This window comes from Martes martes, assembly GCF_963455335.1.
Source record: "Martes martes genome assembly, chromosome: 3".
Lineage (NCBI taxonomy): Eukaryota > Metazoa > Chordata > Mammalia > Carnivora > Mustelidae > Martes > Martes martes.
This window is the reverse complement of record NC_137890.1, coordinates 150132449-150243512: the sequence shown is the minus strand read 5'-3', so window position 1 is coordinate 150243512 and position 111064 is coordinate 150132449. Positions and strand designations below refer to the sequence as shown.

The 111064-nt window shown below is 59.2% G+C and overlaps 3 protein-coding genes across 4 annotated transcripts; 2 read left to right on the top strand and 1 right to left on the bottom strand.

Annotated features, from left to right (window-relative positions):
* Positions 1-17059: 17059 nt before the first annotated feature.
* On the top strand, positions 17060-26864 carry AGXT (alanine--glyoxylate aminotransferase). Its single transcript, XM_080798148.1, has 11 exons — positions 17060-17450; positions 17548-17740; positions 18932-18996; positions 19603-19703; positions 21142-21212; positions 22509-22593; positions 23132-23227; positions 23853-23922; positions 25241-25336; positions 25937-26065; positions 26509-26864. The coding sequence occupies exons 1-11, from the start codon at positions 17220-17222 to the stop codon at positions 26614-26616; spliced, it is 1245 nt and encodes a 414-aa protein (XP_080654274.1). The 5' UTR covers positions 17060-17219; the 3' UTR covers positions 26617-26864.
* A 6323-nt stretch (positions 26865-33187) lies between these two features.
* Positions 33188-41423, bottom strand: MAB21L4 (mab-21 like 4). 2 transcript variants are annotated; one of them, XM_080799587.1, is made up of 5 exons: positions 40647-41423; positions 37725-37950; positions 36002-36155; positions 34631-34987; positions 33188-33772 (listed from the first exon to the last, which is right to left on the bottom strand). In XM_080799587.1, exons 1-5 carry the CDS (start codon positions 41128-41130, stop codon positions 33680-33682), a joined length of 1314 nt encoding a protein of 437 aa, XP_080655713.1. In that variant the 5' UTR covers positions 41131-41423; the 3' UTR covers positions 33188-33679. The 2 variants fall into 2 exon arrangements, with proteins under 2 accessions (XP_080655713.1, XP_080655714.1); XM_080799588.1 differs by having other exon boundaries at positions 33261-33772; positions 36002-36128; positions 40647-41230.
* Positions 41424-49561: 8138 nt separating this feature from the next.
* On the top strand, positions 49562-110128 carry CROCC2 (ciliary rootlet coiled-coil, rootletin family member 2; the record flags this gene model as incomplete). The annotated part of the gene is made up of 32 exons (XM_080799417.1): positions 49562-49642; positions 58437-58587; positions 59642-59790; positions 61763-61869; positions 63232-63397; positions 67631-67734; positions 68238-68465; positions 69641-69914; positions 70058-70267; positions 70571-70782; positions 72359-72541; positions 73005-73149; positions 73529-73675; positions 73903-74133; positions 79547-79740; positions 81774-81901; positions 82367-82536; positions 83088-83264; positions 84613-84726; positions 87509-87652; positions 91091-91308; positions 91921-92080; positions 93076-93255; positions 95088-95427; positions 95615-95793; positions 96155-96275; positions 97014-97180; positions 104138-104287; positions 104494-104873; positions 105041-105105; positions 109046-109322; positions 109873-110128. The coding sequence occupies 32 exons, from the start codon at positions 49562-49564 to the stop codon at positions 110126-110128; spliced, it is 5808 nt and encodes a 1935-aa protein (XP_080655543.1).
* Positions 110129-111064: the final 936 nt, after the last annotated feature.

Sequence of the window (111064 nt, the reverse complement as noted above, 5' to 3'; positions counted from 1 at the left end):
GAATTCACCACCCCCAGATCAAGAGTTGCATGCTCTACAAACTGAGCGAGCCAGGTGCCCCAAAACTGCTCCTATCCTGGGTTCAGTAAGCCTGGGCTTGCAGTTTCTACACACAAAGATTGACCCCCAAAGCTGGAGATAATCCAGGTGTTCCCCCATGGGTACTGGTTGAACGAATTGGGGTAAATACAGGTCAGATTGTTCTGAAGCTTCTAAAATCAGGGAGTCTCAAAAGTTATGTGTGGCTGTGCAAAGATCACCAGGATGTTAAATTATTTAAAAGGGGCACAGAAGCGTGTGCATCAAATCTGCCCCCGCCTTTGTTTTCCTTGAAAGGAAGCACAAAAAACTGGAGACAGTGTTTGCCAAGGCTGGGGCTGCCATTGGGGGAAGGGGGCTGCGGAGGCCTTCACTATTAAAAATTTATATATTTATATATTGTTTTTCTGTATGCACAGGATGAATTTTTGAATCTTAGTTGGGTGTATTCTTTTATTTCAATGGCTCTAAAAGTGGAGATTAAGACCCATTTTCATTTTTACTTTCTTTTTTACCATTCTGAATTGACAATATTAATAAATATTAGAAATAAAAAGTTTTTAGAATCCTATCTGAGCTGTAGACTTCTGTATAGCTAAACAATCTGGAAAGACCCCCAGGCACTCCAAATATTAGGTTTAATCATGAAATCGCTAATGTTCAGCTATTTTTGACCTACATGAAAAATGGTAATTTCAAGTGGTTTAACTTAATAAAAATAAACTGTGGAAAAATCTATCACTAAATTCAAAATACACAAGCCACGCTTGCAAATGGAAAAGATCATGCCCCTAAGTGCCACGCGCCAAGAGGAAATTCAAAACTACGGTGATGGCCACAGCCAAGTCGAGCCACTCAGGATGAGCAGGGATTGTAATGTTTGGACAGCAACTTGGCAGGTGCAGAGGGGACATGGAGAATAAAGTGGGGAAGGAGGTTCCCCGTCAGCTGGGAGAGCTCTGTAGGCACCAGGATGGAAGGACCAGGTCAGGAAAGTGACTGTCCCACTGGGGTCACCCTTGTCGGAGCAAACTGGAAAGAAAAGTGAGCCACAAGCCTCCTGCCCTGCAGGTCCAGGGAATCTAGGTGAGGCCAGCACACAGCAGAAAAGCAAGGGAGGGGCATGGGGTTAATGGGGAAAGCAGGAAACCAGGTGCTAGCCTGTGACCTGAGCTTGGGAAAGATTCTTGAAATTCCAGATGGAGGAATAGAAAGATATTGAAAAAATATGTGAATAGATATTGGCTTAGAATTTTCCAGAAATGCAGATAGAAATGCTCAGTGGAAAATCAACATGATCCCGAATAAGAAAAATAAAACCAAAGCTGCAGAACACCAGAAATATAATAATAATTATAATAATAATAATAATAATAAATAGAAAGCAGAGTGACAAGACAGGTGACCTGAAAAGAAGCTACGTTGGACAGCTGGGGAAGTGCTGAGACAGCTGTCCCTGCCCCAAATAGGGAGACCTTGGCTACCCTTCCCCTTGGGTGGGAGTCCCGGGAGCAGGGGACGCAGGGGTGTCTGAGGGGACAGGTGCAATTCAGAAGATGCTGCAAGGCCTCGAACCCTGGCCCCGCGCCAGGCCCGTGCAGGGACCACCGGTGATCTGCAGCCAGCACATGGGGGACAGGAGCCCGGCCCTGGATTCCCAGCCCAGTGCAGGCCTCGCCCAGAGGAGGAGCCCCTGGTTGCCTTGGCAACCCGGGCAGCCGGGTTCCGGCTCCGCGCTGCCGCTGGGGGGACGGGGCTGCCACAGCAACCGGGCTGAGCGGGGCGTGTCCAGCCTGCGCTGCAGAGAGGGATCGGCGTCCCCGTGGACCCCTGCGCGCCTGCGGGCGGCTGGCCTTCCTGGGGCTCTCCTGCTGCTGGGGTCCGGAGCCGCGGGGACTCTGGGCTCGAGCTGCATTGCCACGGGCTTCCAGACCTGCGCTGGAAGGCCCTCAGCTGCCTCTTCCAGATAGGGAAGCTGAGGCCATGATGGGAAAGCGGTGGGAGGACTTGCTCCAAGGCCATGCAGTTGGTGTCTGGGCAGGATCCACCCAGCCCAGCAGGGACCCTTTTCTCCCCAACTTTGCTCAGCTCACTCTTGCAGGTCCAGGCCCTATGGGCAGCCTCCGTGGGACAGTTTCCCTGGACTTGAATCCTGTGGCCACAGAGCTCCTCTAACTGGCGGAAGCTCCCTTGCCCACCCAGTCCTCACTTTCTCCCTTTCTTCTGCCCAGCTGCACCACTGCAGGCCTCGCCCACTGTATAGGTCACACTTTCTCTTTAACTTCTGCAGCCTTCCCTTAGCACTGAGAATTCCTACCCCACAAAGCCCTCCTAGGACACCTCCTCCATACAGCCTTTCTGCCTCCACCACTGAATGGAATGTTCCCATCCTGAGTTCTCATCTGTTCCAACTCTTAAGAGCCTCAGGTCCTTGTGTTTAGAGTGGGGACAATGCCCTCGTTGGGGTTTGGGGAAAAGTAAAACAAAGGAGTCAACAGGCATTGTGTAAGCTGAGAACTGGGCTCCCCAGGCTGGGAGGCCAGCCTGTGTGCAGAGCATTCAGGGACCTCGGTAATGCTGTGGACAGGTTTCCTGCAGCTCATGGGGCTGCAGAGATGGGGTGCTGTGGGTCTGGGTGCAGTGGAGAGAGGCCCCACAGAGCCCCACGCACTGGCTCAGGAGACTCGGTAGAGCTGGGGCCCTGGAGCTGACCACTAGGACTCAGGTCCTAGGGCCTGGGACTGTCGACCGGGGTGACCTGAGGGCCGCCTGACATTGGGCATGTGGGAACACAGAGGGACAGCCAGGAGAGAGCCTCAGGCCCAGCCTCCAGAGCCCTGCTCCGGATTCTCACCAGGAACCCGGGCCCTCCCAGCACCTGCATCAGAAAGCAGAACTTCCAAAGTGCTTACCTTTGAAAAACTGAGCGTGAGCTTGGTTTACACATGCTCTCTTGCACAGGGAGGCAGTTTTCAACCCTATTTTGTGCATGAGGAAACTGAGGCTAAGAGACTTGAAAAGGCCCCAGAGGATCAGGGTACATGACGTCAGTCTCAGTCAGAACCTTGGCTAAAAACTCACATCTAGACTCTAGGAGCTTCTCAAGGGCCAGAGCCACGGAGGGTGAGGCAGCCCCTGGGAGGGGGGAAGCAGGTTCCGGGTTCCCAGGCCAGGCTTTAATTAACGGAAGCCCTGGTTGGCAGCAGCCTCCCAGCCCCTCCCGGTAGAGCCGGCAGGGCTGGGATGAGCCCGGGAATCTCTTTGTAAGAACACACCTGCCTCTCATCAGTACCTAATGTCACATCACTGCTGAATCACCCAGGAGGTACGACCGATGTTCTGCACTCCTTTATGAAGGAGTGAAAGGACCTGCAGGAGAGCTGCATTGCTGGGCCTCAGACTCGGGAATCTGGAGCTGTGGGTGGGACAGAGCAGAGCAGGGTAGAGACTGGCAGGCCCCAAGCTTCTGGCCTGGGAGGCCCAGAGGGGATCTGCACTGCGTGTGGACAGCTCTGTGGGGCTCTGCTCACCGGCCAGTTGCTGACTCAGTGTCTGGATAACAGCAGCTGGCAGCTCAGCAGCTGGGCTGAGGCCAGAGCCCATTGTGGGGGACTGGGACCACAGAGCAGCAGCTTCTGGGGGCTCCTGCGGGGACCCAGCCAGAAGGAAGTCACTGGCTCCTTAAAAGTCAATCAGAGTCCCCACATGGAGCTCTCCTGCACCCCTGAAGACCCTGCCATGGTTTGTCCTCCTCCGCGCATCCACAAAGATCCTACAAGTTCTGAACTGGGTCTGGGGCATGTAGGATGAGGGAACGGGAGGGACTGTCTCTCTCTATGTCCTTAACATGCTCTTTGTTAAGTGGGAGCTAAGTCAGGACCCTTCCACTGCCCCCCTGAGCTGGAGTGAGGGTGGAAAGGAAGGAGATGGAATGTTCCCCAGTGACTCCTGGGGGAGGGACTCTGGGTCAGCCTGCACATAAAGCTGGGGGAAAGCCCTGGGGACTAGAGGCTGCATGGGGTTCCATATGCAGAGGCTGTCCAGCACACAGCCAGCTGCTGCCCGGGGCTGATGGCCTGAGTCACCTTCCACAAGGACTTACAGTGAAGGCAGGGGGGACATTATGCCAAGGCAATGCCTGGGAGTCTGCAGGGTGGGACCCCCTCCAGACCTGGCTTCCCCTCCCCAGTCAGCCTCTGTCTACTCTGTACCTGGAGGCTGGCCTCCCCGGGTCTGGGCTTGTTTCAGGCAGTGGGAGGCTCCAGCAGGAGATGAGAAGGCAGGAGGAGAGGCCGGGGTGCAGGTAGGAGCAGGTTTCCCCAGTTCCTCCCTTTTCAGTTCACCTCTGGTGGGTTGCCACGCTTGTGGAGGGCTTTGGTCCCTCCATGGCCTACCCTGGCTCCAGTATGGTCCCCTCCCTGTGCCCTCCAGCACCGGCGAGGATCCTCAGTGCAGCTGACTTCTGGGCTTCAGCCCTGCTCTGTGGGCCCTCAGACGTGGCCACCTTGAGTAGATGCCCCCCGTGGACTCTGCAATACCCCACTTCAGTGTGCTAGCGAGTTTCCTGAGGGGACCGCCACCAATGCATGCCAGCCCCTCACAATGGCCCGTGGACACTGATGTCATTTTAATTAGGCCTCAAGCCCCTCCCTCAAATACCAGTCAATCAAAGAAGAAATCGTACACACCATCTTTTCCTGAGTCCAAGGTAATAAAAAGGAAAATGAGCCAGAAAAGGATAGTCCAAGGACAAAACACCAAAACACCAAACACCTTGGAAACTAAACATGAGTTTGGTTTAAGGAAGAAGAAAAAGGGAAACCGCTCTGTACTTGGAGATGAGGGAGACGGTCCCTATTGCCAGCGGGGGGCACGGCCACATTCCAAGAGGCAGAGGCAAGAAGCTTCGAGAAAGAGGACCTCTCTACTCAGCTTCCGAGCTCAGATAATAAGCAACAACAACAATAAACAGCAGCCGCCGGCAGTGGAAGGAAGGAGCTAAGCCCTAAAGTGATGGAACAGAAAAGAGACACGGTTCTGACGGAGAGCAAAAGGATGCGTGACTTGAAAAGGAGGAGATAGAGCTACAGAAACAAACACGTTAAATATTTATACAAAATGTGAGAAATCTTAAAAAATGGACAACTTTCCAAGAAAATGTGAATCGCCAAGATTTTCTCACAGGGTGCTGATAGCTGCATGGTTATGTCCTGGCGAAATCCCAGCCCCCTGTGGGCCAGGGTTCGGAAGCAGGAATTCTGACAAGAGAGCCGGTCATGAGGACAGAAGACTTGTCTGGTGGCACGGGGGCTCCAGAAGCCACACTGGATGAGCGCAGCCCATGTGGCCAGGCCAAACTCTGGAATAAGACCATGACAAAAATGACCGGTGACAGAGTTAAAGGACAAAAAAAAAAAAAAAAAATTTCAGCAAGGAAGAAAGGTTTATGACGTCGGTGAAAGATCACGGACCTGTATCCCCAATATCGAATTCTCTCTAGAGCTTCAGTCCAGGCTTCAGTGTGTTTGGCTGTTTATAAAAGAAAGTATTAACTTTGATGTTTTGGAAAATGAAGAACCAAATGTTGAAAAACTATGAAGAAGGATGACGCTGCGAAACGGGCCATGAGGACTCAGGACGGCAAGGGTGGCCTCGGCTGGGGGACCACACTCTGAATCAGGCGGGGCCAGTCCCCCGCGCCAGGACCAGTGTCTGAGCGTGCGCTGGCATCCGTTGTTTGTGCTGACTGCTCCTGAGCCACGGGGCTGGTGTAAGGACTCCCACAGAGTTTGGGGGTTGGCGGAGTTCCTCCAGAGGCTCTGGGAGAAACTTCCCTCTCAGCTCCAGGGCCACATGGTCCTCTCCCAGCTCCTGCCTCTGTGGTGTGGCCTGACACACGGTCACCACGATGTCCCTGCCTTCTCTGTGTGTCTGCTTTCTTTCCATCTCCCTCCTCTGAGGACCTTGTGATGGCATGAGGGACCACCAGACGGGTGTCACCCACCAGAGGCAGTCCTGGTGACACTGACACATAGTGACCCTGTAAAATCAGGGGTCACTTTCACGGCTGCACTGAGACCACCATGGGGGGCTCCGAGGAATACCCAGGCCTGAGCCTCACCGGACGGCGGTGGAGCCATCTGGCTTCCCCGCACTGATTTCTGCGGGGGGGTGGCTGCATTGGCAAAGGTGTTTGGCTTCTGTTCCACTGAAGTGTGAACAGACTTCCTTCTCCTCTGGTATCATGTGAGTGTCTCAGGTCCAGTGGCCGCCCCTGCGTGCATGTCCCACGTTCATCCAACCAACATTGTGTCGCTGGTCGTGAGGGTCGTGAGCGTGGGCACAGCCAGCTGCACGCGGGCCACCAGAAGCCCCCTCCCCTGGAGGCACCCCTGTGATAGCCTGAGGCCACATCCCTGACGCATACGGTTCTCCTTCTCAGGGGTCATCCATTCTCCTTCACATGCTTGTGTTGGGATCTTCCTTTCTGTGTCCCCCCTGCCCAAATCTGTGTTTCTTCCCACAGGATAACATGCCCAACATCTTCCCAAGGACTCAGGCAATCATTCGGGACCCCTTCTGCACACCAGAACGGCACGTGCATGCTCCACAACCTCCCTGGGGAGGCTGAGAGGGAAGAGATCCCTGGGAAGGTCTTCAGTTCTGTCTCAGCCCAGGAAACATGGCACACGGAGGGCAGAATTCAGCCTCAGAGGGCAGAGGATGACATCGCAAAATTGAAACTGGCAGCAAAAGTGACTGAAATTAAATCTTTTCTTAGATCTTGGCAGGAGAGAGTCTGACCTTGGAGGAAGGAGTTTGGGGATCAATTCCTCTCTCATTGGTTATTCAAGAGGATGTGTGCGGGAGCCAGGAGCCCAGTGCAAGTCCCAGGGACGGTGACGGTGCTGTTTGCGAAACTTCACCAGGAGCTAGAGTGAGCTGGTTGCTCTCCCCGGGGCTTTGGGCCTCCTCAAGAAGGGTCCAAATCTCCCCCACCCCAGGTGCTAGCGCTGGAGGAAGGCATGTGAAATGGAGGGGCCGTGTGGAGGGGCACCCCAGGCAATAGTGGAGCAGAGGCAGGGGTCCAGCGGGGTGTTCAGGGACTGGGGCGTGGCCTGTGCGAGCCCTAAGGAGCATGCTGCCTTGGGCAGGGCAGCTGGGAATGAGGTCCCAGTGACCTCGAGGTCTAAGCCACTTTCTGGGAGCAAGGAGAAAAAGAGGCAGAGCCCAGAACACAATGAGAAGTGACAGGTAAGGGCTCTGCATCAGCCACAAGCAGCACAAGGCCCCCATCTGCCTCCAGGAACAACCTCTGCCTGGCGCAGTCTCTCTCTCTGGGGGACCCTACACCCTGGCCCAGCAGAGCAGAACTGCCCCCCTCCTAGGGAGATACCAGCCGGGGCCCTGACGGCCAGCACCTACCTCAGAACAGCCCAAAGCTTTCTCCCTCTGCATTCCCACCTGGGGCCCAGGCAAAGAGGCCCACTGGTCACCACTGATGGAATCCCATGGTGGCCCAGTGGCCCAGTAGAGATAGGTCCAGGCTGATGACCCGCCTCATGCTTCAGTCACCTCATCCGTAAATGAGAATAACAGCAGAATTCCCTCCAGGGAAGTCAAAGATTGGCTGAGTTAAGTTCCGTAAAGTACGAGGACAGGGTACACTGAGGGCCCACTTACTACCCCCTGGGCTTCTAGAATACACGGGAACCTACTTCCCACCTGGGCTCTGGGATTCAGCCCCTGCCCCAGCTGGATCTGGCAGAAGAGGGTGTCCCAGGACCCCCAGCACTCCCTGTGACCTGTGCTCCTGGCCAGGTGGGGAGAGCAAGCTTCCTGTCAGGGGCCCCGACATCTCCCCGATGTCTCCCTGGGCCTTGGCTGCCACTTCCTGGGCCATGTCTGGAGTCTCAGGAGCTCAGTAGCCCCACTGGCAATGGCTCCCTGGGAACGGGTGCCCACGGAGAGGTCAGCAAGATGCTCTTAACTGCAGAGCATCCCTCCGCCCACACCAGATCTGTGGGGCAGGAGCAGCCCAGAGGGGTGTGCAGAAGCTCCCAGGCCCCCCGCCAAAGCAGAGCAGAGGCAGGGGGACAAGGAGGGTCAGGAGCTGACCCTCAGGTCTTCCAGGGTGATGGAGTGAAAGGCTGAACCTGGAGGGAGGGCTCTGTTCTGAGGAGGGAGATGTCTCCTGCTCTGGGGTGACACTTCTTGTAGTGCTTTGACCTTTCCCACCAGGAAACCACACCTGGCCTTGGGCCCCAAGCCTCACACCCTGGGTCAAGTGGCCCTGCTGTCCTGCACCCTCGGCCCCCCTCCCCTCTGCCCAGAGGCTCCAGGGACAGGAGGTCTGTGCCCAGGGCGCAGGAGAGAGACTCAGAACAGAGGCTGGCCAGGTGGCCAGGGCAAAGAGCTGGCCTCCATCCTTGAGCTGAGCTGCCCCTCACTCCAGGGCCTCTGGGTAATCGCCTCCCCCTGGTGGGCTGTTCCCTCCCTTGGGCCAGAAGACTCTGGGACCCTTTAAGGATCTCATGCCCAGACTCAAATGGAATCAGCAGCCCCTTCATTCTCCTGTCCCAGGTGTCCCCTCTTGCTCTCAAAACTGTCTGTTCTATGACACAGTTGGAAAATAAGGGGTGATAGGTTGTCCCTACAACCCCCTCACCTCAGCATCACCAAGGGGCACCTCCTGACCCACATGTCCAGAGCCGTGCATCAGGAAGCCCCCAGACCCGCCGGGTCCCGATCCTGGGGTGAAATCTATAAAGGATGAAAACAGAACCAGGATGGAATGAAGCTGGCAGAGGTCCGCAGAAACTTCCAGGCCCATGGGGAACAGAGGGCAGCGCTGAGCCCTGAAGGAACACTCCCAAGCCAAGACTTGGGTTATTTTTTCTTTCTAAAGAATTTATTTATTTATTTGAGAGAAAGAGAGAGAGAACATAAGCAGAGGGAGGATGAGAGGGAGAAGCAGACTGCCTGCTGAGTGGGGAGTCCAATGCGGGGCTCTATCCCAAGACCCTGGGATCATGACCTGAGCTGAAGGCAGACACTTGACCGACTGAGCCCCCCAGGTGCCCCAAGACCTGGGTTCTTTAAGATGTCAGTGGTGTGGAAAAATAAAAGAGGGTGGAGTGGGATCCCTAAACAGGTACATACAGACATGCATACGTGTACACATAGGTACACACATACGTACACGTGCATATGAGAGGGCGGGCTTGCTCTCATGACAGCACCAGGACCTCATCTGCATCCAGCTCAAACAAATCAACTTTGGAGAGACATTGTCTAGACACCTTGGACGAGCCAGATGCGACCGAGGGATGTGTTTCAGAAAATGTCTGTTTGTTTAGATGCACTCCACAAGGTGGGGGTGAAGTGACACAGTGTAGGATTTGCTTTAAAACTCTCCACGAGGGGCACCGGGGGGCTCAGTTGGTCAAGGGTCTGTCTTCGCCTCAGGTCATTGTTTTGGGGTCCCAGGATCGAGCCCTGCATCAGGCTCCCTGCTCAGCGGGGAGCCTGCTTCTCCCTCTCCCTCTGCCCCTCCCCCTGCTTGTGCTCTCTTTCTCTCTCTCAAATAAATAAACCAATAAACTCTTTTTAAAAAAACTGTCCAGCGATATTAGACGAGTGGGAGTGGGGGGCCGGGGCCCAGGTCAAAGCGACAAGGGCAGGTGACAGTGCTCTGCCCCGGCGCCTGGGGATTTCCATCGGGACTCCCACTGAAGGTAATGTAAAGATAATCACCCTGTCCTTCCCTGTGTCCCCTTCACTGCCCCTAAGGGGCCCCAAAGACACGGGGCACAGGAGGTTGATGTGTCCTTGCTCATGCCCAGAGCACAGCCAAGCTCAAAATTCCTCGTGCAGCACAGTTAGTATCCAGCTACCTCCTGGGACCTCCTGCCTGCTGGCAGCCTTGCCCACAGACCCCTGTCCCCACCTCTGCCCCACCCGCAGCAAGCGGCCTGGGCAGCTTTCACCTGCAGAAGAACAAGAAAGCTTTGTTCTGAGGGAGGAGAAGGAGCAGCTCCCGCGGGGCCTTCATCTGGCCACTGGGGGTCACTGTTTCCCCACGGGGCCGGCGCCTGGTGGTCCCACCTTCTCTGTCCAGTCCCCAGGCCAGCCACTCCCTGGGAGGTGAGGTCCAAGCACAAGCTTTTGGAGTTGGGTGACCTCCCACCCCAGACATACCCACTCTGAACCTTCCCCTCCTGTGGGTCCACTGAGAAGTCTGGCCTCATACAGTTGACACAGAAAAGACACTTAAATGAAAGCATGAATTAACAAACCAAATGTCCGTACCTCTCCCAGAATGGGACACAAATGAGGCACAGGAATGTGGGTCTGATCACGGACTTGTCGTGCTAGGAGAAAACATTCAATTTCCTCAGTTTTATAAAGCCAACTGTGCATGCTGGCCAGGGTCCCCAGGGCCACCCGGCTCGGTGACTCACTAGCACCCCCCCACCAAAACTCAGCAAAGGCTGTGCTCCCAGCTGGGATTCACAACAGAGAAACAGTGCAACGCACAGGAAGGGAGAAGTGGGGGGACCAGGGGTGAGCTTCCAGGGCCCTTCCCCCTGGAGTCACACAGGCCACCAGCAGGCATGACGATGTGTGAGGTGCTGTCTTCAGGGGAGCCCGTGAGAGACGCAGCACCCAGGGTTTTTATCAGGGGCTAGGCACGGGGCACCCCCACCTGCTGACGATTCAGGGTACCCAGGAGGAAACAGGTGCTTAGTATGAACCATGTTGCACAGAGGTGTGGGAGCAGCAAGATCCTCTCATGAACGAGGGTGCAGGGAACTCTGCCAGGAACTCCTGCCGAGGGCCCCCCAGGAGGGCAGTGGGGCCTGCTTGTTGACCCTCTTCTGCACAGCAGGTGACAAACAGCTCCCGATGTCAGGCAAAGCTGATGAAAAGAAATCTGCTATAGAAACACCGTGGAAAATACTCGATTGAAACTGCGGCTAAACCAAACACACTTGCTCCCAGGCCGAACTGATGAAGGAGGCCATAGCTTGCTGTATGTCAAAGCTCAAATGCTTTGAGGGGCGCCTAGCTGGCTCCGTCAGTACAGCATGCGACTCTTGATCTCGGTGCTACGAGTTCGAACCCCATGTTGGATGTAGAGGGACTTTAAAAAAATAAAATCTTTAAAAAAAGAAATTGGAATAGGAGGCAAACCCCGAGTGTCCGGGAGCACTTAGAAGAGCACCTGATAGCCTGTGGCTCTGACCTGTTGTGTCCTTCTGTCAGGGACCCAAGAATGGCACTGACTCTGCTCAAACACCAGTCTACGCCGAGTGATTGCCGTGACCCGGGCAAACATCTGGCAAAATGGGCACAAGAAAGTGACCTCCTCCTGTTATGAAAGTGGCCTCGTGTAAATAGAGGGTTTCTAGGCATTTAATTTGTTTTAAGTTTATTTTGTTCTTTTTCAAAATTATTTACAGTGAGTGCATAAAGACCTTTATCTTAAACTCACCCGTAAAAGTATATCTCAGGAAGGCATGGGATTCATTTCCCCAGAAGAGCAGGGCCCACTGGGTTTGGGGAGCATCCGGATAAGGGGTTCAGGGCGATCGTCTGCAGAGCTGCAGGGGAGGGCAAGGGCCCACACCCCCACCACAAACAGAGTCCCGTCTGAGGGCACCCAAGCCTGGATCAGGGCCAGGGCCCAGGCCCGAGAAGAATCTGTCCATTCGGCTCCTCCAACATCGTCCACACATAGTCTCCCTCTAGAAAATGACCGAGTTCAGGGGAATGGACGTTCATGAAGTTCTCACTGAGTGTCAGATGTGGAAGGGCTGTGGCACAGGATGGAAGTTCAGGGCCAGGGGCCCGGTCCTCACAGCCGTGAGGGGTCCGTTGGAGCCTCTTCCCATAAGTGCTGGGCTGTGTTTCTATGAGGCAGCCTGGGTCGGGGGTGCCCCAGCCTCCACCAGCCGGACCGGGACATAAGAGACATAGCCAAGGACTACTTCCCCTTCTGTGTGTCAAACCCTTAGGGTGTGGGAAGGGCAGGAGCCAGGATAAGCTGTGGAAGAGATACCTGCCTCGGGGCCAGGCACCAGGCAGCAGGTCCTGAAGGAAGAGGAGGCTGGCAAGGGCTGTGTGTGTGCTCAGCAGCCCTGCCTGCGGGCCAGCAGGTGCCCACAAGACCCCCGAGGAACTCCTAGGCCTTAGGAACTCCCCGATGTAATGTGTGTGTGTGTTCAGCTGGTCTGGCCGGTCCCGCCGTGGGGCCTGGGCCAGTGTCCCCTCCCTGGGGCCCGAGTTCACCACCTCTGTGAGGACCAGCTGGATGAGCCGTTGGCAGAGGGGATAAGGAGCCAGGCCCCATCCCTCAGGAGGAGTCTTGAGCCCTGGGGACGCCCGAGGGTGGCACCCTCACTTCACCACACATTTAGGATGCCACCTGTCGCTTGCAGGAGAAGGGCCAGAGGGGGCTGGTGTCCGCACTGTGGGAGCTGGGGGGCGGGGCAGGCATGCACATCTAGGTGCCAGAGTTCCATCAGACTTTTCCAGAAAATCTCGTGTCCAGGGTTTCGACAATCCTCCAGTTGAATTTTGGAATTAAGGCTTGTGAGGGACCCATCCAGTTCGGGCTCCAGGATGCCTGGGCCTGCTTGCTCCACGTGCGTGAAAGCCGGCCTGAGCCAGCTCTCGCCATTTCTCTGTGGGGATGCAAAACGCTGCTCTCCCAGGTTTTGGGGTGTGAGAGGGTGAGGCACTTGGGTGATCCTGGCCCAGGTTGCTCCTCTGTTAAAGGCAGTATTTAAATCCAAATGTCAGCGAAAAACATCTCTCAGGCGTGAAATATGAAACTCCTTAAATGTTTCTGTTGGTAAATCCAGCCAAGCCGGTCTTGCAGCTGTCCACAGGGAGGGGCCTGAGATGCGGGAGTTTGGGGGTGTGTGAGGGGGCCCTTGGACGCAGTCTGGCCGCAGCCCCCACATCACAGGCAGGCCCAGGTTCCGGGCTGGGACAGATGCCAGCCCGCCTCCTCCCTGCTTTGCCACAACTGTCACATGATGAAAAAACAGCTCCCCGGGGAGCCCCAGATGGGAAGGGGCAGAGCCCCCACGAGGCCCAAGATGCACCAAGCAGGCACCTTGGGTGGCACAGGGACACAGAGTCACTGTCAATGGAGCCGCTCAGTCTCATCCAGCACACACGCCATCATGACCAAGCAACCATGGGTCCTACAATGTGGCCAGGGGCCAGCCTCCCCGCTGCCTGCTCGGTGCCCGGCCCACGGGGCTGCGCAGGACAGAAGCAGCTGCAACCAAAGGCCACGGTCAGCGCCAGAGCGATGTGACAGATGTCCTGGGATGCGCTCCGAGCTGCTGCTTGCCTGGGGCCAGGCATTTCACATGCGGGCCCTTGTGTCCTGCACCCCAGGACTCCCTGAGCCCCCAGGGGCAGCTCAGCAGGCAGCAGGGGCACTGATGATGACAGATGATGTCAGGAACGTTTGCCCATGGCCACTAAGCAGTTATCCAGGAACACCATGCTCTTCAGCGACCTCTCAGTGGGATAGGTTCTACATGACACCCACGGGGCAGAGACCCAACCCTGCTACTTGCTTGTGGCCTGGACACCCTGAGCCGGAGCTGCATGGCACACCAGCCAGGCCATGCAGACTGAGATGGCAGGTTCCTGGCCAATCCCTCCCTCCCCCACTGATCTGGGACCAGGCAGGCTGTCTGTGGAAGGGGGAGTATGGGGTCCTCTCTTGGCCTTTCCACAACAGCCTGGCTCTAGTCGTAGATTTAAAGCAGAGCACCCCTGGATACCCGACAGGAGCGGGCCGCTGGCAGAGGGGCAATGGACCTGTGCCACCCACAGATGAGCTCATCGTCTGCTGGAGCACCAAGGGGACAGACAGCCCGTACCCTGCCTTCCTGACACCGCAATGGGGCACGGCAGGTGTCAGGCCCATGGGCAAAGCAGTCATTTGCCCTTTTCACATCAGTTATGGAAAATCAGGAGTTAAATTAAAAAAACCAACTGTATCATGGCAGGTGGTGGCCGAGGGGCCCACAGCTGAATGGAGAAGGAAGACCCCCTTGAGTCTGTGGGGAGCTGGCCCAGGAGCAAGGCGGAGGACTTCATGCCCCACCCAGAGCCCTGGCGGATGCACAGGGAGCATGGGACATCCACCCCTGGGGGGCAGGGACTGCCGCTGGCCTTGGTGTCCAGGCTTAAACCTGCCTGGCCCACCTGCCCAGGTGGCCTTTATCTCTGGGACTCCAGAGACAGAGGTCGGGTACCTGCCCCTCCGCTGGCTGTCCTCTCAGGCTTCCTCGGCTCCCAATCAGCTCTTGGCCTGAGGAAACGCCTCTCAGGATTGCAACAGCCTCCTCCCGGGTACTCGAACACAGGGCATCTTCCTGTTTGGGAACAAGGCTCACACCCCTTCCCGGCTTCCCTGGGCGGCACACGCCCACCCACCTGCCAGGACTGGACGTCCAACCCTGGGCCTTGGCTTCTCCCGCCCTCCCACGTGCCGTGCCCCACATGTGGTGCTGCCCAGAGTGGGTCCTGCCCTGAGGGGCGGGGGGCAGACCATAAACAGCATTACCCATGTGGCATGTGACATGATGGAAGGGCATCCAAGGAGCTCCGCACAGTTGAGAGGACTTCCTGGACAGGAGGCTTGGCCATACCCCTGAGAGAGCAAGCCAAGCTGAAGAAAGGGACAAGCATTCCAGGCAAAGGGAACAGCACATGCGAAGACACAGATGCACTTGTTAGCCTGGAGTGAAGGGTCCGTGTGCCTGGGGGTGGGGGGTGCAGCCCCCCAGCTGGCAGGGTTGTCACTGAAGGAAGGAGCCCAGGGCCCATGGGGCTCTAGACAAGGAGCCGGGTTGGCAGCTGAGTGAGGGGGCTGGTCCTCGGGGAGAATGGGGCCCTTGGTTCTCGAAGGCAGGAAGTACCCGTGGTGATCAGCTCAGGTTGGAGGAAGGGTTCGCCAGGGCTGGGCCTGGCTGACTCCACACTGTGACTCCAGAGGCTGGGGTCACACAGATGTCCTCAGACCAGCACCAGGCCCCATAGGCCATGGTGGGGCAGGACCCAAGACCACCAGCTCCCTTAGAGGGGCTCTGCCCAGGCGCCCCACACATGGGTCTCTAGCTGGGGAGACTGCCCCCCTTTGTTCCCTGGCCCCTGCAGATTCCTCTGGGTACTTCCTGCACTCCGGGCCCTGGCATGGGCCCACTTCTCCATTCTCCAGGCCCAGCTCCCATGCCTCCCACTCCCCCTTGACCTCCCCCTGGCAGCCCCCTGAGCTTCTCCTCCCTTCCAGGCTCTCAGTTCCCTGGAGGCCATGCAGACCTGGGACTCCTCTGGCCCACCCTCCTCCCTCACCTGTTAGGATTCTGGTTTTCTTCTTGATGACACCGCATCTGTGGGAGCAGCCAGCAGGGTCCTGGTCCTGGTCCAAAGCAAGGGCCCTGGAAGGAGAGAAGGAGGGGAGGTAGGGAGGGAAGGAGGGGAGGGAGGGAGAAAAAGAGGGAGGTTGGAGGAAGGAAGAAAGGACAGAAGGAAGGAAGGAAGGAAGGAATGAATGGAGGATGGAGAGAAGGAAGGAAAGGAGGGAGAGAGGAAGGGAAGGAGGAGGGAGGGAAGGAAGGAAAGGAGGAAAGGAAGGAAGGAAAGAAAGAAAGAAGGAAATAAGGGGGAGAAGAGGAAGAGGAGGGGAGGAGGAAGGAGGGAGCTCCCACTAAGCCTTCTTATGCTGGGGCAGTTGAAGCTAATGGTCATGGCATGCATGCCCTTGGCCAGCTAGAACTGCATGTATCTTCCCTGGGGCCGGGGCTGGGCCCTGGGGCTAAGCTGGGCTGCCCTCTGCCTAGCCTGTGGGGCCTATTCCCTCTGCCTGTTTCTTCAGCCATCAGATGGACAGAGCACCACCACTTCCGCAAGGCTGTGGAGGTCCCCAGGGGCCCAGACCATGACTGTCCAGCCCGGCTAAGGCTCTTCGGGTCCCTGCACCCCTGAGCTGCCAGACAAACCCAGACCCAGCAACAAGAGCTGAACGAAGGGATTTTGCTGAACTGGGGATCGAGCTGTCATGTGGGAAGGTCCCATGCCAGGCCCAGGGGGAAGATGCTGCCTCCTTGGTGACCGTGAAGAATGCTGCAGGAAGCCCTGATGCTCCCCTGGTTACTAAGGCCACGGGGTTGGGGCCCTAAACGCAGGAAGCCCCATCCCTGCTCCAGCCAGGGCCCCCAAGAATGTAAGCAGGTGCTGCGCAGGAAACAGCCAGTTGGGCGCCTCCTTCTCCTAGCTGCTGGCGACACGGGCTTCTCCTCCTTTCCGGGACATGAACAGCTTCTCTGTGCCCGTGTCCCTGGCTTGGCTGGGTCTGGCCCCTTTTCCTACTTCGTGACCTGCATTAATTCTACCCACCCGTCAGCTTGGCAAAGCTAAGACGGCTCCATAAGCAAGCGAGCCCTTGGTTACGGGACTAAACACCAAAACTCAGGGCTCTTGGGAAAGAAGAGGCACAGGGAATACTTATTTCTAGAAGGATGAGGAAGAAACATGTCCTCAGTGTGTGTGTGTGTGTGTGTGTGTGTGTGTGTGTGTGTGTATGCGTGCGTGCACGCGCACTTGTGCATGTGCGCTCGTGTGCATCTATACGCACAGTGCATACGTATGTTCTAAACTGAGCCTTTCCCTTAGCTCAGCAAACTATGGCCTCTGGGCCAAACTGGGCCCACCATTTGGCCTTATAAATAAAGTTTTATTGGAACTCAGCAATCCCATTGTCATCAGTTTTGCACTACCACAGCAGGACTGAGGAGCTCTGCCAAGCCAGAAATAGCTGCTCACTGGTCCTTTAAGAAAACCTTTGGGGTCCCCTGAGCCCAGCAGGATGCATTTGGCTGGGGCTGGGCACCTGACAGCTGAGAGGAGCTGGGGGAGGGCGCGGGGAGGGCAGAGGGCAATTCGCCAAGCTCTGTTTCTCATTGACTGGACTCTGGAGGCTCCTCCTCCCTAGCAAGGGTTCAACACCCCGGCTGTCAGGCCCTGACATGCGGGAAACACGTCGATAGGGGGTCAGGTCACGACGGCAAACAACGAGAGTCTGAGGTTCTAGTGGGAGCCCATCGACTGGCCTCGCCTCTAGACACCAGCGCGAGGCGCCCTGGGACATGTTCCGAGCACTGGCCAGGGCCACTGCGGCACTGGGGCCCCAGGCAGCGGGCCGGGTGCGCACCATGGCCTCCCACCAGCTGCTGGTGCCCCCCCCGAAGGCTCTGCTCAAGCCCCTGTCCATCCCCAACCGGCTTCTACTGGGGCCCGGCCCTTCGAACTTGGCCCCGCGCGTGCTGGCGGCTGGGGGGCTGCAGATGATCGGACACATGCACAAGGAGATGTTCCAGGTAGGCCGAGCAGGGGGCAGTGGCCAGTCCCCAAGCCTCCTCCTCAGCTGGGCGAGGGAGGGGAGCAGGGCCTGACCCGTGTGCCCTCTGTCCCCAGATAATGGATGAGATCAAAGAGGGCATCCAGTACGTGTTCCAGACCAAGAACCCCCTCACGCTGGCCATCAGCGGCTCAGGGCACTGTGCCCTGGAGGCCGCCCTCTTCAACCTCCTGGAGCCGGGGGACTCCTTCCTGGTCGGGGCCAACGGCATCTGGGGGCAGCGGGCTGCGGACATTGGGGAGCGCATCGGTAACATGTGGGGCACAGGGTGTGGTGTGGGCCCTTGCCTCCCCCTTCCCCACAGCCTCCTGCCTGCCTCCCAGGTGAAGCTGGCAGACCCAGCCCACCCACCCCACGGAGCCATCGTGGCCCCTCCCCAGGCGTGCCCATCCCCCTCATGCCTCCACCTCCCTGCCAGGCCAGTGGCTGCCTTCTCCTAGCGGGCATCGGGGTGCTTGAGAGACCCCCACCTCCCAGGCTCCCAGAGCTTGAGGACAGCGGTTTCCGGAGCCCACGGGGAGACGGCGCTGGGGGAAGCTGCAGATTTCAGCACAAACCTGAGAGCCCCCGCAGCTCTCCTGGGCTCCCAGGCATCACCTCCACCCTGTGACAGGACAAGGTGCCAGAGGCTGAAACCCCCTCCCAATATCTCAGAAACAACCCTCTTTCTGGAGAAGCACGGACAAGGCTTTCATTTCCCGAGTACAATATTCTGGAGAGACAAGAGTCAAAAGCAGGAATGTGCCGTGGGTTTAATGATTGACCTCTGTGTTTGGAACCATCTCGCAGCTCCTGCATGGTCAGCTCCACACATGGCCGCACTTGGTCCTCGTTAATGGACAACCCCCAATAGCCCAAGGGATCCCCACCTCTCACCTGATCCCCTGAGTGCACACACTGGCTTTCAGAGGGAGGCGTCAAGGGACAGAGGCCAGCCCTGGTGGGCTCAGCACCACGCTCCAGAGGCTCTGCCCACAGCCCGCACCCTGGCCTTGGGATCCCCCATGGGGTTGGGGGTCCTGGGACCTCCTCCTGCCCACCTATGGCTCTCTGGGGGTTGGCTATGCAGGGGGGCACTGTGGGGGGTTACAGGGGTCTGAGAGAGGGAGCAGGGGCCTGCCTTCCCAGAGACCCCACTCAACCATTCCTCCTCCATTTGGTCCCCAAATGTTGCTGGGAAGGCACGGGGCCCCTGGGCCTGTGCAAATGCCTGCTTGCTTCCTGGGTGAGGAGCCTGGCTGGGCTCGGGGAGGATCACCCCAGGAAGGGGCAGTGCAACTGGTCCCACACGCTCACACCCACCTTCCCCTTCCCTCCGGCTTCTTCTTTGGGCTGGGGTGGGTGGGTTCCTGCACTCACAGTGCCTACTGGCTCAGCACAGACCCTGTCTCCAATACTGGGGGGCCGGGCACTCACCACTCACTCTGCCCTTACCACCAGGAGCCCGAGTGCACCCAATGATCAAGGACCCTGGAGGTCACTACACGCTGCAGGAGCTAGAAGAGGTAGGGCCCCAGGGAGGAGAGGGGCTGGCCCACAGAGGGGGCTCAGGGCTAGGACACCGGGGCTGGTGGCAGACCCTCAGCTCTTCCCAGCACCGGGGGACCAGGACAGGAGGAACACTCCAGTACGTGGGAGCCGGTGGAAAGGGATAGGGATGGTTCTGCCTGGCAGGGAAACTGAGTCAGGATCCTGGTCCTGTGGGCTGAAGGCAGGATATGGGGGGCAAGACATGCCCTGATGCTCAGGACGCCCCTTCAGGAAAGGTCCAATCCAACCAGCCAAGACCCTGGGGACTCAGCAGACCTCCCAGCAGCCCCAACAGGACGAGGTGGGAGGCTGGTGCCATTCTTCCTTGGTCTCTGGAAGAAAGTCCTTGTCTTCCTGGACAAGCCCACTTCCCAGAGCCCAGACTCTGGCTCAGCACAGGGAGGGACACAGATAGGGGACGAGGCTTGCTGCCGATGCCCAGATCTCTACCGTCCACAGGGAGGAAAGGAGAGTGTGGGGGGTGGATTCTGACCTGCTGTCCCTAGCAAAAGTCTTTCTGGGCCCAGAGGGAGTCCGAGCCTACTGGCTCTGCCCACGACAGTCACGCCTGTCCCTCGCAGGGCCTGGCCCAGCACAAGCCAGTGCTGCTGTTCCTGACCCAGGGGGAGTCATCCAGCGGCGTGCTGCAGCCCCTCAACGGTTATGGGGAGCTCTGCCACAGGTGAGCCCGTCCACAGCGCTGGGGGCAGAGCCAAGCCCATAGTCCTCTGGGGGCTGGGAGGGCTGGCAGGTCCCTCCAGTCTAAGAGGCAGCAGGCAAGACCCAGATCCCTTTCTGATCTTCTACACCCTCTCCAGCCTCTGTCACAGGGCATAATGCCCCTCGGGGGTCCTCTGCCCACCAGAGAGGAGGACCCAGGTGCTCCAGGCCAGGTGTGCCCTCTGCCAGCCAGTCCCCGTGGCTGGGAAGGGCTTGAGGCTGCCTCTGCTCCCCAGGTCCCAGGAGCTGCTGGGCCTGCCCCGACCTTGTCCTGAGATCCGAGGGCCCCAGAGCGGCCTCCTACCTCCACTACCCTCCTGCAGCCTCCCCACCCCTGCTCAGGATGGGCAGGACCTAGGGTGTCGTCAGGTGGGACCGGCAGGCCCGTCCCGGACAGTTGACCACAGGGTGCAAGGAGAGAAGCTCTACCCAGCCAGACAGGATTGCCCCGGCAGGGCTGCTATGCATCCTGGGGGAGAGGGAGCTACCTGGCACCACCCCAGCCAGGACAGCCTGTATCCTGGGGTCTTGTCTAGTAAACCAAGCTTGGGCTATGACCCCCCGGGACATCCACCTGTCCCCTCTGTGCCCAGCGTGGGATATGTTCTACGCCTTAAAAATTTTATTTAAGTAAGGGCACCTGGGTGGCTCAGTGGGTTAAACCACTGCCTTCGGCTCGGGTCATGATCTCAGGGTTCTGGGATCGAGTCCCGCATCTGGCTCCCTGCTGAGCAGAGAGCCTGCTTCCCTCTCTCTCTCTCTCTTTCTCTGCTTACTTGTGATCTCTCTCTGTCAAAAAAATAAAATCTTTAAAAAGAAAATTTTTATTTAAGTGATCCCTATGCCCAACGTGGGGCTCAAACTCATGACCCTGAGATCAAGAGTTGCACGCTCCGCCAACTGAGCTGGCCAGGTGGCCTTGTGCCCTTTTTTTTTTTTTTTTTTTTTTAATTCCTGAGAAAACATGGAAATGGAGGAGAGTCAAAGCTTTTAGCTCAGGCTGTTTCTGAACCCTGTCCTCCCTGGGTGTCCTTCCCTGGCAGAAGGAAAGCCCAGCCTCGTGTGCTCTGGTCCCCAGGCCTCCCTCAGAGGGGCCGACAGGAACACAGTCCGGTGGGGCGTCCCTCAAACACACCTGTGGGGGGAGCCCTGTGTGCAGGCCAGCCAGGCCCACCACACTCCCCAGGGCCCCTCACGGACACCTGCTCTGCCCCTCTGCTCACCCTGGTTCCCACACAGTGCTGGTCCAGGGGGTCTGGCCGTCCAGGAGGGTGTACCCTGGAGGAGGCCAAAGGCTCCTGAGCTTCCCTGCTGGCCTTCTGGGGGTTCTCGAGGCCCCTTCCAAAACCCCAGAGAGTCCTAAATGTCCCAGGCTTCACTCTGCTGCCTTGCACGTCCAGGTACAACTGCCTGCTCCTGGTCGACTCAGTGGCATCCCTGGGCGGGGCCCCCATCTACATGGACCAGCAAGGTAAGCCACGCACCTGTACCGCTGCTGCTGGGGGACCCGGAGCCTGCAGGCCCCTCTGTGCCCGCAAGCTTGCCGTCAGCCCACGCTGTGGGTTAGCGCCCCAGGGAAACTTCATCTCCTCCCCCTCCGCCAGCTAATCAACACCCCAGTGTTTCCGCTGGGCTGTCAGTCCCCAATGTGGGGAACAAGTGGTAGGGAGAAGCCCCTCCAGAATTTGGAGAGGTACTCAGAGCCCCTCAGGTGTGCCTGGGAGAAGTGCCAGGGCCCCTGTCAGTCAGGCTGGGCCTCAGTTTCCCCATCGGGGAAACTGGCACCCCACCAGCCCATCATGTGCAGCCAGCACTGTTTGCAGGGAAGACTTCGAGGCCCAGCATTTCCCTCAGAGGAAAGTCCTGATCTACACAGGTGGTGCCTATCCTCAGCCACCCACCCAGCTTGGTCGGCCACACTTCCCCCAGAACCATCTCCATCAGGGAGCTCCGGGCAGGCTAGGGCGAGATTTCTGGGCGGACCCTCAGATCGCTGCTCTGCAAGGAGGGGCTCAGGGAGGGGGCCCTGGGGACACAGTGCAGGTGGCAGGGCTGTCCGGGATGCCCACACTGTGCCCCCCAGGCTGGCCGGCCCACCGTGGGAGAGAGGAGACTCCAGCCCAGGTCCCCGGAGAAGCCAGGGTGAACCCAGGACACGCTTCACACTTCTGCCCTAACCCTCCAGCCCGTCCTCAGCGGAGGCTGCAGACCTCAGTTTCAGGCCAGCGAGCTTTAGTCATGTCGTTTGGTGTGTCTGTCCGCCAGTGTCCTCTGACTCCCTGAACATACCACAGCTCCCCCTCTCCAGGTGGCAGAACTTTGGGTTCTTTCCAGGTTTGCACTTTCAGGAGTAAACCGTGGACTGTGCTGCTGTCCGTGTGAGCCGGTAGCCCACATCAGTCCACAGTTGTCCCTGCCAGGCCGCGTGATGCTCAGACTCACAGCCTCTCACATAAAATTCGGTTTTCGCAGAAGTCAGCAGGCTCTTACTTTGAGATGGAGCAAGTAAACCTGTTTCCCCATCCCCTCAGCCACCCCCACATGCCCACTCACCCCTGACGCCACCTGCGTGGGCTTCTCCTCTACCCAGTCCACCGCAAACAGGTGGCCTAAAATTTAACTCCATCTCCCTGGACACAGCGTCGGGTCGCAGAGGTCAAGGGCTGAGTCCGACAAGACCGTCCACCTTGCTTCAGACGGCACCTGCAATGAGCCCGCCCTGGGTGGAGCTCGGCCCCCCAGGAGCACGCGCCCCTCCTCTCCACAGGCATTGACGTCCTGTACTCAGGCTCCCAGAAGGTCCTGAACTCGCCTCCAGGGACTTCGCTCCTCTCCTTCAGTGACAAGGCCAAGTGAGTGATCCTGGGACCTCCTACCTGGGGCTGGATGGGCAATGAGGCTGTCGGCCCCTGAGGAGAGAAGGTCAGAACAAGGGAGGGAGGGGTTCCTTGGGCCATGCTCAGACACACTGCTGCTCACCACCCAGCTGGGACAGGTGCACGCCCTGGACAGGTGCAATGAAGCTTTGAGCTCACAGGGCAGGGGGTAGCCGGGGCACAGTGAGGGTCACAGGTATGAGCCTAGTAGCCTCAGAAGTTCTCATCACGGTGTGTGAGGATGCAGGGCCTGGTGTTCTAGAAGCTCCCCAGTTTCAAAGCCAAGGACTGGGGGCTTCCAGGGGGCCCGAGAGCCGAAGTCCCCAGCTGTGCCTGGCCCAGGAAGGCACAGGGTCTGGGGAGGCACAGAGCCCCCCTGGGCCAGAGCACAACCTCAGGGGTCCTGGGGGCCCTGCGCCTCTGGTTCACTTCTGTGAAATAGGAGAGCCTGACGGGACTGCTCCTGGCGCTCCATCCGGACAGGCACACACTCAAGCTGGTCCTTCCTTCCCAGAAATAAGATCTACAGTCGGAAGACGAAGCCCGTCTCCTTCTACCTGGACATGAAGTGGCTTGCCAACATCTGGGGCTGTGACGACCAACCGAGGATGTGAGGACCACGGGGGGGGCGCACATCTGGTGGCCTTTCACCACCCCAGTCTCTCGCCAGTTGTTCACACCGGCCTCTAAGCCCAGACCCCAGCTGGAGCCCCAGAATTCACCAGGGTCAGGCCAGCGATGCCCCCGGGCCTGGGAGCTCAGGTCCAGCAGCACGACCCCCCATCACCCTTCCACCGGGCCCTCTCCTCTCAGAGTCCCTGTGCACCTCTGGGCCCTTTGGACCTGGCCCAGCCACATCTTCCCATTCCTGGGTCTCAGTTTACCCACCTCTCAAAAAGAGGAGCTGAGCTGGGGGCTCCTTGTGAAGAGGCTTTGGCTACAACCCAAGATCCCTTATGACACACATGGGGCTGAGGGGTGCCAGGAACTGTGCCCTACTCTGGGGCCACTGGGGCTAAAAAAGGCCAGGTGCGGGGGGAGCCCGTCCTAGGCGATCTGGCCAGTGTCCTTGTTCTGAGCCTTGCTCTCCCAGACCCAGCTGTTTCTCTAGCTCGGAGTCTGTCATGCCCAAAACTGGGCAGCAGCCCCCTGGGAAGCGGGCTGGGCCCATCGTCAGAGAGCCTGACTTGCCCCCTGCCCAGTGACGCTGGACCAAGCCCCGTCCTGTCTTCCAGATACCATCACACCACCCCAGTCATCAGCCTGTTCAGCCTGAGAGAGAGCCTGGCCCTCATCGCGGAACGGGTGAGGGGGGCACGGGGCAGAGAGCAGTGTGGAGCAGGGGCAGGGGCGAGACCTTGGGGCAGCAGCTCCCAGGAGCCCCTGTGATGAGGCCGGCTGCCCCAGGGAGGCCCCTTCTCTGGACCCCCAAGCCCTTCTGCGGAAACAGATGGGAGGGCTTCCTGCAGAGAAGCAAGGGTTGAGTGTATGGTGAAGCAGAGAGAAGAGCATCGCAGGACAGTGGCTCTGAGCTGGACAGGTCAGCCTCCACGAAGGAGCACTGGGAGAGGGACGGGAGGGCTGGCTGCGAGCAGAGGGGGCCGAGGAGGACAGAACCCTGGGATCAGACGCGGTGACGGGGCAGGTGTGGACCATCGTTTGACCCCAGGGCTGCTTAGTGAGGTGCTCCATGAGGGCCCAGCCAAGCGTGAGGGGCTTTGAGGGACTGGAGTTGGCTGGTGGTCCTGAGTGTCAGAGGGACTGACCCCAGCAGGCTTGGCGCTGTCCTAGAGCCACTGCCAGCTCCCGGGGTGGGGCAGAGGCTGAGCAGGGACAGGCGTGTGTGACCAGGGGTGGGTGGTGACTTTGTCCAGTGCCACGACCACACTCTCGTGGCCCCGGGCGTACTGGCTCTGCAGGACACAGGACAGAAGACACTGCCCCCAGCACAAAGGCCTTTCTCATCCAATATCTTCTAGGGGCCACGGCCTACCACCAGCCCAGGGGCAGGAATGAGCACTGGAGCTGCGGCCGGCCTCGTGCCGAGGTCTGCCCTTCTGGGTCTGCTCACAGAGCTGCACCCTGGGGCTGGGCAGGGAGAAGCTGAGGTGTTCTGGAAGCTGGGTCGTCCCTACACCCAGGCTAGCCAAGGGCTCGGGGGTGTAGGGCTGAGAGAGGGCAAGGCCCATGGACTAGGGATTGTGGGGGTCCATGTGCCAGGAAGACAGGATACAGTGGGGAGCTCTGAGGCCCCTTCCTGCCCCGTGGCCACTTCCACACCCACAACAAGGGGCTCCCACCTCACATTGTCCAGGAGCTGCAAGGTCCGTCCACTGGCCAGGCCCCCCTCCCAAGTCCCCTAGACCCAGACTATGTCCACTGCCCTGAGGTGGCTCCAGGTCTGGTCACTGGGGAAGAACCAGGGCGCCGGACTGGGGACTCAGTCTCAATGGGGATGGGAGTCCAGGCAAAGCGAGGGGCCCAGGAGCCCCTCTATGGTCTGAAGCTGCCCCCCGCCCCCCAGTCATGGATGAGAGCCAGTTTCTCCCACTCTCACCACCGAGGGAGATGTCCCCCCCCGCCCTCCCCAGCCCTGCCCACTGGGTACCCTCTGCCCTCCCAGGGCCTGGAGAGCAGCTGGCGGCAGCACCGGGAGGTCACTGCCTACCTACACGAGCGCCTGCAGGGACTGGGTCTGCAGCTCTTCGTGAAGGATCCAGTAAGGAGGGCGGAGGGCGGAGGGCAGAAGGCGGAGGGCGGGGGGCAGAGGGCGGAGGGCGGAGAGCAGGGGGGCATAGGGGGGAGGGGAGAGCTTCTGCCCAGTCCCTGCTGAATGGACACAGTGTCCTGTGGTCACCTGGGCGGTCATTGTCACAGCCACAGCTCCCTGACCTCTGAATCTTAGGACACTTTGACGTCCCCGCTCTCCCTGAGAGCCTCCCCGCTTGAAGTAGTTGTGGGTGATCTCTGAGCCAGAACATGCCCATCGGCCTCCAGAGCCCTGGCAGTCCCCCAGGTGGGGGTGGAGGCGGGGAGGGTCACCAGCCAGTCAGCCCAGGCTTCTTAGGAAACTGAAGCTCCTTAGCCCCAGGGAGGGCGTGATCTGTCAGAGGGAACAGACACACAGACACACCCAGCGTGCTCGGGCTGCTGGGGAGGTGGTGACCTCACTGTCCTCGGGCCCCTGCTCCCCCACTCCCTGCCCACCCCCATCTCTGTCTGGCCCCTCCGGACCCTGAGACCAGGGCTGGCTCGGCCAGATCCACTGGTGCTGGCCACACGCCGTGGGGAAGATGGCTGAGTCAGGCATATCCTGCAGGCTATCCGGCTACCCACTGTCACCACGGTGGCTGCACCCGCTGGCTACAACTGGAGAGACATCGTCAACTATGTCATGGACCATTTTGACATCGAGATCACAGGCGGCCTTGGGCCCTCACTGGGGAAGGTAAGGGGACAGCGGCTGCTTGCCACCTGCCACAGAAGCTGCCTTCCCCACCCCCCACAGGGAGCACAGTGCACACCAGGCCCCAGCTGAGGCCAGCAGTCATGGGGTCCCTAGGGGGGGATCCGGGCAGAGGGACAGCTCCTGCCCCTTTTCACCCCAGCTCAGTGATGTCGTGGAGTGCAGCACCCCCAATCCCACCCAGAATGGCCTTCCTCTGCTGCAGGTGGACCGACCAGGCTGGAGGCCCCGGGCCTGGGTCCGGCTGTGCCCTCCAAGCAGGCGATCCTGAGTGCTCATTAACTGACCACCATCCTGGCCGCTCCTCCTGAGCTCTGCATGGCCAGAGGGCCAGGGGCTCCTTGTGTGACCGGGACAGGGGCGTCCCCCCCGGAAGACCTGGTTCAGGGCCTGCCTGACATCTGCACGTCCCGCCCCCCCAACAGGTGCTTCGCATCGGCCTGCTGGGCTGCAACGCCACCCGGGAGAACGTGGACCGTGTAATCCACGCCCTGCAGGAGGCCCTGAAGCACTGCCCCCGGAGCAAGATGTGACCTGGAGGCCTGTGGCCCATCCTCCCAGAGGGGTGGGGTTGGGGGACCTGGAGCACACGGACATCGCCACATGGCCGGGCCGCAGAGGCGAGGCACACGGGAGCCCCAGACGTCCTTCTCCTCTCCAAGTGGCACCTCCCGGAAGGGGACTATGTGGGCTCAGCTCCCGCAGTACCTCCCATGAGATACACAGCCCCCAGGTCCCTGGCCCACCCAGAATACTCAATAAAGAATCACTGGGCACCGTCCTCACTGCATGGAGGGTGGGTGGCAGAGATATCTGGCAGGGAGTCACCATGGCCTCCAAAGGCTCCTTGGCTCGGGGATTGCTGGGGGACAGAGCCTTGCCTGGGGCCTCCTGGGGCTGGAAGACAGATGGGGGACCTGTCACTGTACACTGTGGCCCCAGATCTCACATCTGCAAAGGACAACTGCACACATGCCTCCCAGGCTGACTCGTGACTCGAGTCACACATGTTATGGCACCAACACACCCCAGGCACAGGGCCAGGACAGAAGCCAGGAGGGCTAAAGGTCACAACACATGCGTGTAGGTTGGCAGGTGCCAGAAGTCTAGGGGCCTCAGCTGGACAGCCGAGGTGGCCCGTGGCCCAGCCCCTCACCCCCTCAGCTTGGCCCCCTCTGGTCCTCTGTGCCTTAAATGCCCCCTCACTTGGGGTTTCTGCCTGTACCCGGCTCCCTTCCTCCCCCTTTCTAGGAGTCCCAGAATACACCTTGGCCCAGTCACAGCCACAGCCATACTCCAAGTCCTCACCCATCCTAAGATCCCCAGGTGGGGGGCCAGGCAGGGCCTCTCCCAGGTTGAGGCAGACACCCACAGCCTAGTGAGCCCCGTGTCTTTGTGCAGGGCCTGGGTTGGCCTGGCTCAGCCCCCGTCACTCACACAGGTGCCGGCTGGGCACAGTTGTGTGCGCTGGGGAGAGCCTTGAGCCGAAAGACGCGGCCCACCCCGTGTGCTCACGGCCACCAAGAGAGACGGGTGCAGGAGCAGAGAGGGCCCGAGGGTCTGAAACCCCCAAGTCGAAGACTGGGTGGAGGGCGGCTCTTCCAGAGAGAACCGGACGGGGCCCTGTGGGCCACCTTCATGCTGACAGCAGCCCTGTCCGGGTTGGCTCTTCCTGAGCAGACATGGGGAAGAGAACCCAGTGCAGGTCCCCCGTGCCCCCACCAGGCAGCGTGCCCCACCCCCATCTGATTAGGCCAGTCCTGCAGGTGTTTGCGTGTCATATCCACGGAGTCACACAGCACGTTCTCTTGTGTGTCTGCGATTTCTGTTGGTGCTGACAGTCACACATGCTGCTGCGGGACGCAGGGACACGCTTTGTCTCCCTTTCTGGGGCTGTTCCATGGTCCTGGCATCTGTTTGTCACCTGCTTTAACGGACCTATGTGCGCACCACTCTGGGGTGTCCTGAGGTCGCACAGGAGGACCGTCTCTAGCGCTGGAAGACGCCATGACGCTCCCTGGGGCTTGTGACCCTTGCCATCCCCACCGGCTGTGCCCGCGAGCCCCAGCTGCTCAGTCCCTGCCGACACCTTGGTGTGTCTTCTTTTCTAGCGGGGGTGAGATCGTGTCTGATCTGGTTTTAACTTGCATTCCTCTGACGCCTCATGACATGGACCCTCTTTCCGGGTAGGGACTGGCCATCTGTAGGGCTTCTTTTCTGACTTGTCGGCCCAAGTATTTTGCTCCTTTCATTTGATTTTCATCTTTTCATTATAAATGTATGACCATGATTTCGTAAGTCCCGGCACTGCAGGTGATGCGTATTTTCCCCTACTCCCTGGCTTACCTAGTCATTTTCTTAATCATGTCTTCCAAAGAATAGGTCTTTTCCCTCCGTGAGCTCCCGGTTACGTGTCTTCTCTCGGGGTCTGTGCTGTTGGTAAACTGTCAGGACGCTTTTGATGATGTAGAGTTTCCAAAGATCTCTCCTGTTTTCTTCTGGAAACTTTATGGTGTCAGCTTTTGTGTTGAGGTTCAGGGCACATTTTATATTAATTTTGTGCATGGGGTGAAAAGGGGGTAGGTTTGCTTTTATCCACCCCGACAGCCCGTGTTTTGGCAACGTTTCTTAAACAGGCTTTCCTGAGCCCACCTGACGGATGTGGCCCCTCGTCCTTTGATCATCCTCACAGACACTCTCTGGCCTCTCCTCCCTGGGGCGCTGCCTCCATCCAGGCCCAGACGGCCGCCCACACTGCAGCTTCACGGAGTCTTGAAAGCAAGTCGTGCCAGACTTTCGATTCTGCTCTCCCTTTCAAAGACTGCTTTTCTTATCCTAGATGCCTTGAATTTCCACGTAGATTTAGAATCATCTTGTCTCTCCCTTCAGAACAGCTTGTCGGAATTTTGATAAGAATTGAAATAAATCTATGAATCAAGTTAAGGACAACAGACATCATCAAAATATAAATTCCTATTCATGAACGTTAATTTGGGTCTTTTAAATTATACTCAGCGATGTTTTCGTGCACAGGACTTACATACCCTGCGTTACATGTATTCCTGGGTGTTGGACAGTTCTGACCCTATCGCAAATGGTATTTTAAAAATTTTCTTTCCTTGGGACGCCTGGGTGGCTCAGTTGGTTAAGCGGCTGCCTTCGGCTCAGGTCATGGTCCCAGCATCCTGGGATTGAGTCCCGCATCGGGCTCCTTGCTGGGCAGGGAGCCTGCTTCTCCCTCTGCCTCTGCCTACCACTCTGCCTGCCTGTGCTCGTGCTCTCTTTCTCTCCCTCTCTCTAACAAATAAATAAATAAAATCTTTAAAAAAAATTTTTCTTTCCAGTAGTTTATTCTTAATGTATGCAAGGACAATTAACTTTTCTCTCTGTTCACCTGTCTTCTAACCTGGCCAAATTCACAAAGTCTAGCAGTTTCTTTGTGGATTCCTTGGGGTTTTCTATGTAGACAAGCAATTTGTCTGTGAATATGAGTCTCACTCCTTTTCTAATCTTCATGCCTTTTATTATTATTATAATCCTGTCTCACTGCACAGGCGAGCCTCTCTGTAACCCTTGGCTCGTGAAGAGTGGCTCAGGTCCCGTAGCCACCAAAGGTCCTGTGGCCAGAGGCTCCTTCCCCACCGTGGCCCACTACAGCCACTGCGTTCCGATGAGCGGTTCCCTGCTGCAGGTTTGCACGTCGGGGTTTCAGAGACGCTATGTGCTGTCCCATTCCCCCAAGGGCACCCTCAGAGCCATGCTTGTGCCGTAGCATGAGCACATCCGCACTCCGGCCCTACTCAGAACCAACAGCCTCAAGTCACCCGCTGCACAGACATTCCCGGTGTGCATGCGACCTACAAAGGCCAGTGAGGGCGGCCTGGCCCTGCCGTCGCTCATCACAGGAGGGGAGCACGGCCTAAAAATCCCTGCTATTCCTCTGAAGCGATGTCTTGGCATGCCCAGACCACTGAGCCTTTCCAGCCTTCAGCTGTGACACAACCCTGAGATGGTAACATTTGTCTCCCAGCCTTTGGAGTAAAAGTGTCCTACAAGGCATCAGAAGCTCTTGCCAGTCAGTGCTCCCCAGGCCTTATCAGTATGATGTCATCGATGTCGCAAGCCAGCAGGTTACTCTACAGGACTCGTCTGGGTAATGGAGGCCCACGAGGCCTGCATCGTGACACAGAGCAGGCGGGCCTACCTCAGCCTGGGGCACGACCAGGTTTTCACACTGTTGCCTCTTCCAAGTGAACACAAACCGTCTCTAACTCCCTCCTGCACAGGACTTGGAGGGCACATGTTCTGCAGCTCTGCCACCAGGAGCCTGTGCTGACCCCTTCCGTGCAGTCCAGACCACCACCAGAGCACCTTGGCTACAGGCCACGTGTCATTCGCCACATTTCAAATGTATTTTATTTTTTAAAGACTATTTTTAGAGGAGTTTTGGATATATAGCAATATTGAGAGGAAGGCATCGAGATATCCCATAAATGCCCCCCCATCACCAACGTCCCTCAGCAGACAGTACGTGTGTTGTAACTGAGGAAACCTCATGGACACGTCACCATCACCCCAAATCCGTCATTCACTTTACAACTCACTCTCGGTGTCGTGCCCTCTGCAGGTTTGGACACATGTGTAACGACACGTATCCATCTGCATGGTTTCATACCGAGTATTTTCCCTGCCCTAAAAATCCTCCATTCTTCACCTGTTCGTCCCTCCCTCCCTCTCTCCTCACCCCTGGAACCACTGATCCTCTTACTGTCTCTGTAATGTTGTCTTTCCCAGAATTCAGAATGTCGCCTTCTCAGATTGGCTTCTTCACTTGGTCATAAGCGTTTAAGTTCCTCTACGTCTTTCCGTGGGTCGACAGCACATTTCTCTTTAGCACTGAGCGATATCCCGGTGTCTGGTGGACCAGTCCGTTTATCCATTCACCCACTGAAGGACATCTTAGCTGCTTCCAAGTTTCGGAGATTACTTGTTAATATAGCTGCTGTAAACATTCATTGCAGGTTTTGAGCAAACATGAGTTTTCAGCTCTTTTGGGTAAATATAAAGGAATGCAATTGCTGGATCGCATGGTAATAGTGTGTTTAGTTTTGTGAGGAACCATCAAACTCTCTTCCAAGCTGCTGCCATTTTGCGTTCCTCTGAGCAACAGACATGAGTTCCTACTGTTCCGCATCCTTGCCGGCGTTTGACGTCAGCAGTGTTCCAGACTTCAGCCATTCTCATCGGCATGGACAGGTTTCCCATTGTCGTTTTCATTTGCACGTCCCTGATGACATGTGACGTGGGCACTCGTTTCATGTACTTCTTCACCATCTGTGTGTCTTCCTGGGCGAGGTGTGTGCTCAGGTCTTTGGCCCATTTTTCGATCAGGTTGTTTGCTTTCTTGCTGTGTTTTAAGATTTTTTAAAAATACATATTCTGGATAATAATCATTTGTCAGACGTGCGTTTGGCAAACATTTTCTACCACTCTGTGGCTTGTCTTACTCTCTTGACATCATCTTTTGCAGAGCAGGAGATTTTCATTTCAATGAAGTTCGGCTAACCGATTATTTCTCTCATGGATCGTGCCTTTGGTGTTGTAGCTAAAACATCATCACCATACCCAAGGTCATCTAGAGGTTCTCCTATGTTATCTTCCAGGAGTTTTATAGGTTTTTGCTTTACATTTGTGTCTCTGATACACTTTCAATTAATCTTTAAAAAGGGCTAAGGTCTGTATCTAGGTTCATCATTTTGCATGTGCATGTCCGGTTGTCACAAGGACTACTTTTGCTGCATTATATTGCCATTATTCCTTTGTCAAATATCAGTTCGTTATATTTGTATGGGTCTATGTCTGGGCTCTATATTCCATTCCACTGACCCATCTGTCTGTTGTTTTTGCCAATATGACACTGTCGTGATGCCTGTAGCCTTGAAAGGAAGTCTTTCAGGAAGTCTTGAAAACGGTACCATCAGTCCTCCAACTCCGTTTTCCTTCTTCAGTATTGTGTTGGCTATTCTGAGAGAGTCTTTGGTCTCTCTCTATACCTTTAGAATCAGTTTGTGAACAGCCAACAAAGAGCTAGCCAGGATTGGGATTGCGTGGAATGTATAGGGCAAGTTGGGGAGAACTGACATCTTGACAGTGTTGAGTCTTCCTATCCATGAACATGGAATATCCATTTGTTTACCTCTTCTTTGATTTTGTTCATCAGAGTTTTTTACGTAATAGATATTTTACGTATTTTGCTGGATTATATCTAAGTATCTCATTTTTGATTCATCTGATTTTTGCTAAGGTTGTACTCATAAAATAGGGTCTTTCAGGATGATTCTAAGTCATTTTTGCCCCTGGGATACAGGATGTTTTGCTAGACTATTTTGGCCATGAGAATAGAAGTGCTTTTGAAGTCTCTGCCTTGGCCTTTCCTACCACTAACAGACATCCTGATACATACTCAGATACTGAGGAAATGATCATAGGGTGGGCCTTTGTACCCACTGCGAATCAGATTGGACCAAGGTTCTGTGCTCTGCAAGCCCCCTCTCTAATGGCATTTTGTGTCCCCCTGTATGAATGTCAGCTCAGGCCCTGAATCCCATGGCCTTCAAAGGACCTGGTATTTCCTGTCCTACATGTGTAGCTATTCCAGCCCACGGCCATTGGAAGCTTTGGAGGAAGCCGGAAAAGATGCTGCACCATGCACTTGCCATGGAATTGCAGGCCCCTTTCCAGGAGACAGTTCAGCAGCTGAGGAATGAATGTCACTGAGAGGCAAAGAGGGTGGAAAGTAGAAAACATAGGCTCTCACGTGAGAGCTCAGTGGGGAAGGGGCTGCAGACTGGCTGTTATGGGCTGATGAGAGAATGCGGCGTGGGGAAATGGAGCACTGAGGACAGATGGAGGGGGTGGTGTCAGATGCCCAGAGATGCCACCGTACACAGGAAAGGGGGACCCCCCCCATGATGGGACTGGCACAGGTGGGCAGCGGGACCTGCAGGTGTCCCCTGTCGGCTTCAGTTCCCTCGATGAACTAGAAGGTGGGGACATTTGGGGAAGATGGTGATTGTTTATAGGAAATGGACAAAGTTGGAAACTGTCTGCCCACTAGCTTCTTTTACTTCTATGTCTCCTGGGGAAATATTCTCCGTGCAGATGTACAGAAAGTGGTAGGTGCCATCCCCACTGTATCCAGTGCGTTCCTTTATTCAAGGTCAGATATACAGTATTTCGTGGCCACAAAGCAGCATGTGACATAGGTGGGCACAAGTTGTTGAGCTCCAGGTCTCATGCAGACACCCGGTTCTGAGAGTCTGATAACATCACACAGAATGGATCAATACCCATCTGGTGAAGCACAAAGTGCCTTCATCCCGGGCCCTGGGGGGTCAGGCTGCTGCTCCCGGGGGCCTGCTGCCCAGCATGCTCAGACTCCCGCCAGGCCATCCCTGGACAGGTGGTCCCTGTGGACATCTCTACCACCCACCACCTGCCTCCAGGTGAAGCCCATTCTCCTCTACAAATGGCCTGGGATCCTCCGTGGGGCCGTGGGGCCAGGCCATGGGCAGTAAAGACTGATCAGGGGATTGCTCAGCACTCCTCGCTGTCCAGAGTCCTGGTCTTCCGGAAGATGCTCTGCATGGCCGAGATCCGGTCCTTATCCTGGATATTGAAGACCTGGAACTGCAGATGGGGGGGGGGGCACAGCAGGGTCACGGAGCTGTCTGGGGGCCCCATCACAGGGGCCTAGACACAGTGTGGGACAACATGTGCTCCTTGACCACCAACACTTCCTGCCTCTGGGTCTCTCTTGCATGGTCCTCCCCAACCTTCACTGTCCTCCCCCACCCAGGGCCCTCTCCTCCAGGCACCCTTCTTCACACATAGGTATCCTCCCCAGGTGGGCCTGACACACAGGAGGCCCCACCAGGTGCTTGGGGAGGGCTGAGGAGGCAACTCCCTCTTGCTTTCATCCCTCCAGCCCCCATGGGTCCTGGAAGGAGACAGTGTTGGCTCTTCAGGTGAGGGTGGGGGTCGGCCTGGGGGAAAGGAGCAGGAATGAGCTCGGTGGGAGCAGGGGAAGGGAGGGCTTAGCAGAGCTGACGGCACCTTGGGGGCTCAAAGAGGGGCAGTTGGGAGAGCGGCCAAGTAAGCCCTGAACAGGCCATAGCAGGTAGACTCCTGGGTAGACTCCTAGGGACACAGCATGGGACTCCTGAGTGCAGGGAGGCAGCAGGAAACTGTCCCTGTGAGGCCCGGGGACAGACACACCCATTCACGAGGAACAGAATCCCAGTGTAGGCAGGTGGGGCTCGAGCTCTTGTCATGTGTGCCTTTGGGGGCAGTTCTGGTGGGTAATGGAGGCTGGCTCAGACCTGGCCTCCAGGGGCACTAGTCGGCAGGGGCCCTCATGGCCTGTCTGGCCTCCAGATGTCCCATTCTTGCCGTCCAGATGGCCAACCTGCCCGGCCTTCCAGCTCTGTGCCCACCTGCATGTCCCCCCTGGGCCTGCCCAAGACCCCCTCAGCCTGCCGCGCCCACCTTGTCCAGCAGGACATCAAAGTAGGCAGTGGCCCAGTAGGCCGGGTTGCTGGCAGGCAGCTGCAGGAGCGCCTTGACCCCACTGCCGAGGCGCGGTGGGGGGCTACGGCCCAGGTGAGTCACATGGATGCGCAGGGACGGCTCTGGCTGGCTGGCGAAGTGCTCCACGTTCTGGTACAGGGCGTTGAGGTCCAGGCCGGCGTCCACAAGCAGGTTCCGCTCAGGGTGGAGGAAGTCCGGCAGGTTCCTGGTGGCCAGACAGCAGAGCAGCACCACCAGCAGCCGGTACACAGCTCCCTGCAGCTCGGTCCAGTCCTCCGGCTCGGGGAAGAGCACTGCGGCCCACAGCAGCACAGTCTGAGGCAGGACTGGGGGTCAGAGGCCACCCGCGCATGTGGCCTGCTCCAGCCCAGGGCAGCCCACTCCACCCAGCTTCCCCGCCAGCCTCACATCTGGCCCCTGCAGCCCACCCCCGCTTGGCCAAGCTTACCTCCCCCCAGCAGCCCCCTGTCCCATCAACACCCCTCCCCCACACTCCATGCCTCTGCAGCCCTCTGTCCCACCAGCACCTCTCCCCCACATCTCCCGCCTCCCCTGGAGGTCCCAGGGTGGGCTCAGCTCCTTCCCACCTACAATCTCCATTCTGGCCCCTCCCCAACTCCCCGAGGGCGAGGTACCCCGCCCCCACCCAGCTCCCATCCCAGGACCCCCTCAGCTCCTCTGGCCCTTTGCCTCCTGCCCCACTCCCCTCGGATGATCATGATCTCCTACTGTGCAAGGCAGCCTGAGCAGAAGAACCCTACCCCGGGGCACGTGTGCGTGTGTGTGTGAAAAAGCCCTAAGAATGGAGCTTCCTGACTGCACCAGGCACCCTCTACTCTCCCTCTCCCTGAGGCCCTCAGCCAGAGGCCCCTCTCCTGCCACACCACTGCAGCTACCTCTCTGTGCCCTCACTACCCCTCCTCCCACCAGCCCCCATCATCCCTCGCTCACTGTGGGGCTCAGGAGCCACTGTGTCCTAGACCCCAAGGCCCCCCCCCCCAGAAGATGGCAACCCCTCAGGGGTGGGATGGAGGCCCGCAAGGGATGGAGAATGGGTCAGAGAGAGCTCCCATGACAGGCCAGCCCACACCCCCAGCACCCCAGAGGACCAGCCTTGCACCGCCCCCCCAACACGGCTTACTATGGGCAGACCCCACACAGGCCAGGGAGGACACAGCTCCAGCCAAGTCCCAGCAGCCCAGTGAGCAGCCGAGAGCTGCAGACAGGGCTGCTTCCTCTCAGAGGGGGGATACCTGGCTGGTGACCTTCACAGCCACAAGGGGCCCTTGCACCCGAGAGGCCCCCGCCCCCTGCCCCCCGCCCATGCACCTTCAGATGGCCGAAGGTCAGGCCAGGGCTCTGGCCACCATCACGCCAGCTCTCATGGTTGACCCGGTCCAGGATGGAGAGGCTGTCCAGGCGGTGGCCCGGGAAGGAGCCCAGTGCACCGAGCAGTCTGGTGAGCAAGTAGTCAGTGGAGACCCTGGGAGCCGGGACATGCACACCACAGACAGACAGCATTGTGGCCCCAGCCGGGAGTCCGGGGCAGCCTGTGCCCACCACTTAGCCCCAGGAAGAAAAGCCCCCAGCTTCTGTGGCTTCCCTGTGAGAGGACCCGCGCACGGTCCAGGCCACGACAGGGCCAGTGGCTGCATCCAGCACACCCTCCCCATGGTTCCCAGGCCTGCACGTGTTGGGCAGTCAAATGGGAAAGGCCAGTGTTCTCAGAGAGACATGTAGGCCCCACAACACGGAGAGGTGGAGGGAGCCTCCAGACCATCTTGGCCCTTTTGTGTGGACAGGAAGGTGCCACTCTGACCTGCCCAGGGTGGACGGGCAGTCCTGGTTCTTGGGCTCGCACGTCCACTCCATGCCCCATTGGGAGTGGGGGCCTTTCCCGGGCGGCCTCGAAAGACCTCGGGGCACTGCACCCCCATGGCACTCACTGTGGACTTGCTGAGCCGCCAAAGGGGTGGAACCTGAGGTCTCCCCAAGGGCCCCCCTCTGTGGAGTCTCAGTACTGGACGGCCAACTGCCTGCACACCCAGAGTCTGGATGGAGGGACAGGGGAAGGACCGTTCCCTGCTCGCCTGCACACGTGACTGCCCAGCCCACCCTCCCTTCCTTCATACAAGCCCAGACAATGCCCTGCTCAGGGTGAGGGGCTCAGAGGCGCTCAGGGGAGCCTTTCTTTGGGGGCAGAAGGCCACAGGAGGGCATAACCAGCTCCATGAACATCATCGACTTCCAAGAATTACCTGTAAGAGCAACATCCACCACCATCCCCCCCACGCCTTACTTCAACTCGGTGCCCTGTTCCCAGAAGCAGCACCCGGCATAGGAGCTGGTGGGCAGGTCACCCCCCTCAAATCACAGCACCCCTGCCTGCAAGGTGCTGTGGAAGCAATTTCGGAGCTGGAGGGGGCTCAGTCCCCGCCCTTGGCTTGGGGGTCTCAAGGACAGCTCAGCCTCTGCCGCGTGCCCCCCACCCCCGACTCTCTCTTTCCATCTCACAGACACCAACTCAGGGCCTCCCTTTCCTGCAGGTGCACCTAAGGAAGGGGCCTCAGCACCTCACAGAGGGATGGAGACTGGAGGTCCACAGAAGGCTGGCAGGGGAGTGGACACGCAGCTAACCCCACGGGTGGGGGACACACCATATCCCATCTGGGAGGATGCTAGCAAATTCCTCTGGTCACCCTCACTGTGCGGGGACCCCTCCTGGCCGCCCCAGGACGCTGCATAACCCAGATAAGCCTCTGTCCTCTTTGCCGCTTTCCCACCTGAAACAAAGGTGTCAGGCCTGGTCGCGAGAGTCCCCTCCCAGGCGGCCTCCTGCGTTTCCCAATTTCTCCCCGTCTCTCCTCACAGCCTGCCCTGCCCATTCCTCACGTGGGGTGGGGGCACTGCTCCCCCTCCCCCCTCCCTGCAGCTCCTAGGGCGGGGGGACATCGCCGCAGAAATTCCGGCTCAGAGTGAGGGGAACAGTGGTGGGGCAGCCCCCTTCCTGCCAGCTCCCCAGGACCCCCAGACCCCAGGAAGCGTGTCCTACCTCCAGTGCTGGGCACCAGCTGGTACCAGCGCCACCTCTTGGCTGACGATCCTCTTCAAGCTGCCTTCAGGGAACCCATGCGTCAGCTGGGCCCCCTCCAGGGTGGGCACCCTGTGCCTTCTTCGTACCACAGGCACGACGTGGAAGCACACTGTTCTCCAGCCACTGGACACCAGCAGGGACAGATGGAGCTCCTCCTCCCTCAGGCTGTCTGCGTTCAGAGACCCTGCAACGACGGCCGTGCCCCGGAGTCCCCATCTCAAGCTGCCCTTCACACCTCTTGGAAGGGGCTGAGGAGGTGCAAGACGGCCTGGTATGGCCCAGGAGTAGCACACATGCCCCCAAAGGCCTGATGTTGGACATACTTGATGCCCAGCTCCCAGGAGGGTCCAGATCCGAGGGCTGACAATGAATGAGCCTGCCCTCCATCGTTCTACTCCACACCCTGGGTCCCCAGAACCGCATCCCAGACGGCACATGGAAGTAAAGATGCTCCCACATCCCTCATGGCTGACGCAGCCCAGCGCCCACTCCCCTGACCCAGAGCCCCCAGACCAGCCAGGAGGGGACATTCCAAGGACAGTAGGGGCACTCTGGTATGACCTGGGGCCCTCTGGACTTCCACGTCAGTTGTCCCTCCACACACCCCCCCCGCCAAAACATATTGATACCACAGAGAGAGGAAGGGGAGCTAAACAGTGTGGGGAACCCTCGCATCACCATCCCTGACCAACACCAGCAAACACTGGATTCAGAGCGGTCGCCCCTTCCCTCCCCCGGCGCTGCCCAACGAGGGCGCTGGTTAGAGGTCAGCAACCTTCTGGGAGACATGTGCCAAAGGAAGTCCCCAGTATGTGCCTAGGAGAAAGGTCTCCACGGGACTGAGCGTGGGTGCTGCGTTCCCACACTGTCCCACCGCACACAGCCTACCACAGCCCCTCACAGCGCTGGGGTTCCTGTATGAAGGAGACTGGTCCCCCATTAGGCAGACCCTTCCCCCCAGTCTCCTATACAGTAGTTCTTGGGCCACTTCTGGGGACCTAGCCCAGAGCAGGTCCTGGTTCTGCCACCTGGGCCACTCTATCCCCACCATGAGCCTTAGTTTCCCTGTCACTTAAAGGAAGAAAGGAGTTGGGTGATCCCTGGCCCCTCCCAATTCTGGGTTTGAGCTGCGGGTGGTGGCTTTATTTCCTTATCTACTGCTGGTCGCACCTTCCGGAGGTGGAGGCGGCTTGGAAGGCAGCCACACCTGTAGCCCCAGCCTGGTCACGGCCACACCCTGCCTTAGCCCCTAGGCTGGTCTCACCGGTTTCTGCCCTGGGTGGGAGCAGCCTAGACCTTGTCACCTGGAGGGAGCTGCTGTGTTTCCCTTTTAAGGTAAGTGTCAGGAAGCAATGTCTGGAATTTCCCTGCGTGCTCAACTCAGGCGGGTGTGGTCCCAGGCTCCTCTGCTCTCTCAGCCAGGAACTGAGAATGGTGGGGACCCAGGGATAGTGAAGACAGGCAGCTCAGAGTGCGCCCGAATGGCCCAGGCTGGGCATACCCCAGCAGGTGGGTCTGCTCCCAGACAGGCACAGGGCCGGCAGGGGCTAAGGCCAGGTGGGAGTGGCTATGTTAGGTCACAGAGGCAGACAGACAAGGCCCTGCGGTAATTGAGAGGTTCAGAAGATGAGCAGAGAAGATGTGGAAGGGGCTGGAAGCTGGTCACGCCTAATGACAGGCTCCGACTGCCCCGAGAAGGTGGCCACAGGCCCCAGGTCACCAGGCAGGCCTGGGAGGGGCCACAGCTGGAAGTTGTCCCCTCTTGGGGCTGAAGTCCATCCAGGAGCCACTCTGAGCAGCCCAGGGCGGGTCACTCTCCCCGAGATGGACTGACCATCTCACTCTGGCATCACGGCAGACATAAGGACCAGCCGCCACCATGGGCCTGTCCTTCCCAAGGGAGGCTGGACATTCTGTTTTGGTCCCCAGTCCCTGCCAGTACAACCCAATATATTTGCTCTGGTCCCCAGGAGGAGGCCCTGCTGTCCGGATCTCTGCACCTGCCTCTTTCCGGGACTCTCACAGTCCAGGTGGCACCCACTGGAGGGAAGCCCGCCATTTGTGGTCCAGCCAGAAGCCCTGCACCCCCCAGGGGCTCACCACCCCAAGTCACACCATGTGGGCACCCAGACAAGACACTAAGGCCAGACTCCAGCACGGAGCCTGCTCAGGGCCCAGGACACCAAGTAGCAACCAGACCATGCACAGAAACAAAACTGTGCATGTGTACACACACGTCCACACACACTCTCATGTGTGCCCTCTTCTGCATGCACATGTGCACACACTCACACATGTGTCCACAATCCTGCACACACATTCACTCACTCATGTGCACACACTCAGACATGCGTTCATAACCCATACACACACACATACACACACATAGTCTTCCCAGTGCGACATGACCAGGGATTGCACTCAGGAACATCTGTAAAGACAGCGGGCTGAACCAGAGCTGGTAATAGGACCACTCGCCCAGACCTGTGGCCGGACCCTCATCTAACAGGTTGGCAGGAAGACGGTGCCCCGGCAAGCGTCGTTTCCAGCTGTTTAACTAGTAACAGCCTGTCCCCTGTGGCCACCAAAGTCATCAGGTGACATGGAAACACATGACCTGTCTTCTCAGAAGTGTCTGGAGCTAGAAAGGACCTCAGAGCAATGTCCCCGACTCGTGTGCCCTGACACACACACTGAGAGACCCTGTCTGTGCACGCATTCTGCACATGAGCACACATACACACTGCCATCACATGTGTGCCCCAACACACACACTAAGAGACCCCGTCTGTGCATGCACGGGCACACACACATGTACACACACACACACACACACATGCACTGCCATCATGCATGTTCCCACAGTCGCTTGGTGGCTACCTGGTGCGATGAGGCTCTGGTGTTTGCAGTGCACGATGGCCGCCACCAGAAGGTCCTTGAGGACACGCAGGACCTTGCTGGGCACAATGTGGCTGCAGCAGGTGCCACTCCCCTCCGAGGAGATGCTGGAGACGTCCTTGGCTGTCCACTGCTCCAGGTTGGCCCCTTCCCTGGGGACACCTAGGCGGCAGGACGCGGGGCCATCCCCTGACTCGGCGGCCCCTGCCTCTTCAACCAGGAGGACCTCGGCGTCCACCCACAGGGGCACCTCCATGCGCACTGGGTCCTCGGAGGAGCGCAGGGCGAACTGGAAGGCCTCCAGGTCCCGGGAGTAGTCCACGAGGAAGCGGGGGTCCAGCTCGTGCACGCGCTCCAGCACCACGAGCAACACGTTCTCTGCTCGCTGGTAGTCCTGCGCCCGGGCCGCCCCCCTTGAGCGGATGGCCTGCAGGTAGTGGTGCCACAGGGACACCTGCACGGCCATGGCTGGGGCCAGGGCACAGGGGCAGCCAGGGACTGAGGACCCAAGGACGTGCGCAGACCCCGGAGAGGAGCAGGTCTGCGGGTGGGGCCCCAGCTCCCCGCAGAGCAGAATTCCGGAGCTGCCACTGGGTTAAATAGCCGAGCCTGGCCCGGCCTTTGAAGTGGGGGTGAGTCAGTCCCCAACAATTAGGAATGTCACTGGGAGCCTAGGGCAGGAGGAGGGGCCAGGTCACAACTCAGCTCTGGCTCCTCCCTCCTGTCACACTGACTGCCTCTTAGCTGTTCTGAGAGCCCTGGAGAAATACCACAGTCAGGCCACACCCCTCCCAGGGCCTGGCCACCTCCCCTGGGCCATTCCTGGTGCCCCCCATCCCTGTGCAGTGGCCACAGCAGCTCTATGACACACAGGCCTCCCACCAGCCTGGGGGAGGGACACAGGGCAGCCTCCTTGCTCAGATGACAAAGGTGAGGCCGGGTGGTAGCCTCCGCAGGCCCCCAGAGGGAGAGCCCGCTGCAGCTGCCTCTGAGGAGCCTGGATGGCAAGCTAGGGGGTCTGCACTCCCCCAACAACTTCCACAATCCACTGAGGCACCTAGGCCTGGCCGGAAGTGGGGAGCCTCCAATGGGGGGTCACCTGCCCACCCACCGCCTAGGTGAGAATCCTGCCTCCTCTCCCTGCATTTCCAACCCCCAACCCCAGGCCCTAGCTCAGCCTGAAGGGAACCTGTACCCACCTGGGTCTGCAGCTCTAGGGGACATCTCCTGGGATCCTTACCTGGTGGAAAGTCTCGCCTTGCCGGCCGCTCCAGCACAGCACTGGGAGCACTGCCTGGCCCAGCCTGTCTCCCTGCTCAGGCAGGCAAGTCCCAACCAGCCACCAGGGAGATGCCCCCGCTGACCCTTGGCCCTGCTGGGCCAGCCGTATATGCTCCCCCCACCTCCCCGCTCCCAGTGTCTGCAAACAGTGAACTTGGAGATAGTCCCTAGTGAGGTTTCCCGGAGACGCAGCCCTGAAGCCCTCAGGCTGAGCCCTCTCCTCCACCCACACTTGGGCCTCAGATACCCAGAGCTGCAAGCAGAACCCAGATCCAAGGGGCTCCTGGGTGGCTCAGTAAAGCCTCTGCCTTTGGCTCAGGTCATGATCCCAGGGTCCTGGGATCGAGCCCTGCATCGGGCTCTCTGCTCAGCAGGGAGCCTGCTTCCTCCTCTCTCTTTGCCTGCCTCTCTGCCTACTTGTGATCTCTGTCAAATAAATAAATAAAATATTAAAAAAAAAAAAAAAGAACCCAGATCCAAGGTGCTCACTTCCTGGTCCTTGGAACCCCCAGGGCCTGGCTCTCTCTTTCATACCTCCCAGGACAAAGAGCTCACCACCTCACAGTGCAGCCCATAGCACCGTCAAACAAAAGACACGTTTCCTTCCTCAGACCTGGCCTGGTCCTGTCCTCTGGGGTTGTCCAGAGCACGTCAGTCCCTCTCCCAGGGCAGCCGCTCAGTGTCAAGGATGCTGATGCCCTTGGCCAGCCTCCCACCCCATCCATACCGTGTTCTGCTCCCCACCACACACTCCGCATGGCCCTTCCATCTTCACGAGACTCTGACCTATAGGGAGGGGCATTGCTGTGGAGGACCTGGGTCCCGCGCTCCTGACTCTGGCCCTGGGTCACTGGGCCCTGTCTGTGCCTTGGCTCCACCATCTGTGACCCATGATATCACATTTCTCCAGCTTCCTTGGACCTCAGGGCAATCCTGAATTCCCCCAGGAGAGCAGGTGGCCCCACTTGGCATGGCGCTGCAGGGACTTCCCTGACTCAGGGCGGCCCCCATGTTGTGCACCCCACCCCCAGTCCCGGGAGCCCCCTCCTCAAGGAGAGTGACACCAAAGTGCCCAAGGCCAGTTGTCTGCTTTCCCCTTCACTGCTTGTCAGCTCGCCCTCACTGCCTCCACTACCACTCCCTGTGACATGTGTTCCACATCCCCCGCTCCTTGGGGCTCAGTGCCCCTGGCCCTAGGCCCCACGGCAGTTCTGTGTCTGCCCTTGGACTTCCCACAGACCGCGCACACCTGGTCTCTTGCAAGGGCAGGGCTGGGAGAGAAGACACACGAGCTGCCCTGGCCCACTGGGCAGTGTCTGACCACAGAGGAGCCACGGAGTTCAATGGCTGCAGGTCACAGCACCCAGGACCACCACCCTGCAGATCCCAGGGTGGGGCAGTGAGGGGCCCGGAAGGGCCACGGGAGTCCACGTGGAGGGTAGCCAGCAAAGGAGTTTGCCGGCTGGTGGACAAGCCGCCCCCAGCGCAGGTTCATGCAGCTTCCGTGTCCTGAGGGAGATCGGCGCAAGCATCCTGATCCTGTACTTCTGGAGCTCCTGGTTGTGCTACAAGAGGGGACCCGCATGCAGCCCACAAAGTGGACCGTGGGAGTCTGGCGGCAGACCCCATGAGGCCTCAGAGGCCCCCATGCTCACCAGCCCCCTCAGAGAGCGTGGGCTGCCACTCAGACGTCCCAGGCCTTCCTGCCCAGACCACGTCTACCAGCCACAGCTCTGGGCCAGCCCACACAAAAGCAGACCCTGCCCGAGCTGCCAAGTGTGATCTCCCAAAAGGGTCAGCAAGGTCTGAATCAGCCACCGAGTCCTAGGGGGACCCCTTCCTCTGGGCCCAGGGGCAGGCCTCTCTCTCCAGGCCCTTCTTGTCTCACTCAGCCCATATGCCCAGAGCACTGGCCGGAAGCTGCTTCCACTCAGGGGTTCACACAGAATTGTCAGACCTCAAGAGAAGACATACCCAAGAGCTGCTTTACAAGAGATCCTGGGGGAGCCCGAGAGACCCCGGGTGAGCCGCTGGCCGGCCTGGGTGCAAAGCCCTTGGCAGAGAAACAGGGAAGCTGCACGGGATGGGCCACCAAGACACGGCCACGCTCTTATGGTGACCCACACCTCTGCAGCCACCAGCTGCCCAGAAACCAGCAGCCCTTTCTGCACGATGCCCCTGGCAGGCCGGAGAGTTCCCATGTGCCATGGACGCAGGAGCTGCTGAAGTGAGCGGTCCGAATATGACCAGCACAGGAGGATCCCTCCCACACATGGCTTCTGTGGGCCTGAGGCTGGAACGGCAGAGCATGCCAAGCTAGACACACTGAGGCGTGGCTCCCAGGGTCCCTGAAGCCCCACTGTCAGCAGTGGCCTTGTGGTCATGGGCAGCCCCATCTCAGCTGGACCCTGGTCTATGGCCCGACCACATGCAGGACACGCAGTCAGGGTGGCCAGAACCTGACATGCGTGCCTGACTGGCGTGGGCTGCAGCTGTGAGCGTGCATTCGTTGCTTCTGTGGAACATCCAAGCCTAACGGGCCTGGCCTGTGGGTCTGCCCCACCTGGTCCTCCTCCTCCTTACTCACCCCAGGAAGGTCGCAGCAGCAGCAGGGAAATGGGGTGTCACCCACGGCCCCAGCCCCCCACTCTTCCCTGGAGCCCTGCTGAGAAGGCCCTGCTTCCTTTCCCAGCTGCCTCCAGCCTCCAGTCTGGGCTGCGGGCTTGTGGCACGGGCTGGGAGTTGAGGACGAAGTCCTATGGGAAGCACAGAGACCGGGAAGCAGCTGGGGTGGGTTAGGGGGACAGGGTGTAGCCCACGTGGACCCCAGTGGCTGGGGGTGGGAAGAGCCATAGTGCCAACGGGGTCAAGGCCTGGCCCCAGGAGGGGTCCTGCACTCCTGGGGTGGAGCTGCAGTGAAGGGGCCTCAGGGCACGGACCCCAGAGCCCTCGGGCACCAGGGTCCACGGTCACTCAGGAAGATGGGCCCAAGGAGACAAGGCAGGAACCGGCAAACTAGAAACCACAACGGGAGAGAGAAACAAGCTCCTCACAGCCATCCCCGGGCCACGGTCTGACCAACCGGCCAGCCCGAGCTGCTGGAGCATTTGTGTGCTGGACATGTCTGGCCTGAGGGGCAAGGAGCAAACCCACAGAGCGGGAAGGAGGGCTCAGAGAAGGCCGGGCCCCATGCTTCCGTATGGGACCCTCGCTTGGCAGGGGAACAGTCCAGGCAGGAAGGACGATCCCAAAGTGGTGAGGGGGCTTGCAGGGAAGGGAGCCAGGACCTAGGAGGAGGGGTCCCCAGCCCCCGATTGGATCACAGCCCGCACCCCCGCCCGGGCTTCCTTCAGAGATTTCTCATGTGGTGGGGTCAGAGTGAGGAGACAGCTCTGGCCCTCGGCTTCCGCAGGGCTCCCACGCAGCTACATCTCTGTCACTGGGTGTCACAGCCCAGCTGTCTGAGCACCAGCAGCCTGTGGGCTTATGCTGCCCCTCGGTTTCTGGTGATTTCTTGAAGGGATCTTCTGCAGAATCACCAGACATGAAAGGCACAGAGCACAGGACTTAAATCACCACTCCTCGTCCCCCAGGTCCCAGGGGCCATCCTCTGACCCCCCACCCATCACTGCCCATCACCTCCCCTCGTCCCCTAGGTCCCATGGGCCATCATCCCTCCTGAACCCTCGCCCATCACTGCCCAGGAGCCCCGCGGGTCTGCTTCTTCGCAGGCGGCCTCTCCCAGCAACCCCAGAGCGGTCTTCCCTCCCCTGGTCTGGGGAGGACACGGGGGCTGTACCACCTGCCTGGGAGCCTGGGGCTAAGGGCCTAGCTACCCGGCCAATTGCCTCCTTTCGCAGAGACCAGCACAGGCGTGCCCAGCTCTGGCATAAAGCCCATCACACCCTTCTACCTGCACCACACCATCAAGCAAGGGACACGTGGGACTGCACGCAGGAGGTGACAGTCGACAGGGCAGCTGACAGGGGTGCTGGCCCAGGGGGGACAGAGGGCACTGAAGAGGCGCTGGGGAGGAAGTAGGCAGACCTTCCTGTGGAAGGTGCATGTGTGCTGGTGGCTGGGGTGTGAGGGTTCATCTGTCTGCTGTAGGCTGCTGTCCGGCTCTTTGTGGACACTTGGGGTCCCCCAAGAAGAAGCAGGTGTGGGCCAGCACCGTCACCCAGGAGGTGGCCATCCTCAGCTAGTGGCAGAGGCAACAGGGAGCAGACAGCTAAGCCATGAAGCTTTGCAAGGCAGGAAGGAGGCTGGGGCGGCCACAGCCCAAGAAGGGGGCTGGCAGAGGCCATGGGGAGAGGGGTTCCAAGGGTCTCAGATCCAACCACTCAGTTACATAGCTGCTACCTTTGTCCCCTGGTTCAGGGGTACAGACACACCGACAGTGACCAGTAGCCTGGGGCGCTCCCCCGACGGGCAGAAGTCTGCAGCTCTGGGCGGTGCCTGAGCCCAAGTGTCCAAAAGGAGTCTATATTTAACCTAAGTGCAGAGTGTGCGGCCTGCTTCCTGTCCAGCACCTGCAAGGGACACACCCAATGGAGGCCGTGCCCCTGGGTCTGTTGAACCACAGCTGCTGGCAGGAGCCACTCCTCTCCTGAGTGATCACCCACCCTCCCGATGGACTGTCACTGAGGACAGCTGGCTCTCGGGGGGGGAGGGGGGGAGGTGGGTAGGTCCTCAGGGGACAGAGTCACTGGAGAGCAGACTGACACCCAGACAGATCCTAGAGCCAGTTAGGGTAGCCCGGCTGCTAGGAGGCCCTGCGGAGCTAGGACAGAGGCAGGCCACTCCTCTCCTCCGGGGTTGCCCTGCGTGTGACCCATCTTCAGAGGACACATCAGGGCAACGTGTCCCATCCACGGCAGGCCCGGCCGCACCCATCCCTGTCACACCTGTCAGGGCGAATATAAGAGATGTGATTGAGGGTTAGCCTTCACACCAGGAAGCCAGTACTTTGGTGCGAGTTTTGAGGGCCCTTCCCTTCTCAGGGAGGGTCTGAATCAGATGTGGCAAATTCTGGTGCCCCAAAGGCCGGCAGCAGACAGGAAAAGTTGAGGCCATTCTCTTGCTCTGGGTCAGGACCAGCTGTGGTCTTTCCTGAGCCCAGCCCCTGCCCATCCCACAGAGGTGCTACCTGCATGCTAAGGACCTCTATCACACCCTCCATCCACTCCAGAACATTCCCCAGGAGCCATGCCCGGGGCCCAGGGCTGCCTGGTCCTGAAGGTTCTCCTTCTCATCCATTGACAGCCCAGGACGAGGAGGCACAAGCAGGGACACCAAGCAGTGAAGCCACGGGGCCTGTGGAAGCCTCGAGGGGCTGGGCTCCTCCCTAGAGGAAAGGGTACTGGGGTGTGGGCAAAGGCTGACCTGTGCTGGGCTTCTCTGTGCGGCCCGAGGGCTTAAGGGGGAGAATAGGCCGAGGTGAACGCTGGGTTGGGGAGTAGGGGCAAGAGGCACAACAGGTTGTCCCTCCCACCATGGAGCCACGACTCTCCTGGTTTCCTGAGAGAGATGGCGGATAATCACACCGGCCTCCACAGCTGCCTCATGCCACCACCACACGGATGTCCCACACTGAGCTCCCCAGGTGGGAAGACTCACTGGAGGCAGGGCTTACCCTCTATGCCCCCAGAGCCCACCTCGTCGGGGTCAGAGGAGGCCCAGCCCCCTGAGCAATGTTGCCGCTTCCTTTGCCTCCCTGAGGACACCTGCCTCACACCTCTCCGAATCCCCTGGGCTCAGATTCTGGAGTAAGGGTGCTATAGGCAGCCTAGGGTGCCGGAAGGTACCCAAGCTACAGCATGGGTCCCCTGGGCTCTGAATCTAGATCTCGGCTTTTACCTTCAGAAGCTGGAGGTTATGCTTGTCCAGAGGGGCCTGGGGTGAAAGGACTGGCCAGGGCCCACCGTCCACTGGCCTGTCCGATGAGCCCCATGCCAGCCCTGCAGGCCCAGTGGGACTATGTCCAGCCAGGGAGCCTGGCCTGTGCCTGCATGAGGCACTCCGGTGGCTGTCCTTCTGGGGGGCGGCTAGCCCTGAGGATTCCGGAACAGAGATCCAGTGCTTCTCAGGGACAGCTTCCTTTAAGCACAGGTGACCTGGTCTTGAATTTCCATTTTGAGGAGACAGCCTGGTCCCTCACAGTCCCTCAGCAGCCCTCCCACCGAGCATCCCCCCTCACCGCCGGGTCCCTTCTGGCCTTGCGCAGGCAGGCTGACTCCCATCTTCTCGAGTGGCCTCAGAGGAGCCCAGGCTCTGGGGGTCCCCAGGACATCCCCAGAGTCCCCACATTGGTCTCCTCTCATTCGAAGGGCAGTCATTCCCGGCTGCTGGGCCCATCTCCAACAGCTGTCCCTAATTCAAGAGGGACTCTGCTGGGAGAGACCCAGCTTGGAATGAGGCATGGGGAGAGGACACCGGTCTGCCTCGATGCCCAGTGCCAGACTCAGTCCAGAGGCCCCAGGAGGCCCAGGCTGGGAGGGACACAGGTGTGTGCCTGTCCCTCACTTGCTCCTGGGCCTGGGTCCCATCACTCCAGTGGGTGAGGTCTGGGTGTCCCTGCTGGTCCTTTATGTGGCTCTGGAAAGCCTTCAGTGACAGGGGTACAGCGAGTGTGGCACAAACCACCCGTGGAGTAGATTACCCTGAGACCGAGCTCCAGAGGGAAGCATCCAAGTGCAAGGTTAGGATGATGGGGGTCTCTTTTGGTCCTCAGGCAGGTGGTTTCTCCTCTCCAGGCCTCACTCTACCTATCTGCTGGACACATTCCCACTACTGACCTGAAAGTTCTTTTCTAGATGTTAGAAAAGAAAGCCATAGGGGCTCCTGGGTGGCTCAGTCGTTAAGCGTCTGCCTTTGGCTCAGGTCACGATCTCAGGGTCCTGGGATCAAGCCCCACATTGGGCTCCCTGCTCAGTGGGAACCTGCTTCTCCCTCTCTGGCTCCCCCTGTTTATGTTCACTATCTCTCTCTCTCTCTCTCTCTCTCTGTCAAATAAATAAATAAATAAAATCTTAGAAAGGAAGGAAGGAAGGGAGAGAGAAAGAAAGAAAGAAAGAAAGAAAGAAAGAAAGAAAGAAAGAAAGAAGACATAGTTTCTGATTTTCCCTTAGGAGGGAGCTGATTGATGCGTGGCCCCAAGCACACAATTCCTCCCAGGGAGAATGCCCCTGGAAGGCCGGGAGCCTTTCCCCACAAGGGCGGGGGAGGGGGAGGCCTGGAGGAGAGCCAGCCCCTCCTGGCTGTGGTCATTCTGGTAGACAGCTTCACCCAGGGCGTCTCCGGTGTCCAGGAGACCGCTTGCAGACAACAGCGTTCCTTAGTCCCCATGGCAACAGGGCCTGCACTCCTGTTTCCAAGGAAACTCAATCCTCAGCGTCGCCATTGCCCCAGCAACACCTCTGGCTTAGTTGGCTGCTTGGTCGCCAGCCCAGAGGGGGCAGCTGGACGCCCCGACTGACCAACCGGAGGAGCCAGGTGCTGCACAGGTGTGGGGCTGGGTGCGCTGGGGCAGGTCCCAGCCCAGCCAGGGCACCAGGAGGACACTCACCGGGCAGCCAAGCCCCGGCTCTCTCCCGAGTCCTGTGCTCCCATCCAAGATGAGCTCTGCCTCCAGCGAGCCCGGCCACGGGGATGCCGCTGCAGAGCGGTCTCCGCTGGGGCTGGACACCGTGATCCAGGTCAGTGGGGTGCCCACCCTCTAGCACCCTCCTGGGAGTAGGCTCTGAGGGCACCTTGGGAGGGTGCACAGAGAAGCCACACCTCCCCAGCTCCAAGGGGCCCTCGAGCACTCACGTGGTCAGCATGAGCACGCACACGCATGTGTGCACGCACACATACACCGGGGCAGCCTCAGCTCAGGAGAGGGGCCTGGGGAGAGAGTGGCCTGGATGTGGGGAGGCCTGAGCCGAGCACTCAGCCTCCCCGTTCATGCCTGTGTGAGCTCAGGCCACCAGCCCCCTTCTCAAGCCTCAGGGTCACAGCCTGCGCACTGTGGGTGGGGAGTGACGGACTACCCTCCCACACCGGGGTCCCACATGCTGGGATCTCATTCCCTGCTTTCTTCCTGGCAGAGTGTGGGAGCCGCCATTGCTGGGCAGATAGGGTTCATCCCAGGATCTATTCTGTGACTTCCAGAACTTTACCGTGTGCATAACAGCAACAACAGTAGGGACTGCGAACTCTCCCCCTGCCCCTCTCTCCTTTGTTCCCCTACTTCCCAGAGTCAATTCAGTGCCCAGCACCACCATCCCCACTCCTCAGCTGCCCCCCACTGCCATCACCTGGCTCTGGCCACCTGGACCAGGTCGTCCCCACCCTGACTGAACCCTCGGGGATGCCAGTGAACCCTCGGTGCCCTGGCTGACTCAGTTGTTAATTAACCCGGTTCTTAGAATCTCAGAGTGCGCTGTAGGGGGTTGACGTGGGGTTGACGTGGTCAGAGAAGAGTGATTGCCCATGGTTGGTGCCACGTGATTACATAACACGGTGGAACCACCCTCCACATGCACACGCACATGCACACCCCCATGCACGCACACATGGCGCCCACATAGTGTACGACGTGATGGGACAGGATCCTTGAGTTGGGCGATGCAGCAACACAAAACAAGGGCCGGGCCTGGTGACCTTGTCCGGCTCCCAAGAGTCTCCGTTCTCTGGCTGGAGAGAAGGACAGGCAGAGGGAGGTCAGGCTTGCACATCACAGTTTCCAGACTCTTTCAGCCAGGCATCGCATAAGACCCTCCCATCAGCCGTCAGCTGGGGAGGAGTCTAACATCCCCTCTGGATTCCAGGAAAACGTAGGCTTGAGGGTTGAAGCACGTTGCTATGGTTACCGGCGTCTGAGGGAGAAACTCGGGCTGGGGCCATTGTCTGGCAGTGGGCCCAGGTGCCTGGCAGACAAGACTGTCCCGCAAGTCCCCACTACCTGTGGGAAACTGTCACCTGGAAGTCACAAGGAGTCGCACCCGAGGTCTGCGCCGCCCACCCAGCCAAACCTGTTATTTGCATCGTGGTGATGGAGATCCGAGTGCCGGCACCCAGGGGGTGAGCAGGCAGGCTGGCGCCAAGAGATGCTCAGATAGGCCTGTCCAGACGGGGAGGCAGGCCCACAGGGCTCCTCCAGCCCCGCCAGCTGCAAATGGGGAAACTGAGGGGCCTGGGAAGGGGTGGTTTGTGGATGGGGGCCTCGCGGGGGACTGGGCCTGAAAGTACCCCGATGCCTAGAGAAGCTCCCCTTGCAGCCTGGGCATGGCACCCCAGAGCGCCCGGCCCCGGGCCTCCTCCTCAGAGCTGGGTTCTCGGGGCGTCCGGGCCCAGAGCAGAGAGACGGAAGAGCCCAGGCAGGGGGCCAACACCAGAGGGCCCTGGATTCTGGGTTCAGTCCCATTAAGAGCTACCGAAACAGATGCTCTTTCTTTTGGGTATAGGTTCTGATTAATGATAATTTCCTGGGAATTTGTCCACAATATCTGAATTTCCAGACTTACTGACAGAAGTTATTTCCAGTATGTTCTCGTTGTTTTGATGTCTGAGGACCTGAAGCAGGTGGCCACTGGCCCCTGGAACTGAGGGGCTGGAGAGCCAGGGCTTCCCGCGTGACATTCAGGGGACCCGGGGCAGGCCAAGAGGGGTCGGTCACCCTGAGCGATACGACATTTCCTTTTCTGATTTCAGCCATTGGTTGATCCTCTTTCCGGTATTTTTGCCTTCTGGTCCATTAATGTACAGACTTATTATTCCTTTGTTTTTCAGTTCTTTGGGATTGTTGTTCATCTGACTTTTTGAGATGCATGCTTAGCTCATTAATTTGCAGGTGTCTTTTAAAAAAAGACTTTTTTTAACGGGGCACCTGGGTGGCTCAGTCGGTTAAGTGTCTGACTGTTGGTTTCAGCTTGGGTCGTGATCCTGCGGTCGTGGGATCGGGGCTGGCATTGGGCTCTGTGCTCAGTGTAGACTCTGCTTAAGAATCTCTCCCTCTTTCAGTCTCACTCCCTCCGTCTCTCCCTCCACACACGTGTGCGCACATGCTCTCTCTCTTTCTCTCTCTCAGGTAAATAAATAAATAAAATCTTTAAAAAAGGGTTTTTTAACTTCTTAAAAAATTATGGTAAATATAGATGTATCTAGGCATAGAATTTACCATTTTCGCCATTTTTTAAGTGTGCGGTTCAGCGGCATTGAGCCCATTCACACGTGTGCAGCCATTACCGCCAGCATCTCCAGAACTTTCTCACCTTCTCAAACGGAAACTCTGTCCCCATGAAACACGGACTCCCCACCCCCACCCCAGCCTCTGGCGCCCGCCTTCTGCTCCCTGCCTCCATGAATTTGGCTCCTCTCAGGACCTTGGAGGTGGGATCAGGCACTAAATCTCCTTCTGTGCCTGATCCATTTCACTCTGTGCAGTGTCCCCTGGGGGGGAATCCATGCGCTCGCCGTGGTCACAGCATCCTTCCTTTGTAAGGCTGGATTGTGCTCCATTGTGCGGCTGGACCACGTTGTATGTCTCCACTCACTTGTTCACAGATGGCTGGGTTGTATGAATACGCTGCTGGATCGCTGATGTGCAAATCTCCCTTCCAGTCCCGCCTTCACTCCTTTTGGGGATACACCCAGAAGTGGGGTTGCTGGGTCCCCCCAGTAACTCCCAGTTTAATGTGAGGAACCCACCCCCACTGTTTACCACAGCAACCGTATCATTTCCCACTTTCTTTTGGTTCTTTTTTTAAAGTCTGCTTTTCTTTCTAAACAATGCATTTGCTACCTTCCATACATTTTGTCATAATAATTTTTGTCATTATCCAGTTCAAACTGTTTCCCAATTTCCACTTGATTTTATCCATGGGTTCTCTAGAGGTATAAACACCCTGATTTCCAAACATGTAGGGGTTTTCATATTGTTTTTTTAACACCTCGTTTGACTACACTATGCTCAGAGGTTTTGTTTGGAACATCTTGGAGAGGACAAGCCTACTGGCATCCAAGTGGGGAGAACAGGGAGGTGAGTGGATGTACGGAGCTGACCTCCGGGAGGAGCTCCATGCTGGAAATAGACATTTGGGGTTGTTGGCAAGTGAGGAGCCGGGTGTGTGTGTACATAGAAAGAGGAGCTGGAGCACTCCCCACTCAAAGATGGGAGAGGCAAGAAGGAACCAGCCAAGGAGACCAAGACCAATGAAATGAGAACAGCTGGGAGGAGTGGTATCAGGAAGACAGTGTTTCAGGGAGGAGGTGGGACCCACCTGCTGCTAACAGATCAAGGAAGTGGAGACCACGGACCACTGGGATTAGCAGCATGTGTCTATAAGAAAAGTCTGAAAGAGAGAGAAAAATCACTGATGCACAAGGAGAAGGCAGGCTTGCTGGAGCCATGTGTTAGGAGCATGACAGAAGATGAGGTGGGCTGGGACAGGAAGGGGTGGGATGGAAGCTGAGGGCGCCCACCCATGGGACAGGAGCTGGGATGGCTTGAGAGCATCACAGTGTGGCAAGCCCCCATTACTCACTTGCCAAGGGCCATGGTCTGTCCTCCTTCCAAGCCAGCCAGGGACAGAGGCGCCGGCCCGTCTTGAATCTTCCGTCCATTTGCCCTGATGCAGCCAAGGTCACAGCAGACCTGGTTAGATCAACCATCTATGCTGATCAGATGGGCCACATCCCCCTCCTCATTCAGACACACTGCTCTTCCTGCCGCCACCCTGGGGTCCAAGGGGACTGTGGTGGCGGCACCAAGGGGGCAGGCATTCAAGCCTTCCATAGTGTCCTCTGCTGCCTTGACCCCCCCATCTCTGTGCCCTCCTCCCCCAGGCCCCACGCAGACTTTGAGAACCCTCCCCACTGCCTTTGCTTCCACTCTTCCCTCTACCTGGACACCTGATCTGTGTCCCCACTAGCTGTTGGACAGCTTGCCTGCCACTTCCTCTAGGAGGTCTGTGTGGGCACTGCAAACACAGGAGCAAACAAGACCAACAGGACCCTTGCCCTTCCAAGAGTTCCTTAATATATATAAATCGTTCTGTAATTGGTGATTTGCTCCTTAGGCTGTGTTTTCCACCATTCACATGGTGACCTGTGCCAAGCACTGATCATGCTGGGGACACAAAGATAAATGACAAGTTGTCCTCCTCTCCCCCAGATGCCTGTTCAGTGCCTGGCCCACATCTCCCATTTATTATGAGTTGAGGACCAAACGGCCCCCCATAAGAAGCATGGCCCTGCTCCTGGGGTGATACCCAGTGACCCAGAGGGCTCCACAAATGCACAGAAATCTACACTGGCCAGTACTGAGACACAGCAGTCAGTGGCCAGGTGCTACCCCAGACACAGAGAAGCTCTTTTTCCTCAGGAAACGGAGCCTGGCAAGCACCCATCCCAGCTAGGGCCCTCTCTGCCGCAGGCCAAGCCATGGAAAGATGGCAAGCAGACGTCTGGTCGCTGGCCTTGGCTACAGGCCCTGTCCTCAGATATGTTCTCCCAGCTGTGCCCGCTCCTGGCGAAGGCCAAAGCCTGCTGCCAGGGAGGGCCTGTGGGAGTGCCCAGTGCCCACAGGTGTGGGAGGGCTGGAGCGGGCACACAGGGAGGAGAATAGGGGCGGGGGCCGCCAGAGCCCATCTGCATGGGCTCAGGGAGGTGCCACACTGGGGAGGACACCTGAGGCCAGCGTGCCTGCTGAGACCCAATCTCCAGCCACCAGGAAGGTGCCAGGACCCACAGGTGGCTCAGTCCTAACACTGTCTTTTGTGAGTGCATGACCTTGGGGGAGCCCCCTCACCCATAAAGTGGACAAGAGCAGGTGTGACAATGTTCGCTAAGAAATCCTCAGTGGTGAGTGCCTTGCCTCACTCCACTCCCGACCTGACCTTCACTTCTCGGCTTCTCAGCGGGGCCAGTGACCCCTGCACCCTTGCACGTCCCCCACCCCCTGCCGCAGTCTCCTACCTCAAGGGCTCGGATAGGGGCAGCCTCTTGCAGTGCCGCTGGAGGCCACACGGCGGCACTGTGGGAGCTCGGCCGCCAGGCCCTGGCAGCGGCGGGCCGGTCCACGCGCAGAGCGGCCCAGGACAGCCCCTGGACTCTCACTCCCTCCCTAGGTCTGCTGCTGCCTCACGACGCTGCAGCCTGTGACCTGGCTGAACTGGGATCGTCCACATGACGCTCTCTCCCAGGGTGATTTTAATCAGAGGTTCTGGTGCCCCTCCCTAACCGCCCCTGGGCTCACTGGACCCACTCTGGGGCACACAAAAATCCCCCTCAGTCGGGTGCAGGGAGCCTCACCTTCTCCATCTTGAAGATGCCAGGCTCCTCTTGTGAACCCATCCTTCTTTCCGCCTGGGGTCATAGGCTGTCTGTGTCCCCGTGTCCCAGCAGCCGGGACGTCCAGAGGGGCCACTCGGGGACTTACTGATGCTGCCCCAGCAAGAGGAAGTAGTGACGTTGCTCTTCGTGATTTCCATTCCTGACCTACAAGGTCACCTGCCCTCCGGAGAGGCCTCCTGTCTCGCAGACTCCACACTGCACCCTCCACAGAGCTGCAGCACCCCCAGGGCTCTAGGATGCCCCCTCCCACTTCACAGAGGAGGGGCTGAGGCAGAAGACACACCCAGGGTCACAGCGTGCGCTGGCTGTGGCAGGACAGGGACCCCAGCCCGATTCTCATGGGGACTCCTGCTCTAATCCAGGGTGGGGGGTAGATAGGGGAGCCCAGGTTCCTACGCGTGCAGGCTATCCCCTCCACACAGCTGCGGTGGGGAGCGGAGCGGTGACCGTGACCAAGGGGTGCCTGGCCCCCTAGGTGGGGATCTGCTTCCAGGACAGGGCCATGCAGGGGCTGGGAACTCGCCTTTAGTGCGAGTTGAGCTGAGGAGGGCGCTGGGAGCAGGAGGAAGGCTAACGGCTGGGTTCAACTATGAGTCTGAGGTCTTTGGGGAAACCGATGTCCAGCCCTCCGACGGGCTGAGAGTACGGGACGGGGCGGGGAGTGGGGTAGCCCGAAATCTCCCTGTGCACTGCCGGGACACGCTGACGCCCAGTCACCGGGGCCAGGCCACAAATAGCCAGCTGGGGAGGAGGGTCCCGGGGCGGAGTGAGCAGCCTCTCTGGGCCAGACTCAAGGCTGCCCGGAACAGGCAGAGAGCAGCGAGGTCCTGCCCCCAGGTCCTCGAGGCCCAGCGATCCGCCCCGGATGGAGACCAGGCCTCTCTCCTGGCCCCGCCCCCTCCTGGCTCTTCCCTTTCCCCTCCCGGACTCGCCCCCTCCCGATCTTCCCCCTGCCGGCCCGCCCTCCCCTCCTGCCCCTCCCCCTCCCCCTCCCGGGCCTGCCCCTTCCCCGCCCTCAACATCCCACGGTCCCTCCCCTCCGCGCGCCCCCCCGCCGCGCCCCCTCGGCTCCAGCTGGGCCGCGGCCCATCGCAGGCACCCGGCCACAGCTGGAACCCATTACGCCCCCAGCGCCTCTTGGGACGTCTCGGCTAATAAGTGACCCTCTGTAAATGTTAGGAATGAGTCAAGTTTATGCGGCGCTGCTGCCTTCCCGTTAGCGGGTGGCGCCTCGGATGCCCGAGGGAGCAGGGAGGGTGGGGGAGGGCGAAGGGGCAGAGCCGTTCCGGGCCTCGGAGGGAGAGCTTCCTGGAGTTCATTGTTCCTACAGCGGGGCCCGGGGTGGGTCTCGCTATCCCGCTGAGCCTCAGTTTCCCCCGAGTGCAAATACAGGGTTCAGGGCAGACAAAGGCTGAGCCCCTTCAGCCTCCTTGCCTCCCGGGAAGACATTAGAGGCGGTTGATGGTCTTGGCACCCGTGCCTTGCTTGGCCCAGAAAGGGTAGCAGGCACGTCCTCCCAGGCCCCCAAGGCAGGCTGCTCACCTCCCACCCGGGGTAATATTGAAGCGGGTCATCTGGGGGAGATGTGGGGGGATGGCGCCTTCCCAAGGCCCCCTGCTGACTCAAATTCAAACATCCTCCTGCAAAGCAAGGCTCTGGCCTGAAGAAGGGCTGGGTCCCAGGTGAGCCAAGCCTAGGGTTCTCGCTCCACGGGGAGGGCAGTGGAAGTCAGTCGGTGGTATTTGCTCAGTGATGGTCCAGGAACGGGGCTGCTGTTGGGTATCAGAACAGGGCCCTTCCAAATGTCATGCAGGAGCCCAGGTCTGGGGGTGACTCTTGGCCTCTGGTCCAAGTGGAACATGCCTTGTGTCCGGGGAGAATTGGAGGCATGTGAGCAGAAATACCAGGGCAGTGGAGTGGACAGAATAAGGGTAGGCCCAGGAAGCCCTCCACCCCAACCAGCCAGGGGCCAAGGGACAGAGCCAGGTGAAGGGGTCTGAACCTGGAGAAGGTCTTCAGAGAGAGCTAGGAGGAAATCGGAGGAGGGAGGGGACTGGCAGTAGGAGGTCACTCCTTGGGACCCCGGGCTGGGAGGGAGATCTGGAGGGTCACAGGGTGGGCGAGCAGGCTCTGAGGGACCACAAGGAGAGGGATCCTGGAAGCTAGAGGAGGGGTGAGTTTGAGCACACCGGGGACTGGGTAGGGAGTGACAGGAGGAGCCCGGTTTGCAGCCCTGGAGAGTCACTGGGAGCAGACATCTGTCTCCAGGATCCCCTGGGAAGCTTCGCATGCCCAGAGTGGGCTCAGGCCCCTGAATGTCCTTCCCAGGGCCAGTGCTGCAGTTAGACCCGGCAAGAAGGGCCCTATCCGGCCCCGGGTTTGGAGGGTGACGCCCGGCCCTCCCCCAGCTCTGCTCACCTAATGATGCAGAGAATCCCCAGGGCCAAAGCAATGGGCCAGCAGAGCCCAGGAGCCCTCAGCCCCAGCCTCTGGGTATCCAGGACCCTGGGATTTCCTGCCTGCTTCCCGGCCTCCTGAGACCTCTCCCACAGCAGGTCAGGTATTCCAGACAGGCCAAGAAGGAAGGCTGTCCTCACTCTCCTCCCACAGCCCCTCCCTTAGTTCCTGTCCTGCCCTCTCCCAGGGCCTCCTCATGCCCTTCCTGGTGGGCAGGGAGGTGGGTGGGTGGGTCTAGGTTCTTACAAGTTGCCAGTCCCTCTCAGAAACCCCCACAGCCAAAGTGGTGAGACTGTGTGCTGCAGGGGGACACCAGATCGGGTCCCATAACCGAAGCAAGGGCAGCTGCCTCCCAGTTTCTCTGGAGGTGCCCAGTATGAACACTCAGACCGGCCCCCACAGAGGTGGAGCAGGGCCAGAGGGCAGGGCACCGTGAGCAGCTAGGCTATGTGTCCTCCTGGCCCCCAGGGTTCAGGACACATACCAGGCAGGCAGGGTTCTGTCCCACCCTGCAGGTAGAGAAACCAAGGCATGTACTCTGGGGGATAGCCTCAGGCGGTCCTTTCCAGGGCACTGCTGCTGGGGGCGGGGGAGCCCTGCGGTGGCCCCATAAACCCCAGTGGGCTCGTGGAGAGGTATTTGGCAGCTGTCCAGGAGGCTGCCAGCCTCCAGTGTGTCTGCATGGCTGTTTTTCAGAGGCTGGAGGACACTGTCTTGAGTCCCATGGCCACCAGAGAAGCCCGGACACTGACCGTTCGTGGGGCAGGCTGGCGGGCTTTGCCCACGCCTGTGCCCGCCCGAATCCGTGAGATCGTGGCTGGCAGCCTGGGGGACGAACCACATCAAGGTGATGAACGGTGGTAGGGGTGACGATGGAGGTGGGGTTGGGCACCAGGGGAGCCACAGGGCCATCAGCTTCCTCACCCGCCCCGCAGTGTCCCCCTCGGCTGGCCTCTCCAGGCCTGTCATCTTGCGGTGTGATGGGGCACAGAACCACACCCTCCCACAGGGGTCACCACAGGGGTCCTGTGTCAAGCCCCACAGCGTGTTTACCACAAGGCCACAAGGACTCTCCAGCGCTGCATTTCTGTTTGAGACACATTTGTGACCAGCCATCTGGATTTCATCGTATTTGTTTCATTAGATGAGTGAAAACCCTGAAGGTCGAAACCCAGGAAGCACAGACACTGAGCTAGTCCCCCCAGCCCGCCCAGCCCTCTGCTCACCCAGCCTGCAGGTCCCCTCCAGACCTCTGCTCACCCAGGCCTCCCCCAATCCCCTGCCACAAGCAGAGCGCTTTGCAGCTGAGGGACTGGCCCCCAGCTGGGTCCCTGCAGCAGGCCACCCAGCGGATCAGGCCACTTGGCCCTTGCTAGTGCAGGTGACTCCCTCATGTGTGTGTCCTGAGACCCCTTTCTGTAGTCAGGGTCTGTCCAGCCTCCTGAGGGAACCAGTCACTCACAAAAGGTGTATGCTAAGGAAGAAGAAAGCCCACTGTGTGCTTAGAAAAGCAGCTCACTATTCAGATGCGATCCAGTTACCCCAAATCAGTAGTTCTCACTGCTTCACAGGGGGCGGGGGTCCCCAGAGTCCAGGCCACTCCCACACCCTCCACTCTAATTGGTTTGGGACTGTGTTGGGGTTAGAGATGTGGATGAGAGGTAGGGCAGCCGTCAGTGGCCTGTCCTCCAGCAGGAGAGGGAGGGAGGCCTGGAGCATGAAGCCCACATCCCCTAGCCAGGGTCCCGGGGTCAGACCTGGGACCTTCCTGGAAGAGCAGGGCAGACCAGCCGTGGGAGCCCAGTGAGGGGCCCAGAGGCCCACCGGATGGGGTGCGGTAGCTGAGGAGATGGGGGGACCCTGGTTCGGCCACCGGGCTGACACTGGTGCTACCTGTCCAGGGACACAGGAGCCACTGGCCATCGCGGCCCGTGTGCAGGAGGAGAACGAGCTCCTGCAGGAGGAGCTGTCCAGGCTGGAGAACCTGCTGACCCAGGCAGGCTCTGAGCAGGACGAGCTGGCCGGCAGGTACCATGCACTCAGTGAGCGGGTAAGCGTGTGTCCCGGGTATGTGGGCACAAGCAGAAGGCGGCAGCCTGGCCTGCGGCAGGGTGGTCACCTGCTGGGACTGGTGGTTAGAGGGCCGGGACCATTGTTGAGTCTTAGGACACAGAGGGACAGGCGACCTCAGCCGCAGCACATCTAAACCCCGAGCCACAGACCGGAAAACAGGCTGGAGAGGGGTGGGTGAGAACAGGACGAGTGTCCAGGCCCCTCTTCCTTCTAGTGCTCCCCTCCCCCGGTCTCTGAAGTGTGGACCCATGTCCTGGCTGCCTGGGGGCTTTGTGGGGGAAACCTAGTCATCCTGAGCCTTTGGCCTCAGCCCCTCACTTTTGGGGTCTGCTAGGAATGGGCCCCAACCCTCAGACAGAGCCTGTAGAGAATTGGCTTTGCCCCCCTGACCTTTTCCTGACAATCAAGGCCACCACGGACCTCAGAGGACAGCTGTGACCAGTGGGTCCTCAGTCCTCGGTTCCCAGGGCACCCACAGTGCCTTCCACCATAGCAAGAGACCATGCAGTTATAAAGTGTGGGGTTGGGGGAGCTCCTCTTGTTCAGGTGGGAACCCATGCCAGAAAGCTGAGGAAGCCTGCCAGGCCTGAGCCTCTTTCCAGGGTCTGCCCCTCTGAGCCCCATGGCTCTTGAGTGGGACTGGGCCGGGATGTCCGGTCCCAGTGTGGGGTGCTCAGGGCCTCCGATGCATCTGGCTCACCCTACCCTTGCTGTCTTCAGAGTCCTCCTTGCACTACGTGACAGGATAGATGACCCCACTTTCCTCAGAGCAGCCAGACTTGCTGAGGGCCGTGCTGTCCCCATTGGAGCCGAGACTGAACCAGGTCTGGCCCTTCCAAGCATGACCAGTGACCCGTGCCAGCTACCCAAGGGCATCGCCAGCCCCCACACTGAACACCCGCTCTCCCCGCTGCCCCACCCCTACTGTACCCCTCGGGGCAGGACCACGAGCGTCAGTGTCCTCATCCCCGTCAGGGCCAGGAGGACATCAGTGAGCTCCAGCCCTCCAGGGCTGTCTGTGGCCTGGGCCCTGTTGTGGGGGTGGGGGACCTTCCTAGCACAGGGTGGGGAGATGTTGGGAACCGGGGGTGGGAAGAGAAGCCAGAAATCCTGTGGACAGATTAGTAAGCCTCATGAGTCAGAACTGAACTCCCAGACCCCGCAGCTCAGCGCACATGGCCGGCTCCCGCGGGCATCCAGCCTCCCCCTTGTGCAGACGCCTGAAGGGGCCAGGCCTCCCCAGCGTCATCCCCGAGCAGATGGACAGGGTTGGGCAGGGGTCAGGGTGGCCAGTGTGCCTGCTCTATGGACACCCCCAGCCCCTACCCTGGCCTCCAGCCTGCCCACTGACCTGAGTTCCCTCCCCAGACACCCCAAGTGTGCTCTGGGTCGGCACAGCTGGGGGCAGCCCCTGGCACCTCCTGTTTCCCTTGGAGCCCCAGGCTCCCCATCTGCTCAGGCCCCAGCAGGGATCCAGGAAGGACATGGGCTCTGAGGCAGGCCTGGTCCAGCTCAGACGACCCCCCTCTCCACCGGGCCTGCGGGGGGACGAAGCCCACTCGTGGTGGTGGCCATGCTCCTGCCCACCTGCGAGAGGAGACACTGGGAACGCAGATTCCAGCACCGGGGTTGGGGAGGTGTGCTGCTGGAGGGGCGGGACGCCTATATTCAGCTCTCTCAATGGAGAGTGACCCCAGTTCAGCCATCCTGCCCCTTAAGAAGCAGGCCCCGGAGACCCTTCCTCAGCCAGCCACAGGCACTGGGCATAGGGTCAGGGGCGAATGCCTGTCCCTCGGCCCCCTTGTGGGGAGGGGCCTGAGCCTCAGCAGGCCCCTGCTGGCAGCCGGAGGGGCACCCCTTCTCCCACCTTGGGGAGGACTTTATCCACAGCCGCCCTGCATGGGGGCTGAGGAGCCACTGGCCAGGTGGGGACTTCTGTTCCTCTCCAGCTACAGGCCCGCCTGGAGAGCACAGAGGCTCGGCTGCGGAGGTCGGAGCTGGAGCACAGCGTGGACCTGGAGGAGGCCTTGGGACGTCTGGAGGCTGCTGAGCAGAGGTGAGTCGGGATGTGTGAGGCAGTCAAGGCTACTGGGAGCTCGGCCCTCACCCCTAGAGGCGGCAGACCCCACTGTGCCTTGGGGCCTTTGGCAGTCTCTTCCTAAAGTGACTCCAAGCCAAATTTGCCTGGACATGTTGGCTGCAGGCTGCAGGCCTCAGAGGCAGTGGAAGGAGTGGGCAGAGCAGGGTGGGGAGGGGTCCCACCGGCTGTGGCCTCAGGTGTGGGGTGCAGGTCCCACAGGTCTGAGGGTCTCACAGGCCCTGTGCTCCTAAGCGTGCCCCCTCCAGGCCCCTGATGACACCAAGGCTGGTGCCCTGGCCAGCACTGCAGGCAGGCCCCTGAGCTGACTGTGGCCCCTGTTAGCACAGCCAGTCCCAGGGTGCCCATGGGGGCTGCCCTCAAGACCCCTCTTCTTCACGCTCTGGCCCTGCCTCCCAGGTCCCCTCGGCTGCATGGTCAGGGACTTCTCTGCTCACCAGCGACCAGTGCGTGTCTTGCCCTAGCCTCCCAGTGGTAACCCCAGCTCTCCAGAAGCAGCCTGACCCCCAAGCTCCAGGAACCCGTCCCTGGAAGGGAAGGGCAGGTCTCCACACCGCAGGGAGGACAGACAGGAGGGGTTACACCCCTGAACCCAGCGGCAAATCCAGACCTGGGGGAGGTTAGAACATTTATGGAATACTTCCCATTACTTGCTTCATCCTCAGGGACTCTGGAAATGGAAGGAAAGTGCTGAGAAGCATTTTGAAAACCAGTTTTCAAAAACAGCGGGGGAGAGGGGAGGGGTCACAACCCAGGAGGAGAGGACGCCCAGGTTGCAAAGAGGAGCAAAGAAGGTCCCTTTTGTGGCCTTGCAGCCTGCCCAGAAGGGCTGGCTCTCAGAGAGACACTCTACCCCAAGCAGCCGGCTTCAGTGGAGAAAGGACCCCACGATCACAGGGGGGCTGCCCCCTTCCTAGGGCGTATAGACTCCCTCTCTCCACTGCCCCGTGCCCTCCTCCCAGGCCTGGTGCCCTCAGCTCCCAGTGCCACCGCTCTCGTGTGTCTCAGGGCTCACGGCCCCTGCGACAGAGCCAGCCACACTCATGGAGCACAGCCAGGAACGCTCAGCACGGGAGAAGAGGGAGAGTAGGCATCTCAGAGACAGAGGAGGGTACCGGGGGCACTCAGATACTGGCACCCTTTGGGGAGCCATGGGGGACCCATGGCAGGTGGTCTGTGCCTCTTAGGTGTGGTCTGGGGATCTTCACACCCAAGCTGGGTCAGCCGGGCCCCGGAAGCATAGGGCTTGGCTCTCAGAGAACCTTTCAAAGGAGAAGCCACTTGCCCACTGTCACACTGCTGTGGTTTGGGCCCATCCAGGAGCACGGGGCTCTCCCAGGTGAATGCCCTTCTGCGGGAACAGCTGGAACAGGTGAAGAAGGCCAACGACAGACTGGCCGAGGAGCTGGCCAGGACGGCGGACGGCATGCTCCGTCTTCGGGGCGAGCTGGAGCTGAGGGAGGCCCAGCGCTGGACTGGGAGACAGGTGCTCTCCCACTGTGCCCGTGGGCGGGGGACACGGGCTCTGGTGTTTGTGGCTGGTGGCAGGGAGGATGCAGAGGGGGCCGGGAGAGGGTGAATTGGTTCTCGCTGTGGTTGCTCCTGGAAGGCAAGGCCACTGACCTCCTGTCACCCCATGTTCCCCATCCAGCTTGGCCACAGTAGTCTGCAGAGTGGGGGCACCGGAGGAGGGAGGCCCTTGCTTGAGAATAGGCAGGACCTCAAAATCAGACTCGGAAAGTAGAATGAGGGCACAGGGTCCTGGGTCTTGCACAGCCTGCCCCATTCTTGAGAGAGAAGGTGAGCTCGTAGGCCCGACTCCCGCTCAGACTGCAGGGTCGGGGACACTCGAAGGAGCCAGGAGCCACGCAGTTGCTCCCAGCCCACGGCCAGTGCCAGCAGGGCCCTCCCAGGCCTTGCCTGATCACAGTCTTCTGAAACCCTAAGCCCTGCAGGGGTTCAGGGCACAGTGCCCCAGGCCACAGCCTCAGGGCTGTTCTTTAATAGCGAGACCCCTGATGTGAGCTAGGGGAGATGCTTGGGAAAGATGACGTCCCACTCCCCTGCCTGGTCCTGGTCTTCCCACGGCTAGGCTGTGGCCCCTGAGTGAAAAGAGGCATTCACACCTCTGCTCTGGTCTGTCCTTGGACACAGTCCCCTGAAAGGGGCCCAGTCTGGGGCAAGGTGGGCCTCCGCAGCTGTGGCCGTCCCTAAGGAGGGGTCAGGTGTCCCCACGGCCTTCCTACTGTCCTCTCCAGATGCCACTGGCAGGATTCCTCTCAGACACTGCCTGGAAAATGCTTCCAGGTGAAAGCCAAAGCCAAGGGGGTCCAGTGTTCCTGGGCCCCAGGCTGACCCCACACAGATGTCCCTCAGAAGAACCCAACTCACGGGGCTGTCCTGCCCTGTCCAACCAGCGTCAGGCGGAAAGGACAGCTGGCTGGGCCCCCACAGGCCCGGGCCACAGCTGCCACACAGGAGGGCTTGTCCCCCGTGCCCAGCTGTCTGTGGCTGTTGTTCCATGGAAGGCTGGGTGGGCCTCCTGCTGCATGGACAGGGAGGGGCAACAGAGGGAGGGTGAGCCTTTCCACGTGTCCCTGAGAGGGCCATGTCGGTCACCACAGGGTGGTGGCTGACAGCAGGGCCCCTGCATGCGGCAGGGGGCCTGTGAGAGGCAGCCCCACATCCCTGCTTCCACCTCTTCCTGTGGCTGGACGTGGGCCCGCCGAGTGGAGATGAATGTCCTGGAGGACAGGTCTCTAGTTCAGCTTGGACTGGCTGGTCGAGGGTCTTCATCTCACCCTCAGCCATGAGAGGAAGTCTCACTGGTCAGCAGGTGTTCTCTCTCAGTACTTTAAAGACCCTTTCTTTGTCCTCTGGCGGGAGGTTGGCACCCAGGGCCTTTGATGGTATCTGTCCTCCCACCTGGCAGCTTTAAGATCCTGGCTTTGACTTTGCCGTCCTGCAGTTTTACTTGGGTGTGTCTCTGTGCAGATTTCTTTCTGTTTATTCTGCTTCGGACTCATCTGCTGTGTCTTTGTTACTTTCGGAAAGTAGTCCTCGCATCTCTGAGTGTTGCCTGTGCTTATCCTCGCTCCTCCCGACTCTGAGCAGGCCCACTGCTCTCAGGACCCCCGACTCCCTCCAGCCTTCTGAACCTGGCATGTCTTCTTTGTGTCACACTGGTTTGTAGTCGAGACAATGTCTTCAAATACACCTACCTGGTCAGCATGTCTGTCTCTGGTGTCCAAGCGCTGTTAATCTCTGTCTGCTTTGCTTAAATTCCAAATATCCTGGCTTTCATCTTTAAGAATTCTGGTTGATTCTTTCCCAAATATCTTACTCTTTTTTTTTTTTTTTTAGATTTTTATTTATTTGTTTGACAGGCAGAGATCACAAGCGGGGGCGGGGGGGTAGCAAGCTCTCTGCGGAGCAGAGAGCCCGATGCGGGGCTCGATCCCAGGACCCTGAGATCATGGCCTGAGCCGAAGGCAGAGGTCCAACCTGCTGAGCCACCCAGGTGCCCCCCAAATATCTTACTCTTAACTCACATGTTCAAGCCTCTTGTTTACTTGCTGAGGCATCCTGAAAATAGGTATGTTCTCCATTGTGTTTGATGTTCCAACATCTCAAGTTCCTTAAGGACTGATTCTATTGTTTCTTCTGGCTCTTGACCATAGTGCTCTGTTTCCTTGTGTCTTTAGAGATTTTTTTTTTTTAATTTTAAACCAAGAGCTGCTTATTTTTCTTAGAACTTTGTGAAAGTTCTTTGGAACCTGGAAAGGAGGTGGCATCTTCCAGAAGGGATTTTTGTTTGCTTCTGACAGGTGCGTAGGGGCTCTGACAGTCTTTGGGGTCCCAGTGAAGTAAATTTTCAGCCTGAGTCCTTTTTAAAACCTAGGTTGTATGAATTCAGACTGAAAACTTTATATAGGCTGACTTGGGACCCCCTATCCACAGGGAAGATACTTTTCCTTTGCATCTTACCATCAGGCTGCTGTCACAGAACCACAGACTGGAGCTTATGTCATGCTAACATTAATTCTCACAGTTCTAGAGACAGGAAGTCCAAGGTCAAGGTGTGAGGCCATTCAGCGTGCGGCCAGGGGACAGCTCCTTCTCACTGTGAACACACACAAACCCACACACAGTGCAGGGGGCAAGGGGGCTCCCCAGGGGCCCTTTCACAAGGGCAGTAGCTCCATCATGAGGGTGGAAGCTGAAGCCCCCACCCCCAACCGCGTCCCTCTGGGGATTAGGTTTCAACGTTTGGATTTTAGGGCACGCAGACATTCCATCCATGGTACCTCCTCACGGCATCCTGCAGGCAGGGCTGTGCGTGTGCTCGTGTGTGTATGTGGGCACATGGGTTCTGGTCAGTCCTTGCTGGCACCCCAACTTGGAAAGCAGCTTTGAGATCTCACTCCTGAGTGTGGGCAGACTCCCCCTTTGGATGGGCCCCAGGCTTCTCTCTCAGTCCCTGGAGCCAGTGTGGTCAAGGAAACGTGTTTGAGTTACTGAGTTTGGCAGGAGGTTGCCTGTGTTGCTCTCGCGTTCCTGACCTCGCCGGTTCCTGGCGTGACTGTTCCTCCCCACGTCGGCCAGCCCGGCCTTGCATTCCGGAAGCTGTGAAGTCTGGAATCTAACATAGTTAATTGAAGTTCCTGGGCAGCCAGGCTAGGCATCCGCTCCTCCAGGGGGCAGGTCTAATCCCTGCTCTTTGATGATCACGATGGGGGGTCGGTGGAGCAGGCAAGCACACTGAGGACTTGGGGGCACACAGCCAAGTGTTCCTGGGCTCAGTGGGGGGGCCTCGGATGTGGGATCAGGCCAGGGGATGGCAAAGGCTTCATGAAGGAGAAAGGGTGTGTGCATCCTGAGAGCTGGAGGAAGTGAGGGCACTTTGTCAGAAAGAAGCATTCCGGGGCACCTATAACAAGCAGGGAGGGCAGAGGGAGTGCGGGGCAGCGCTGGGCACGTGCTGAGCCCTCTGGGAGCTCAGGAGGTCAGCACTCAGGGCACAGCCGAGTTCAGGGCCAGGGAAGGTGGTGTGGAGACTCAGGACCCCTGGGCTTCAGCTCCGTTCCCTGGAAGGCAGACACCACTGGACATACATGGCTCCATCCCATTATTGCCCCCAGCTCTGTCCCCTCTCCCACCCCTACAGTCCTGCAGTGGCCTCCTGCTTCCCCATTTCTACCCAAATTCACTTAGCCCTGTCTCAGCGGGCAGCTTCTCCAACTTCCCCTCCGTGAGCTCCAAGTGGTAGAGGCTTCTGGGTCCCTGGTACCTTCAAGGACCAAGCCCCACAGCTGGACATGTTAGGGGCTCCCCCAGAGCTGCTCTCTTGGTGCTGGGGGAGGAAGGGAAGCTCCCCTCCCTGCACTAGGGGAGGGAGGAGACCCAATTGCAGAGGGCTGCAGGGAGACCAGGCTGGGTGAGTTCTGGTCCCGGGCAGGACCCAGATGTGGCCATCTGCCCAGGTCCAGGTCCTCAGAGTAGGGGAATGAGCACCGCACCCTGGGAAGCAGGGGATTTGCATTATTTGAGAAGGTAAGCCCCTGGGAAAGGGGGCTGCAGGGCCACGGGCAGCACTGGGTCTGCTCCCTGCCGTGGCTGCCAACCCAGCTTGGCATCTGGAAGAGGGGCTTGTGGGGAGGGGCTGCAGGGCTCCTCACACCAACCACACCTGAAGTAGACCGCAGCCTCTTGTTTTCAGAGCCCACGCACACGCTCAGGGGGGCCCCAGGAACTCCTCCTCCTGTGGAGACAGGTCACCACGCTCCGCATACAGCTGGCTGACTTGCGTGCAACCACAGAGAGGTATGGGCACTGGGCCCACGAGGGTGGGGGACATGGGGCATCAGGTTGACCTCGTGGGTGCAGAGGAACGGACAGGAGAGGTGGGCGATGGGGGAGAAGCACAGACAGAGTGAGGTAAGCAGGGGTGCAAGGGGAGAGAAGGCAAGGGGGCAGGCCAGCTGGGGGATGCTGCAGAGGGGGTATCCCTAGGCAGAGCGTTGGGGCCCCTCAGATTCCTCTGCTCTGGGATCCTTGAGGTGCATGTCAACAGGAGACAGTCTCAGCAGGTCAGTGTTGACTGGAAGCAGAGAGGCAGTCCTATCTGGCCTGGCCTAGCCCCCGCTCCCCTTCCCTGGCTGGGATGTGGCCACAATCCAGGCCTTGTGCTGGGGGCTTCTGAGGATGACAGGGGAGGGGTCTGCTGTGGGCAGAAAGCAGGGCCCACGTGACCAGATCCTGCCCGTGGGGCGGCTCATGACCTTGGGTCCTGAGGCTCAGCTAGGGGTGCCACCCTTTTCTCGCAGGGGTCTCACGGACATGCGAGCGGAGGCAGCTAGGACGGCCTGGCGCCTGCAAACAGCCTGCCTGAACCTTGACTCCCACCTGCGGCTGTCTGCTGGCAGCGGGCCAGGCAGCCTAGAGCCGGGGGCCCAGCGGGCTGCACGGCTGGAGCGGCAGCTACGGGACAAGGTGCAGGAGATGCTCCAGTTGCAGGGCCGCTGGGACGCAGAGAAGGTGGCGCTCCAGGCCAGGTGGGTGCTGGGGGTGGCAGGCTTGGAGGTGGGACACCTACCCCTCCCCACCTTGAGCAGCAGCGGGTCCAAGGCTCACACACACGGCTCATGCTGCTTCGCCTCCTGACCCGTACCCAGCACTCCCACATCGGGGCACCTCGCACGCTGCTGGCACCAGAGGGATGGTCCCCATTGTGAGCTCCTGCATCCCGAACCATGCCCCAGAGGCCGAGCTAGAACGCCCGAACTTTGAGGGTTTCGGGGAATGCGGCAGGGGCACATCTGGACTGTGTCCTCCTGGCTGGCTCCCAGAAGGGACTTCTCTGGCGGAGAAGCACATCCCTGCAGAGGTGGGCACCCGCTTGGAGGTAGAGCACTTAAGAAGCTGAGGGGGACGGAGGGGCCCAGGTATACTCCTGGTGCAGAAGAGATCAGGGCCTCTCCTGGGGTCTGCGAGGCTCAGAGCAAGGTTTTGGATACAGAGGTTTTGGATACAGAGCTACATCGGCAGCTCAGAAATTTCAGGAGAGCAGCTCCAGCAGACAGTGGGGAGGCAATGCCCCAGGGGAGGCCTAAACTGCTGAATCCAGGCACAATTCCTCAGAACCAAGGACCGCCTGGCCACAAACACCTGCAGGCCTGCCCTCAGGGAGCCAGCTGAGTCCAAGAACCCCAGACCAGCCCCAAAGGAGCATGGTAGCCCAGTGCAGCCTGCAGCGGCTGTACCCCAGGACCTGCACCAAAGATGCAGGGCCACAGGAAGGGGGACCCAGAGGACTCTGAGAAGGAGGTGGCTCCTGGGAAGGAAGGGATAGTGATATGACTTGTTAGACTTTCGGTGGCTGAGGTGCTCCCGGCAGAGGAAGCAGCTGGACCAACGGCCATAAGGACAGGGGCACGGCCTCGGGGAGCCACTGGCCATGATGCTGGAGAGCCAGTCATGGTCACAGTGGGGACCTGGAATGCTGAACTCTGATTCCGCAGAGACGGCAGGGGCCATTGATGGTTCTGGAGCAGATGAGAAGTTCCTGCCCAGACAAGGGACCAAGGCCAACTCGCCCAGAGCCGGGGTGTAGGCTGCACCACAGGGGAGTCTGGACACAGCCTGCACGTCTGTGGGCCCCCCCGTGTCCATGTGCTGGGCTTTGTTCTCTGCTCCGACAACCCTTTCCCCAGCCCCACCTTTTCTCCAGACTCTCCGAGCAGACCCTGCTGGTGGAGAAGCTCACAGAGGAGAACACAAAGAAGGAGACCACCATCTCTTCCCTCAGAACACAGGTTCAGAAGCTGGTGCGCAGGGCTGGGAAAGCGGCTCTCCGCAGGGGGCCAGCCCAGGGTGGGGGTGCGGCGCCAGCCCTGCTGAGGCAGCTGCTCCGGCCATGGCAGGCCGGGAGCCCTGGAGCCCAGCTGGACGCCTTGGAGGAGGAAGTTCAGTCCCTGCAGCACGTTCTGAAGAGCATCACAGAGGTGCAGGCCCTCGGTCCTTCCCGCGGGAGAGCAGCTGAGGCACTGGGGTCCTGAGGGCTGATCACTCATGGGATCTGGAGGGTCCCCTCGTGGCCATAGCCCTGAGCTCCCTCCCTCCGTCCCCTCCTCTCCGTACCCTGAAGGTGGCCCAGGCAGATGCTGGGGGCCCAGAGCTGGCACGGAGTGGCAGGATGGGCGCCGAGGAGGCACGGGGCCAGCAGGGGTGGCCCGCATGCTCTACCGCGTCCCCCTACCGGGGCATGTCCCCACTGCGGGCCCACCCCCTGGACACCCCGGAGCCTGCACTGCAGGCTGTGCAGACAGCCATCGAGAGGCGGCGGCGGCTGGAACAGGTGGGCACCCACGGCCCACAGGGGCAAAGCTATGCCCGGATCCCTGCCAGGGCCAAAGTGCCATTACAGGCCTGCTGTGGCTCGCCCAGAGCTGGATCCCTGGGGGCCACAGGGAGGGCAGCCTGGGTGCCAGCACAGGGAGTCGGGGGCCTTTGAGAAGGAAGTGCCTCCGGGGAAGGGTCTGGACACAGCCAGTGCATCTTCGAGGCCGGGGAGGTTTGGCTCTGGTCCTGAGGGCATCCTTCTGGGGAGAGTCTGGTCAAGGGTCAGTGGGGGCTCACGCCACACCCCCGCCTTGGGCAGGAGCTGCGCCTGCAGCTGGAGTTGTCACAGGCGGTGGCCGCCAGGCTCCGGGAGCAGCTGTCTGAGAGCCAGCAGGAGCTGCAGGCCTCCAGGAGGCTCCTCCAGGAGCGGGCACAGGAGCAGGGGCGGGAGCGCGAGGACCTCCTGCGCCAGCTGGAGACACAGAGCCGGGAGGCACAGCACTGCCGGGCAACCAGCGAGCTCCTGCGAAGGTGACGGGAGGGCTAAGTGGGGCAGGCCGGGCGGTGCCAGCCCGGGGGTGCTGCCAGCAGGAGGGAGAGAGGGGGCCCCACCTCCAGGACCAAAACTGCTCCTGGCGAGGCCCCCTCCCTTGTCCCCTCAGCCCCATGGCCCCCCACCTGCTCTGAGTCTCCTTGCCCTCAGCTGGGCCCACCTGGGCTGCCTCTGCCCAGGACACACCTTCCCAGAGCCCGGGCTCAACGTATGCCCTGCCCCCCCTCAGACTGCCTCTCTGCTCCACTTCCACACTCTCTCCTACCTCCTGCCTCCTATCTGACTCCCAGGACTCCTCCCAAGGGTCTGTCCATCCTTCAGAATGGTCCATAAATCCCCCCGAACTCCCTTCCCTCCACATGCATTGGGGTCACTTGAGAACCCTCCTGGGGTGCCCTGTGGATCTAAAGACCTGTGGTACAGTTCGCCATGAGGCTTTCTGGAGGCTTCTGTGGGCATCTTACTGCCCTGGGGTTGGTGGGAGTCAGGAAGCACAGGACAAGAATCTCCCGGGACACCTAGTCCTGAGTGAGGGGCTAGGGGGGACTTCCCAAAGCGACAGGCTGCCTGAGCTGGGATGTGGGAGGCCAGCAGGCTTGGGCTGGAGGAACAGGGCGCTTGCCCAGGGAAAGACAAGGGCAGAGGAGCTCAGCCTGACATGGGGTGCGGCAAGGAGCAGTGGAGGAGGAAGGTACCGGGAAGGCCGAAGCCTTCCTGTGACGGGGGGAGGCCTTCCCAGGGGCAGACAGGAGCCGAGGTGGGGGAGCGCAGAGCCTTGCGATGAGCAGGGTGAGGCTGGGGGGCCCTCTCCCCATGGAGCAGAGGGTAGTAGGGGCCGGAGGGCTATTAGCAGGGGGCACTGCCTCCTATACCCATGGCTTGGAAGCGCTGGTCTGGCTGCTGGGGGGCAAGCTGCAGCAGCCAGACAGGGGGGCCTGCCTGGGTGGGCACCTGAGCGTGTGGGGCAGAGGGGCCAGATCCCATGGGCACTGGGGAAAGGGAGGCTTCGGGACTGGGTGCTCCAGGGGCCAGAGCCCGAGGGGGAGCAGCTGAGGTCCAGATTCCTGGCTGAGGGGTGGCATGCTGAGAGGACCCAGGGGTGAGTCAGCCTGCGAGCACGGCTTTGCACAAGGCTGCTACACCTCCAGGGCCTGGGGCTCCTGTGGGACAAGGTGAACAGGGTGCCAGCAGACGAGGGGTCCCTTCCTTCCCGCTGAGCTCTGCGAGGACTAGCTGAACTTGGCCTTTGGGTGGCAGAGAGCTGAGCACGGCACGCACCAGGGAGCAGGACCCTTGAGCAGGACCAGGGGCTCAGAGAAGACCTCCAGGAGAGGACCGGCCCGCCGGAGCCCGAGCTGGTTGGGTCTCTTCTGTCCCCCACCATGCTTCCCCAGCATGCTGCCCTCAGTGGCCCCCTGGCCTGGCGTCCACCTGGCCCTGCCACGCTCTTGGGACTCCCCTTACATTTGACTCTACCTAGGGGACGTCCCTCAGCTCCCCTTCCCCGGATCCAGTCCTGGGGCTGCCCCAACCCTCCGCCTCCCCTGCCACCAGAGAGAAAAGGGCTCTGGAGACTGCGGTGGACGAGATGAGGGGGAAGGCGGCCATTTCAGACGCAGAGAAGCAGAGGCTGGAGGCCCAGACCGAGGAGCTGCAGAGGGGTCTCCTGCTGTGGGCAGAGCGGAAGGAAGAGCTGACGCAGCAGGCCGAGCGGGGCCGCAGGGAGCTAGAGGCCAGGTGCGCCGGGCAGAGTGGCTGCCACGCCTCTCAGTCTCCATGTCCCCAGCCGCAAACAGGGCCATGTCCTCAACAGGCTGGGAGTGGGGGCACCTGATGGGACAGCAGCGGCAAAGGGTTCTCCAGATTCCCCCAGGCTGGGCATCACCCACACCCCCTCACCCCTGCTCCAACCTCCCAGAAAGGCCTACTCCCCACCCCCAGGGCCAGAGTGCGCTGTGAGCACACACACACACAAACACACCCACACACTCCTCATCCAGGGCTGTCAAGGTATGGACCAAGACCACCCACCAAGGCCTCAAACAGGACTAATGAGTTTCTGGGCCCTACAAGGCCGTGCATGCTCCTCTGGGGCTCCCTGGGCTCGGAGGGATCTGCGGCCCATCATCCTGCCCATTGTGGCCCCCACCTTGCCCTGAGGTGACCTCACAGTCTCTGTCCTCTGGTTTCTGGACCGCAGTCAAGGGCGCCTGGAGCAGCTGGAGGAGAAGGTCTCGGGGCTCAGGAAGGAGCTGGTGTCAGCCCAGGAGGCACTGAACTCGGCCCGGCTGCAGAGGGACGTTCTGGAGAGCGAGAGGGAGGGCCTGCGCAAAGCCCTGGCCCGGGTACCCGCCCTGCCTGCTCTCCCCCACTGTCTACGCTGGCCCGCCCCCTCCCAGTCACTTGTCTCCTCACCCTCCAGGGCCCTCAGTCCATCACCAGAGTTCCCAAAGCCACCAACAGCTTCCTGGGTCCCCAGCTGGTGGGCGCAGGCCTGTCCTGCCTGGCCACTGGCCACACCTGCTTCTCCATGCGTCTTGTGGGGCTACCCCACCACATCTGGCTGCAGCCTGAGGACCCAGGGGGCCAGTGCCCACCTCAGAGGCCTTGCCACCCTATCCTGCCCAGAGCTCCCTCCCTTCCTGGCACCACAGCTCTGCCCGAGCAGAAGGTCCGCTTGCAGATCTGAAGTCTCATCAGAGTGACTGCGCTGTCCCCCCATAGGCCGAATCCAGCAGCACTGACCTGGAACTGCTTGTGACCCGGCTGAAGTCAGAGGGAGCAGAGCAAAGGGACTCCCTGGCCAGGATGGCGGCCCTGACAGAGGCACTGGCTCACGACAAAGGCAACCTGAGCCACCTAGTCCTGCAGGTGAGAAGCCCCCCACCCCCCACCACCACCCTCCTCCCCTTCTCCATTCCTGCCAAGAGAGCAGGGGTCCGGGGAGGAGGCATACTGGGGTACAGGAGCCTGCCAGGTCCCGCACAGGCCCAGCAGGGTGCTCAGCCCACGGGACTGAGGGTGCCGGCATATGGAACACAGCTGCCTCCCTGCCTGCACCCCCCACCTCCACCCCCCACCCCCTGCCGCCATGGCAGCTGGAGCAGGAACGGGACCAGCTGCAGGAGCAGCAGAAGGCACTGGAGCAGGAGCAGGCCGGAGCACGGGAGCGGCTGGTGCGGGCAGAGCAGCAGCTGGAGCTGGTGCAGACGGAGCGCGGGGGCCTGCAGCGGGCCTGCGGGCGCCTGGAGCAGCAGCTGGAGCAGCAGCTGGGGCAGGCTGCCCGCTTCCAGCAGCAGAAGGCCCAGCTGCAGGAGCAGGTGGACCAGGTGAGGTGTCCGCCGGGCTCCCAGGCCCTGCTCCCACCTAGCAGGGCTGCCCCACCGGGCTCTCTGGGGCATGGAAGGCCACGGGTCACCTTTTGAAGTCACGCTGGCTCAGGATGGCTGCTGCAGTGCCTTCTGCCACCAAAGCTAACCGCTAACCGCTGTGGCCAGATTCAAAGCCCGCTCTGACACTGGCTTCCCGGTACAGGGGTCGGGGGTTGGTGAGGAGGAGATGGGGGGCGGGATATGTAGAGAACCGGTACGTGGAGCCTGTGCCCCGTGTCCAGGGCCTGTCCCAGGACCCCCTCAGAGGACCGAAAGGCTCTGTCTCGTGACTTCCAGACACTTGGGGGTCAGGAGTGTCACTGCTTCCTCCTCTGTCCTGTTTCTCTCCTCCCTGGACCTCTCTGCTCTCACTGTTCTGTCCGCATCTTTGCTCATGCATTCATTCTCCCACTCTCCCCGGACCTCAGCCTTCGGAGGAAGGCAGGCTCTGTGGGGAGTGACCCTGGAGCACTTTGCTTTCCTCCAATCCCAGCCTGTTGCCCCATGTGGAACGCTGCGCCCATAGTCTTGGGCACCCGGGGCCACCAGCTGTCTTGGGTGCTCTGGGACTCAGCTCTGCGTCCTTCTGTCCCTCAGGTTCTGTCCCATCCTTTCCAGCCCGTCTCTTCCCTCCTCCTGTCACTGGAGTGTGATTTGCACTCAGGAGCCACTGCGCAGGTCCACGAGTTGTGACCATTGCGTGCACTGCACGGCTGGCACCGAGGAGACGAGGATGGTCTCCCCAGGGCCTCAGGTCCACCGCGCCCCAGGCAGTCTCTGTGCCACACACCCCACCCATGCACCGCTTCGCCTGTCTGAGAGCTTCTGGTAAAGGGAGCCGCAGAGCTGGGGCCCCGTCTCAGCACGATGTCAGTGGGTGCCATCGCACTTAGCTGTAGTGAGAGCTCGGGGTTTTGACCGCCTGGTAACACTTCACATACAAATAAACCACATTCGCTTTTCCATTTCCTTGCTGCTAGGCATTTGGGTTCTTTGCAGTCTGGGTTTTGATGCACAAGGAGGCCATGGACATGGGTGTACGAGTTGCAAACGTATATAGGGAGGGGAATGTGGCCCTTGGGTAGGTGGGTGTCAAACTGAATAAGAAACGGGCCAGTGATTTTCTGAACTGGTTGCATTGCTTTCTCCACTACCAGCAATGGACTGGTGTGGGTGGGGGGAGGGCTTTCAGTGGCTTCGTGGCCTTGTCCACACTTGGCATCACCCATTTCTGCTTTTCAGCTCTTCTGTGTGTGTGTGTGTGAAGTTATATACCACGGTGGTTTGAACTAACATGTCCTAGATAATAGATGATCTGAGCACATGTTCATATGCTCACTGGAAAGTTGCATACTGTATTTTGTCAAGTGTCTGTTCAACTCTTGTGCCCGTTCTTACTGGGTGTTTGGTTATGGACATATAAGAACTTTTGATGTATCTTGAACACGAGTGCCTTGTCAGACAGATGTACCTGGAATAGTTTACTCACCTTTGTGACTTGCCTAGACATTTTCTTACTGTTGTTTTTAACTTTGGTAAAATCCAATTTGCCAAGTTTTAAAAAAATGTGTGGTTAGGATTTCCTAGGTACTGTCTCAGACACTTTTATGTAGCCCAAGGACAACCAAATGCTGCCTATGTCTTCACCCAACTCTAACATAGAGGTCTGTGAGTATGGCAATGGTTCTCAAAGTGTGCTCCCTAGGGCAGCAGCAGCAGCACCTGGGAACAAGGTAGAAATGCAGATTCTCAAAATGCCCTGCTCAAAACCGACTGAGCCAGAAACTGCAAGGTGGGCGGCAGAAATCTGGATTGTAAGGAGCCTTCCAGGTGACTCTGATGCCCCCAAAATGTGTGAACCCCTGGAGTGTCATGTAAAGTAAGACCTGAAGTCCGTTATTTTTCATACAAATGTCCAGCTGTCCCAGCACCAATTTTTAAAGACTGTCCTTTCTCCCCTGAATTACCTTAGTGACTTGTTGAAAGTAAATTGAACATATGTCTGCACATAGGGGCACAGATCGGATTGTTGACCTGTGCAATCTGCTCATTCTTTCCCCCAGACCACACGGTCTTGGTTACTGTAAAGTCTCAATAAAGCTTGAAATTAAGTAGCATGGATCCTCCAATCTTATTCTTCTTTTTCTTTTTAAGATTTTACTTACTTATTTGAGAGAGAGATAGCAAGAGAGAGCACAGTTGGGGCGACAGGCAGAGGGAGAGGGAGAGGGAGAAGCAGACGCCCCGCTGAGCAGGGAGTCCAAAGCAGGACCCAATCCCAGGACCCTGGGATCATGACCTGAGCTGAAAGCAGATGCTTAACCAACTGAGGCTCCCAGGCACACCTTTACTCTTCTTTTTCAAAATGGTTTTTGACTGTTCTGAATTTTTTACATATCCATATACATTTCAGAATCAGCTTGCAAATTTCTGTCATTCTCCGCTCCCCCCACCCCCTGAAAAGCTTGCTAGAACCTCGATTAAGATTGTGCTGACTTTACAGGTCAATTTCAGAAGCCTGGACACCTTCACGACATCACGGTGTCCCTCCGTAAAGGTGTGGTATCTCTCTTAATTCTCCCAGCTGTGTTTTGTGCTTGGTGTAAATGCCTTGTCCACATTTGATTAAATTGATTCTTAAAGTTGATATTGTGAATTGCTTTGCTTTTTAAATTTTATTTTCCTACTATTCATTACTAGTGTAGAGAAATACAGTCTCACCTATGAAATTTGAGTCACGTGACCTTACCAAGTTCACTGGTGAGCTCTAAGGTTTCTGTGTTCATAATCATGGCCTCTGTGAAGAGCAACAGTTTCCTGTTTCTGGTGTGCACGTGGGTACAACATAGTTCTCCCAGGCCCCTCAGTGGACGTGCTGGGTACTGACCAAAGCTTCTACCTTCTGGTGAGCCCTACCTCCAGGTTTTGTTTTCCCAATTCTATTAAGACTGCCTGAAGTTCTGTGTGACTTCTCAGATCCTTGGCTCCCACTTCTCATTCAGAGTCATAGTCTGTTGGCCCCATACTTGTTTGGAGTTATTTTATTTTTAGAAAAAAGGAATACCATTTTTAAAAACAATACAGAATCTGAGTTTCCCCTCCTCTCTGATATCTTTACCTCCCCAACTGCTTCGGTAGCTTTGAACTCGGGGTTAGGTCTCCCTAGTCTCGTAAGCCTGCTGAAACCATAAGTCAAGTCCCCAGCCTTTAGGTAAGGCCTTATTCACAGCTGCAAAGGAGCCTTGAGCTACTTAGGAGCTGGCCAGTACCACGAGGGAGATCTGTGGTACAGTGTCGGGCTCAGCTGGACGCACAACTGCTTGGGTCTTGACTGCTTTGGCAGTTCTCGGGCCCTCATACAGTTTCTTATGTTGCAGGTGCACTGCAAAATTTTCCAGCTGCCCCAGGTGGGAGGGCTGGTCTTCAACCACCTCCTTCACCATTATCAGAAGCAGAAAGTTCTGGTCTTGATGTTTGAAGGATTTTTTAATAGGTTATAGAATAATACTAGGATAGCCATTATTGCCATTAGCATTTTGATGAATTCATCCACTGTCTTCTGACTTTCCTTGTTGCTGGTTGGAAATCAGATGTCAGTCTTCTTGTTGCTCATTTTAAGGTAATGTGTGTTTTCCCCTCTGGATTTGTTTTTGTTTTTTGTTTTTTGTTTTTTAAAGATTTTATTTATTTATATGACAGACAGAAATCACAAGTAGGCAGAGAGGCAGGCAGAGAGAGAGGGGGAGGCAGGCTCCCCACTGAGCAGAGAGCCTGATTCGGGGCTTGATCCCAGGACCCTGGGATCATGACCCGAGCCAAAGACAGAGGCTTTAACCCACTAAGCCACCCAGGCGCCCCTTCCCCTCTGGTTTTAAAAGGTGTCTTTCTTATCTTTGGTATTCAGAAACCTTACTATGCTATGTGTCTGTGATAATTTCTTTGTATTTATCCTGTTGGAGGATTATGGTTCATTTTAAATCTGTGGCTTGATGGATTTTACTGGATTTGGGATATTCTTGTGTAGTGCCTGTTCAAATTCTCCCTCTCCTCTCCTACTGCAACTTCAATTGTACACATGTTGGACCTTCTTACCTTGTCCCATGTGTCTGTCACACTCTCTCCTGTGTTTTTCATCCATTTCTCTCTTCATGATTCAGTCTGAATGCATTCTTTTGTCTATCTTCCAGAGGAGTAGTCCTCTTTTCTGTCTAAGCTGGCATTGAATCCATATATTTATTAATTTCAGTCACTGTACTTTAAAATTAGATTGTTTCTAGTTTCTAGTTCTGTTGTGAAATTCCACATCTTGCCATCCATCTTCTCAAACATTGAATTACAGCTACTTTAAACTCTGTGTCTGACAACTCCAATATCTGAGTACCCAAGAGGCCAGGAAGACATCAGTATTTATTTTATGTTCTTACATGTGTTTTTTTGTTTTGTTTTGTTTTTTGCTATATGAGCCTATATCCTGATATGCCTGGTAATGTTGATTAAATGCCAGATATCGTGGGTCAAAAATTGTAGAAACAACTTGAGGATCTTGATGACTCTATTCTTCCAGGAAGACTTACTTCTGGTTCTGGCAGGCAGTAAGGTAAATGAGCACCACAGTCCCTGGTGTTAGTGTCTCAGACATGGGCTTCAGCTTGTATGAGGGATGATCTAGTTCTGATTCCATTCCACTACCAGAGTGAGGCCCTGTGTGAGTGCAACTGAAAGTTGAGCTGTTTTTTACGGCCCCTCTGCTATGATGGTTCTGAACTTGACTTTTTGTTCCCCTGAGGCCATAGTCCCATCAGAAACTCCCAGTTTTAGAAACTGAGAAATGGAGGCCAAAACTTCTAGACGAACAAATTCTGAGGAGAGAAGAGACGCCAAGTGGTGGGTTCAGCCCTCTGTGTCCCTCCCTCTAGGTCTCAGTTCCTTCAGTCCCCACTGCCCTGGTAGCTCTCTGAGGCCTTGTACAGATCCCTGTGTCCAATCCTGTCTAGAGTCTTGTGATGTTCTTGATGGAAGTGTTTGTCTACAGCACCCTGCTCCTTTGCCACCTTCTCCTGCCATTGCTGTGTCATGTTTTCTGCTCCCTGGACACTTGTGGGCCAACCAAGGCTACCATTTAGATCAGGGGCAGGCTCTTCCCTGGGAATGCTCAGTTCAGGGACTTCTCTGCCATTGTTTCAGGAGAGGAGGCCCCTCTGCTGTGAAAACACACACATGCACTTCTGAGGTCCAGCCTGTCTTCTGTCCACTCTCCTGTCCACTCTCCTCCCCCCTCTTCCTCTGCGCCATTCTGCACAAAATTGCTACTTTTCTCACCCTCCCCTCACCCTCTCACTTTCTGCCAGACTGTCCCTGCCCTCTCCCCTAGGTCACGTGCAAGAAACAGGCCCTGGAAGAGCAGCTGGCCCAGAGTCTGCAGGACCAGGAGGCCCAGATGGACTCTCTGCAGAGGGCCCTGCAAGAGAAGGAGGCTTTGTCTGATGAGCGGACCCAGCTGCTGGCCAAACAGGAGGCCCTGGAGAGGCAGGTCCAGCTCACAGCTGAGGAGGCAGCTGATCTCAGGTACCTGGGGCCCTTCCAACAACTGGTGTCCACACAGCTTCATCCTTGAAGGGCCTGCAGTGTGGCAGCGGAGAGGCACCTACTCCAAGACTGTAGAGCAGAGCAAGTCTGTCTATGTGGGAGAGAGGTTGTGAGTGAGAGGCAAGCACAGTGCCTGGATTAGAGGAGTGTCTCGAAGTGAATCTAGTGAGAGCCCTGGGATAGCCCTCCTGAGCAAGGTGGCTCTACTGGCCAGATTCCAAGTAACCAGAAACCCAGTTCAGACCAGCAGAAGGGAGGCATGAGATGTCTTGCTCATGGATCTAAGAAGTTCAGGGTACACATGGCTTCAGGCAAGGCTGGATCCAGGTGCTTCCACAGTGCTATCAGGATCCTGTCTCTCCCTGCTCAGTCCTACTTAACTCAGGGAATTTTGCTCTCAGGCAGGCTCAGGGTAAGAGGTGGTAAATGGTCAATGGCCACTCCAGGCTCCCTCCTCCAGCAGACATAGTGCCCTTCTCCCCACAAAGCCCAAAATCTGCACCATTGACCATCATGAACCATTAGATGTTCTGAACCAATCCCGGGAGTTGCAAGGCTCAGATTGGCAGGATGGAATCTCATGCCCACCCGTGAAGCCAGGGGCAGTGTCAGCCCCAGGGAACCATGAGGTTGAGGCCAAGATGAACTTCAAAGACCATCAGGAGTCACTTGCAGAAGAAATGAAATAGGCACTTGGAGGTGAGAATGGGATGCCTATTGGTTATTGCCCCGTGAGCAGAGCTAGTTCCAAGGTCTCTGTGGAAATCCAAAAGCTGGTGGCTTTCTGGCCCCAAACTTGCAGGCTCTCTTGAGAACATCTAAGTATTTTTATAGAAAGGTTTCCTCTTGGAATTCCAGAATTTGGGGATCACAAGAACCCTTCGAGTCCCAGGTCCTTAAATATCTTCACAGACAAACCTCTTTTGCAAATGAAAGCTGATAGAGAAATTGGAACAGAAAACCTAACAAAGACTACTCTGGGTCAGCCAGAGCAGAGGTCCCTGCCTGCTGCCCCCTCCCAGGCCCCATGGGTACTCAGAAGAGCAGGGGTTAGAGGCCAATCACCTGCCAACATCTGCTGCCCAGATCGCTGGCAGAGGCTGGGCAGAGGCCTCAGGAGCCCAGGATCCCCCCTCCAAGCCCAGCCCTGACCACTGGGCCCAGGGTCCCTGCACCAGCCAACCCAGGAGCCCCCAGACAGAGCCCGCTGCTCATTTAAACAGCACTTCACAGTGAGCAGTCTGAGCTTCTGCTGACTAGGCTGCTGGGGACGCACCAAGCCACATGTGCCTGGCACGTACAACCCCCAGCACACACAGGGTGTGTTTATCGGGCTAGCTCTGGGGGTTGGAGGGTGTGACCACGGCAGCCTTAACGAGCTCCAGGTGATGCCGACAACCAGCAGGGGTGCGGAGTCCTGCTGTAGCTTGATTCTCCTGTGGTGGGCAGCATGACAGTGACGGAGGACCCCAGGGTTCAAGGTCCTGCAGCCCCCACAACAGGGCCCTGATGAGGCAGCAGCCCCACAGACACTTTCTCAGTTCGCAGGGTGCTGGGGCCCTCGCCGGCCAGAGAGATGGGTGGTGTCTCTGCCTGACCCCTGCCTGCACACTGGCTTGTCTTGCCTGGCCTCTGCTCCAGAAGGCTGAGACCCTTGGGGCTCGATCTCACAACACTGAGCTCATGACCTGAGCTGAAATCAAGAGTTGGATGCTTAATCGGCTGAGCCACCCAGTGCCCCTCTACTATTTTTATTGTTCTGAGTTGTTTATTTGCTGCTTGTTTTGTTTTGTTTCACTTAGCTTTTTAATCCATCCGAAAGATTATTTTGTGCAGGGCCTACTTTGGTTCTAGAGATTTAAAATGAATGAGATGTTTATTCTGTTTTTCTTGTGATTTGTGAGCCTGGCCTGGTAGGCACCGTCCCACTGTCTCGGAAATGAGCTCTGCGCCATCCCTCATCGGCAGGACTGCCTGGGTGATAGGCCCCAAGGTCTGATGACTTTCTGCAGGGCCGAGAGGGACTCTCTGGAGAACAGCCTCTTTGAGACCCAGCAGCTGTCCAGGCAGCTACAGGCACAGAGGGAACAGCTGGAGGGAGAGGCCCAGAGCATGCGGCTCGCTCAGCAGGCCCTGCAAGGTGCTCCCCGTGGGGGCTCTCTCTGATCTTCTCCCCCTGTCAGAGGATCTCAGTCCCCAGATGTGCTGCTTCCACTCCCCAGTCCCCCGAAGGGAGGCAGACACAGGCCTGGAGCTCACAGGACTGGACAGTTCCTGCCACTCTTGTCTGGGAGGGATGGGCACCCACCCTACCACCAAACTGGACTGTGGCCACAAGATCAGTAAGCTGGCTCCCTGCCCCTCCCCTATGCTCCCTGGTCAGCCCGCCCTGCCTGGGTGGCCTGGCCATAGCAAGTACAAAGTGAGAACTTAGGACGCACACAGTGAGGCAGGGAGTGCTTTGTCCCTGGCTCTGGCAGCCTCCTCAGAGCAGGTGGCTATCCCTCCGTGGGGCTGGCACTCCACAGAGGGTTCATAAGGGCCACGGGGGTTCCACACTGTGGGGGCCTCATGGCCAGCCCCTGATGCACCTGTCACTTCACAGTGGAAATGCAGCAGCTGAAAAGTTCCTGGGAGGTCCAGGAGACAAAGCTACAGTGGGACGTAGAGAAGCTTCAGCGGCAAGTGGCACAGCAGGAGCGGGAGGGGCAGCTGGCCCTGGAGAGTCAGGCGCTGGCCCACCATGAGGACCTGGCTCGGCTCCAGAGGGAGAAGGTCTGCTTCTGTTGGGCCACCCAGCTGCCTGGTCACTTCCCTGGGGTCTACCATGTCCTAAAATGCAGCAGACAGCTGGGGGTGGGAGCCTAGGAGACCAGCCAGGAGACAGAGGTGCCCCAGCCATGCCGTGGCTAGGGCCAGAGGAGGAATCTTCCAAGTTCAAGTGAGCCTGAGCCACCCAGAGCCTGGGGCCTGTGTGCCAAAGAGCTCAGACGTCGTGCAAGCTGACCTGGCTGCAGTCTGAGGGCCAGTAGCTGGAGGGAGGTTTCCCTGCAGGTCGTGCTTGACATGTTATACATCTTGTGAATGTGGAGGCTCTGGAGGGGGTTATGAACCACTACATAAACGTGGGAGGGCAGATGGAGAGACCCAGGTCCTGCTTTGGTGTCACCATGTGAGACAAGTGTGATATAGCTGGAGTGGCCAACCTCTGGGGAGCTGTCCTGCCCTGCTGTCTGTCCCATGAACCAGGTCTCACTAAGGACCTGCTGGTCTCACATGTCCTGACCTATGCAGCCATCACAGCCTGTCCCTTTGTGTTGGCCCAGGAGAACCTGAGTCTGTCTCTGACAGAGGAGAAGGAAGTGGCAGCTCGCCGGTTGGAACAGGAGAAGAAGCTGGTGGCAAAGAATGCAGCCAAGAGGGAGGCTCTGAAGGAGGAGATTCAGAGCCTGAAGCGTGAGAGGGATGAGAGTCTCCTCCAGGTGGAACATAAGATGCAAAAGGTGACGGGAGACTATGAGGCAGCAGGAAACATGCACATCCACATCACCATGCCTTCTCTCACCCAGCAAGAGGGCTATGAGGACAACCTTTCTAGGTCACTGCTATTGCAACTATGGTCTCCCACAGAAGTTCTGGTGGACAGACATCCACCGCCCTGCTCATCCACCCAGCAACCCATCCATTCATCCACCCATCTGTCATCCATCCATCCATCAATACACACATCCATTCACTCATCCACCTTTCTACCTAGCAATCCTTCCACACATCCATCATCTATCTATCCATCCATCCATCCACTAATCCATCCACCCACTAATCCATCCATCCATCCACCCACTAATCTATTCACTCATCCACACACCAATCCATCTATCCATTCACCCACCAATCCATGCAAGCATCCACCCATCCACCCATCAATCCATCCACCCATCCACCCACCCATCATCCATCCATCCATCCATCCATTCATCCATTCATCCATCCATCCACTAATCCATCCACCCACCCACCCACCAATCTATCCACCCATCAATCCATCAATCCATCCATCCACCCATCCACCTCTCTACCCATCAATCCATCCATGCATCCATCCATCCACTAATCCATCCACCGACCCACCCACCCACCCACCCACCCATCCATCCATTCATCCACCAATTCATCTATCCATCCACCCATCAATCCATCCCTCCACCCACCAGTCCATGCATCCATGCATCTGTCCACCCATCCATCTACCAATCCATCTACCCATCTATCCATCCATGCACTTTACTGTCCCTCCATTTATCTGTCCATCATCCATCCATTCACCTGACTTGCCATCCTTCTATCTATACACCCAGCTGATGTCCCACGTACATGGCCATCTAGCCACATGCTTAATTTTCCATTCACATACCTAACCACACATCTATCCATCAATTTGCTTAAACATCCATCCAACTATCCATGCACCCAACTATCCACCCACACATTCATATGACCATCTATCTATCTATCACATCCTTCCTTCTATCCACATACTCATCTGTCCATCCATATCTACCATCCATCTCTGTGTCTGATCATCTATCTACCTGATCAGTCAGCCAGTGTGTGGAGAGCTGACTGAGCAGAGGCACAGAGGTTGGGCCATGTCACACAGAGCGAAAAGGCCCCATCGACCCCACTCAGAACAAGGGCTGCCTCTGGGGTGATGCTCCTCCCCAAGCAGGGGTGTGCAATCCGGAACACACCACATCCTGGCAGAGGCTTTACCACCCACTCTTCTGCTGCAGCCTCTCCTTAAAGAGGCCTCTGAGCCTCACAAGCACCATGTCCCCCAAATCCCTCCAGGCCCTGTCCCTGAAAGAAGAAGAGGGGAGGCTACTGAGGGAAGAGCTCTTCAGGTCCATGCAGGAGCTGGAGCAGGTGCGGCAGGAGGCCCAGAGCCGGCATGAACAAGCTGAGGTGAGCCCTGGGGGCGCAAGCAAGACCCTGAGCACCCAGCCTGGTAGGAGCAGGTGGATTCCCAGATGCACCCCCTTCCTGCCTGGTCCCAGGGACACAGCCCCTTCCATCCTGGCCCCCTGAGGCTGAATGTCCCCCGGGAAATATCCAGGTCTCCTTCTGGGAGGAAACACTGTCTTAATGGGAAGGAAAGACCCAAAGAACCAAAGCTGGTGGTGGGTGGGGGCTGTGAGAATCGGTCCCTGCTCCCCAGCAGTGAGCTTGGCCAGGAAGAAGCCAGAGAGAGGAGGGCCTGGGGCCACAGGCAAGCCAGCAACAGAGAAGGGCAGAACCCAGACCTGGGCCCCAGCCAGCCCCACAGACATCCACTGTGCACCTGAGCTGCCCTTGGAACGGAAGAGCAGTAAACAAGTGTGAGGCCTCTGGGGCCGGCTTGTTAGATGCCTCCGAAGGAGAAACCCAACCTGGGAAGTCCAGCACTGTGCCCGAGGCAGACCCTCACTGGGAAGGACGCCCACAGAGAGTCCCAAGCCGAGCCGGAAGAGAGGCATCCCTGAAGGATGAGACGTGGGAGAGACCCCGTAGGGCCTGGCCCATGACTGCACTGAGGCTGCCTCGGGCAACCAACTGGGTCACCTGGGACCCTGGACTCCACCAGGAGCCCATGTCAGGGGTCAGGGCAGGCAGCAGCAACTAGGACTTGGAGTGGGGGCCATGTGCCTCCACTGGGAGCCCAGACTGGGAGCCCTGTGCCTCCACCCCATGGGTGGGACACCCACAGCTGTGTGCCATGGGGGGTCTCAGCCAGAGTGTCTCTTCATTCTCCTCCCCCCACCCCATGGCTGCCTGACACGGTCACTCAGAGCAGAGCTGCCTGGAGGGGCTCCTGGCACCCAGGAAGTCTCATCCAGGAGCCTCCCTCCCTGGAGCCCTTGCCACTCTCCGTCCCACCCTTAGGCTGGGTGGCCCTTACATGGACACAGCTGGGAGGAGTGGAGGCCCTCCTTCCTCCCATCCCCACTGAGCTGCCCCCAGTCCCATCCATGGTCAGGCAACCAGGAATGTCCCTCCAAGACCCCGGGAGCTGACACCCCAACTCAGAGAGGGCTGGCTCAGGAGGATTCCCTCATGCTGGCTCCAAGTCTCTGGCTGGACTGGGGATGGCCCGCCAGCCAGCAGGGACCTCGTTAGGGGTCCTTTTGGCACCTTGGCCTGGAAAATTAAAACCCACTGAGGACTGAGAGAGGAGCGATGCCAGCTGAAGGAAGCCGGCTGTGGGATCAGAAAGCACCACTGGTGGGTGGAGGGGCTGACTGGAGGTATGCAGTTGCTCACAACCCTCCCAGGGCTTCCAGGGGAGACCTGTCCTGGGGGCACAGCCAGACCCAGCCACCCAAGGTGATACCTGTCAGTGGGGAGGGACAGCAGGGGCCCAGGGCGGAGGAGGCCCCAGTAAAGCCTGATGGAGCCCCAGCCCACCAGCACACTTGCTCTGCGGCAGCCACTGAGTCCTGGTGGGGGGAGTGGGGAGGCCTCTTAGAGACGCAGCGCAGGGCCAGTAGCGTGGGCACCTGCACCTCCTGGAACAGGAAGCCAACTCCACCCCCCACCCTGGAGGCCTAGACCACCCTGGGAACAGGCAGGAGGGAGGAAGTCATCCTGGCAGGGAAGCAGGTGGGCATCAGAGTAAGTAGGCGGGCCTCAGAGTAAGTAGGCAAGCGGGTGCTGTCCTTACTCAAAGACAAGGAAAGCTTTGAGCACGGCTGCCGAGCCTGGGCCCCAGAGGCCCCTCACTGCCTCCACGTGCCCACCAGTGAGCGCTGGACAGGACCGTCCTGAGAACTGAGGCCCCAGGAGGGCAGATTTGGGGCGAGCTAAGTCCCAAAGGAATGTTCGGGCCGCCTGAGTGGGCTGCGTGGTCTCTTACGGGAGTGGTCCCGCAGCCACTTTCCAGATGCGTCTGTGGTGACTACATGTCTAAGCTGACAGTGAAGTGGGTGTCCCCTAAGGCCCCCACCCATGTGAAAGTTCAGGAAACCAAGGCTGAAGGGCCCCTGTGTTCACCCGGACTCAGGGACAGGGCCTCCCCTTTCCCCACCACTGCCACGTCTTCTGAGCTGGGGTCTGCCTTTCTGGCCTTACGCTGGCAGGCAGTGTCCCACAGAGTAGGACTAGAGGCCCTTTGTCTGGGAATGGTGAGCCCCCTGCACTGACCACAGAGGATGCCCCAGCCACGGGGCCGTGGGACCCGGGGGGCTTCTCTCATGCCCGGCCAGCCAGCGAGGGTGGAGGTCCTGAACTCCTGGGCATGAACACTGAGCCTACTGCCAGCCCCAGGAGTCCCGAAGTCGGTGACATTTGAGGGCAGGGCCCTCTCGCTGCCAAATGGCTGTTCTTGGCCCCTCAGCGGGGTGGGCCCAACAGCAACATTTTAGGGATGAGAGAGGTCAGTGCTTGAGTCCCTGACTGGGCCACTGCAGCTGACCCTGCCCTGGCCTTGGGCTGGAGACCCCAGAGGAAAGGTGTGGGTGGCAGGGTCAGCCCCTCCCTGTGGGGAGACCCCTCTGGGTCTCCCTCACCCTGTCTCCTGGGGTACCTGGCATCAGGAGCATTGGCAGCTGTTGGCATGACCTGGAGTCCCAGGCCGGGCTCTGTCCCCGGCCACCTGGGATGGCCCGTGTGAGGATAGCGTCTGGCTGCCTGCATGGGCTTCAGCTGACCACCAGCTGCCCAAGCCTCGGGCTGCCCGTGGATGCCGTGGCCAGCTTGCTGCTCCCTCCAGGCCACCGTCAGCACCACGACAGCAGAGCTGAAGGCCCTGCAGGCCCAGTTTGAGGATGCCATCTCTGCCCATCAGAGAGAGGCCACGGCTTTGGGCGAGAGTCTTCGGGAGATGGCAACAGAGCGAAGCAACGCCAGGAGAGAAGTGAGGGGGTGTCGGGGGGAGGGGCCGAGGCAGTTCCAGGAGAGCCGGGATGCCGGGAGTGGGGAGAGAAGGCCTTCCCGACAGGCAGGTGTGACCCGGGGAGCAGGGAGGGGAAAGCTGGACCCTCGGCCCAGAGACCCCTCCATCCTACCAGCCCTGGGAAGAGCCTTGGCGAGGTGGTGCTGGCCAGGCCCTGCCTGCAGGCGGCATGGGGTATAGACCCCATGGGACCAGGTATCAGGTGGGGTGATGCTGCCTGGGGGTGACTGGGGTAGAGGGGCAGAAGTGTGGGGGTTTTGTGGGGTTTCCAGGGGCGGCCATGCATGGACCTGGCCAAGGAGTCGAGGTCAATGCAAGGCCCCCAGGAGCCACGTGACAGTGTCCTGTGGTGGGGAGAGTCCTGGGCAAGGCAGGCCAAGCTTCAACACAGCAGGCAAGCAAATCGGGGAGGTGTTTCTGAGGGAGCTGTGACAGGACCTGGGGAGCCTGGAAGAGGGGAGGGCAGGAGGGCACAGGGAGTTGGGCAGGGGGAGCTAAGCTATAGCCCAGGTGGGGCCGTGGGAGGGTAGGGTTTGCGCTCTCCCTGGGCAAGGAGCCAAGGCCGCAGGCAGCAAGCATGCTGACCGGGAGCTCAGGGGAGCATAAGCTTGGACCAAGCAGCAGAAAGGAAAGGGGCTCCTCAGCCCTCCCCCAGCCCCCCAGGGGCAGGCCCCAGCAGTAGAGGGAGGGGGAGGGAGAGAGCATGATTTAACATGACAGGCTGTTTACTTTGGCCCCCAAAGAGAAAGGTCTCCTTTCAACAGATTTCAAAGTCAGGCCCGGTCAGCGACCACACGGGGAAGCAAAATGAGATTTTAAAACTAGGGGCTGCAGGGGAGGGGCCGGGAGACTGGGGGCACATTTGTTCTGGAGAGGTGAAAGAAGAAAGCACAGGCCTCCTGAGAAGTTTGGGTTCCCAGAAAGGGAGCCCCCAGAAAGGAGAGGGAACCCCAGAAAGGAGAGGAAACCTCAGAAAGGGGAGGGTCCCCCAGAAAAGAGAGAGAAGCCCCAGAAAGAGAAAGAGCCCCCAGAAAGGAAAGGTAACCCCAGAATGAGAGGGGACCCCAGAAAGGAAAGGGGCCCCCAGAAAGAAGAAGGGCCCCCTGGAAGGGAGTGGAGGAGCAAGAGGCTGAGGCGAGGGGGCAGGAGCAACAAGCCAGGGAGCAGCGGCCCCGAAGAGCCTCCCAGGCGCCAGGCTGGCCCAGTTGCCATGGAAACCATAACGTTTCCACAGCCTTTAAACTGAAGGACAGTCCAGGCTTCTCACGGCCCTGCCTAGAGCCCCACACGCGTGTGCACGCGCACACACATGAATACACAGCACGGTTGTACTCACGCACATCCCCATGCACACACAGGCACACACATGACAGTACACACGTGCATATACACGTGCACTCCTGTGCGGACACAACCCTCCCAGGGAAACACATATGGACACCGCAGAGCTCACACAAATGTGCAACGAGCCGCACACGCTACCACGCATGCCTACACGCATCCGTCACACACGTGGACCTGGGCACGCACGTTCACACATGTGTGCAGAGGCACAGGCCTCCCCCTCACCCGTGCTGCGTCTGTACACGCGTGTGCACAGAGCGCACATGCGTGTGCTCACACACATACACAGGCCAGTTCCCCGTCATAGCCCCTCCCCTGCTTTCCCTCTGGCCATGCTGAGTCCTGGAGCCCCCTCCCTGCAGGAGGTTTCAAAAGACGCTGTTTATACGATTTCTAGTAAAGAAATAATTATTATAATCACATTAAGTGATTTGACTGTAAAACTCCCATCCGAGGCCGCTGTTCTCATGAGGGGGCAGGCGGGCACGCAGGAGGAGGGGCCCTTCTCCTGCTTTGTTGTGCTTGTTTTCATCTCCTCGCCCTGGGAAATGAAAACAGTTTCTCTAAGATGGATAGGGCCTTTAGCTGGTCCTTGACCTTCCTGGTGGATTTTTGCTGAGCTCTGCGGAAACCGCTCCACACGGTTGTGGCTCCCATATGTGGGGGTGGAGGGGGAGCAGAGGAGGGGCTCAGGCCCTTCCCCAAAACAGAACAACAATAACCACGGGTGGACATAGGAGCCAGGCTGGCCGGGGGCCTGGGCAGTGTCCCACTGGAACCGCCAGCAAAGCGGGGTTTGCATTTGGCAAACCGGCGCCTTGACATTGCTCAGAATTCTTGTGGCTTCCCTTCTCTCGGCTCGCTGCCGGCCTCGTCCACCTCCTCCTCAGGGCCAGCCCGGCCTGCACGGAGCACTCCCTAGAGGGTCCTGCCCAGGGCCAGCCCGCAGGCCAGGGAGGCAGGAGACGAGAGGTCCTGGCCCAACCTGGCGATCTCTGACCCCGTGGCCCACGTGCTGAAGGGTGGGCTGGCCCTTCTCTGGGTCTGCACTCTCCTCCCGGACCCCCTCCAGGGCTTGGGGGAGGGGGCGGTGCTGACATGAGGCACCCCATGTCCCAGGGCAGCATGAAAGCAGCCCCCGGCCCTACCAAGCTCTGGCCTCACATAGAACCCCAGAATCAGCAGGCCCTGCCTAGAAGCCCCAGGAGGGCATGGAGGGTCCTGGTGTGGGGAGGACAGTGTGATGGGGGTCCCCTTCTGGGCCTGGAATGGGTCTGACAGGGACAGAGGACAAGGACTCACGCCCAGAGCGTCTCCCAATCCTTGGGTCTGCTTGCAGAAGCTAGAGTCTGGGCGGCTGAGCCCCGACTGGGGTGGCTGTGTGGCACATGGTTCCCGCTGGCCCCAGAGCCCACCCACCTGGAGCCCTGCTGCCCCCCACCCCTTGCATTTAGGGTCCGTGTTTCTGTGGGGCACTATGCATAGAGCAGTCATGCAACGGACAGTGCCTGCTGCCCAAGTCGTTGAACAGCCTGGCCCCAGAGGACCTTCTAAGGGCCACTACCCAGAGACCCAGCCTCCCCCGGCCTCCCATGAGACAGAGAAATGAGGGCCGAGGGGGAGGGTGTGCCCACAACCATGCAGGGATCGGGAGCCCAGGCCCCTGGCCCTGCTGCCCACATCGGGGTGGACAGTGGCCCTATGCCACACTATCACTGAAGGGGACAGCAGGTGGGGCGGGCCATCAAGCAGAGGCCTCTGGACCTGGGTGTGGGCGGATGTGTGGGCTGACCAGTGACCAGCATCCCTGGAGCCCAGGAAGGGGGCGGGGCAACACCAAGGCCAGGAGGGTCAGAGTCACCTCCCAGGGCTCAGGGATCAGCCCTTGTGAACCGCTCCATGGCCTCACGGCATTTAGGTGAGGTGACCGCCCGGGTGGGCAAATCCAGGTCATCTGCTTCTCCTTTAAGCCCTTGGAAACACAAGGCCAGAGCCTGGCCCCAAGCCCCTGCTGCCTGCTCCCAGCGGGCCGTACAGCCCGTGCTCCTCCCTTAGGCTGAGAGGCTGCGGGCCCAGCTGGACGAGGCCCGGGAGGGGCTGGCTGTGCTGCGCCAGGAGCTTCGGGACAGCGAGGAGAGCCGGGAGGGACTTCACAGGGAGGTCCTGGAGGCCCAGCGGGCCCTGGGAGATGAGGCCCGTGAGAAGGACGTGCTGCAGCGCTCCAACGCTGAGCTTCGGGCCACCATCCGCAGGGCTGAGAAGGAGAAAGCCAGGTACCTCCCCTTGGAGCCCGCACGGCCCCAAAGGTCATCCCAGGGACAAAGGATGTGGGATGTGGGACCATCTCCCGATCTCCCATGGGCCAGATGGTGGTGGGGTGGACTCACTGAGCCGACCAGGGTGCCGGCTGCCTATCTGAAGGGCTGACCCCTGGGGAGGGGAAGGCCGAGATACCAACACAGCAGTCCCGCCCTCGATGCCAGACAGGTCCCACGTGGCCAGCAGGAGATGGCCAAGGGCTGGAGAGCAGACTGAGGCTGAGGGGCCTGGTCCGGGGCTCTGGGGACAGCGAGGCTGGCACCGCAGCCCTCGAAGGGGGGTGGCAGAGGTGTGGGGCTGCTGCTGGACATTGGGTCTCTGGGAGTGTGGTTAGAGAGAGGAGCATGGCAGGGGGAGGGTCTGGAAACACGGAAAGGGGCAGAGCCAGTTGGGCGTTCAGCCCTCATCTACCCCAAAGGGATAGGGAGGCAGCCCCAAGGAGGCTGGGCCCTGGGACCCTGGAGAAACAAGCCACAGGAGAGGCATCAGGCCAGAGTGGGGTGGGTGGCAAGAAGTCTCTGTGTGGGATGCGATGTGGGAGCCCCTGCCTGTGACCCGTGGCTCAGTTTTCAGAGGTCCAAGGAGGAAGGGGAGCAGAAGGTTCTGGTCCTGGAGGAGGCCCGGGCCATGGCCCAGAAGGAGGCCTGTGAGCTGCGGGCCAGTCTGAGGGAGGTGGAGCAGGCCCAGGCAGATGCACGCCGGGAACTCCAGGAGATGGGCAGACAGGTGAGGGCCACCATCCTGCAGCCCCGCCCCCACATGGGTGTCCCCACCCCCACCCCCAGGCCCCAGGGCACTCACTGGCTGGAGTGGGAGCTCCAGGACAGGGCTTTGCTTCCTGTGGCTCTGGAATATTCTGCCCCCATGCTGGAAGCCGCCTGCCAGAGGGCCCTACTGAGACCCATGGGGCTCCCAGTTCCGTGTGCCCCAGGGGGTACGGACCTAATGGCTAAGAACAAGCACTTGGACTCTCATGGACCCTACGGATCAGGAATTCAGCCAGGGCACAGAGGGCATGTGCCAAGAACACTCCACAGTGGGGGCCTTGCGGGCAGGGCCCAGCCGGCCTGCAGCGACAGGCTCATGCGCCGCAGGGCCAGGCTGGCTGTCAGCTGGGGCGTCCCCCAGGCTCCCCCATGGCTTCCTCCCTGCATGGCCACCTCGGGCTCAGAGAACAGCTGTGCTGTTTCATCTATCCACCTCGGCTTCCAAAGTCAAGAGCCACTTGTGCTGAGTTCATGGCGGGGCGGGGCAGGGGGTTGGCCCACAACGGCTCAGACAAGAGCCCAAGATGCCCCTTGAGGCTGGAGCCCTTTTCAAGCCTCTGCGGCCCTTTCTGTCAGACTTCCTCAGACTTGGAGAGGGTCGTGAGATGCCCTGTGCTCCCTCCAGACCAGGCATCTCCTTCACCTCCCTCCTCCCACCCCCACAGTCCTCCTGTAAGGAAGGTTCTAGTATATTCCCTTTCATGTGAGCCCATGGAGGCTCGGAGAGGTGGTGGAACAAGGCTCTCTGTGAGTGAGAGCCGGTGAAGAGACCAGAGCAGCACCCCTGACACTGACCCCAGCCCACTCCTGCCCACATGGTGTCCTGGCTCCGAGGGCACCCCCACCTCCGACACCTTGAGTGTGGGCGCTGCCTCAAAGGAGGGTGACCCCCCAGAACATGTGAGCAGAGGCAGGGGTCCAGGAGGGCCCTGGCAACCCCATGCTCACTCACAGGTGAGCATGCTGGAGGCTGAGAACCGGAGAAAGAGCCAAGAGGTGATCCAACTGCAGGTCCGGGGCGCACAGGGCGCCCAGCACCAGCAGCAGCAGCAGCAACAGAGTCAGCAGGAGGTGCTGCAGATGCAGAGGCTGGCCGCGGAGGCCGAGGCAGCCCACGACGGTGCCCGGAGGGAGGTAGGAGAGCTGAGCAGCTGGCAGAGGAGGCACCAGTGCTGCCTGAGGGGCTGGGGTCCAGGGCCACCCGGCCCGGCTCTTTTTTTTTTTTTTTTTTAAAGATTTTATTTAATTTGACAGACAGAGATCACAGGTAGGCAGAGACGCAGGCAGAGAGAGAGGAAGGGAAGCAGGCTCGTTGCTGAGCAGAAAGCCCGATGTGGGACTCGATCCCAGGACCCTGGGATCATGACCTGAGCTGAAGGCAGAGGCTTTAACCCACTGAGCCACCCAGGCGCCCCCCGGCCCGGCTCTTGTCCACGTGCTCATCTGTCCCACTTCCCAGCGGGGCTGGATACAGCCAGGGTGGAGGAACAGGGGCTCTGACTGACCCAACACCATGGAAGTGGTGACCCCTGCATCTCCTAGCGTTCTTGTGTTTTAGAAAGGGACAGCCTCACCCAGGTGACAGGAGCATTCTGAGCTGGGAGACATTCTGGGACCCCCAAAATGCCCATTTCTTAAAGAGCCTCAGGATTCAGAGCATACACCCACACCCACACCTGCCCACATGTGTCCCACCGGCCCTGACCATGTGCTCACATGCACACACTCTCCCACCAGCTCTCTCCCTGCAGGCCCGTGTCCTCCTGCCCCTACAGCAGCTGGAAAGGCCCTCTGTCCAGGCCTGGCTCTGTGTGCTGCCGGTGGCCAGGTGGCCTCATACCCACCCCTGCTCACAGCCTGGCCTGCCCAGGATCCCCCAGTTCAGACCCAAAGTCATGCAGACAGTGGTTTCATTGACCAGAAAACATGGACTCCCCTCCCACGACCCGTGTGACCACTGTGTGACCTGTAGCCCCTCACCTCCACCTGGGAATGGAATCATTGGCACTGTGGCCACCCAGATAGGAAATGAGACAAGGCCCGGCCCTGCCCCCAGCCCAGGCCTCCACCCTAGGACTTACAGTCTGGTGCAGGCTCTGTGGCCTCCAAGCCTGTCACTTCCCTAGGGGTGACAGTGCTGCTGTCGGTCCCGCCATCACTCATAGGTGTTTACAGGGCACGTCGTGTGGCTGAAGGTACACATCCCAGGGGCATGGTGCACAGGTCAGGCTGTGAGCATGGTCTGCAGTAGCAGACAGGGCAGTCTAACTGGGAATGACGGGATGGGCTGCTACAGATGAGCAGTGGGTCAGGGAGGGTCCCTCTGCGCCTAGCCCAGGCTACCGGAGAAGAGAGGGGAGCAGGCCCAGCAGAGGACCCGTGGGGAGGAGTGCCCAGGGGGCTGGAGTGACTCGAGAAGGGAGGAAGAGTGGCCCAGGCCAAGAGAAGCAGTGGAGCAGGCCACCCAAACCCAGAGCCTCCCCCTCTCGACCCCTGTGCTCCACGGGCTAGGCGAGGCTGTAGGGGCTGGGCAGCCCTCGACGGACACACTGTGTTGGTCCTTGGAAGCCCGTGTCATTGTGTCAGGCACCCTGAGGCTCCCCTGCCCTGGGCTCAGGAGGACGCTGACCCAGCCCGTGCCCCCACAGGCCACAAGCACGGAGCTGGCTACAAGTGGAACTGGGGCAGGCCACAGGAGGGGACAGCCTAGGGTCACAGCTCTGTCAGGCCCGGGGTTTTCCCGTGTCTGCCAGGATGTTCTCCATGGTCATGGGGTGTTCTTCCCCACCTGGGCTCGGGGTCCCCACTGCCAAACATGGACCGGGAGGTGGGTCCAAGGGCCCCTCGCTGTGACATGCTGATGGGGAGGGTCTGAGGGACTCCCTCAGGAGAGGTCAGGACGAGAGGCCTGGGGGCAGGGCTGCGAGGGCAGAGGACTCTGGGACGGCCTTACATCCTTCCTGCAGGTCCTGAGGCTGCAGCAGAGGCTGGAGGAGGTAGAGGCTGGAGCGGAGGCCCAGAAGCAGAGGCTGGAGGCACGTCTCTGCCAGAGCCAGGGCGCTGAGCATGCTCTCCGGGCCGAGCTTCGCACCACGACCAGGAAGCTGCAGCAGGCCCGAGGGGCAGTGGAGGGGCTGCGGGCTCACCTGGACGAGGCCTGCGGCCAGATCCACGGGCTAGAGCAGGAGCTCGCTCAGGCTGAGGGTGCCAGGCGGGATGCGGAGGGCCAGCTGGGCCGGCTGTGGTCCACGCTTTGCCATGGCCTGGGGCTCCAGGGACAGAGCCCCTCAGGCTCCCCCAGTAAAGGTCAGTGTCCTCGGTGGCTTCGGGTGGGCTCCTGTCCTGGCTCGGCACTCACTTAGAACACAGCCCCCCACAGGCCTCACGACCCACACCGTGAGGGGCCTAGACCCCCATGACCTCCCCAACTCCCTGGGGATGGGGGCTGTCACCGCATCCCCACCCCGTCCCCTCAGCTGACCCCGTCCTGCAGGCTCAGATGGCATACAGGTTCGCTCCGCACAGCAGAGGGCCAGTCCTGGCCGGTCCCGCTCACCACCGCGATGGTCCTCCCCTGCACCGGGGGACCCCAGCCCAGAGGTGGACATAGCCTCCGTGCGGGACGCCCTGTGGGACCTGACACAGCAGCTGCGGGACACCCAGAAGGAACGGGTAAGGGGGTGGAGAGGACATGCCCCAGGGCCCCTGAAATGGGAGGAAACTGCTCATCGCTCTGCTGTCCATCTGTCCATCCATCCCAGGCCTGCTGAGACCCTGGAGGGGCCCTGTGGGTCCCTGAGCCCCTCAGTGTTCACATTGTCCTTTCTTTGGCCTGAGAAATAGCAGTAAATACCATGGTGTCCCACAGACCAACTGCCCCAAATGGCCCAGCTCCTCTCTTCCTCCAAATGGGAGTCACTCTGATGCCCACAGGGGTCAAGGTCAGCACGCCAAACCCCCCAAGCCTCCCACCCGAGCCTTCGGCCCTCCCTTCCCTCCCAGGCCACCCCCTGATCTGGGTCCTTCCACCTAGGACGACTGGCACTTCCAGGCAGTAAGCCTGAGCGGCCGGCTGAGCAAGGCGGAGAGCGAGAGCGCCCGAGCCCAGAGCCGTGTGGGCCAGCTGCAGACTGCGCTGGCAGAGGCTGAGGGAGGTGAGCTCCCTTCCCTCACCCTGCCCTCAGGGAGCGCTATGCGGGGCCCACCACCACCTCAGGGGGTCCCGGGTGCCTCACCCCTGCTGCTGGGTGTGTGCAGTCCTGGGAGCTGCTCAGGCCTGGGCCACGGGGGCCACACCAGACCTGTGTGCCTCCCTGGGATGTGGCTGGCACGGGCCAGCTGGCTGGCTGTTTTCTCAACAGCAGCCTCCGCATCACAAGGGAATAAAGTCCAGAGACCCTGCGGGGCCTCCAGGCCCTCCTGCCACACTGGCCTCTTACAAACCCTACCTCAGGGCCTTTGCACAGACTGTGGAGGGACCCTCTTTCACTGACAGTCATGAGGCCCATCTCCACATCAGGTCTCTGACCCCTCTCCCTGTCCCCTCAGAGAGTGCCCTGCCCTGCTAGTCACCCCAATTGCATTACTGTCCTCTGTCCCCCCACCCATTAGCGGGTCTGCCTGGAAGGTGGGCCCAGGGCCTAGCACAGTCTCAAAGGAGGAATGTCTGTGGAAGGAAAGAAGGTCGGAGAGAAAGAGAAGTAGGCAGAGGGAGCCAGGACCCCAGACCCACCCCCAGGGATCTTTGAGCTTCAGATGGGAGGAGCAGGGAGTCCTCAGAGGGGGGCCTCTCCAGCAACCCCTTCCAGGTGCCAGACACTCAAACTCACCCAGCCTCAGTCTCCTGGCCTCTGAAATGGGCAGGGGCAGTCCCGCATGTGGCTACCCCACAGAGCCTGGGAGCCAGGCAAGCCTCTACCACACAGCTCGGTGCCAGGCAGACCGTGAGAGGAGCAGTGCACAGGCGGCGCGGGCCCTGCGAGAGGAGGCGCTCAGAAGGCTGGAGCTGGAGCACCTGGCGAGTGTGCGGGCGGCCAGCTGGGAGAAGCGGAGGCTGCAGGTGGGGCCCTTGGCCAGGGGGATCGGAGGGCGAGAGGAGACTGGGAGGGCTTCTGGGGGACGGGGGTCCCTGTGGGCAGAGGCACAGCTGGGACAGAGCAGGTGGCCTCGAGGGACATGGGGGCCCCACAGAGCTCATTAGGGTCCCTGGTAGAGCTATTGTGGAGGTGGTCCCTGCCCTTATTTTACAGACTGGGAAATAGACCTGGGTAGGGAGAGACTTGGCCCCCGTGGCGGACCCCCAGCTTCCCCAGCCCATCCCTCTCTCTGTGGCCACACCGGCAGGCCTACGGTGACACTGGCCCAGCCTCAGAGCCTTCTGTGGGGTCACACTTACGCCACTGCAGGACAGGCTTACTGTGTCACTCCGACGTAGGAGGTCACACAAGATGAATTGGGGTAAATGTCCCCACATACAGGCTTTGTGCTGTGAAGGTGGCCTTGGGTCCCCTGCTTTCAAGGAAGGACGCTGGGCTGGAGGTGGGGGAGGTCTGGCTGGACAGGGGGGCCCTGCACCCCACGCAAGGTCACAAGTCAAAACAATGCTGGGAGTGGGCCAGAATACCCCCTCCCCGCAGGACTAGGCTGGGGAGCAGCGGGGTCTGGGCAGTTGAAGCTCCAGCCTGCCATTTCCAGAAAGCTCTTTGAGGCCCTTCAGGGCACAGGGACCAGCACATGAGGGGAGGGAACACAGGCTCCCCAGAGGTGTCTTGGGGAATCAGGGTCCCTGGCCCTGTCCTGGAAAGATGACACTGATGGGAACAGCAGAGGAGAGGGGCCGAACGGGACCTGGGGGGCAGGACCAGCAGTCACAGCCCCACAGACCCAGAGATCTGGCACTGCTAGATCTTGGAAGTCAAGGTGGCTTGGCTGGTGTGTGGGAGTGGTGGGCTGGCCAGGCTCTCCGGGGCCTGAAGGCAGCCCGCACCTCAGAGGGCTCAGAGAACAGGTGCAGAGCCTGGTGGTCCTCAGAGTCCTCGGTCCACTGTGGGGCCCAGAGCCCGTGGGGAGGGGCCTCCTGTGGGGCGAGGGACAGGGGGCAGAGGTGGACCTGCAGAGAAAGCACCAGGGAGCTCGGGAGGCTGGGACTGAGACCCAGCCTGGACATCTGTGAGGACACCTGGAGTCCCACCGCTGCTGGGGAGGGCTTGGAGGAGCAGTGGTGAGGCCCGGGGGTCTGGCTGGGCTTGTGGCCAGACTGGTAAGATACCCGAGAGACGCCCGGGTCCGAGCGACTGGAGCAGGTGGGCTGAGTCTGCGTTCACATGTGCATCTTCTGTGCACACTTGAAAATAACGCTTTCTGTTTGCACGTTACACACTTTGAAATACATCTTAAATATGATACTCCACATTAGATCCGTCCCCAGAGTTCATCAAAGCTAAGAGTGATGTGTTAAATTTTGCCACTACAGTTGGGGGGGGGACGTCTTTTATTTCTAAGAGTCTTGGGTTTATAGATTTCTATGGCATGTTCTTCAGAATTTGAAGTTTCTCGGCTGCTCTGACTTAGCACCTGGAGGGCCGAGTGCCGCTAAATGCTGTTTGCCTGGAGTTCCACTGCGCCCGCCTCCTCCTGCAGGGCTCCTCTGCCCTGCCCCACATCCTGGCTCTGCCCTCCCCACCCCTGTAGGTTTTCAGTCATTTCCTCAGCCCAGCCTTGGCTCTGAGCCCCTCTGGATGGAGTCTCTGCCTTTTCCAAGGGAATTTACCCCACTTACAAGTTTTGCAGTAATTTCCACACTCTGGTTCTCTCTGATTGCTGATAGGACACTTGCTGATTTAATGCTTCCTCATGACTTCCATTCCATCCTTTTATCTTATGGTTATTTGCTCCCCTTGGCCTTTCGTGGGGGTGGGGGAGTGTTACAACAGTACGCATGACAACAGATGCTGCCCTGTGCTGGGCAGGGGGACCCCTTCTGGCAGCCCTCCCCGCAGCTGCTAGGCTTCTGCACCCGTGCCTGGAGGCTTACGGAGACTATCTCTCTGCCGGGGCCCTGTCCTGCTCCAGACTGCCCACTTCCACCTTCCTTCTAGGTGCCCAGTGGTGGTCCACGTAGGGCCTGCCCCTGAACCTGAACCCCCTGCCCTCCGCAGACCCCAAAGTCTTTCTACTCCCAGCAGCCCAACCATATATGCCTTTTGCCTGCTCCGCAGCCATTACCACAGACGGAGGGCGCACCCATCTATGGCTCCCAGTCCTGCGGGCCAGAAGGCCCTGCCGGCAGGACTCCACACCCCAGGATGGGCCAGGCTGCGCCTTCACCTGAAGCTCTTGGCAGAAGCCCCCACAGGCTCCTGGCAGCCTTCCACCCATCTGAGGACAGAGTGGCTTCCGGAGGCATCTCTGGCCCCGGGCCTGGACCTTCTTAGGGGCTCTCAAAACACGGCAATGGCCACAGGACCCTCACACCCGAACCCCACTGCTGCCCCCTGCCACCAGCCTGTGGGGCTCCTGGGGTTAGTCAGGCCCACGTGGATGACCACATCTGCGACATGACCCAAGGCGCTCACAGGTGATCTGGGGGCCGCAGGTCCAGGCCGTGCGGGAGCTCTGCCCACGACACCAGGCATCGGCAGTCAGTGCCCCACGTCCGCGGGCTTGTCGCCTGTGCAGGGGACACGGGTGAGTGAGCTCGAAGCCCAGCTCTCTGGGAAGGCCTGAGTCTACTTGGATTTCATCCAGTGTTTGCACTGTGACCTCATTCTCAGATGGGTTCAAGGAAGGTAAGTGTGTTGGGGGCTGTTTGAACTGTTCCCTCCAGAGTGGGAGCCAGAAGGCCCGCTTATCTCTGAAATTCAAAAATGTGCCAAAACATTGACTTGCTCCCTCTGTTGTTTGAACCTGGGCCTGTGGAGCTCTCTGCAAAATCAAGTCTGTCTTCAGCTGAGGCATGTGATTTCCACTTAAAAAACATCTCTTCTCCCCCTCCCCATTCTTTTGTCCCAAAATGCCCTGCAGCCCAGCCCTGCTCTCTGGGCTTGCCCTTTTGCTGCTGTCACCTTCTTGTCCCTGACCCCCCACCCATGTCCCGGAGAACTCACGGTCTTCACCCAGGTTAGCCGATCTGACTGCCCTGTCTTATCCAATCCCTGTCCTCACCGCCCTGGGTCGGTCCTTGTGTTTTTCATCTCGATTGTTCCCACTCCAGCTCCCACCATGGCATCCCCTTCTTGAGGCAGTCGGTACACATCTTCAGACACCTGTTCCCATTTCTTGCATAAACTCCGTTCTCTTTTCATTCAAGACCCTCAGATTCGCTCCCTCAGATTAACTTTGTCTCTTGAGCCATAGTTGGTTGTTACTGTCGAGATGTTTTCCTTCTGCGTGGCTTCAAAGAAGGGGATCTGGTCTTGTTCCAAGTTGGGAGTGAGGAGGACCCACTTGGGACTTCACATGTCCCTGTCCAGATATTTCAGGCTGACACTAAAAGACAGACAGAAAGGGGAGCCCCGGGGGCTGTGGGGTCCATGGGGAGCTGGCAGGACCGAGGAGGAGACAGCACGGAGAGATTCCAGAACTTTCCCACTCCAGGGACTGGGAGGTAAAGGCCCCGTTCTCAGGGGCACAGCTGGCTGTGGTGGGGGGTGTCCTGGGCTCCTCCCCCTGGCACTTGCTTGCCAGGGGACTGGAGGCCTTGAGGTCTCCCCTGCAGCCCGGGCTCTCTCTGTGTCAGCATCCCTGGGGTTCTGGCAGGTTTCCCTGTGAGGCTTCCTCACACGGGTGCAGATGGCTTGGTTGTTGTTCAGATCTTCTCTATTCATGTGGATTTTTCTCCTTAAGGATTTACTCCATTTTTCAGTGACGTGTAGGTGCTCAAGTTGTTCCTAGAATTTTGATAATTCTCCTATTTTTAGGCCACTTCATTCCATCTGCCTCCAAGTCGTGGGAACCCCCAAAGTCTCTGCTCTCCAACCCTGAGGAAGCTTTTTCCAACTTTTGTAACTTGCGGGCAGTTGAGGTGGGCACGTGGGAGGGGAATTCAGACCCACTGGAGGCCCAGAGGCCCCAGGCCCTTTTGACAAACAGCAGATCCAAGCAGGGCTCCGGCCCGTGGCCATACTCCCCACCCCCGCCGCCCTCTGCCACTCAGGTGGCCAGGCTGCCAGCATGGGCTAGAGCAAGGTCTGCATCCAACATAACTGCTTTCACTTTCATGGACTGGGTTCTCTCCTGTTTCACATGAGCCAATGTGTTTGTTAAGAGAAAGTTAATTAAAAACATATTTTTCTAATTAAATGGTAGGCTGTGCTATGCAAACAGTAAGATTCTTGTTTGAGAGCAAATCCCTCCCCGTTTCCAGGGCTACCCTGGGAATTCAACAGATCAGCCATGCAGAGCCGGGCCCAGAGCATCAGGACACATGCCCACACCCCACGCGAGGGTCCTGCAGGCAGCTGGCGGCCTCCAAGCAAGTGTGGCGGGGGGCACGGACACCCCTGGGAGAGGCGACTGGTGGGGTCCCACCCCCATCAGAGGCGGGTCACAGCTTCCCAGGAGAGAGGGGCTCTCGGGGTCCTTGCGGCACTGGTGCCACTCAAACTGTCCAGAGCCACCCTGCGGTCTGCTCACGTCCCCCCTCTTCTCCAGAACCCTGGTACCGGGGCCTAGCCGGGCATCCATCCAGTTCCAGTAGCTCCTCCGCTGGCAGATGGGGCAGGGTGGGCCACACAGGTGGGCAGTGTCCCCCTGGCCGGATGTGATGCCCTGAGCCCTGCAGGGTGCCCAATTTCTCTGAGTTTGGGTGTTCCGATGATTTTCTCTTCATACAATGAACTGGTGGGCTTTCCACCTTTTTCTGTCACCTATGTCACTGCCCAGCCCAACTCAGCTTCCCTGAAAGGGTGCATGGGATGGGCCTGCTCCTCCCATCCCCTTGCCCACAGTCGCTCCGTCCCCCGCCTCCTCCGACCTTTACCATCTGCGGGCCTCCCACTCCTATTTTCAACTGCATCGCCAAGGCCCCGAGTGTGTTGTCTATTCCACATTTTGTTCATATTGAGTCCTACCTGGAGCTGGAACTATTGGACACCCGAGGTTCTGCTGTATTTGTATCCGTGGCCACATCTGTTCCATGCTGTTGGAGATTCCTGTTTGTTTCTCTTAATTCTACCCACCAGCCGTTTGTCTGTTTTATTGGTCTTTTCAAAGAATCAGCTTTATCTCTCCTCTCATTTTTACTTACAGTGATTCATTGTGGCTTCTATTAATAGTGTTGTGATCTCTCTCCTTTCCTAAAACGAGTAGGTGACGGGTTTATGTGCGGGCTTTGTCTCTCAGCAGAGCATTCCCTGTTATCCCATTTTCCCCACCTGTGGCGTGGTGGGCATGCCACAGATTTCTGGTGTGAATGCTTTTTCTTTTTACCGGTTTTCTAGGAGTTTTCATTTTTACTTCTTAGTGCAAGGGTTATTTAAAAGAATAATGCCATGTGTGCCTCTTCCTGCTGCCGCAACAGATCTTACTGGGGAGAGCATGAGGCTCTGAGGCAGTTAGGGTCTTTCGATCAGCTTCTGGATGGATCTGTGTGTATGTTCCTGATTTGTAGGTTGTTTGTTGGTTCTTTGCTCTGTTGGTTTGGTTTTGTCTTTTTTTTTTTTTTTAATGGTATGTTTGGAGGGAAACAGGGCACGATGATTGCAAAGTATACAGAGAAGAATACGCATTTGATATTTTTAATGGAAATTTTGAAAAACAACAGTAAAGCTGGTGATAAGGCTGGAATGGTCAAAGCAGGAGGGGTTTACACCAGGATGGACAAACTGGCAGGCAGACGGGGCAGAGCCCAGAGTCCAGGGAACCAAGTCCCCCTTACATCTGAGCGCTGCCTGGCACCGGGCTCTCCTGGGACTGGCCCGAGGGCCCCCAGAGGGCAGGACCTGTGTGGGGCTGCAGTTCCCGCTTTCCTGTGGCTATTTGAACCCTCAGACTGAAGCTGGGTGTGCAGGCGCGCTGGCCTAACCCACATCTCGCGCAGCACCAGGACTCGGAACCCAAGCCACGGGAGGAAGGAGAACTCGTGGTGCAGCAGGCTTTATGCATGAAGGGTTCCCTGTTCAATTATAACGGCTAATTTGGATTCCGTAACAGCTGAGTCATTACAAGAGGAGCACAATGCTTCACATAAGTGGTTTGGGCCTCTTTAAAATACCATGAAATATTTAAGCCATATTTGAAGGAAACCTCTGCTTTTCTCCTAGAAATGTGCACAGACAGAAAATGGTAGTTTCCAAACTCACAGGGAAGGGTGAAACCCTGCCATTTTAGGCATAAGCACTGGCCTCCCCACTGTCCATTTTCTAAAGTACTACAGCATGAGACCAAAGGAAGTACGTCCAGCTCTGCCCATGGGATCGCCCGAGGGGGTCGCCCGTGAGGTCCGCCAGGGGGTCGCTCCCCTCCTTCCTCTGAAACCGCCTCCTCCAGGAGCAGGGCCACAGTCATGCCAGCATTTGGGACAAATGCTGTGGATGGAGGAGAAGGGGCCGTGGCCAATCCCAGGGGCCTGGCTGTTGGTGTCTGTGGGGCAGGGGTAGTTGTCCTGGGCCAGCACTCCTGGGCAGGGTTGGAAGGGCAGGGGGAGGGGAACACGTGCTGATAGAGGCAGAAGGTGGGGAAAGTGGGGTAGGAGGGCTGAGCGCCACAGTCTCCATGAGCTCAGGGGGACTGTCACGTTCATTCCAAGGGCTGGAAGCAGGGGGCGGGGGATGCCAGGTGTGTCTTCTGAGGCCACTCTGATGGCAGCAGAGGACCTGCCAAGTGGAGCCTCGCAGCAAGTCCTGCACCCCGGCCCCCTCCCCACCACAGTTCTGTCCTAAACTACCTGATGGGTGCACGTTGTACTTGACCTGTTCTTGCCTCTTCCGAGTGACCTGTGTGGCCCAAGCAGACGCCCTGGGCTTTTCCTTCCCAGGGAGCCATGTTTCCAGGAGACCCTATGCCTTCCTCTCCCTAGGAGCAACTGGACGTCCTGCACAGGGCCCTGGATGAGAGCAAAAGTCACAGCCAGGGCCGGGCCCAGAGAGGGAATCTGCTGGAAGAGCAGGTCACCTGCCTGGAGCGCAGATGCCAGGAGGCAGGGGGAATGGGGGAGCCCTTCCCACAGGTGAGTGACCCAGAGGGCAGGGCATTCTCTTTAGGCAATCATCCGCCTGGGGGGGGGGGGGCTGAAGGGAGGCTCTGGGAGATGCCTGAGGCAGGTGTTCACACCCAGAGCCAACCAGACAACCATCAACCTCCAGACCACACGGAAACTGAGGCGGGAAGGGTCAGAGGCCCGAGGCCTGCCCACAGTAAGCGCCCCTACGACAGAGGGATGGTTGTGGACGTGCAGCTCAGGGGGAGACACTAGTGGAGCCTGGAGGCGGGGCCCAGGCTCTCAGCAGCCGCAGCCAGAGGCGAGAGAGCGGGTTGCGCGGCACAGCGCACAGGGAGGCGCGCCCCGCGGGAGCAGACACCGCGCACGAGCTGGCCCGCCTACAGGGGGAGCTCGCGGGGCTGCGCGCGGGGGCGGGGCTGGTGGGCGGGCCCGCGGCTCCAGGGGGGCGGGGAAAGGGGCGGGGAAAGGGGCGTGGGGGTCCGGGCCGCGGCAGGCTGCGGGAGGCGCTGCACCGGCACCTGCTGCTGAGGAAAGCGCCCGCTCTGCACTCGGCCACCCCTCTCCGAGCTCAGGGCCGCCTTGGCGCTGGAGGGTGACCCACAACACTCCCCTCCCTGTTGGTGACACCCCGGCTACTTCTGCTCTCCTTGGGGAGGCACCACAGGTCATAGCAAATGGCCCCGGGTTTGTCCCAGTATCTGAGCCAGAGCCCTGCGGGGAGCCTTGTGGCCCGCCTCACTGCCGACCCCTGGAGTCCAGGGTTCTGCTGTCCATGTTGGAAATGGCCCCCGGTCAGGGCCCCACCGACTGCACCAGGGCAACAGGTGAGGTACGCACCCGTGGTGAAGGGGGGACGCCGGTCTTGCCACCCCAGCAGTCTCCACACGGGGCAAGGTAGGGCAGGGCGACCAGCGGCCCCCAGTCCTGCAGCAAGCAAGGGAACAGCAGAGAGGCCGAGGGGCAGGGCCCACCCCAGGGGCCCACTGGCCAGGGATTCTGACAGCCACACTGTCCCCAGCTGTGAATGGATCTGGTCTCCATGTATGAAAGAGGCCAAAGCGAAGCCATTATGGTTGAAATGGGTGGTGGAGTTTGCCAGAGCACTGTCCTGGTGCCAAGAGAAAGGAAATGGCGTTCCTGTCGTCCAAGGGGCAGCTCCCTTGTCCTGGAAGGGCTACCTCAGCTCCCCAGAAACAGGAACAGGGATGTGAGTGTGAGATCTGCCAGCTCTACTGCCTGCCACAGAGGGCACCAGCCATGTTGTGGGCCCTGGGATTCTGACGTCCTCAGAGCCCGCTCCAGAGACAAGCAGGACGGGGACTAGAGTGGGGAATATGGAGGAAATAGGGGAGGTTGGGGACAGCCTTTGCTGGACTGACGACCTGGGGCCTGAGGCGCTCAGTGACCCCATCCACAAAGTGGGAAAGCAGTAGTCCCAGCGTTGGGAGTGGCTGAGGGCCTCAGCCGCGGTCCCCAGAGTAGGGTGGCCTTCCCAAGGCTTCGCTGAGATGAGGATATGCACGTTTCCTGCTGCCCTGGCCACCACCCAGACCATGACCAGGGGCCTCAAGGACCATGTCTGGGCCGCAACTGGGCAGAGACCCTCATCGCCTGTCCCTACGAGCGGGCACCAAGGAGGAGCACAGGGAGTGGCGCTGCCGGCTGCACACAGGCAGTGTCTGCAGTGTTCTGTGGTGCTGGCCCTGGCAAAGGTGTGGGGGAGTTCTGCCAATGTGGGCTCACCTGCGTAGAGAGAACCAGACCCAGAAGGGAGGGCGTTCCTCACTCATGGCTGCTCCAGACAGCAGCGTCTGGCCACCGCCTCTCAGAGGCCGCCTGGGACCCAGGAGATCCCCGAGCTGGCCACTGCTTCCTCTGCTCACCAAGGCCTGCATAGACCAGCTTTATGCGAGGCACGCTCATCTGGGCCAGGGGATGGCATGGCCTCACCACACCGAGTGGTAGCCCATGAATGAATGACGGGTGCTGGGGGTCCCGAGCTCCCAGACTTTGGAGGACAGAGGATACAGCAAAGGGTGTGGACACCACTGAGGAGTGAAAGCCCACCAGCCACAGCAGGGTCAGGAGACAGGGCTGCTTCTCGAGTAAGGAGCAGCTAAGTCCCTGTGAGAATGACAGCTGCCTTCAAAGGCCAGCCCAGGCCCAATGCAGCCTCCAGCCCTGGTCTCCGGCAGCTCTCCTTAATAAGCACTGAGCAACACGCCCCACAGGAGAGCAGTGAGGCCCCACCAGGCGAGGGCACTGTGGGCCCAGAACCACCAGGAGAGTGTCGGCCGCTCTATGTGTTCCCAGGCACACATGAACATCTCTCCTGGGGCAGGCCCTGGCCACCGGACACACGCTATCCAGCTGACATGGACTCAGGGACAAGCGGGACATGTGGTCAGCTCAGTGGGGTGGCAATGGGACCAGAGGCCCTGAGAACGGGATCAGGGGCAGGATGCAGGCCCGGAGGCCTGCAGGTCACGACAGTCACTGGAAGCCGCTGGCCAGCCTGTCCCTGCAGAACCACCTGCCCTCCCAGGAATGAGGGTTGGCCAGCCCCTGAGGTCCCAGGAATCCTGCTTGTCCTGGAGGGTGGACCAGCCGCTGAGCTGCTGGGCTGAGGGAGCCTCCGTGGCCTTTGCTGGGAGCAGTGGCCTGGGCACAGTGGTATTGCCCAGGGCACCAGAGCCAGCTGGGGGGCCCCTGCAGCCCAGGTCGGGGAGGGGAGGAACAGCTAATGAGTTCCAGGAGGTCAGCTGTGAGGGGCCCCCAAACCCATAAACCCTTTATTGGTGTCTCAGGAGGGGAAACCCGGATGTGGCCATTTATTTATTTTGGATTTCACTTTTCTCTTTTTAACATATGATTCCAGGAGCGTAGCTGGATTTTTAAAGAAACAGGACTTCCTTTTTCAGTGGAAGTGGACTCTTTGTTTTTCTGACCGCTGAAGAAGAAAGGAGTCCTTATTTTTGTGACGCTACCCTCCTATCACTGACCACAAACTTTCCCGGTGGGCCAGGCCACCAGGTCTCCCGGGCTCTGCGGGACCAGCCCCCAGGGCAGAAGCGTGGGCCAGGAGGACACGGAAGGGAGGGCTAGCCTGGAGGCCCTCAGAGGCACCCCACCCCCACCCGGCACAGAGACCCACAGGGCAGACGTAGCAGGGCAGTGCAGGGGGCCTGGTTCAGAGAGCAGGCCCTGGGTTCTGACCCTACCCCAGCTGCGGACTGGCCTATTGCCCACCCAGGGACTTCCGAGGATGAGACCGTCCATGTCAGGCACCCACAAGGCATGACCTGGGGCGGCAGCTCCTTCCTCCACGAGGATCACCTGCAACAGACGAAAGGAGCCCCTACCAACCTTCCCGTTGGAAGTGTCTGCCTTCTCCATCACATGATATTTAACCTCGGGGCCCTGGGCCTGGCGTGGGGGGAGGGTCACCAAGAGGGGTTTCTGCATGGGCAAACTGCACCTCCAGGGAAGATAGATGGTGGGCACACAGGCTTGCTGGGACAGGATCAGTGAGTGTCCAGGGCCTGGGAGCTGGCTGGGGGCACCTGAGTGCAGGGGACTGAGGTTCCGTGGGGCAGGGGATGCCGGGAGGGGCTCTGCACCTTGCCAGGTGCAGGAGGCCACCCTGTTCTCCTTCTTCAGCCCTCTCCCCGGTGCAGGACCTTCCCCCTCCCCAGCCTGCTCTCAGGCGACACAGAGCCCTTTCCAGAGCCCTCTATGTTCTCCCCACAGTGAAGGCTGGCCTGACCCCACCCACCTGCCAGGAGGCCACCGCAGGCTCTGCTGTCTGGGCTCTTGCAGATGGAGCAGGAGATGCTGAGGAGGGAAGGGGACACGGCCTGGCCAGGAGCCAAGAAGGAACGACCGAGGCAGGACAGGGACGGGGCCCTGAGGCCAAACCAGCAGCTGCAGGTTAGCGGGCAGAGGAGCTTCCTGCGCTCCGGCCTGGGGATGGGGGAGAGGATGGGGGGTCCAGGAGTGTCTGGGTCTCAGAAGGGTGCTCCACACCACCACCACCACCCCACGAACTTGCCTATGCAGATGGGATGGACAGGCTGGACTGTTTCTACACCACACAGATGAGAAGACATGGCCCCAGACGACAATGGGGTCTACCAGGGTCACAGCTCGAGTCATAGGCAGAGGTGGAACCAGCAGGGCTCGAGGGACCCCTCCTGGTCTCTCCGAGGCCCCATGGGATTGGTAGCATGGTCAGGGGACCTTGTGAGCCAGGCATGGACCAGAAGAGCATGTGAAACACAGGGTCAGGCAGGCCTGTGGGCAAGTCCCGGGGCTGCCCCTCTGCGTGCTGGGGGCATCGCCCCTTCCTCTGCGGGGCAGACCCCTCCCTCTGCACAATGACTTGGCAAGAGGAGCAAGGGGCGAGAGTTGGCCTGTGACACCAGCAGGACCCCCCGGTCCAGCCAGGCAGAGACTAGGATGCCATTTAAACACCAGAGTGTGAACATGTGCTCACCTCTAGACCTGCTTGCCAGTGCCAGGTTGGGGCCCGTGCCCTGCAGACAGTAGTGCAGCCAGCTGGGGGCTGGAGGAAGGACTGGCAGCCCCAAGGGGAAGGCAGGACATCTGCCTGGGGAGACTCCATGCAACACGCAGGTAGGAGGGCAGCAGGTCCAGAGAGCGGAGCGGGAACCGGCCTGAGCCCCACGGCTCTGGGAGCTGGCGGCCCAGCAGCAGCAAAACCTGGCCCCGGAGGCCAAGCCACGTCCCGGGGTCTGGCTGTAGGCTACATAGGCCCTGTGGTGCCGGGACCCCACCCACCCGTGGCCATTGACAGGCCTGGAGGAGCAGTGGGCCCAGACCTCCATGTCCAGGTGGAGGGAGGGGTGCAGACGGGCCAGCATCCGCGGCGGAAGGCCCTCCAGCGGCGGGATCCCAAACCGCCGCTGGGGGATCCAACCAACCCTGGGATTCTCACCCTTCCATCCCGTCACTCCCATGGCTCACCGAGGGCCGGAGTGAGGATCCCGGAACAGGTCACCACCCTCTTTGTGCCCTTAAGGCGAGTAGTGGTGACAGTTCCTGGATCAGAGGTCAGAGTCAGGAGGCAAGAACAGTGGTGTATGTGGCCTTGGGCATGGACCTGCTCTGTCCCTGCAACCCCCCACACGCACCTGCTGGAGCTGACCCTCGGGCTCTGAGCCATCAGAGACCTCAGAGCCATGGGGTCAAAACCCTCATTTGACACCTGAGGGAACTGAGACCCAGAAAAGTAAAGTGACACCAGTGTCACCCCCAAATTAGTGTCCCGAACCCACGAGCCCATGTCCCAAACCGAGAAACCAAGGAGCACGAATTTCCTTATCATCCTGAGTGCTTTCATGGCCTGAAGGGAAGGGGTTTTGTCCACTGCACACAACTGCCTCTGTCCTGAGGACCCGCATACTTGGGCATTGTCCTGTCTGGCAGCTGGTGAGCCTGTCCACCATCCAATGTTTCTCTCCTACACACGGCTCCTCTCCTCAGGAGCCACAGATCTCTGCACAACCCCGTGCTTGGGGGCCCTGCCGGCGGGGCCTGCCCCCCTACCTGAGCTCCTGCCCCGCCCCCAGGTGGCCAGTCCGAAGAAGCAGCAACAAGCCCGCCTCAGCCAGGCCGCCCGGGCCAGAAAATGAGCCCGCCTGCAGAATGGCCCCAGGCAGCCTGCCCATCACAGCCGTGAGCAGCCAGGGCTCGCGAAGCCCCCGCCAGGAAAACCGGGGCCTCGTGCTGTTCACAGAGTGTGGTGCAGGCAGCCCCAGCCCCGAGACCACCACTCCCGCCCCAGGGGGCCTGTGTCACCAGCGCTCTGCTGCTCCCCCAGCATAGCGCTCCTCCCGGCCTGCGGGACACTGTGCTCCAGGACAGTCCTCCGCCGCAGGGAGCCACCCATAGCCCGCACCGGTCTGGCCCTGCTTCTGCTCGGACACACTGGTCTGGGCCGACCCTGGGAGCCGGCCCCGGCAGGCTGGCTTCCGTGGCCGTAGGCTGCATTCCGTGCCCTTGGCTCTATAAACACGGGGAAACACATGGAAAGTATTTCCACCAACTGGAGCCAAAAACATAATGTCCTGCGAGGCCCAGCCACCACTTCCCCACATCCAGAGGCCGCGGGACCTCCGGTATCCAGGAACTGCAGGCCCGTCCCAGCGGCAGGTGGCTGGAAATGACTCAGAAACCAGTCCCCGTGACTCACGGGCCACGAGAAGCCCCAGCCTGTGAGAGTTTGGGTTGTTACAGAGCTTCCCACTTTTCCAGCCTATAAACTCTGGGAAAATTCCTGTGGGAACCCAACCCAACTTGCTGGGAGACCAAGGCAGCCATCTTGAGCCTCTGCAGAGTGGCCTGTTAGCATTTTCACTCATTGCCCCATTCACACTGGTCCCAATGGCCTCTCGCATAGAGGGTGTGGGGCCACGGCTAGGCAGCGGGGTCTGCAGCCACAGGTGCTGGCTGCCCTCCGGGGCGTGGGCACGGCCAAGGGAGTTTGGGCCTTGTAGCCATGGCCCAGATGGGCCATCGCCAACTGTCTGTTGCCGGGATGACCCCAAGCTTAAAGCAGGCTGCCGGTCAGGCTTTGCTTTCTGCGTGAACACAGGGATGGAGTTACCACGGGGCATGAAGTGTACAAAAGCAGTGGCTGGAGGGAGATCGGCAGCAGGCCTCGGTCTGCCCTCTGCCCTGCCCGATTAGTGGGGATTGGGTTGAAAAGGATTCTGAAGTTCAGCTCAGGCTCAGAGAGGAAGAGCTAGGGGACAATTAACA

Excerpts from the sequence above, each read along its gene's own strand:
- AGXT (XM_080798148.1), top strand. The coding sequence starts at position 17,220 with ATGTTCCGAGCACTGGCCAGGGCCACTGCGGCACTGGGGCCCCAGGCA. Across the intron at positions 17,451-17,547 it reads TGCACAAGGAGATGTTCCAG|ATAATGGATGAGATCAAAGA; the intron begins GTAGGCCGAGCA and ends CTCTGTCCCCAG. Across the intron at positions 21,213-22,508 it reads CATCTACATGGACCAGCAAG|GCATTGACGTCCTGTACTCA; the intron begins GTAAGCCACGCA and ends TCCTCTCCACAG.
- MAB21L4 (XM_080799587.1), bottom strand. The coding sequence starts at position 41,130 with ATGGCCGTGCAGGTGTCCCTGTGGCACCACTACCTGCAGGCCATCCGC. Across the intron at positions 34,988-36,001 it reads TGACCTTCGGCCATCTGAAG|ACTGTGCTGCTGTGGGCCGC; the intron begins GTGCATGGGCGG and ends GTCCTGCCTCAG. Across the intron at positions 33,773-34,630 it reads TTGATGTCCTGCTGGACAAG|TTCCAGGTCTTCAATATCCA; the intron begins GTGGGCGCGGCA and ends CCCCATCTGCAG.